Source organism: Eublepharis macularius, chromosome 9 (genome assembly GCF_028583425.1).
Source record: "Eublepharis macularius isolate TG4126 chromosome 9, MPM_Emac_v1.0, whole genome shotgun sequence".
Lineage (NCBI taxonomy): Eukaryota > Metazoa > Chordata > Lepidosauria > Squamata > Eublepharidae > Eublepharis > Eublepharis macularius.
In genome coordinates, this window is record NC_072798.1 from 70819757 (window position 1) to 70963935 (window position 144179).

The 144179-nt window shown below is 41.2% G+C and overlaps 1 protein-coding gene across 1 annotated transcript; it reads left to right on the forward strand.

The window, feature by feature from the left end:
• The first annotated feature begins 451 nt into the window (after positions 1 to 451).
• On the forward strand, positions 452 to 93942 carry ADAMTS20 (ADAM metallopeptidase with thrombospondin type 1 motif 20). The gene is made up of 39 exons (XM_054989207.1): positions 452 to 533; positions 4880 to 5220; positions 15964 to 16129; positions 23982 to 24241; positions 26465 to 26548; positions 27188 to 27312; positions 29007 to 29047; positions 29315 to 29420; positions 30592 to 30738; positions 33383 to 33524; positions 35290 to 35394; positions 40219 to 40364; positions 41307 to 41488; positions 41576 to 41712; positions 42444 to 42561; positions 47774 to 47869; positions 48872 to 49038; positions 49130 to 49259; positions 51349 to 51475; positions 51854 to 52064; positions 52429 to 52593; positions 53615 to 53779; positions 54559 to 54681; positions 54776 to 54883; positions 55561 to 55725; positions 55950 to 56228; positions 56745 to 56906; positions 57315 to 57491; positions 75395 to 75562; positions 78476 to 78649; positions 81732 to 81902; positions 82925 to 83125; positions 83293 to 83422; positions 83525 to 83619; positions 83715 to 83809; positions 85395 to 85528; positions 86957 to 87048; positions 88731 to 88835; positions 90747 to 93942. The coding sequence occupies exons 1-39, from the start codon at positions 452 to 454 to the stop codon at positions 90834 to 90836; spliced, it is 5712 nt and encodes a 1903-aa protein (XP_054845182.1). The 3' UTR covers positions 90837 to 93942.
• Positions 93943 to 144179: the final 50237 nt, after the last annotated feature.

Consider the following 144179-nt stretch of genomic DNA (forward strand, 5'->3'; position numbering starts at 1 on the left):
CTTAGAAGCGGGCGAGGAGCCGCTGACCGGCGCGCGTGCCTCTGCCTGAGTGAGGGAAGGTAGCGCGAGGCTCCTCCAATCACTGGCCAGGTCCCTGCCCCAAGGGGGCGGGCAGAGGCTTTGATGTCGGGGGTCCCGGGGTGGCCGCAGAGTCCGAGGGAGGCTGGCACCCTTCCCTCCGGGTGCGGCGCGCAAGGGAGAGACGGAGCAGCGCTGGAAGGAGCGAATGCTTCTCCGAGGAAAGCCGCACGCATCGAGCTTTCGCCGGCGAGGGAGAGCCACAGCGGGAAGCGAGGGAGGCCGGGCAGCCACGGCAGGGAACATGAACGAGCCGCGCACTCTGCGGTCGGTCCAGCCGGCTGGCTGCTCTGGCCGCTGAGGCAGCGCTGCTGAGGGCGAAGGACGCGGCGGCAAGAGCGCCGGGTTCCCGCAAGGGGAAGGCGAGGGAACCATGCGGAGTCTCGCGCGGCTGCTGTGCCTCCTCGCCATTCTCTTCGCGAGGACGTGGGAAGTCCAGCTGCACCCCAGGCAAGGTAAGGTAAAGGAAGGGGCCGCAGAGCGGGGAGGGGGCGCGTCGCGTCTCCTCGGCGCAGTCCGGGGCTTCCTGGGCGCTGCAAGCCGCCGTCCGCAGATGCCCAGCACGCCTTTCGAGGAACCGTTCAGCTGCGGCATCGGCGTGAGGCGAAGGCGCGTGCGCAACAGGGGAGGGGGAGAATTTTGCACGTGCGAGGAAAAGGCGCAGCGAAAGCGAGGGAGGTGCGAGATTCCTGCTTTGCAGGGCATGTCAGGTACGCTGCAAGTCGGATTGGGTTGCAGTTAGTTACTCAACGGGGATAGAGAACTATTGGTTACACCCTTAGAAAAAAAGGGATTAATAATCCACCTGTTAAAGGACTGGTCAAACGGCAGGAGTCAGCCCGGGAGCCCGGCTTTAGAGCCAGGGAAGTGGTGGATTCCGGCCCGGGCAGTGCTCCGGGTAGGATTGCCCACTCCGGGTAGGGAAATTCCTGGAGATTTGGGGGGGGGGGGGTGGAGCCTGGGGAGGGTGGGGTTTGGGGAGAGGCGGGGCCTCTGCTGGGTCTAATGCTGTAGAGTCCAGACATTTCCTCCCGGGAGAACTGATATCTGTTGCCGAAATAAGTTGTAATTCCAGTTGATCTCCAGCCACCATCTGGAGGTTGGCAAACGTTAAGCAACAGCAGTGGCGGTCCTCCAGAATTCATTTATAATAATTCTGCCTCGTCGTTCTACAAGCAACGGGGCTTTCTTCTTGTTCTGCAAGCACCTGGGAAAAGTCTGGTTGAGTTGCACAGTGCTTTCTTTTCTTCTTCCCACCCACCAGTCAACCCACTCCCCCCACCCCACCCCCGTGCTCCCATCTCCAGCTATATTTATTATTTAGTTCATTTATACCTTACCTTTTCCCAGCCAGATTGCTACACAATGCACTGAGATTAGACTGATTATGTTTCATTTTGTGAGGGGTATATTTTCCTGTTTGTTTTTTTTTTAAAAATGGCACAAAATCTCTAAAGTAGCCAAACACAGACATTGGTATTGTTGGGAATGTCAGATAGGAGTGTGAGCCCAAATGACCTTAAAAGGATCTAACTGTTTTGATGTTTCACCTGTGCATGATGAACATATTAAATGGAATTATTTGTCTGTCAGAATGATAGACTACAGGTTACACCCCTGTCAGACTATTTATTTCAGATTTTTGTAAACTGTTGGACCCTCAAGAACTTGCAGAGAACATCTCATTTTCATTTCCCTCTCCATTTCCACTTTCCTTTCCCTGAAAACACTCACATCCTCTTTCCTACCTTCTTCCCACCCAGCAACCCAGTTGCCTTTGTCTTCCTCTCTCCATCTTTAGTTTTCCCTCCTTCTTGACTCTTGGTAGTGTCTCCCTGGGAAAAGTCTGGTTGAGTTACACAGTGCTTTCTTTTCTCCTTTCCACCCAACAACCTACTTTTTTTCCTGTCATCCCATCTTCAGCTATATTTATTTTTTACTTCATTTATACCCCACCTTTTTCCATAACGAGAACACAAAGCAGCTCGCATCATTTTCTTCTCCTCCGCATTCTCCCTATAACAACCCTGTAAAGTAGATAAGGCTGTGTGTGTGTAACTGACCCAAGGTCACCCAGTGAGCCCCACAGCCGAGTGGGGATTTGAACCTAGGGCTCTCAGATCCTAGTTTGAAACTCTAACCACTCTACCACACTGGCTTTTGTGAGGTGGCTGCTGCTTACATTAACAAGCAGTCAGGCTTGGGTGAGTCATGCAACTTGCCCTACGGTTGCTGCTGGGCCTGCCCCCAATGAATCCTCCCTCAAAGTCCAAAACAACTCTGGAAAGGACCCTGCCACTCCCCCTACCTTTTACTGACAAGTCAAGTCTTACTGTGGTTACCTAGCTAGCAAAGGGCATTTATTCCTTAAAGCTACAGGTGGCACTTCTGTTATATTGAGGGATTTTAAAACCCCCAGTGTACTTTTAAAAAAAGATTTCAGATTTTTATGCAAACCTGAGTTTTTTCTCTGGGTTGTAGATAAATCTGTCTTGTCTGTTCATGGTTCCAGTCTTTGGATTTAAGTATCCATAGATTTGGCCATGTTGAGAATTAAATACACTGGCAAGAGGGAACCCTCAGAGCCTTCCGGTGTGTGTGTGTGTGTGTGTGTGAACATCTAATTTCCTCTCCCCCAGCATATTCTCTTTCCCTTCCCTGCCCACATAGCCTCTCCCCCTTTTTGTGCTTACATCTCCACCTTTATGCCCCCTGTCTTCAACCTACCCCTACCCCCCTCCTGGCAGCCTCTCACATATGGCCCAGTTGCATGGTGGGGAACCTGCAAGGAGTTGCAGTGGGTATTTCACTATTCCCTATATCACCTCCCTAACACTATTTTCTGTTTCCCTCCTCTTGGCAGCCTCCATATGCTCACCTTTCCCTATATCCTTATCTCCTTCAAACCCTCTAGCAGGGCCGGATCGAGGGGTGGGCAGGGGGGTAGCCTTCCCCCGGCGCCGCCAAAGAGGGGGCGCCAGGAGCGGCTGCCAGACCCTGCGAGCGCGCTGTGGCTTCCTGCGTGGGAGGCTGAGCGCAGGGTTGGGAGGCCCTTGCCAGCCCCGCCGATGGGGCACCTGGCTTGCTGTGCGCACAGGACCTCCCAGCCCTGTGCTCAGCCATCCATGTGGGAAGCCAGCTGCCCTATCGGCAGCGCATGCTCTCGCCACCACCAGTTCCGCGGCGCTCCGTGTGCTGGGGCAGCCGGCTTGCCGCGTCGGCAGCACAGGGCAGTGGGGCAGGCCAACCGCGTGGCGGGCCTCCTAGCCCTGCGTTCAGCCGCCCGCGTGGCAAGCTGGCCGCCCCAGTGCACAGAGCGCCGCAGAGCTGGCGGCGGCGGCGGCGAGGGCATGCACTGGGGGAGCGGGCTTGCCGTGCGGGCGGCTGAGCACAGGGCTAGGAGGCCCTCCGCGTGTGGCAAGCCAGCCAGCCGCCCCAACGCACACCCGTGCTGCCGCTGCCAGCTCCGCAGCACACCGGGTGCTGGAGCGGCCAGCTTGCTGCGCGGGCGGCATGCCTCCCGCCCTGCGTGATGACGTCACAAAAGTGACACAGCGCTGGGAGCGCGCGTGCACACACGCACGCGCACAACCCCAGGCAGGGTTGCACCGGGTGCCTGCGCCCGTAGATCCGGCCCTGCCCTCTAAACAACTTACCTGGTATCTGCCCCTCTATCTTCGCCTATATTTCTTAATTTACTTCATTTATATAGTGCCTTTCTCTAGAAAGCAGCATACATAATTCTTCTTGCTTCCATTATCCCCATAATCTGAAAGGTAGATTAGGCTGAGATTGTGTGACTGGATCAAAGTTACTCTCTGCAAAGTTACACTCTGCTTCCACAGCAGAGTGATGACTCGAACCTGGGTCTCCCAGGTCCTACTCTGAAACTCTGTGAGCCAAACTACAAGTGACGAATGGCCCAGGTTGGATACTTGTCAACTTCCCTCAAGTTTTGATGGGAAATGTAGGCAGCTTGGCGGAATGTTGGACAAGTGACAGTTGAAAAGTCCATTAGATGGCAGTTGGAGAGCCAAGCTGCAAGACTAGGATGCCTAAATTTCCCATCAAAAATTGAGGGAAGCTGACAGGTGTCCAACCTGTGTCATTCGTCACTTGTAGCTTGGCCCTAAGTGTGTGCAAGGGGGCAGTGTCTACTCACACTAGTAAACCCATTGTGAAGCAGAGAAGGCTCAGCTAGGCCTCAGAATGGAGAGAAAAGGGGGTTGCAACCACCTTGTTACCTTTCTGCCTCTCCCTGGACAGCTCCTTCCCAGCCTTCTTCATTCCTTCTTGGCTTGCTGGAATATCTCCCTCATATTCCTCTGCACAAGGTCATGCTGTTCCAAATGAGGCTCTGCCTCCTCATGAGGAGGCCCAGCATTACAAGAGGGCAAGGAAGTGTCTGTGGTTCTCACTCAGCCCTGCCCCTTCCCTGCCATGACCAAGCAGGTGATTTTAAAGGGGCCAGCTTCTCATGAGTTGGCCCTGCTAACTGGTTGCCTCACGTGCCTGCCTTGTCTGGTCTGCTTTTGGCTTCAACCAGGGACGCTGCAAGGGAATGGATGGTGTCGAAAGCAAAAGCTTATGCTCTGAACTGGATAGTCTACAGGTTCAGATATGCTGGTGACAACACACAGAGGGTATGTATGGCCCTTATTAAAACAGCAGATTGATTATAGCAGTTGCCCTGGAGATTTGTCAGTTTTGACTCATCTACTTTGATAGACTATAAGCAAATGATCAAGAAACTCTGTGGGCTGTCTCTACTGTTTTGAAAGTCTGTCCTATTTCATTGCAGAGACTTTGGTGAAACATCTCTCATCATATGAAATAGTGACACCGATGCGAGTGAATGAATTTGGAGAGGTTTTCCCTCACACGAATCATTTCAAAAGGAGGAAAAGGAGTACACTAGCGGAGTCCATTCCTTTCAGGACCCACTATCGCTTCAGAGCCTACGGGCAGGTTTTCCAGCTGAATTTGAGTGCTGACACCAGCTTCCTTGGCCCTCATTATACAGAAGTCCACATGGGGGCTGCAGAAAGTCATCTCCCCTCTGATTTGCATCACTGTTTCTACCGCGGACACGTCAATGCAAAGGAAACGCACACAGCGGTCTTCAGTCTCTGTGGTGGCCTGGTAAGCTTTATGTTTGCCGTTTGTTGCTGTGCAGTCCCTTTTGTCTGAAGAATGGATCATAAGAGCTAATGGCTGAGCGGGAACATTTCTGCAGTGCTAACTGCTGTGAGAGACGGTGGCACCTGCCTTTTAGCATTGGTGGTAGGCCAGTTGAAATAGTTTATTTTGGGGGATGTACATGTCGCATTTGTATAACTTCTACCTCTGCCTTAATGGCACACTCCCTGATGTCTTCTGCAAGAGAAGGGTCTCCTTTCACAGCAAAACATGCAATGGAACTGTACTGTGGTTTGGAAATATGAGAAGCCAAAGACTTCAGCAGAATGTACCTTCCTGAAAGGATTTTGGGAAGAGATACTGTTCCTCTGTGATTTTGTAATGTCAGTCACCAACATAAATAGCATAATGTGTATATATAGATATTTTACTTCAGAAAATGCTACACTATCTTCATTCATCTCCAGAATAACCTTCTGATGTAGATAAGTAGTATTCCGGTCATGCAAATGAAGACTAAAGGGCTGTTGCTCATACCTATTCCTCTCTCCTCTTTATTCATTGCCCTTTTCTTTCTTATGTGCTGCTTGTATACCTGTGTGACGGGTCAGCACGAGACGCCATGCTGGAAGGGCAGGGCGGAGCAGTGGGGTGGGAGCTTCAAAAGGAAGACACACAGCCCAGGGAGAGGTGGGGCATTAGAGAGCGGAGTGGTGGAGGTGGAGAATGAGAGAGAGACGAGAAGGAGCAAAGAAGCTGAGGTGCAGAGCTGAAAGAGCTGCAAGCAGCCGGGCTCGGAGACGAGGCAAAAGGTACAGAGGTCCAGTTTCAGAGAGTCAGTAAGAGGGGAGCGGGGCTGCTCCATGCAGAACCCAGTCAGGCTACCCAGGACTCCTCACCCTGAACGACGCTACAGCCTACCTGCTGGATAAGACACCCTGCATTGAGCTCAGGAGGAACACAGGTGACAGGAGCATGGGAGACCTTAGAGGCCAGGAGACCCCAGTCAGGCCAGGAATGAGCTGTAAGGCTGCCACCCGCTGTTAAAGGGGCTGTGCCTCCTCTGGGGCCACTGGGGCAATCATCACAACCCACTCTAGGACATGGGGAGACTTCCTGTCCCCTAGGTGAGCTTGATCACAATGGCCATTTCTCTGTTCCACTATGTGCCTCTCAAGGTTCAAGGCAAGCAGTGTTTATTGTAGTTCTTTCGTATGCCTCTCCTTGCCGAAGGAACCAAGTCTGAGGCCAAAATCTCTATGACTTCCTTTGTTATTGGGAAACAGAACTATGCAAGCAGCATACGTGGGAAGGTATTTTATTTTTGGGTTATTTAATGTACACGTTTATTGGAAATAATGTACTGTGCCCTTTAGTTGATACAAGTTCATGGTACATCTAACAGGAAACTTTAAGCAACAGTGATTAAAACCAACAAAAATACAATAAGGCCGTTTCCACATGGCCAATGCCTCTGGAAGATCACGTGAATCTCACAGAACAAAGCATCTTCCTCGCATGATTTCCCGGCATGATCCCATTTAATGGCGCGATTTCTGACATCATCACGCCATTAAAGGGGATCGTGCTGGGAAATCATGATAGGAAGATGCTTTGTTCTGTGAGTTTCGTGCGATCTTATGGGCGCATGTGAAAACCGCCTAATAAATGAGCCTAAAATTATTTTAAAATGGGCAGCAGGCAATTTAAGAAAAGATTCATATAAGTATGTTAAATAAATCAACTTGCTAATGAAAGCAAGATATACAAAAAACAGAAAGTAAAGGTAACAGCAAGTGCTATTTAATTAAGGTTCCAGATGATGTCCTAAAAAAAGGTGTTTCCCTGATGACAAGGTGGTAAAGAGTCCAGTAGCACCTTTAAGACTAACCAGCTTTGCTGTAGCATAAGCTTTCAAGAACCACAGTTCTCTTCGACAGATGCAGAACTCTCTTCATCGGAAGAGAACTGTGGTTCTCGAAAGCTTATGCTACAGTAAAGTTGGTTAGTCTTAAAGGTGCTACTGGACTCTTTACTACTTTGCTACTACAGACTAACACGGCTAACTCCTCTGGATCCCTGATGACAGTGTCACCAGGAATGAGGCAAAGTTTACTTCCTTGGGGAGGGAGTTACAGACTTGGTACAACTGTTGAAAAGATACTGTCCCATATGGTCACATAATTGTCTTCTGCTGGCACACCAAGAGTGGCCTTGGGTTCTTTAATGTAACCTGAGCTTGCAGGTTAGGAACCATATGAACAAAATGGATTATGTTTTTGCTGCAGGGAATTTTTGGTCATGTGGGAACAGGTCTTTTTACTTTCAGTCTGATTTGAAATTAGTTATTCAACTTTTATTTATGCTCAGTTAATGTTTTGGTAATGTCAGCAGAACCTTATTTTGACTTCTTTAGAAGCAAGTGTTTTTTGAATTTTGTGTTGATTTAAGGAATACAGATGTCTCTAGATCATTGGTTTTTTTGGAAGCTTGTAAAGAATGGGGTATTCAGCTATCTTCTTAATTTATTGTTTTACAATTCTGGTACATGCATTTGTAACCCCAGTAGTCCTTCAAACGGCACTAAAATCAGCACATATATCATAGATCATTGGGCATGAGTCCTATTGATTTAACTTGGATAGAACTGTTTGGATATTGTACTTTCTGCTTGGGTGTTTTCATGTTCATGATAATTACAATTAGCTGTGTTTTGAAAGAGGTGCTTCCACATGGTTTCGTTGCCTCTAATGGAGAGCAGCATGCATCATTTTAAAGGGAGCTTCCATACAACACTGGACTCTTGTGAGTTCAAATTGTGGATCTCTAGGGCCTTTCTTTTTTGAGCCAGATCAAAGAAAAGCTTCCCTTGATCTTGCTCAAAGGAGGAACTGTGGAGTGCCAATCAGGTGGGTGGAGCCAAGCTATGCCTTCAAAACAGTTGAGCTAAACTCTGCATTACCTCTCATTTTTTAGCCCTTTAAATCTGCCCTCCCCCTTTCTTATCTGAGCTGAAATGTACTTTATGATGTGGCTCAGGTAGGAAAGTAGAAAGGAGAGGAAAGCTGATTGCTGGGCTGTGTGGGAGGCAGTACTTCTGCAGTGACACAACAGAGGGAAAGAGGTTGGGAGAGAGGCAGTAGCAACAGTGAGATACTTGGATGGGGCTTGTGGATGCTACTCGCCCCCTTCTCATTTTGGGAACTGCTGCTGTCAAGACAGGGGCACTTGCTCCCGCCATCATGTGGAAGCAAGCAAAGATGGTCCCACTCTTGCCCCCGCTTACCTGGCTGGTGTCTGTTTGTGGGGAACACACCTCCTAGGGCGTGGTCCCGAGCAGTACAGCACAATTTGGCCGGATTTGGGCCACTGTGGAGCACAATGCCATTCCCGTGCACCGCAGTTGCCAGGTTTGGGCCAATTTGGGCTGAATTGGGCTACTGTGGAGTATGGGAGCAACCCTAGCTGGGGGATCTGGCAACCCTAGCTCCAAGTATTTTCTTAAGGACTGGATCTAGCTCATCCATTATATGTTCCATTAGGCAAGCCCGCTTGTCCTATGAGTGCAGTGTTGGGTTTAGAGGAAGTCTGCTGGTGAAAGGTCCCAATCTTAATGTACGCTGATGATGCTGTTCTTTTATCCCAAACAAGGGTTGGTCTTAAGCGAGCTCTAGTAAAATTTAGCGAGCAATGTGACGCCGAACTACTAACTAGGAGTGTGCACTTCGGGTTCCTAGTTCAGAAAAAAAACCCAAACCGGGCCCGATTTGTAAAGATTTGGTATTTCCTAATCGGGCCCAGTGTGATGGCCCCAATTCGGAAATACTGAATCAAAGCTTCCCGAAGCTATCAGGATTGCTTTGGGAAGCTTCGGGGCCTTTTAAAGGGCTCCCTCCCATGAACACCCCACTTACCTGGAACATCCTGGCGGCGGCTGAAGCAGCGGCGTGGGCAGCAGAGGCACCGGCTGCAGCCTTCCTTGCCACTGTGCTGGCTGCCGCCGCGGCCGAAGTAGCGGCACGGGTGGCGGAGGCGCTGGCTGCGGCCTTCCCTGTCACCCTGCTGGCCGCTGCAGCGGAGGAGATGCCTGCTCCGGCCTTCGGGAAAGGTAAGTGGGGTTGGGGTTGGGGGAAAGGGGGCTCAGGGGGAGGTGGGGGTCTCACTTTGGTATAATGATTATGAAGCATACTGGTTACGGGAATATAATATTCTTTCTATGTATTGCATCAGTTCAGTTTTAATGAAATATGTAAAACTTAGGTCTGTAGAGTGCTATACTGAAATAAATATTTGGTATTCTGACTACAGTTTTATTGCCTGTAAAAGGGCTAGTGTTTAATGGCTTACTGCAAACGTAACAAAATTACTGTATGGAAAGTACTTCCATTGAAAACCTTGCACAGATATCGGTTGTTAACCTTCTGATCTCCCAGAGTTCTGGAATTACAGCTGATCTCTAGACTACAGTGATTGGTTCCCCCGTAGGAAATGGCTGCTTTAGTAGGTGGCCTCTATGGTATTGCACCATGCTGAGGTTCCTCCAGGGCCAGATCTACAGGCGTAGGCGCCCATGCAACCCTGCCTGGGTTTGTGCGTGCGCTCCCAGCGCTATGTGATGATGTGACTTTCGTGACGTCATCACGCAGGGCGGGAGGCATGCCGCCCGCGCAGCAAGCTGACCGCTCCAGTGCCCGGTGTGCTGCGGAGCTGGCGGCAGCGGCACGGGTGTGTGCTGGGGCGGCTGGCTGGCTTGCCGCACGCGGAGGGTCTCCTAGCCCTGCGCTTAGCCACCCGTGCAGCAAGCCAGCTGCCCCAGTGCACGCCCTTGCCGTCGCCACCACCACCAGCTCCGTGGCGCTCTATGTGCTGGGGCGGCTGGCTTGCTGCGCAGGCGGCTGAATGCAGGGCTAGGAGGCCCTCCGCGCAGTTCGCCTGCCCAGCTGCCCTGTGCTGCCGACGCGGCAAGCTGGCTGCCCCAGCACACGGAGTGCCGTGGAGCTGGTGGCGGCGGCGGTAACATTTCTTACAGGGAAGAGTTTTTCAATGTGTAAAATTTTGTTATATTTGAAGCAGTTATAAGAGTACAGTTTAAACTCCAGTAAATCAAAAATGTAGTTTTAGTTGAAATGTTGTTTAAACCAGTGATGAAGTCAATATAGTTTTAGGAATATAGATATTAACAGAATGTTAGAAAGGCAACAGGGATCCTAATTTAACAGCACACAAAGTTTTCTACAAATTACCAAAGGACATGGGAATGTATAATGATACCTTGGAATCTAAAGAGAATGTCTGATCATTTTCAGGCAGACATAATGTAGAGATCGTTCTAGTGGTGCAAACTAACAACATTTTCTAAGTTCTATATTTTTCTTTTACTGTCACTTCATTGGTCAGTTTTCGCTCCCTACAAAAATGGGCAACCAGATCTACGAGGATTTCACTGACTCCATGTGGATCAAAATGGCCTCTCAAACATAGACCATACAGAAAAACCAAGAGGTAAAATATTCATCGTTATTTAACTGAGTTGATACACAAGACTGTTAAGAAAAGCAGGATGGAAGATACCATTCTGTACAGTCAGCTGTGATCTCTTTATTTATGGGCTCACAACGTTCATAAAATACAATAAATTAATCATAAAACTATAAAATCATCAACAATCTTAAGACATTAGTTAAAATAGTCTAAGCGTCTTATCCATATCATTCAATTTGAGGTTTAAGGAATGTTTATCACCTTTCATGGATATAGCTAGAAATATAGGGGTTGATGGATTTGACCAAGAAGATCATAGATGTTTTTGCACACCTGCCCCATAGCTAAACATGCCATAAAGGTAGTCTAGAGGCCTAAAATAGAACAACCTTGGAGTGGGCCATGAAACAGAGCAGTAATACAGTTGTATGTAGGTTGGGAGCTCTGGGTTGGAAAATTCTGCATTTTCCCAACTCTCGGGAAATTCCTGGGGATTTTGTGGGTAGAGCCTGGGGAAAGCAGGGTTTGTGGATGGGAGGGAGCTCAGCAGAATATAATGCCATAGAGTTCACCCCCCCCCGCCCCAGATCGCTCCTCAGGGGGTTTATTTCCTCTTCGCCTCCTAGAAGGGGAGGTGAAACTGACAGAGCAGGAAGCAAAGAGGAAATTAGCGAACTCTCTGAGGAGTGATCTTTGCTGGCTTTGTAGAGAGGGGAAATTAACAAAGCCTTCCGATCTCTTTTAAAACTCAGCTTCCCGGCTAACCTTGTGACTCCCTTCACGTGCGAATCCATGTGTAATTCGTCTCTTGTAGTTTAGCTCTGAGAGAGGGAGGTAGCAGTGAATATACTGCATTGTGCAAGAGGTTGGACTACGAGACCCTTCGCGTATCATTCCGCTCTATGTTTCTGTAACATAGCAATCTTAAATTCAGTTTTATTGTATAAATGTTCCTATGGCTTCTTCTAAAGAACATACTGTTTCCTCTGTTGGAAAAAGGTACAATTTTCTAGAATACTGTTCTGTCTCATAAGGCAACTCCTGTGATATTACAAAAGATTTCGTTGCATTCTGTAAGATAAACATTTTATTATATTGTATTCTGTAAGAATGTTATTAACTGTTAGACCTAGTTTTTCTATTGCCCAGATGTTACCTCTGTGATGTAAGTTATGGAACATGACCAAGAGCAAATCTACATGGTGTAGTTTTGCAGTAGTGCAAGCATGAATTGTCCTTTTTGTGCCAATACTTCAGTCAATCATCTGTTTGTTGCCTTTGGTGGTGGTGGTGGTGGTGGGGGGGTTAAGAATAAACATTTTTTTTAATGCTCAGTGCATACCTAGTAAATTTAAACAGAATTTAAGCCACCTTGCTGAAGTGTCGTCAATATTTTTCAGTGTGCTATTTCCCTCTTGCTTTTCTCATAGACTCTTAAAAGATCCTTCCAGCATGTATGCTTCCATTTAGTATACTGTGTACACAAATCAAAGGGCTTTTGTTCTCTTCATGCATGTATAACTCCCACTGAAGTAAATAGGATTTAAACGTGTAGATAAAAAGGCAGAATTTGACCTCATGGCCACGTGGCGGGGGTTAAAACAGTCTTTTTATCACACTGCAATGGTATTTTAATTTTTTAAAAAACTAGAATTTGAAAAAGGCTGTTTCAAACTTACTTGCTGTTTGAAGGCATAGTTTTGTTTTATCATGTATAGTTAGTTGTTTATAGACAGCAAGGGCAGGAAACCCTTGGTCTTAAGCCAAAGGGCCAAACGAGACCTTTGCTCACTCTCCCTACCCCTTTGCAGGGTCACTATAAGCGTTATTAATCTTATACTTATTTTTTAAAAATAAACTCATTCTCATGCTTGCTCCTGTGGGCTGTCTATAAAGACCTCTCAGGGAAGAGAATTTCTAAGAGATGTAGGCAAAGCTTGGTTCTTTGATGTATCTGGAAGAAGGAAATGGTTGTATATAGGAGTGTGCACAGGAAAAAAATGGTTAATTCAGCTTGATAATACTGAACTGGAAAAAAAATGGAATTCGGAGAATACTGAATTCATTCTCCAGTTTGGTTCTGTAATATAGAGCAAATGCCATAAAATTCTGCCATTGTTTCTTATGGGAAACTCAATTTGGAAATTTATGGTGACGCTGTGTGTGTGTCATTTTTTTACCATATTTTACCAAATTTGCAGGAGTAGGTACCCTCTCTGAAGAATTTCTCTCTAAAGACATGCTGCTGAGTAGCTAGGGAGATGTGGGTATTCATGCTACCATTGCCCAATTTCATTGAATTTCAGGTAGTTTGTCTATCCCATTTCATTCTTGTCGTCGCTATGACATAAACTGGAAGCAATCTGTAAAGTATCTGCTAACCTATATTCTCTCCATACAGCATTCAAAGTAGCTAGAAAGAATATGTATGTGTTATGATGTCCCTATGAATGAAGAATATACAGGGAATATATACTCATATATATATCTTGTGTCTTATCTATTTCTGTGTCGGTGAATGAATACCAACTTACTGCAGTCTTTTAGTTATAGTCTAGGACATTTACCTGAACTAGCATTCATGTCTCCATTGTGTTTACTTTTTCATCACTTTATTATATTGTAATTTTTCATGACTTTATAAACACGGGTTGTACAACTTTAGTTATTGAAGTGCTTTGGCCTATACTGACCAGATATCTTTTCAGTGTGTAACAATCATTTATTTCTTTGATATTATTTAAAAATTGTGTCCCACCCTTTCCGTCAAATTAGGGCTCTCAAGGTTGTGGGGAGAGTAGTTAAAAAAGAAATTAAAAATCAACTTTAAAAATAGAACATATATGTAAAACAGCAATTAAACAAACAGGAGAAATTATCAGGAAATGCCAAACAAAAGAAAAAAGTTTTCACCTGCTAGCAGAAGATAATTATAGAATGAACAGAAGGGTGGTAATTCTCCAGTTTTTGTGCTGTGATTGAGAAGGTCTTTTCTTGAGTTATCAACCATATAGCCTCAAATGAGGGGGAGGGGACCAGAAGCAGGGCCAATGAATATTTTTGTAATGGTCCAGTTGGATTATGTGAGAATAGGCAGTCCTTAAGGTATGCTGTTCTCACAGTTTTGAATTATTATCTTTGTATTGATAGCATGTAGATTATTTAAAAAGCTCTGAATATTCCAGTTGTGCTGGAATACAAGAGGAGGACAGAAATAATTGTGCAAACTGTGCTTACACACATTGTGGATAAACCTTTGTTTACCGTGTAATGTTTTGCATGTAATGTATTTTGATTTTATTTCTGCATGTTAATGTGGGTTTTTTCAATATTTGTTAATGCGGCTTTAAATGCAGGCCCCTAAGGAAAGAAGGGGTGGGCTGGATGGGTGAATGGAGACTGCTATTGTCAGATAGTAGCTGTACCCTAGGGGGTGGAGTGAACTGCTGAGAGAACGTATTTATTCTAGCTGAGTTAAGCAAACTGTGTGGACCCTGTGAGAGAGTCTGTATCTGTGTATCTCTGAAAGAAAGTTAACCCACCAGGAGATTCTGGTTTTGTCTGTCTTTGAGTGCCTTAGAGAAAGGATTCTGGCTAAATCAAGCAAATTGTGTGGAAGCCTGAGAGCCTAATTCTGTCTCAGTCAGGCAAACTGTGTGTGCATGTGGGTCAATTTGTGTATATCTGACAAAAAGAATATATAGGTCAGGCAAGCTGTGTGGAAATGCCTGAGTGAATCTGTGTCTGTGTGGATGAGAAGAGAATTTATTCTGTCAGTGAAGACCTGTGTGGAAAATTACTCTGTGTGACTGAGTCTGTGAATATACCTTTAAGAATATATAATTATTTTTGAAACCGTCAAGTTTAAGAACTATTCTGAAACCAATATTAGAAGTCTGCAGCCGTCACACCAATTTTCTTATGTTCTGTTGAATCACCATTTATAACAAGCCTTCCTCTGACCATTTAAACTGAGGAGGTCTAAGGCAAAAAAGCCTTTGGTGGCAGTGAAAACCTTTGGGGGAGTCAGGGAGGCAGCAACATAAAAGTCACGCAAACACAAAAGGGAAGGTGTTCTCGAAGTGGAAGCTTGGGTAAAGTAGAGAATAGAGATGGGCACGAGCCAGAATACGAACCAAACCAACCCACGAACCGGCCCGGTTCGTGGTTCGTGAACCAGCAGTTCATGGAAGCTTGTTTCCATGAATTTCCACGAACTGGTCTGCTGGTTCGTTTGGTTTGTTTTAACACCAATGCCCGTTTCCGTGCCACTGCAAAATGGCAAGGAAAGGGGCATTTAAACCTGTGGATCAGCTGCTTTTCAGGGAGATCCCTGACAAGCAGCTGATCATTTAAACAGTGGGGCTTGGCTGGCTGGCCAGGAGTTCTCGGCCGGCTACCCAAGCCCCGCTGTTTAAATGGCCATTTCCCTGCCACTTGGAGCTCTGTGTGAGTGGAAATAAAAAGTGTTGAGTGTGACCAGAATCCTCCTGAGGTATAACTCTAAGAGAAAATAAGGAGGAGCTGAATTAAAGGTCCAAAAGGCAAAGGTTTAAAAAGATTTAAAACAAATAAGCAAATTATTACATAGGGCAATTGCTGAGATTCAGTTCAGCTGAGCAGGAAACTAAGCTTGTCCTGGAGTTTGGCAAGTATATGCTATTACACTGTGAAGGAGTATGACTTAGCAATTAACTTATACCGCTCTTGTGAGTCCTTATGGTTTCCCAACTTATTTTTCAAATCCAATTCCTGACATGTTGTACATATGAAGGTACTTTTAATTGGGACTGTTAGATTCATTTGTTTTTTTAGAATGTTCTTCCTAATTAACATTTTATGCCAGGCATTACAGATACTTGCTTTACCTGTTAGCGAGTAATGTTACTGTTACATTAGTGGAAGTACAGAAAACAATCATACACTTGATAATTGCTAATTTGTTAATTGATAGGTTCCACTGTAATACATGCAGCTTCTTTTTTTTGACAGCTTTATATACCTTTGTTAGAGCTGTGAAGTCTAGACTTAGAAGCACTATTGCCTTTGCTTCTAGAAACCAATTATATTCCTATAAATATATCACCATCAATAAGCTTGAAATTACTTTTCTTCTATAAGAGATGAGACATAATATAACTAAAATTGGCTCCTTTTCAAGGTGTTCAAAGTGCTTCCAGCTTCCTGTTTCTTAATGCTTTAGACTCTTGCTCTGAGGCTTCTCCTAAGGATTGTTCCATTGACTCCTTCTCTTTTTTCTTTCAGATGGGCACATTTAGATCCCATGATAGTAAATACTTTCTAGAACCCTTGATGACAACAGATGCAGATGAACATGAAGATGAACATAACAAACCCCATCTTATATACAGATATGAAGAATGTAAAAAAGATTCAAGTCAGAATTCTTATAAACCTTGTGAAATTTCAGGTAATAATAATAATAATAACTGCACTTATATACTGCTCTTCTAGACAGATTAGTGCTTCACCCAGAGCGGTGAACAAGTTAGTGTTATTATTACCCCCACAATACAGCTGGAGATCTGGGGCTGAGAGGATTGCCTTACCCAAGGCCAGCTACTGAGCTCATGGCAGTAGTGGGATTCGAACCAGTAGAGTGCTGATTTGCAGCCGAACCACTTAACCACTGTGCTACAGCAGCTCTTTTTCAGGAACAGCTAAGCTTAAAACAGTGATGCAAATTTATCTCAGTTTCAGGTCCGGTGGATTCCTAAAGATCAGCAGTTTATTGAACGTATTCTTTAAAAATGTTAATGAATGCATAAAGACTTGTGTTCTTACATATAAAATCTGCCTGCTATTTATGTTGCATACAAGATTACTTCGGAAAAGTGGGATAAGTGATAGCTGTGGCTGCATCTACATGGTGAGGATTCTTCATTTCATACTGGCAGCAGAGTGCCCATTTATTTATTTATTTGCTTTCGATTTCTGTTCCGCCTTCCCCGACTAGCAGGCTCAGGGCGGATTACACTCTGCAAAACAACACACTAAGAACTTATATTTTACAATTTTAAAATAACCATATAAAACAGTGCAATATAAATATTTTAAAAGGTACAAAAAAGCAGCGAAGGAGTAGTCAGTTGATCAATCAGTCTGCCACCTAATCCACCATATTAAAATTACCTGCGCGGTAGGTTAAAACAGTGATGGCGGATGCCTCTAGTAGGGAGGGCGTTCAACTCTGTTTGGCCGGTACGGGCCCAGCTCAGTCTCAACCGTACGCCTGGTGGAACAGCTCTGTCTTGCAGGCTGTTCCCGGCGGAAGGATAACAAATCCTGCCGTGTCTTGGTCTCGTTGGCCACAGCGTTCCACCAGGTTGGAGCCAGGACTGAAAACGCCCTGGTTCTGGTCGAGGCTAAGTGGAAATTTCTCCTGACATAGCTTTGTTAGCAGCCATTTTATTGACATTTCCCTCCACCATGCCAGTAGAAGGCTTTTTTGAGGCTCATAAAAATTGGTAATTGCTATTGTACTATCATGCAATAATGTATATTACCAGGACCTGCCTACCTTTCATTTTTTAAAAAGTAAGTCTTTAGCCCTTGCACAAAGTGATAAATATTTGCTTTTTTCCCAAAGGAAAGTGGGAATTCAGAGGATCTGAATTCAGAGCTCTTGGCTCTGAATTATGAGATAGCACAATAGCAGTGACTATTATTATTAACAAAGTCCTCTGGTGGTGATGGGGGGAGGTGGCAGTTGCATGGGCTGAGGCAAGGAAAATGGCACCAGTGTAGGTGGGACCTTCTAAAAGGTGCACCTTCTCACCCAGATGGCTTGCTAACATGCATGGAGTGTGTTATTTCTGAAAAGATTGTACCAAGCCAGAAAGAGACTGTACCGAGAACATGGAATGCCTTGGAAGTCAAAGAGCAGAGAACAATGTGTGGATGCTAAAGAAAAAAAGCCTCCGTTTGGAACCAAAGTAGAGAAAAGTTTCTGTTTGGATGCTGTTGAAGTATCTGTCCTGATACAACCTGCTGGTGCTGTTCTCTATAAAACAACCATTAATAGATTCATACAACACAGCTGCTTTGGCTAATCTTGAATACCCAGTCTGGCAAACACTTTACCCAGGCTGAAAGTAGTGATGGCGCTTGCTTGTTGGATCCACTGTAGGATTTTGGATTAGGATTCTAGAACAGACAAATGGTGCATGTCTGCCTGTTGACAGTGGTAAAAAGAAAATAAAGATTACCGTATTGGTTTGCTGCATTTTGCTTTGTATTTATTACTTAGTTCCACTACAGAATGCAGCTAGCATAGATAATAGGAAGTGGAAATACTTCCTTGGGTTATATAAAAGTTATGTCTGGGTTTGTAAATTAATTGAAAAATGTGAACAGGTAGTATATTCTTCCTTTGAGACTCATGGTTTGTGCCCACTTTTTATGAAGAGCTTTTGCAATCTGGAGGTGTGTGCTGAATCTTGGCTGATTAATTCAAATTACTTTTTCCTGTGTTTGGTTGGCTTGAGGCCAGTTGCAGTTCTCTTTCGTTGCCTTGGACTAGCAATTTGGCACAGTATTGCCTATGTTGTAACACTTAGTGAGATTTAAAATTAAAGAACGCCAGACTTGTTCTGAACCCATGTGTGGCCGTAAGAAGAATCTTCCAGGGTAGCCTGGACCTGGGCCAGTGTATGGAGTGCGAGAACTAGAGCACAACATTTGGGGCCTTGCAAACTGATTAATCCAGCAAGATTCCCCTCACAGCCTAAGGCTTAAAAAGTCTGAGAGGGAAGCAGTCCCACCTCCTCTGGAAGCAGCACTGAGACTCATCTTGTCAAGGCTTAACTAGGGCCAGATTCCTGTCTGGTCCACTGGAACCATGGTCTGACCCAAGAGGAGCAGCACAGGCTGCCAGCCTGGCACCGCCTCTCGGCTGGGCTGCTTTTCTGTGGACCTGCTATCTCTGTGACTGCTGCTGGGTGGTGGAGCCTGGAGAGTTGGTGGTCCTTGTTTTGGCCCGACAATAGGATAGCTGTCACTGCTGCTGGAACAACTTTTGTTGGCACAGTCTCAACTTGGGCCATGGCCTCAGGAGCTGGGGCCCCCAGGGCTTCCAATGGCAAAGTGTTGACTGAAGGCTCTTGGGGTACAGCCTTGGGAGCCACAGGATCTGAATCTGAGGGAAACCCTGTGATGTTGGGGATCTCTGGGATCTCATGATCTGCTTCAGACTGGAACCCTGTCTCTTCTGGTGAGTCTGAGCCCAGCTAAGAAGGGGTCAGGAGGACAAGGCTAGACTTAAAATGGGTGATTTATTTGCACCAAAAGCTTTTTGACAGCTGTATGTCCTGGCAGAAGCTCCAACATAACTGGTGACTAATGGGTTTGTGTGTGTGTGTGTGTGTGTGTGTGTGTGAACTTATGTTCTCTGGGCAGCATTTCTAGATGGAATTCTAGGAGGAGCATCAGTGCCAGTTAGGCTTGGTGAGGTATACAAACATATTTAGAATTAATTGTCATATTAAGAATATTCAGACAGCTATAAATGATCCAGAATGCTTTTAAAAAAACAACAAACCCCTGTATTTTGTGTGTGGACTGGTGGAGAAATGGGTGAAGCATATAATTTGAGTTTCCTTCTGTCTTTTGCTTCCAATTTTATAATGATATAAAGCAAGACTGGTAATCTGCACTGGTAATTTAACACTGAAAGCCAGTGTGGTATAGTGGTTAGTGTTGAACTAGGATCTGGGAGGCCCAGGTTCGAATTCCCGCTCTGCCATGGAAGCTCACTGGGTGACCCGGGGCCAGTCAGATTCTTTCAGCCTAACCTACCCCACAGGGTTGTGAGGTTAAAATGAAGGAGAGGAGAATGATGTAAGCCACTTTGCTCCCCCACCCCCCACCCCGGGGAGAAAGGCTGGGTATAAATGAAGTAAGTAGTAAATAAATAAGACTGGTATTGTGAACAGAATATTATATAAGGAATTGCACAGTTTGGTCTTTTAAAAGCAAGTTTCTAGTCCGTGTATCCTTTAGAGTTGGATTGAGGAGCACTGTTTGAAAATGGTTGCACTGTCTAGCGAACAGAGCTTTCATGAACTGTGAACTACTCTGAAGTTGTATTTTCTAGAAGATAGATTCATTTTCGAACAGTTTCTCCCTTATGCCCACCAGTCACCAGTCTCTGTCAATATTCTGTTGCTCATAAATTGTTAATTCTACCACCTCGCTTCTTGAAAATGGGGGGGGGAAATCAAATTACATTAAAATGGTGATCTCAAAGAACATTTATATAGAATAAGGTTATTTCCATGCACTCTATTTATTTGCATAAGAAATGTTCTAATTCTGAATGTGTGCTTCCTTGGGGCATAGATTTTAATGCTTCAGTGGAAAACTTGAAAAAAATCCCCATAATCAGGGAAAATGGTATATATAATTTCCCTGTGCTTTCTTTGCATGCGTTGTCTTGAGTCGAAATACTACTGACCATGATTTTCATATGTGTTTGGTTTATAAATGCCTACACGAACTAAGAACTAACTAGAAAAGTTTCTTAACCCGCTATACTTGTGACTGCACACTTGGCTTTAGCCCTTAAGAGGTAATATGTCTAATCCAGTATATTCCATGGCCATATTTGGAAATGAATTAATCTCTGTGCGGTTCCATCCTGGATTACATGAAAGTTACTCCCTGGCAAATCTCAATATTGTTAAGGCTCTTTACTCGTTTGCCCTGAGGTACCACTCTATCTGCCTCAGAGCAAAATTTCGTTTGAATCCTTGACGCTCTGGTGCCCCCTGCTGTCTGCTCCTTGGTGTAACTGCTAGAACATTATTTTGGGTGGGTAGCCGTGTTGGTCTGCAGTAGAACAGCAGGATGTTGGTCCAGGGACACCTTAGAAGGGAGCTCTGACCATCGAAAGCTTACACCCTGAAAATCTTGTTGGTCTCTAAGGTGCCACTGGAATCAAATCCTGTTGCTAGAACATTATGTATAACGGTATCTAAATGGTTACAGTCTCTAGTGTTTTTTGGAACAAATGTGTTCATTTTTGATCATATTAAAAACACCAAATGTAAATTCCAGTTCAGGAAAGCTTGTTTATGGAACAAAAATGTATAGGTATCAGTTTCATGCAAAACTTTCTGCTCTTTTCAATTTAAGCACTAAGTAAAATGTATGTTCTTGCTCATTGGATCTTTTAGGTTAGTACAGGTAGATGTGAGCAGGAACATTTTCACCTTCGATTCCCAAGACAGAGCCCAGCATTTGCTGCCCAGGTTTCCAGTTGCAGTAAGGCATCAAAGGAAAGCTGGCTCTCAGTCAGTCATTTCCTGTAGATGAAGGCCTACCATTGACTGGAAGGATACTGCTGTTTGTTTGGTGGGTTGGCCCTCTGGATCCTAAGTGCTTTGGCTTGAGCTGGTCTCTTGCTGGTGCTGCTGGTGCTCATGTGGAATCTGCGGATGTAAGAAGTCTGGTGGCTTCTCTCCCTTGCCAGACTCTGTCCTTTCTTCTCCAGATGTGGACATGTCTTTTATCTCCTAAGTCAGAAGCAGGGCCAATATTCAGTGATTCCCAGCTTGTCAGAGTGTTGGAGTGGCATGCTGGATGATGGTGCCATTCAGCAACCTGCATTTTGATTGCTGAAGTAACTGCCAAAGCTCTGGTTGGAGGCCTCTATGGCCTTGATGTTCCCCTAACAAACTCTGGGTAGTGTTAACCATGCTGATTACCCTGGCATTCCACAGCTTACCGGATAAAATGTTAGATAGCAACATGCACAAGGCCGTCTGTGTAAATGTATGGCAATGAAATGTTGGGTGTGATAATTCAGAAAAAAGGGTAACAAGACTATGATAAACCAAAATAGATGTATTCCGAAACAGTACATTATACTGACTTTATTTAGGGAGAATTGGTAACAGCAAGAAGGAATAATCTGTGAAAGAAAGATGATCACACACACACACACACACACACACACACACAAAGAGGTACACTTTTATTAGATAATTGCCAGAAGAGGCCTGGGAAGGGGCTGCTGTCTCCAATCACAGGTGTTGCCATATGGTGTCTGGCTTTCTGTAATACAAGTAGGAGATTACTAAATGATGGGCACAAGATAACACTCTCATTCTTATTGCATGTGTTATGCAGCTCGTGCCAGATTTCATAGTTGCTTTATTCCAGAACAGCAGGAAACAAAAAAGAAAGAAAAATCAGACAGAGTAGTAAGATTAGGGCATCCTTTCTTGCTGGTATTCAGCATTCTCATCTTTCTATAGGATGGGATGAGAAACATCAGCAAGGATTGATTCTTATTACAAAAAGAGATTCTTCCTCTCTTTTTTTCAAAACAAGGTTTTATTAGCCATGATCTGATGGTTTGTGAGATGCTGTGGACATTATGTTGCTCAAATATTCCAAGCAGAAGTTTGAATTGTGAATTTGCTGGCATAGAATATCCATGGTCTTCTGTACTGATTTAACACTGCTGGTTGTCATACTTAAGCATATACAACAAAGTAAAACATTAGGACGCTGATCTCTCTGTTATGGTTAATCCGCTTCTCTTGAGTAGCTTCTGGGGATATGGAGTTGATTTTTTTTAAGAACACTCACCGCCTCTAATTTATTAATCCTGCATGCAGATGCATGGGTCATAAATACTGGAAGGTACAGGACTAGAAGGGGTTTCTGTGTATTACCACTAGAGCCACCTACATTCCTAGGCCCTGTGCAGTCAGAGATAGAGGCAGACTCCATCTTGGATGAAATCAGAGAATCATGATATAAATTAAGTGCAATAACATCCTAACTAAGGACGTTACTGAATCTTTTGGTGAGAAATTGAAATATATGCAGTATTTATTCTCTTGTTGGATTAAAACTTCCTTTACTATGCTAAGAGCATAACATGCAATGCAATTTAGTATAGTTGCAAAATTTAGGAGTTTTAAACAAACAAGAATTACAAATATTCTCTGTATTCAAGCTAAAGCAACAACCTTGTTTTACAAGGTACTGGTTGTGACAGTTGAAAAACATAGGAGAGAAATAGAACCCATCATTGTAGTAAGGAAAGGAAATGTAGAGCAGACTTAGAAGAAATAATACATGCACCTACATTTGCCAAAGCGGTGGTGGAGTTAGTCCATATACACAAGTGCTTCTGGCTCTCTGAAAAATAAAATAAAACTAGTTTCTGCCTTGAATCCAGGGCTTTTTTTCAGCTGGAATACAGTGGAACAGCATTCTGGCACCTCTAGAAAATGGTCACGTAGCTGGTGACCATTAAACTTTAAACTTTAAAATCCCCCCCTTGCTCCAGCTGACTGGAGCAGTCCTGGTACCCAGTGAGTTCCACCACCTCTTTTCCCAGAAAAAGCCCTGCTTGAGTCTATCAGATCACAGTATTAAGGATTATCCGTAATTTTGTATATGGAATTGAAATTAATCCATTGAATAAAGTATCAGTCGGCCACATGAACCACATTTACATGGAGATTCTAAGAATGCCTTCCTGGAGTAAGCCTTGTTTACTGGAGTCAGATTCTTGAGTAGACTCTTAAACAATATATTCTTCAAAGCTCACAGTTTATTTATTACAAGTTTGCTGCTTCTTTCAGAATTAATGTTTGAAATACCAAAAGCTTGTTTGATTCTCATTAAGTTTGGCACTGGAAGGAGGAAACAAGCGTGTCTCTGTGGCCTGCATGGCAGTGTAGCTTTCAGTCACAATGATTCAAATGGGACTGTGATTGAATGGGTAACAAATTTCAATTTGTGAATCGTGCTTTATTTATTGATCTGTCATTTCAGTTGATTAAAGAATGTAGTCCTAATGAAAACAAACTTCACAGTGAAATTCATTATTTGCAGATCTCTTTGTTTCCATGTTTTCAGCTGGAACTTTGTCAGAAATTGCACAGAAATCTCTTCTGCTTTTTTTTGTTGCAATTTTATGCTGTGTTGTCGGTGCTTAATGTAAATGATATATATCCTATTAGTTTATTGTGCGTTTCTAAAATTGTATCTAAGATAAATATAATTAAACAGCTATGTAAAAAAATTCCTTTGCTATACGTTTCCTATCTACCGTGTAAGTTAGGAATCCACAACCCAGACTAGTACACGTTTATGTAAGAAATGAGCCCAATTTATTTAAATGGCCCTTTTTTTCAAACAAGTATCCTCAAAATTGCAATCTAATGGGGCCAAAACATGATCAGGATTGGACCTCAGTCTTGTAAATTGTATCTGCAATAACAATTTTTTTTATTTTGCAGAAGAAACAAAGATGAGCTCCTTACTATTTCCAAATAGAAGCAGCTTAATTGAAGATGTAAATACCATGCAAGAAAACACACTTTTCAAGAATGCTTCTAAAATCCTACCTTTAGAGAATGAGCAAAACAATCCACATTCCCGGAAAAAACGTTTCCTTTCCTATCCAAGATACGTAGAGGTGATGGTTACAGCAGATGCTAGAATGGTTCGGCACCATGGCCAGAACTTACAGCATTATGTATTAACGCTTATGTCAATAGTAAGTAGCACTTTATTACGGTATGTGTATTGCAATATACTTAAGTTTCACAGCAATACATTTAGGATCACTGTCGGTGTAGACTTGGCAAAAGAGATGTGCACTGAAAAGAAATTCCATTTCAGTTTTGGATCCGGAGGTTCCGAACCAACTATGAATTGTTACTGTTTTTACTCAGCTGGGGCTTACCCAACTCAGATCTAATCTGTTTGGTTATTTTTTGTTCTCAAGAGTTTCAGTCCCATTCTTTGCAAAGTGAGTTTCCAGTTTCTTTGGGGCAGCTGATTTTGCACAAAATGGCACCAAAACTGCACAGAATGTAGTCCTCCCTCTAACCCAGTGACTCACCAGGTTTTCCGTCAGTTACACATGCACACCCACCCATGCACGTGCACATGCACACACAGCAGCGCAGACCCTGGCTGGCTAAGGGAAAACAGGGATGAGGGCTGCAGAGGTGGTAACATTACAATCCTTTCTGTTCACTTTTTTCCTTCTATACTGCCAGTAGATTACATTTGGTGCCGTGTTTCATTGTGTTTACTCCCTGGGAAGTGTCTTTAGAATTGCAGCATATGACTGAAGTCTTCCAGGGCTTTTATCAAGTTTGATTTGATTCAACACACTCCCCCCTACTTTTCCTCACAGCAGTCCCAAGTGCCCTGATTGAGAGGGGGAGAGACAGACCAGTGCCTGGACAGTCATCCCAGCAGGTCTACCCAAATTCAAGTCCCATGTTAGTTAACGGTGCTTACTCCCAGGGAAGTGCCATTTGAATTGCAGCCTAAGATTGAAGTCTTACAGGGCTTTGCTCAAGGCTGGTTGATTCAACAGACCCACATGTGTGGCACTTTCCCTTACTGTAGCGCTTGTCCAGTGCCCTGATGGGGAGCAGGGGAGACAGACCCCCTACTCAGATGTAAGTCCCATGTTACTTAACAATGCTTACTCCCAGGGAAGATTCTTTGGAATTGGAGCCTATGACTGAAGTTTTCCAGGGCTATTATTAAGTTTGATTGATTCAACAGACCAGTTCTTCCCCCTACCCACAGCACTTTTCTTCACAGTGATCATCCAGTGCCCTGATGGAGAGGGCGGGGGAGACTGACCAGTGCCTGTGTAATGCTGCGAAACAAACCAAGATGCAACCCAGTAGGTCTACTCAGATATAAGTTCCATGTTAGTCAGTAGTGCTTACTCCCAGGGAATTGCCTTTTGAATTGCATCCTATGATTGAAGGGGTCTCCTTTGTGAGAACCTGATTGACAGGGAAAACAAGATGCTGCCGTGTAAGGGGGGCTGAATGCCTACCATTGCAAGTTACGAACCAAAACAGAACACAATTTTGGGTGGGAGGGACTAATTTCAATTTAGTTTCCCTGTTTTGGTTCAGCGTTCTAGAAGCTGTTTTAATGAGCCGAACCATTGAGTTCTGTGTGTGTAATTTTGGCTTGTTCTTTTCATTATGCACACCCCTACTTGGCAATATGTATCCCATAGAACTATTATTCATATCATTGCCGAAACAATGTTTGTACTGTGATTTACAGAATTATGGCACGGGAACCATATAACCAGATCTTGGAGCCCACTTTTTCAGCCATTCATGCCATACAGGAAATTTCTTTAGAAACAGGCTGTCTATGTTCAAAAACACAACACTTGCGGCATTTTAGTTTTTACCTGTTCAAAGATAAACTGTAGATTAAAGAAATTATAACATGATAAATGACTCCCAGGGAAGATTCTTTGGAATTGGAGCCTATGACTGAAGTTTCCCAGGGCTATTAAGTTTGATTGATTCAACAGACCAGTTCTTCCCCCTACCCTACATATCAATCATCTTTCTCCTAACTGAGTTGTAGCACAAACTGCTATGTCAAACATTTGTACTGGAATACATTTACATTTGAAGACATTTATTAGAATATATAATTGACAAAAATTTTATTTTCAGTTACCAAGGAGCCATCAGAGCATTATATGCCTATCTTATAGTCATCATAAAAGTATTCATAGTATGGTTGAACTATAAATGAATCTAAACTATAAATAACTCTAAACTGATTATCTTTCCCTAACTGATCATCTTTCCCTTTCCATATAACGCTTTAATAATTAACCGTATCATCTAAGTATTTTTATTTCCATAAGAAATAAGGACATTGTATAATAACTATACTAGATAATAGCATGCTAACAATTCAACCTCTGTTTGTTTAGGTTGCAACAATCTACAAAGACTCAAGTATAGGAAATCAAATAAATATAATGATTGTAAAATTAATTGTAGTTCACAATGAACAGGTAAGAAAATGCTTTTGTTATTTGGAATAATTTGAAATTTTATGTTATTGTATGCAGGAATGGAAACTTTTTCATTTAAGTTCTTAATGCTCATATGCTTCACTTCCATATACATGAGATTCTGGAAAGCTGCCTTCATTCATGAAACTGTTCACGTGAGACATCACAGTATGTCTTTGCGTGATGGGAATGAACCTGAGTCTGCATTATTTCCTTCCTGTTCCATGCAGACTGTTGAATTGAATCCTGCCAGTCCATTCTGCATGTACTAGCATGCTCATGTGATAGAAGAACCTCTGGACCCAAAGAATGTAGAATGAACTGGTAGGATCCAACCCAGAACTTGTTCTTATAGCGGAACCTGCAGTCTATGGTTTATGTTTCTCTTCAAATCAACCACTTTGGATATTTAAAATTGTTCTTGGAATAGCATTGATTAAAAGGCTGCTTTGCCATTTTATGATATAAACATTATTTTAAGATTGAGTTCGAACTTTGTAAATTGGTTTCTACGGGCAACTACTTTTCATGAAATCTTGGATGTGCTGGGATCTTTTCAGAATATACCTGATACTACAGAGTAGTTGCAAAGAAATCAGTATTGACTGTGGTTGTTTTGTCCTGTCAAATCATGTACAGGAAGGACCAGCCATCAGTTTTAATGCAGCTACCACTCTACGCAATTTCTGTTTATGGCAACAGGCACAAAACGTTCTGGATGATGCTCATCCTTCTCATCATGATACTGCAGTTCTTATCACTAGGTATTGTATCTGAGAGAACTCTACATTATTCTCTTTACTTATCCATATCCATTTTTTAAATTAGTTTTCTCATATAAGGATAGGGGAAATGTTGGGGGGTGGGTAGGAAGTAAGGTATAGGGTAAACATCATAAAGTCTGCTTGGGTTAGAATTCTACTTATCTACGCATTTTCATCTTACCATTTCACCAATCATTTAACTGATTATTAGTAACACATAACAATAATGTCTTCATATCTACTTATCCATATCCATTTTAAAGACTATTATGTTCACTGGACAGCCTGATGAACCAGGGTAAAGAAGGGTGGAGGAATTGATGAATGAGAAAAGAGGAATTGCTGCGGGGTGGGGCGGGCAGGGGGGCACAGAATATTTTGATGGTCTGTTTCTGATTTCTTCTTATTTGTCAGAGTGAAACACATAACACAAATATTATTGAATCTTCGTAGAATACTAGGAATTATGTGCCATTGATTTTAATGAAAATCTATTACGAGTTAGGAGTGTGCACACGCACAAAAAATCTGGGTGATCTGGATTTCAGGAATACCTGAAAAAATTCAGGTATCCCTTAAATCTGTTCAGATTCTCTAATCTGGTTATAGAATCCTGAATTTATCCAGCCGTTATTCTCTATGGGGAAAACTATTTGGAAGGCTGTGGGTGTGTGTGTAATTTTTTGAACAAACGCCATCAAATTTTCAGGAAACTTATTCTTTCCTGTCCATTAAAGACTCTCAAGTTTCAGGAAGTTTGGACCATGGGTTCAAGTCTATGGGCCCCTGAAGAAGCTGCCCCCAGCCACTCTCCATTGTTTCCTATGGGAGAAACATTTCCAAGGCTTTTCAGGCAAAGGAAACCTTAAGCAGAGGTAACCTCTGGCCCAAAGACCGTACCAAATGCAAGTCGTACTCCCATGCAAACTAAACCAACGAAGCCCAACTGAACCAAAGCAAAGGAGGGGAGCCGATGTCCAACCAGATAATCCCTGTGTCTGATCGCAGAACCCCAGTGTAAGAGAATCCTGAATTGAGCTGAAGTAATGGGGTGGTGAGGCTTGCTAAAGCCGGAGTGTTTAAAAGGCAGCCAAGGGCTCTTTGGGAGCTCATGTGGTGGTGGTGGGGGATCTTCTCTATCTGCTGCCTCTTCCCTTGCCCCAGAAGCATCACCCCACTCTCCTGCCATGGCGCAGAGCTTTGCTTCATTCATGCCACTGCCCTTTCACTCGTGTTACTGCCTCTCACTTGCTGCTGTTCCACCTCTACTACGGCTACCTACAATTGAATAACCTGTCCTCATAGAGTTCAGTTCCCCAGATCTAATCTGGGATTCAATTATGTGATCTGACATAGCTGGATTATACTGGATTGGCGTAAATCCAGCTATAAAACTGGATCTCAAATCCCGGATTACACATCCTCTATTACAAGTACGTACATTAAGGCCTGTGGTTACTCAGTCTGTTCCAAAAGGGATATTACAGGGAGGACATTGTATGCTAGACAAATGGAGTAGGGTCATGCAAAACCCTGAAACTTTGACAGATCAATATAAGTGAATTAAACTGATGTAATTATTAAAAATATTTAAAAATAATAAATATGTATCTTAAAGTAGATGCCTTGTCTTTCTTTTTATCTGTTTATCGTTTTAATGTAACATTTTCATTCAAGATCTTTGTTTTTTCAAGGGAAGATATATGCAGAGCGCGAGAAAAATGTGATACCTTGGGTAAGTTAAAGTTACAAGATAACTATGCAATGTAAGCTTAATAAGAATAAAAATTAAGTAGTAATTATACAGTGGCAGTCTTAGCATGAGTAATTACTATGAGTCTTTTACTTTGTAAACATTTTAGTTCTGAGTTTCTAAACAAAAGCATACGGTTACATTATTATAAATATATGGAACACAGCTGTAGGTCTGTATTCCTTTGTGAACCCAACATTGCTGATATATAACATCATTAAGATTTATGTAACAAATTCAATTTTCTAGGTTTAGCTGAACTGGGTACAATGTGTGACCCACTGCGCAGCTGTTCTATCAGTGAGGAAAATGGATTAAGTGCTGCATTTACAATAGCACATGAACTTGGACATGTGTAAGTTTGTCTTTTCTTCCAAGTAAATCTTTCACTCGCCTTACATAAAATGCAAGATGCATCCTGATAATTGGAGCCAGGGGTATGATTGACTGGATGTTCTGAAGACAAATAGGGTGTCAGAAGTGTAAAGGGTGATAGAAAGCATAAGCTTGAAAGTAAGTACTGTCTTAAATGAATAGTGTGCAGAGTGTTACAAGAATTATGCACAGTAGATTGGCATGAGTATACCCATATTACAGATGAGGTGCTGATATGAGAGATAGTTCCTGACCTAATGAGGTCAGGGAAGAAGAGAGATTGAGACTTGGGGATTCTTCATTTGTAGTTCTATCTGTTACAGTGTAGCCCTAAGGAGTTCTACTCAGGTTTGTTAAATGGGCCTTACTTCCAGGAAAGTGTTCTTAGGATTGTACCGCAAGTCTATATGCTACACCAGGTTAGCATGATTCAGTCGGCATTTGGCATATTTTAAAATGTTTTTGAGAGTGAAACATCCCAGGGTTGCAAACAACATCTTTTTATTGTTTTTCACAAATTGTCTTGTAGAGAAAGACTGTTACTCTAATTCTTGGGGTTTTTTTTGCATTTCTGATTCAAAACACATTGTTCAGAAGCAAATTCTATTGGTTCCACTGGATCTTTCTTATGTTTAATGTGATTCAGATGAGATGTCAAAAAGACAAAGGGAGCAGTCCTAAGAAAGTTTATTCATAAGGTTTATTCAGAGATGCTTACTTCCTAGAAAGGGTACTGAGGATGGCACACAACCTCAAAATAATATTGTATGATTACATTAAGTTTACACAAAGTAATAAGGTACCTTTAATAAGGTACCTTATTAAACCTTATTAAACCTGAAGGTACCTTATTAAACCTGAAGTTTAATAAGATACCTTATTCCCTTATTAAACCTGAAGTTGCCCTGATCTGGATATCCCAGGCAAGCTTGATCTTGTCTGTTTTTGGAAGCTAAGCAGGGTCAGCCTTGGTTAGTAATTGGATGGGAGATCTTTAACAAAGACAAGGGTTGCAGAGGTAAGCAATGGCTAACCATCTCTGTCCATCTCTTGCAATGAAAACCCTACCAGAGGTCACCATAAATCAGCTATGACTTGATGGCACTATCCAAACTACCATAGTGAAGTTATTTTAAATGTTTTTGTTTTAGTTTTAATGTACCTCATGATGACAGTTTTAAATGTAAAGAAGTTGGAATTAAACATCAATACCATGTGATGGCTCCAACTTTAAACTACCATTCAAGCCCATGGACTTGGTCAAAATGCAGTCAGAAGTATATTACAGAATTTCTTGAGTAAGTATGATTCTAGTTAAGCTAGTATTTGCATACATTCATATGACTATTGTTTATGTTGCAGCGTTTTAATCTTTCAGTTCATAAAAAAGAAAAGTTAATTAGGTGGGGGAAATAAAGTTAGCTTATAAAGTTTTAGGGTTGATTTATGTATGGTAAAAACAACTAAGTATATTTTAGAACAAAACTGTATCTCATTTGAGTATGTCTATACTTTAACATTAACTAATAATCTTACTTTTTATTCACATACTCTCCTCTGCTTGAAGCCAGCTGGGTGGCCTTGGGTCAGTCACAGCTCAAGCTCTCTCAGCCCCACCCATCTCACAGGGTGATTGTTGTAAGGTTAATAATAACACCCTTTGTAAACCACTCTTAGTGGGCATTAAGTTATCCTGAAGGGTAGTATATAAATCAAATGTTTTTAACTGTATCTTTCTATGCAACTTCTCACATGTCTTTCTGAGGGGAGAATGTCTTTTCACAGTGTAAAAAGATCACCAGATAAATTTAATGCACATCCAAACATATATTTGAGTGTAGAATGCATGCTCAGATTTTCATTGAAATGTGCATTATTATCCACATGAGGTTGCATATTTAGGGTTATATGACAATATATTTTTTCATTTATTTTATTTTCTGTTCATGTCCAGGAAAACCATTTTCATCCCACATACTTCTTTTGGCAAATTTCTCAGTTTTGTTTGTTTTCTTTATGCCTTGTATACATTTCTTGCCATTTATGTACAGTTGGTGCAAGGGAACATCAATTTAAATGGCAGTAACAGCCCCATTCTAACTCTTGCTGCAGTGCAAGCATAGTATTATAGGTGCAGTGCCAGCATCTTATCTCTTGTTCTGCAGCAGAAGAACCCAACCCTCTTTGAGGCTCTTGCAAAGCATTAGCTATCATGTGTGTTTGGGTCAGAGCAACACATATTGAAGTGGGATGGCTGTCAGGCAACCACTTGTCTATCCCTTGTGGCATCATGCTGGCAGTAGTGCACCCTCCCCTTCAGTAACATTCATGCACTGTTGGTAACTGTTGTGGGATCCTGGGTTGTTGAGACTTTGCACAGAATACAAACATGATGAGAATGCCTCCTCTAAGCACTAAGTACCTTTCAGGTGTTTTTCTAATTCACTATTGTGTGAGGCTCTAAATGTTCACAGTGTGAGTGGGAGACGTAGCCCCGTGCTGTGTGCATCCTGGCATATGAGCTCCTTGTGTCCTGGCTGTGATTTATATGGTGCAGAGAGAGCTGTGATTGGGTGCCAGTTTTGATGTGTCTGTTTGCTGGAGAGGGCTGTAACTGACTGCCTGTTTAGTCGGCATTCTGAGAGCCAAACTATATGCTGAGTTTTTTGGCAAGTTGGGTTTAGGTTCCTCGAAACACAGCAGCTTCAGGGAATATCGTTTTAAATATAAGGGGCACCCCTTTAGGTCTGGAACTATGACATGAAGGGAGGAGGGGCTCCTCTCCCCACCGTTTTCAGAAGCTGAAACATTCCAGGAGTTACTTACATAACTTTTAAGTGGCATATGCTTGAAACACTGCATGTGCTGCTACAGTGAGGGTGGGAAGGTAGGACCCCTTCCTGCTTCCATGCCACAGAAAAGGGCTCTCTCTGATCTTTAAAACAATAGTCCCAGTGTCTGCTGTGTAGCTGCAGGCAAAGGGAGCTGGGTTTGGGGAACAGAATATTAATATGTAGCTTGTCACTAAGCTACATCAGCTGTGGGAAGGGAGTTTTGTTTCCTCCTTCCATGTGCCATGCCAGGGTTTTTGATGGCGTAACATTCCACCAGTGTCTGGGGAATATCTGTCAATGTCGGTAGTGGTTAGGGAGCTGATAAAGACTCGCCTCACCCATGACACCCCACAGCTCTGCCTGTATCTAAACTTGCATAGTAGCTATGTGGGTGTATCTCCAGTGCCATGCCAGTATGGCTTGTCAGAAAACATCTCCAGATGTGCCAACCTGTCTTTAGGATATGCTGGTGTAATAGGCTTCATTGTCATGCTAAGGAGTTTTTGGCACAAAATTTAGGATTGTCCTGTAAGTCTGTTGAATTTCATTAACGTGGCCTTAAGTGCAAGTAGCTTGATGGGAAGTAAGTAGAATCCACTCCCACCCCCATTCCCATTTGATCACTTGGGCATGCTTCATATGTAATTGACCTCATTTGTTATTTCAGGAATGAACTCGAGATCTCTTGGCTCACATTTCCTAGCACATAGCTAGAAAGCTAAATACTGCTGCAGCAAAACCATAAGTTTGTAATTTAGTTCAAATAAATTATAGTTTGTTCACTGCCCGCGAACTAGGATTCCAGACCATTATTTAATCTTGATTTGGAGGTTAGAGAATATTCATATGACATAAATATAGAAGTGTTTACTTCTCTTACTGTGCAATAATGGATAGGAGGGAGAAACCCCAGGGTTATTCCTATAATAACAAACCATAAAGCTCATTTGTGCCTGATTCATTCATAAGGACATAAAGTGAATCTTTCTGAAGTGAGTTTTATTCAAATGAACTTCATAAGAACTGTGTATTTATGCCAATGAAGGTTGCTGTGTCTGTGTGATATAAAAAAAAGAACTGTGTAAAAATAGTTGTTTAACTTTTACAGTACTGGTTATGGGGAATGCCTTCTAGATAAACCAGCAGGAAGAATCTATGACCTTCAGTCACAGTTGCCTGGTTCTATCTATGATGTGAACAAGCAGTGTGAACTTATGTTTGGCCCTGGGTCACAAGTATGCCCTTACATGGTAAGCTGCTTAATATACAGTCTTTAATATTTGTGATACAATTGTATAAAGTTTGAATTCCAAACTGTGCTGAAATTATTAAGAAATCTTCAGAATTTTTTTAAACATCTGTTTTCTCAAATCAATTAAAATTTGCTTGTGTTCCCCGTTTTTAACTTCTTTTTACATACTTTTCCTTTTGACATTTTTATCCTTGATAAAGTAACACCTGTTCTCATGTGCCATGCAACATGGGTGCTCTTCTCTTGTGCTTAGATTCTGTAAGTTGTGAACCAGAGCTTGAAATATGATTTAACAAAATTTTACTGAGAAAATGGGATTCACCAATTCTATTTATAAAGAAATTAGGTTTCAACAAGGAAAGATAAAAGAAACAAAAATCTGAAGCAACTGTAAGACAATCTTATTGAGCTAAAGAAGCCCATACCTCTGCAAAGGAAAGAATTTTAATACAGTGTACTATAAATATTCCTAATCAAGTGGATGAGTGGATATTTTTCAGAATCATATTTCATAAGTTACTTTGTGAACAAATACTAAAGTGCAGAATGCATGTAGATGCTGTCAGGAATGATGGTGCACATGTACTTCAGACATTTTTTATATTCATTGGGAAGGCAGAGACTTTGAAGCACATTGTACTCATCACTTTTGATGGAGTTCGTCTGACCCCTGCAGACTCAGTTAAGAACCTAGGGGTTATTCATGATCTAGTGCTACTGCTAGAAATCTATAATCTCAGTCTAGCCTTGAAGATGCCCCCCTACTTCGACATGGCTGATTGGGCCACCTGAATCCATGCCATGGTAACATTGAGAGACTAGTCTACTGTAATGCATTGTACATAGGTCTCTGTTCTAAGATAACTCAGAGACTCCAGTCGATGCAGGGCACTGCAGCTCAGTTATTTTCAGGAGCTAGGAGAAGAATGAATATTACTCCCATTCTGCAATTACTCCACTGGCTACCTATCAGTTACTGAGTTCAATTCAAGATATTGGTTATCATCACACAAAACTCTTCATGGATTTTGTCTGGGATATGTGCAGGACTGCCTCTCTCCTTTCATTCCACTTCTGTCATCTGAACAGGACCTTCTGCAGGTGCCGCCTTACACAGGGGCAAAATCAGAAGCTGCCCATACAGGTGCATTCTTTGTGGTGGCCCCCACCTTATGGAATAACCTACCTGAAGAGGTCAGGAAAGCTCTCATTTGCCTGGCTTTCCACAAACAATGCAAAAGTAAATTATTCAAGAGGGCTTTTTTACTCAGATAAGAGGGCTATCAGTCTTAGAATTGCTTATGCTCTGTTTCAGCTTTTCTTCAATTTTGTATTCGATTTCTGCTAGTTTTATAGATCCTATTACATTGTTTACTGGAATGTCCTTGAAATTAACTGTACCAGCTCACACTGTGTAATTCGCCTTGAGTCTCAGTGAGAAAGGTGGACTGTAAATAAATAAATAAACAAACAACTAGGAGCTCAGTCTTTTTCTGATCGCTGTTTGTGGGTATTTTACTCGCAAAAATGACTGTTTAAATATGCATTCATCCAACATACTTGTCAATATACTGGTTGGTATAGTAATATGCTTTCTGAACCTATTTTTAAACTATCTTTTAAAAGACTTAATGCTTAATTTGTATCTATTCTCAGTTGAACTTACATATTTCGTAGTATGCTTTAGTGCAGCAAATCACATGTGTATATTGGTGATAAATCAAATTTAGATACATAGCAAAGAAATCCTGTTTGTTTTGTAGAAACAGTGCAAACGTTTGTGGTGCACAAGTCCAGAAGGAATTCACAAGGGCTGCCGTACACAGCATATGCCACTGGCTGATGGAACAGAATGTGGTCACAGAATGGTAAGGTTTCAGTTTCATGTCTACCATGTTTTGCTATTATTAAGAACTGTGAAGAAGTAGCATATATCCTCTAGCATGAGACTGCCTTGTTCACAAGATTTATTATTAAAAAGTATTTATTAATTGTGACAATACCATATGCATTGCACCTGTGGTGAATTCTAATGTTTATGCTTTCTTATTGTGTTATCAATATAGTACAGTCAATAGATGATCAACTGCACTTGCAACAAAAGGCTTCCAAGTATAGCTGTAATTTTCCACGAGACTCCATAACTTATCTTGAGACCCACAAGCGCGTGCACACAAATTTCCTCAGACAAGCATTCTGTTCAGTGGAAGGAGTTTATCTGTGCATTCATAGAAGTCTGTGCTTGCACCAGCTCTTTCCATTTAAAATGAGTGAAGCCATACTAGGGCAGGGGGCTGTGTGTGTGCACCTGAGAAAGGGATCATGGCTCAGTGGTAGATAATCATTTTGCTTCAGGAGGTTCAGAAGGTGGCAGCTGCCATAAGCCAAAAGGTAAGGTATAAATATGGAAATAAATAAATTAAGTTGCCTCCAGCTTCAGTTGGATATGGGAGTAGATGATGTGTAATAAAGTCTCCTTAAGACCCTGGAGAGCAGGTGCCAGTTGGAGTAGACAGTACTGTCCTTAATGAACCAATGGTTTAACTCAGTATAAAGGAGTTTCGTGTACTTCTAGTGAGTACTTTTATCAAAACAGATCTCTGGGTTGTGGCAAAATTTTTCTTACAATACATTTTGTACTAAAAAAATTAGCTTCTTTTTGACAGTTATATTAAGGAATATGAATATGATATAAACCAATAATCTCTGGGTGTGACCTGACAGAGGAGGTTTCTAATCTGGTATTAAGATACCCCAGGCTTATTGTTTTGGTAGACTAGGCTTACATGTTGAACTCCTTAGTATCTTAAGGTCTGTCCCTTAATACATTTTTTTTAGATCTAACCTAATAATACAAGCTCTGGCTTGCTGGACATGATGGAAGTGACTTGTGGGTAAGAAGCAATAGTGTGGTCCTATATATTTGGCAAGTCTTGTACAGAACAGATACAGTTAGAGTGATATGTGGATGGGGGCACCTTGTTAACTTATTCGTCATGCATTGCTTGTTACCCAGTTAGAGCTGGAGTAATATCAGTAGGGCAGACATTGCTTCCTGCTATTGCAGTTGAATGTAAGGTTCTCTACCAAGAATTCAGCTTTGCGTGTGGTGGTACTGATATTTTGAACTGCCTCTCAAGGGAAATCCATCAAACTCTTATAGCATTTTCAGGTGGTTGATGAAACCTTACCTTTTCTTTCAAGATTTTTTAAATGATTCTGGAACTTGCTGCAATCAACTGATAACTTTGATATATTATTTTAAAAACTTTTCTGTTCCCCTCTATCCTGTACAAGATATCCAGAAAATTACAAAAAACTATAATAATGTAAACAGTAGTCATGCTTCAGAAAATCAGTAACCAAGACAAAAAAACATTCCCTGCTATACACAACAAATCATCACAATAAATTATGACAGAACCGTAGACACAGCCCTAGACACCTTTATTGCATGAGTTTATCCCACTTGATGTATTGTCGAAGACTTTCACGGCCGGAGAACGATGGTTGTTGTGGGTTTTCCGGGCTGTATTGCCGTGGTCTTGGCATTGTAGTTCCTGACGTTTCGCCAGCAGCTGTGGCTGGCATCTTCAGAGGTGTAGCACCAAAAGACAGAGATCTCTCAGTGTCACAGTGTGGAAAAGATGTTGGCAGGTCATTTATATCTACTCAGGAGGGGTGGGGTTGAGCTGAGTCATCCTGTAAGAGTTTCCCAGGGTGTGGAATGCTAATGGCGGGAGGCTTCACTGTATCCTGAGGAGGTTCTTTTGCATATGGATTTTAGCCCATCCTACCCGCAAGCAGGCTCAGGGCAGGTCACAATATCAAATTCACAATACAATAAAAGGTAAAAGCATACAATAAATGTAAGTAAAATATAATCAAATATAGTACAAAATGTTTGAGGCTAGAGATGGGCACGATCCGGGGGGAAAATGAACCTTGTGGTTCGGGGTTTGTTGCGTTTCACGAACCACAAACCATGAACTTTTATGAACTTGCCCTGGTTCATGACCTGGTTTGTTTGGGTTGTGAAAACGTCACTGTCTGGGCAGCAGAAGGTCATTTCTGTGGCTGCAGAAATCCCATCCCCCTCATTGCCTAGGAAACTGATTGATTGGTGTCAGGCTGTCTGCAGTGACAAACTAAAAAATGAACCAAACAAACTGGCCTAAAAGTTTGTGGTGGTTCGTCAGAAACAACTCTGATGAACTTCCAGTTTGTGAACCACGAACTGGCCCAGTTCGTGACAAATTTTGGTTCGTATTTTGGTTCATGCTCACCTCTAGTTGAGACCAAATCATTCCAAGATGTGATGTTTGTTATTTCTCAGTCAATACGCCCTAGCACTGTGGGGCGCTATACGGTAGGTCACCAAGATTGACCCAGCAAAGCAGGGCGGCCTGAAGGCCACAGCAGGAAAGCTGGCTGGAGAGTGTGCCTTTGTGGAGGATTGACCGTTGCACTGTCCTTGTCTTGCTCTGTTTTTTTTTTAAAAGTACCTGCTCACCAACGACATCACATCACCTTGGCAGCAAGAAAAGCAGCCATGGTGGCTGCTGTGGATTTAACAAGCAGAAGGGTCAGATCTACTTTTTAATCCACTGCTGCTTTTTCTTTCTTTGTATCTGATTCTAGCAGTGGAGCAAATGGATCATATCCATGGTTCCTATTTTATCCTGGTGACTTATTGCAGCTGAACAAGTGATAGCTGATGTGCACATGAAATTTACTGTAGGGAATGCCTTTGTGTAGTAGTTAACAACACTTCATAAAGCATTTTACAGGGAAATACGTGTATATAAACCTTATAAATAATAAATCTCATAGCAAATATCAATACTAAGATTCTCTTAGTTAACAGTGAGAATAGCTGCCAGACAATATATTCTTTTTTCGTCCTTTGTGTTCATGCTTCCTGGAGGTTACCAATATTGCATAGGTTTTTTGTTGCACAAGTAATAAAATAAAATATGTATATGAAACCTAGTGGGTGAGCAAAATATACAAGAACATCTGGGATAACTCTGGGGCATCATTTTTCCACTGTGACTTCATCTTGTTTCTTCTATAGGAATGCAGCACAACAATAAAAGCTGATACATCTTTACTGAATAAGATATTAAATCCCAGATGTGAATATGGGTTTATTCTAGTTTATAGACATTACTGTTATATAGATGCAGTACTTCTGTGTATACCTTCAAACACTGCACAATATTCCTTTCAAGAAAATTTAATACCCCTCTCCCCTCATTATTTTACTGGATACACAGTATATTATCAAATATTGCATTGTGTCCTAAAAACTCAATATCAATATTGCTACCTTTTTAACAAAGAAAAAGTATAAAATGTTAATTTTCATTTATTATACTAAATTCTGGACATAAATACTTTAACTTCGCATCAAACAATTTGTTGAAAAGAACAAGTGTGCCATTATCTATGATTGCTTACATAGTGGAGGGTGTGCCGTTGCTGGAAATTGATAGATTGAGCTGCAATGGTAAACTGGGAACAAATGATTGCAGAATATTAGGGATGGACATTATGGTAGATCATGGATCGTGCCATTTTCCTGGGAGCTGCTGTAGAACAGCGGTTAAGTGGTTGGGTTGCAAATCAGCACTCTGCTAGTTTGACTGCCGTTACTGCTGTGAGCTTTGCAAGCGGCCTTGGTTAAGCCCTCCTTTCATCCCTGGCTCCCCAGTAGTATTGTGTGGATAATAATAACACTGATTTTGCTCACCACTCTGAGTGGTCATAATCTGGCCAGAAGGGTGGTGGTATATAAGCATACTGTTATTATTTTACTGACTTTATTCACTACACAATACATCCAGCAATACTTTCAGCTTCTTGATTGGCATGTCACACATTAGGAAATAGAGGTTCCTTCTCAGGCAGTGATTTCCTGTCCACTTAAGTTCCTAGTTCCTTTGCTAGGTTGGTTCCCAGTTTTTTAGACCAAAGAAGCGTGGATTATGTTGTTACTTACCATACTGGCCATTAATTGAATGTCGCTTATATCGTATGTAAGCATGTGATACATTGAAACTACTTGAGCAGAAGATATAGAAGTTACCATGAGATGAACAAAAGCAATCGGGATGTTCTGACAACGATGTCACTGTAGGTAGTGCATAAACGGAGTCTCTAATTGGGCTTGTTACCTTCCCATAGAAGAATGTTGCATATGAACAAGTCCGTCTTTGTTCTTTAGACTATCGGAAACTCTTTCAAAATTCTTGTCATGAGGTGTTTGTTTTGGGTTTGCTTTTTTATCATACAAAGAATACTCGATATCTTTCATGAGATATATAATTTGGGGTTGCTGCCTATTTCGGTATAAACCTTACATGTTAAGATATTTCTGCTAGACTTTTAGATGTTTTGGAGAAAGTGGCTATTAACCTGTGGCTATTAACCTGTGCCATTTTGAGGCATCAGTGAGAGCATTTGCCCTCTTAAATCAGCCTGGGCCTAGTATACGTTAACGTTTCCCAGCCTCTTGAATTACTATTTTTTAATATAAAATTGAATTAAATACTGTTTGCAATGCCACAATAATCTTGCAACGTGATTATAATTTTTTTCATGCCCCATTCCCTCTTTTGGTTGTCATGGTTTGTGCTCCTGGAATAGCTTTTTAATTTTCGTTTTTGTTATGTTTATCACTCGCACAGCATTGCCGACATGGGATTTGTGTAAGCAAGGAAATGGAAAGGGCCCCTGTAGATGGAGAATGGGGATCTTGGGGACCTTACAGTTCATGTACCAGAACCTGTGGAGGTGGCATCAAAAGTACAACCAGATTGTGTAATCGGCCTGAGTATGTGTGTGTTTTTTCATTTGAAATATTTGTGCAATGAAAAAAAATATTTACTGTGTTTGGGAAAGCACAATAAATAGTGATTTTCACAGCAGCAAAGCAGATCACTTCAGACTCCTTACCATTCCTTCCACATACATTAATGAATTGCTGCCCAGTTACTTGCCTGTAAAGGACTGCTTTTTGCCCCTGGTGAATGGCAAACTTCCCGACTTTATTTCATTCTCTTTTTCAAGCTGGAAGCAGCTCTGCAGTCCCTCATGGTTCGAATGACTGTTTTACACGTCTGCTTATGCTGATCTGTACAAGCATGGATGTTTGTTTCTGAACTTTTAAAAGCTGATGGCTATATTTTGGATGCTAATCTGTCAAGTAAAACATAGATTCTGCTTTGAACCCTCAGACATATGACCATACTTAAAGAGTTGCTTGAATTTTAAAGTGGCTTAAGGACCAATAAAACATATGCTGTCTGCATTGTGTGTATTATAAATTACATTTTTCTGTACTACCTAGATTTTCTGGAAAGGGTTATTGCTTAGAGTCAGAAATTCAATGCAGGTCATGGAAGTGTTTGGGTCATGATGGAATATTATGCTTACTTTCCATTCACTCTGTAGAGTTTGAAGAACTGTGCAATACAATGTATTCTCTGACTACTTCGGTGGAATTTATTTTCAACAAGACAGTTAGATCCTAAGGTTCCATCAATTCCTTAAATATAAAGAATCTTCTGATAACTCTCAAGGTGCCTTCTACCAAAGGAACGTAGATCTTCCATGAGAAGGTTTCTTGGGTCAATGTAAAATGCTTTGCATTGGAGAAAGATTTCATCATCAGTAGAACTGAACCCTGGGATTAAAACATAATATATGTAAACTTGGAAAGTTTTGCTTTTAATAGAAATACCTAAGTAACTGTTATTAACAAAATTTTAATTAGGCCAAAACATGGAGGAAAATACTGCATTGGTCGCAGGATGAAATTTCGGTCATGTAATACTGATTCATGTCCCAAAGGGAAGCAAGATTTTCGAGAACAGCAGTGCTCTGAATTTGATGGTAAACATTTCAACATCAATGGACTTACGTCTGCTGTTCGCTGGCTTCCAAAATACAGTGGCAGTAAGTAGTTAGAAATTTACTTTCTTAATTAAATGCTGACTTGCATAAAGCTCCAAATGATAAACACTTTCTTTGACTCCCCAACAGTTTCTATGAAAGATCGCTGTAAGCTTTTCTGCCGTGTTTCTGGCACAACATCCTACTATCAACTGAAAGACAGAGTTATTGATGGTACTCCCTGTGGGACAGATACTTATGATATATGTGTTCAAGGTTTATGCAGGGTAAGTTTATTATGGTGAGTTTACGTAAAACGACACAAAGTTTGAAAACCTGTTGTCTGAACAATCTGTTAAAAAGTAAAATAATTAAGTTCAACTTGGAATATATTCTGATAACTGTGTTGTTCATATGATGGCTGCAATTATCTCATGATAGCCAAGTCTTCAGAAGCATTCATCAGATGACACAGGAGAGAATAAAGACAGCAGCTATAGGGAGAAAGATCCCATAACACTTCCTACGCACCAAACAATTGGATGATTGGTCATGCTTTAGAATTTCTCTTCTTCTTGATCTTTCCTGCATTCTCCTTCCTTTTTAGTTTTGATTACAGCTATTGTTATTACTACTTCTAGACAATGTTTCTGTTGATCAAAGTTAGTACTATAGTTAGAAACTATGGTCAGAAGTGGAGCTACATATTGTTTTAGATAAGCCTGGTTACAGAAACATCATTGCAGATAGTTACTTGAACCATAAAAATTAGCTTTAAAGATGCAACTGGATTTTCTTAATATTATTTTTTGTAAAGAGTAATACAGCTGTACTAACCACAGTTATCTCCAAATTATGAAGAGAAGAAGGAATACTTGCCTGAGTTGCAGGATGAGAAATATGTGAGCATTTTAAAAGGATGAAATATATTTACGGTTTGAGAAAAAGGGGAGCCAAAGAGAGGGTAGTAGAAAGTGTGCATGGATATACATACATTAATATTAACTTTTTCTTTTAGCAAGCTGGCTGTGATCATGTTTTAAACTCCAAGATGAGAAGAGATAAGTGTGGTATCTGTGGTGGTGATAATTCATCATGTAGGACTTTTTCAGGTACTTTCAACAGTGCTCATTATGGTATGTGCCTTTATATTTATGTTTTACAGTTTGCTTCACAGTAATCTGAATTGGATTAATCCAGAGAGGGGCATGTAAGAAGAAAACGTACTGATTGTGTTGTTTGAGCAGAATATGCATGGCCTAAAATAGGATATATGCATAATTAGATGTGTGCAATAAGCTTTCAGATTCTGAATTTCATCTGATTTTTCTTTGTGAAGCCAACATTTTTCAGAAGTAAATTGAACAATTCCAAAATGAGTATTAAATATTTATTTGAAATAATCTCTGTACTTTGTTTATAATTTTAGAAGTCTTTTGCTGGAACCTGTCACCCAAAGCACTACCATACAACACTTGGTCAGCCCCTATATCTTCAATTTATGGATTCCTAAGATCAGCAGTATCTTAAATTTGAGATTTAGGAATTTTTAACACACTTGTGTGTTAAAAATAATCAATGTAGTGTCACACATTTTATAGGTCTTAACATTTCTCACTTGTGTGTGGGAGTCTGATCTGGAGACTTACCTTGCATGCGCACAGCTCCAGAGCACTGTGAATGACATCATTGTGTTGTGAATGACATCATTCCCAGCACGATGCGGAAGCAATGGGTCGTGTTTGGGACCTGTGTGCAACCTGGTGCAACACCGAAGTGCTCTGGAGCACACGAGAGCGTGCTGTGGGATTCCCTAGGCCTGTTTCCATGTCTTTTCCTCCTGCTGGCCAGTGGAGAGGTAGCTGGGGGGAGAGGCTAGGAGTGGGGGATCTCCCACCCTTACTGGTGGAATAGGAACTCTACTTGAAAGTGATAGCACTGGCTTAAATACATGCTATGGGAACATATTTGTGAGGTAGTTATAAAAAACTGCCAGAAGTGCAAGAATTGTTCCTTGAAAAGGCTGGTTAATTTCTGCTTAGTGTAGGTGGTTAGAAGATAGTCACTGGAAAATTTTCATGTGCCCAGGAGAAGAAGGTGCATAAATACTTTCCATTCTTGTGAATTCTGCAACCAATTTGCAGATTTGTTTCAGATGTTACTCAAAGCCATAGTTTGATGATACATGATTGAGCCTTTAAGGAGTTTGGATTTGCTTGTGTGATTTCTTCTGCTTGTGCACACTCAGCTAATTAGTCATTTGGGGTGTCATATCCTCCTCAATAAACTGTGGCTTGTGCCTGACCTGCAAAGCAGGATTTCAATTTTGGGTTTATTTCTAATTGGAAATTCTGGTTTTCAGAGTAAATGCAAACTTCAGTTTTCCAAGTCAGATGTAATGTGAAAGCATAGTTTAACACTTAGAAATTACTAATTGGCTTCTTGGGAATGAATGGGGAATTGGCAGGCAAGTGCCAGGATTTTTAAAAGTTCTCCTCCCTGTCTTCAGGACAAAAAACTCCTCAAGCATTTATTGAAAACTTTTCTGTACAAAATAATAAATATCCAGTATCCAATGCCTCCACTTTCTCCTCAGTGGGTTGTAGGAGTGAAAATTTTGTTCCAAAGCAAAGCTATTGGCAGAGCCTAGATAGTTAATGACTGTTCAGACAACCATCTTGGCTGCTCCCCCAGTTGTTGTGAGAAAAATGAATGCCAGATCTTGGCTTGGGACTGCATAATTAATCCATTGCAGGATTACAGATGAAAATTACCACTATAATAAACAAACACCTCCCTTGCTGTTCAGCTATAAGAGAGGCCATTTTCTTTTTGAGGGTCTTAGCTAATCAAAACTACATTTTACTTGCTTAGGCAGGTGCCTTAAGCACCAAGAATTTTGTATTCAGATGGCGGTCAAGTATCTCTGCCTCTGGGCATGATACTCAGGAAGTTAGTTGGTGCTGACTTTTTGGAGAAACATTTGCTGCGTACAGCTTCCCATGTTCAGATTGGTCAAAGGCAACCCCTTTACTTCCTATTGAATGCCTAAAATAAGACTAGCCTTTATCCTAACTTTGAATGTATTTCCTTCCTCCATGGGAAATGTGGAGGACTGGAAAACCTTGTAAGTTTGGAATTAACTATATAAACTGTACTTTTATGTATTTTTATCTGAGTTTTCTTTCCTGCATTGCCCTCCTTTCTCTCTGTGACAGACTTCTTTTGCTAAAATTTTGCTAAGGTTGATTGATCTCAGCCTATGATATTTAACACACAGGAAAGGTCAAGATGTTGAAGACAAGGTGTTATGAGTGATATCATGCTAGCCTTTAATTCACATTCTGATTGAAACGAGAAAGCTGATCTCAGGAAAGAAAGTGTTATAAAACCAGCAAACACCTACCCATTTGCTGTTACATTTTACTCTGTTTATCTAACCTTTGATAGCCTAATAACCACCCCCAACCCTCATAGTACCATGGTGAGCCCAAAAAGAAGGTTTTCTAACTCTGGATTGGTGGTGGGGAATCTCATCTACTCAGGAGAAGGGTTTAAAAGATCTGTAACCCTTTGTGGGTTTTTTGTGTGTTCATTGGGCTAAGAGTAAGGGAGATAGGAGGGTAGTTTACCTCTATTTCCCAAGGTTCTTCAGACGTTTACCTGTCCCAGACCCATCTGAGACATGAGGTAATCTCTGTAACTCTCAAGATTATTTAGTTAGAATGTTCCTTTTCTTTTTTTCTGTTTAGCTGTTTTTCCTGTTTGCCATGATATTTTCTTCCTTGCATATTCTGTGTTTTGCTGAGAGATACTCTAGTTTTAGTACAATAAAGATCTTGTTTGATTAAGACACAGATGTGTCACTGTTTTCTCCCCGCATGCCTAGTTGCTTGTTCATTGCTCTCCAGTTTCCAAATTGCTGGTGAATGGCAAGTTTGGTGAATAAGTTTAGTGGTGGCAACCAAAGAAAATACAGCCAAGGGGAAGGAAGTGTGGATTTGCTCACCTAGATGCACAAACACCCCCACAGTCTACCTCTGGCCACAAGACAAGGAACTCCAGCACCCCTTCACAAGTGTTTAGCATTTATCTAATACTGTATTGTCACTTGATACATGCTGTTGAGTTCAACTTGATTGTATGATATAGAATTGTTCAGGAGAACATTTTATTTATTTATTTATATCATTTATATTCCTCCTTTCTTACTGAGACCCAAGGCGGATTGCATAGTGGCAGGGACAAGGGCGGGCATTTCCATAAAGTGTCAAGAACATTTCCATAAACAATATCATAGGGTAAATGAATACAGTGTCAAGAACATTTCCATAAATAATGTCATAGGGTAAATGAATACAGGTTTATGAAGACATAGTATTAGCAAGGATCCAAAATGGGGTTGAAGAATTGCTGAAACAGAACATAATCAATTCTAGAACTTATATTAAATAACATAAAGCACAGGTAGTATATAGGAGTATATATTTAAAGCAACAGATAATATGTAAGGCAACATAATGGTGAAATCTATGGTTCCTAACTCATTAGGGAAACATCTGGGACCCCTTTCCTACAATACCGCCCTCTTAGCTGAGAAAAAGGCCTTTTTGAATAATTCAGTTTTGCATTGTTTGCGGAAAGCCAGGAGTGTGGGGGCTCTCCTGACCTCCTCAGGCAGGCCGTTCCATAAGGTAGGGGCCACCACAGAGAAAGCCCGTGTATGGGCTGCTGCTGATTTCACCCATGTATAGGCTGGCACCTGCAAGAGACCCTGTTCAGATGAGCAAAGCTGCTGTGGAGGGACATAGGGAGGGAGGCGGTCCCATAGGTATGATGGACCAAGGCTGTGAAGAGCTTTGTATGTAATAACCAATACTTTGAACTGAGCCTGGTAACTGATGGGTAGCCAATGGAGTGACTGTAGGATGGGAGTGATGTTCAAGCTCCTGCTCACTCCTGATAATAGTCGAGCCACACATTTTGCACCAATTGGAGCCTCCTGTTTAACTTAGATGGGAGACCAACATATAATGCATTGCAATAGTCAAGTTTTGATGTTACCATAGCATGGCTCCAGGTGGCTAGGTCGGCTGTGTCGAGATAAGCCATTTTCTGGGCTAGAGTGAGATTGTAGTATAAAGGAACTTGGGTTATAGTTTTAACTGTGTGTGAAGTATTTCAGTAGTTTTTTTCATTCTTCCCCTCACAGTGCATTATTTATTATATATTGTGTTATACTAGTCTTTATTGTATTGCTTTATAATTCTGTAATTCTACTTGATTGCCAACAAGAAAAATAGATGATCAATGAAGTTTTATTTATTTATTTTATTTATTATTTCGATTTATAAACCACCCATCCTCAGGGGCTCTGGGCGGTGAACAACAGTTAAAATCAATAAAAACAAGAAAACAATAATTCTAAAATCAACATACAATAAACAATAATACATTAAATTAACCAAATACATTAAGGTGCAATGGTGGGGAGAACGCCCCACCCCAAAGGTGGGAGGCTGACATGGCACCGCCCCCTTCAACCACCAAACGCCTGGCGGAACAGCTCCGTCTTACATGCCCGGCAGAACAATAATATGTCCCGCTAGGCCCAAGTCTCCATTGACAGAGCTTTCCACCAGGCTGGGGCCAAGACTGAAAAGGCCCTGGCCTTGGTTGAAGTGAGGCAGGCTTCCTTAGGGCTGGGGACCACCAGTAAACATTTATCCGCTGATCGAAGCGGTCTCCGGGGAACATACAGGGAGAGGTGGTCCCGAAGATATGCTGGTCCCAACCCACTCAGGGCTTTAAAAGTAAGAACCAACACCTTGAACCTGATTTGGAATTCAACTGGAAGCCATTGCAGCTGGCACAGAACAGGTGTGATATGTTACTGGTAGGATATACCAGTCAGGACCCGCGCCGCCGCATTCTGGACCAGTTGTAGTTTCTGGATCAGGCCCGGGGGGGAGCCCAGCGTAGAGTGAGTTACAGTAATCTAGCCTGGAGGTGACTGTTGCATGGGTCACTGTAGCCAGGTCCTGGGGCGTCAGGTAGGGGGCAAGTTGCCTGATCTGATGGAGATGGAAAAATGCAGACTTAATAAATACATTTTGGTATACAATTAATACAATAAAATATTGGCCAGTTTCTTCTTAGAATTAAAATAAAGATATTATATATAATAAATAAATGGTTTTTCATTGTCTAATGAAGCTATGTAGCAGTAGCCCTTTAATTACTGTGAAGGACAGGAACAGAAACAGCAGAATTAATTCCTGAGGTTTGGAAAATGTGTGCATATTTGTGGACTATAATAGAATTGATTTAGATGTAATTTTATTCCAGGCTATAACATTGTAGTAAAAATCCCTATAGGAGCCACAAACCTTGACATACATCAGCACAGCTATTCAGGGAACGCAGAAGATGACAACTATCTTGGTAAGCATTTCACATAATCTGCTGATGACTGTATTTTTCCTCTATAAATATTTTAAATCCAGCATCTCTGAAGCTTCTATTGATGCATGTGAAGTTTCTCAATATCATTATTTGAAATTCCTGGTTCCATCCCAGATTTTTACATCTGCATAACAATCGGACTAAATTTTCAAATAAAATGGCTTGGATCCAGCAGAAATTTCTGCTGGCAGAAAGAGGGAGCAATTTCCCCCTCCTCTGGCACATCTACGGTTCCCCCGTGGCAGCAGGGGTGGGGGGGTATCCAGTCCAGGAGCAACATTTTGGGAGGCATTTTAGGCTACAGCAGAAGAGGGGAGGTAGAGAAGTCTTGCTTTGCTGATGGAAATCACTCTCGTCATTGGAGATTTTTGTACGGGGACTGACACAACAACTCTTTTTAAGTGCAACATAGATGCCGTCTGTAATGATAAATTTTTCCCTTGTGAGGGTGGCTTTCCTGCTGGACCTCCTATTGTAAGGATTTGTGTCAGTGTTGGAACAGATCCATGTGATGACTGAACTTCATAGTCCTTTCCCATTCATTGCAAGACAGAGCATTAAGGCTGATTCTTGCCACTCTGCACTGACATTTTTCCAACTGGCTCTGTGGCTGCTAACCGTTTCAGGGGAGGCTCCACATTTCTAGGTACAATGATATTGATTTAATTGCCTGTAGTACTCAAAGGGCCCTGCAAACATAGGTACCATCTTTGGTGCTATCATTGCCATCTCATGTGCATCTCTGCCCTCTCCTCAGCAAGTAATATTTTTATATGCTGCTATTTTTACTGTGGATCAGCACTTAGAAATTTCAGAATGTGCACAAATATAATGAAGAATACATGCAACATAATGATGGAAGCCTTAATTGTTTTATTTTAAAGAACTCTGTATGAAAACTTCTAATTATCCATGATGAAGAGTTTGTGCTGAAATACAAAAAAAGATGCACTAATGTTGTCTCTATTAACATTATTATAGCATTATCCAATACTCAAGGGAATTTTTTCCTGAATGGAAATTTTGTGGTAAGCCTATCTAAAAAGGAAATCAGTATGTATGGAGTTAATTTTGAGTACAGTGGTTCAAACAACACCATAGAGCGAATAAACAGCACTGGACGACTCGAAGAGGATATTCTTTTGCAGGTGAATGTTTAATGTTTTAATGGATGGTAAGCTTCTGAATTTATTAATATATCAAAGGTAAAAGAAAGCAAATAAGTTTTATCTTTTTTAGGTCTTGTGTGTAGGGAATTTGTACAACCCTGATGTGCACTATTCATTCAATATTCCTGTAGAAGAGGGGAGTGATCTGTTTACATGGAATCCGTATGGGCAGTGGCAAGAATGCAGCAAAATGTGTCAAGGTATTGTGAATTTCTTGTTAAAGTGATAGTTAAGATGTAGTCACAATTTGTCACAGTATTACTCTGATTTTTGTGGTTTGAATATGGCAGTAGTCACACGCATGAAACTTAGAGCCAGACTATAAGTGACAGAGGCCACAGGTCCACACTATGACTGCTGATGCCATTTTAGGAGCATTTGTAGTTCTTTTGTACTGCTGTGAGGCCCTGATGTGAAACGTGTGTGATGGTCCCTCCTTGTACAAGTTGAAGACTTTATTTACTTCATTTATTCTCTCTGTCTCTGTGTTAAAGGCTCATTGAGATTTCCCATGTTCCTGCAGCTCTTTCCAACCCCAGAATGTGACTTACCCTGCGGCTGCTTGCAGCTCAAGCAGGGAGTCACCCTTTGCAGCCCTGCCGGAGGAAAGGAGGCAGGTTCCCTTCCCTCCCGGGCATCCGGAGCTGTGGCCGGGGGGCGGAGCCAGGAGCCGTTTTCTGGCGGCTCCGCTTTCTCCCAGCCGTAGTTGGAGACACTTTCGGCCCACCCACCTCTCCTTGTTTTTAGTGCAGGACTAGCTGGCTGCTGTTCCAGAGCCGGGTAGGAATTTTTTGCCCCTTTCCCCCCTGATTGGCTTTGAGAAAGGGTTTTTTTTGCCTACCTTGCACTAATGGCAGTGTTGAGGAGTTTGTGAGGAGGTGCTGTGGTTGGTCACCGGCAGGAGATTTTGGGAATAGGGTGCGGGATGGTGAGCACCCAGTGGTGTTTCCCCAAGGGTGGGGAACAGGGTCTGCCATTTAGTGCGGTATGCTTGTTGACGGCTACCGTAGCACTGGCAGAAGCCTGCGGGGATCCCCAAACACAAGGCCTCCCCTCATGCTGTACGGTTGCGGTGTTAGGTGCTTGATGGGGGGATCCATTGCCTGGCTGGCTGGGTTGTAGCCATTCATGGGATGGCCTACACTCGGGGCTTTGGGGCTCGCCCAGGCAGGTCAAGGCGGAGGTCCGGAGTTGACCCCAGGGCTTGACCTGTACCACTTAGTTTGCCCTTGCCTTGTTAAGTTATGGTCATTTTAATAAATGGCCCTTTAATCCAAGCCTGTGTCTGCCTCTTCATTCCGGTTGGGGTTGCAAAGATAATTTCTAGAGTTGCAGGATCTGTGTAGAGGAATAGCTGTAAGAGGAGTGTAAGAGCAATGAGGAGGGTCAAGTGGATGGAATTGCTTCCCTTCATGGGGCTATGCATGCCAAAGTGAAAAAGAGCATTTTCATCTCTTTATTGTTCCTCTCTCCAGCTGCCGTCAACCCATTTAGGCTGTTCTTCTGCATTGCTGTCATTACTATAGGACTGATCTTTTTAGGGGTCAGAAAAATCTGCAGCAATGTAGAACAAGGCATGAAAACTACTTCTGTAAATAGTGTGATAGAATATGGTCCAATGAAAACATAAATTCTGTTTCTAGACCAGTCTACTGTGAATTGTAGGGGGAACTCTCTTTTCAAGAAATTATTTCTGTAAGAAAAAAGTACATTATGCATCATACTTCGTAACTTTATTATAACAAACATACATTAGGAGTGGAGCAAATGATACAAAATTTCAAAATGCTACCAAATATTTATTTACGGGAAATGTACTGAAATCTTTGTCTCAAATGGGCAGTTCCACCATATTTTTATAGTCAAAGTTCAATTTGTCACATGGATGGGAGAGTCAGATTGCTGCATTAATGGCTCCTTGGGATGGCCTGACAAATGCTTCAAGTTTGGCCTATGAACAGCAACATGACAGACTTTCCTCCTCTTACTTTGACAATGTCAGCCTAGGATCCTCTTGAAAAAATAGTTTTTAATTGGTTTTTAAACAAAAGTCTAATAACATCTCAGTAGGTGGCCTTGGGTAAGCCACTTTTCTCAGCCCCAGCTCCCCCGCTGTATTGTGGGAATAATAATAACACTAACTTGTTCGCTGCATGAATCTGTCTCGAAGAGCTGTATATAAGTGCTGCTGTTGTTGTTGATAATGTTGTCGTTATTATCTCGTGGTTTCCTAAACTATCCTATTTTTCCAAATGTCTTGTTAAACCTTTTCTAATTATTTTGCTGAAGGTCTTTGGAGAAGAAAGATTATATGCATACGGAAGACTGATCATTTGGAAGTGCCAAGTCACAGATGTGAACATATAACGCGGCCTACACCAGTATCAGAACAGTGTAATACAGACTGCGAATTAAGGTAAAGCAAACCGCAGTATTTATAAAATGAGACTGATTTTAAACACTGCTATTGGTTTGATGTATGTATAACATTGAATGCACAAATTAGAACTTCTGTTATTCAAAATGCTATATATTCTGTATTTTATAATTTTGGAAGTAATTTATTATCTACAAACGGGGTTAATTAATTAAATTCACACTTACCACCTTTTTATTTTATTGAATTAAGTGAGACTAAGTTGCTTCTTGAACTGCACCACTGGAAAGCAACAAATAATGCATTTTTCTTTTTCTTTCTCTGATTCCCATGCTATTTGAATACCTTCATAATGAACTGAGATTACCTCTATACGCTAAAACATATTTAGTTTTATATAATAGTTTATGATTATAGGTGGCATAACATTGGCAAAAGTGAGTGCTCAGCTCGGTGTGGCCCAGGGTTTCGGTCTTTAGACATCCACTGTATGAAGTACTCTGTTTCAAAGGGACTGAGTGTTCCAGTGGACGATAAATACTGTGCTGATCAGGAGAAACCACCAGTTCGAGAACCCTGCCATGGAGACTGTCTTCTAACAAGCTGGCATTACTCGGAATGGTCAGAGGTACAAATTTAGAATCTTGTACTTCTATGGTTAGGTTTTGCATTAATCTATATAGTGGGCTCTTTGTTTATTTGCTGATAATGCAATGGAAGGCTTTGTTTGTACATAACATATTGCAAACTTTAAAGGACAAGAAGTGTTAAAAGTGTTCAGATCAACACTTTATGAATTTTCTCATGTAACTAGAGAACAAGATGCTAAATTTATCTCAATCAGTAGTATCTGTAGATATACTGAAAATGAAATTGATTTAATCTGTGATTTTACTCCTTAGTATGAATATTAGATGCATTTTTAATTTATTTTTATAAGGGTACCTTTTTGTTTTTTCAATGCCCCATCCCCACCCACCCAAAACCCACAGTGTTCTAGGAGTTGTGGGCAAGGTACAAGAACCAGAGAAGCTTTTTGTATGAACAACTTTGGTCGTCAGCTTGCAGATAGAGAGTGCAGTGAATTTCCAAAGATGGTCACTCAGAACTGCAATGAGTTTTTGTGTCCCAGCTGGACTACTAGCAATTGGAGTGAGGTAATACACACCAATTTGTTGCTCTTCTTTCACTTTAGATCCTGCCCGACATACTGTGGGACATACTGTGCAGCTTCTGGGGGGAATGTGGCAATGCAAGGTTGTTAGTGGACAAGCGTGGAGTTGAAAGTTCTTTTATACTTCTTGGATATTGGATAAGGGGTGGGTTATTTGGTCTAGACTGTCATTGGCCTTGTTGTTTAGGAAATGAGTGGGCCGTTTATACAGTTAGATCTTCTCGACAGTTGTATAACTGTTTACAAAATGATCCATTTGAGTCCAGACCTTCAGTCCGGTGGTTGTTGTGTTTGGAAGATAATCAGTTTTTTGGGGTGGAGGGAGGGGAATTTATCTCCCTATTGAAGGCTTTTTTAAAAAATAATTTTTTATTCTCAGCAATCTAATAAACGTATGTACAAAACAAAGCATAATTTAACAATGCATGTGATTAACATTATTATACCAGAACAGCATAAATATTACATCATTGTGACATTTTTCGTTCCTTAAGTATACCTGTTTCTTTATCGTGATACTAGAGTATTCAAAGCTTAAAAAGTGATGTAAATCCATACAATATAGTTCTATTGCATCAAAGTTCTAATTTCAAATTGAAAGCTTATTGAATGTAAAAAATTGCTATCACTTAGTGTTACATTCTGTTAGAGCTCAGTTATATTATTTTATTGTGATATTATAAGATGCCTTGAGCTATTTGCTGCAGGTGCACAGGAATTACAGGATTATGGGGAAATTTCAAAATTACAGGGATATTAAAGAGTATTAAGGAGTCATAGAACCTTAACATCAGCCAGTCTTGCCATTTAATAATCTGAAACTTGGAAAGACATCTACTGTAAATTAGGTAAAGGTCATGTAAGAAACGTGTACTTGCTTTGGAGTAAGCATACACTGGGCAAGTTAGCATCGGTGCAATATAAGATTGGCTGATTTCCAGATTTAATGAAAGATAGCAAAATGACTGGTGTTAATTTTTTTTGATACTTACATAACCTTGCAGTGTCTTGTGACATGTGGGAAAGGTACAAGACATCGGCAGGTATGGTGTCAATTAAATGATGATCAACTGGAGGATGTTTTCTGTGATCAGAACTCTGTACCAGAATCAGTGAGATCATGTGAACTTAGTGATTGTGCAGCTTGGCAAGTGGGACCATGGGGAGAAGTAAGTACACACATATTCTTACTCGTATATTCTTTTTCAGCTTTTGAGGTCATCACTATTTATTTTCCCATAAATTCAAGTTGAATTTCCTCCAACACACCTTGCTTTTCTCTTAGCCATGTGGGGAACATATTTCCTTTTCCCTCACTAACACAGTCCCAGTCCAAATGTGCTTCAGAAAGTAAATTCCCCACAACTGCCATCTGGCTGCAGGGAAAGCAAGTTTGAGGAGACCTAACCTGACTTGTGACCAAACATATCATATAGCTGGCTTTTAAACAGCACAAATTCCTGATAAAATTGAGAGGCAGGTAAGATAAGATTGAAAGTATACAGAAAAAAAGCTTTATTAAAGAAATTAGTCTTGAGGAAAAACTTGGAGGAACAGAAGGAAGCTTGATGTAGGGAGGCTGTTTGAAGAGACAGACATCTGCCTGTTATGTGGGAAGGAACACCAAAAGTTGCTGCGGGGGTATGAAATTGAACTGAGTGAAAGGAGGAAGACATGACTAAGAGAAAAGATGCATATTCATGGGCCAGAGATGGAAAGGCTTTATAAAAGCTAGAACCTTCAAATTTACACAAAATTAACTAGAAGTCAGCGTAGAATCTTAAGGTGAATGGAGGGGGTGTTATTGTAACAGCAGAGAGAGATAAATTTCCCATTCATGTAAATTCTTACAATGTATATTTTCAGGTATTCTGTGATACGTTCATTGTGTTAAGAATAAAAGCTGAGTCTGAGGTTGTTCTTTTCTTATGAAATGGTTCATATCTAGTGCTCAGTGACGTGTGGGCATGGATACCAAATGCGTGCTGTCAAATGTATTTCTGGTATTTATGGAACTATTTTGGATGATGAGAGAGAATGCAGTGCTGCTACCCGTCCAAGAGACAGCCAAGTAAGCAAAACACACTGCTTTGTTTTAAATATTTAAAGTAAAATTAAAATCCCACCGCCATCTAACTTTATAAAATGCATTTTTCTGCCAACAGGAATGCAAAATGTCTTCTTGCACAGAAATAATCAAACTATGGCCTACATCATTTCCTGTCATCCAGACTGACAAAGTGACTCAGTGGAGATTTGGATCATGGACTCCAGTGAGTAATACTGCAAGCATGTTTTATAGATGGGGATATAAGAAAAAAATACTTTGCCATTTTACATCCTTTTTGCTGAACTCTTAGTCTTTTAATAAATGTTTTCCCTACAAAGATTATTTTTTTGGAAAGAATTACCTGCTTTTGGTAAGGAAGAGGTAGAAAATAACTCCTCCCTTGTTTTTAAAAAAGGTTGCTTAGTCTTTCATTCTTGAAAATTTAATTGCTGACATTACCTGTGTCTCCTGTCCTTAGATTTCTTCCCAGTCATTCCAGTCCCAAGCACCCTGGATTTTGAATATGCATGTCGACCTCTGCATAGTACTTCATGAGCATCCTCTTTTTCATATACAGGGGTACCCTAGCTACACATGATATCCTAGTAAAAGGGATCCATTCCCATTTAGCTTCTGTTACAGGGCATGTGTGCTTGGTTAAAGTAGGAGGGGCTTGGGTCCACTAATAGGAAATGTTCATGATAGAATAAGGATTGATGCTCTGCTGCAGACCTCTAACTCCCCCTCCCCATGCTGTTTCTGGCATTTTATGGCTGCAGAGGAGGGGGGAAGCAAGGAAGGTCTGCTCCACTGATAAAAATCCCTTCTGTCAGTGGAAATTTTCTGCAGGTTCCAGCCGGTATGATTTTGGCTTCTATTCTATTCTTCTTTTTTTTCCAGTGTTCTGCATCTTGTGGAAGAGGAAATCGTGCTCGTTACGTAAGCTGTCGGGACAGTCATGGCAAAATAGCAAAAGAATCATTTTGTGCACATTTACCCAGACCAGAAGAACTTGCAATCTGCTTTAGTCCATGTGGAATTTGGCAAGCTGGAAGTTGGTCACCTGTAAATATTGTTTTTTATTATTATTTTTATTTGACTTTATTAAAGCCTGAATATATACATAGGTTGAAATCTTACTGTGCCTAACTTATGAAAAGGTATGCATGGAGATATTGTCCTTTCCCAAATATGGATAATCATTAATTTCAATTATAAATAGTTGTCATTGGTTATTAGTTTTTGATGTTATGTTGTGTCACATAAATGTTGGGTTAATTTTTGGTCAGTGCACAGTTACATGTGGTAATGGAATAGTAACAAGACAAGTTGTCTGTGTCAACCACCATCAACAAATTGATGAGAATTACTGTGATCCCGAAGGCCGTCCAGCAAAAGAACAAGAATGTAACATGCCATCCTGCCAGCCAGTTTATGGCCCTGAATATCCAAGCCATTCGGTAGATCAGGATTACCCTTCAGTACACAAAGTCCAGCATTCTCAAGATAGTGCAAGAAACCATCTTTCTGCTGGAGGAAATCAGTGGAGAACAGGACCCTGGGGAGCAGTAAGCAAGCTATTGTTTATTTCATACAGTGTTTGAAGTTTATAAGGTAGTTAATTAGCCAAGAATGAGAGCCCTATCAAGGGGGACAATTGGTTGTTGTTGAAGCTGATTATGAAAACCTGTAAATATAGGAATTCTGAATTGATTATGAGCTTCTTCTCGAATGATACTTCATGCATTGTGATTTTGCTTATTTGGGAGCAAGACATTTACTGGACTCAGGAAACTTTTCTTATTTTATAACCATGTATGTAGAATTAATTGTTAATATAGTCAGTGCACATATTCCTTTCTGAACTTACTCTTTTTCAGAGGAATGCAAGCATATGGAGTTGTTACTCTGGAGGGCACCTTATTTTGCAAAATAGTGATAGGAGGATAATGAAAAATTGCTTTGGTTATTTTATATTTCAGTGCAAACTTCTAATTATCTAGGCTGTCTTCTTAAGCAACAGTTTATATTCTTCAGATTCAGCACAACTAATGCATTTTCTCTCTCTTTCATTGTTTTACTAGTGCTCAAGCACTTGTGCTCGTGGATTTCACCGTCGGGTTGTGGTGTGCCAGGATGGGGATGGAAGAAGTGCCAGCTACTGTGATGAGACAATGAAACCACCAGACTCAAAGAATTGTGATTTGGGCCCCTGTCCAAGATGGAACTATGGGAACTGGGGAGAGGTAAGATGGAAACATAGATAAAAGGTTGGATCCTATGAACAGTGATTATAAGGCATTGCAGAAGCAGATCTTCCCCCATATTCCCCTTTGCCCAGAAGCCCCTTTGAATCCTGATTAGGCGGTCAGGAATCGGGAAATCCTTCTAGACATAAAAACCATGAAGTGTGGGAGGCTGCAAACTTAAAAGGCATGTTAATTTCATTTGTTCAATTTAAATAACTGCAGAAAAGATATGCATACATCCTCTTCTATACAATTTTATCCAGTTACATATTTTGTGCATGGAAAGGCACTCTGAGCTCCCTTAAAAAAGGGCAAGATATAGTTGAGATTGTTACCTTGGTAAACGATCAACTAGATGCTTACTTAATGTAGAAGCATTAATGAAGGTTTCTGCTTTTCTTATAGTGTGCTCAAACATGTGGAGATGGGATAAAAACAAGATTAGTGATCTGCCAGCTTCCAAATGGCCAAGTGTCGAGTGATCAAAACTGTGAAATACTTGAAAAACCACCTGACACAGCACAGTGTAACATACATGCATGTCCTGATGAAGTTTCATGGCATCGTGGACCATGGAAACTGGTATGATAGTATTCACTGTCATATTTTTTTGCCTTCTGCCATTTCCCTGTGTACTTTTCTGTTACAGATTTTACATAAAGTTTTGTTGGGGTACTGTGTACATTTTTTGTACATTTTGTAGTATACATATTTCAGTACTTTCTTTTGCCCCAGGACTGAGACTGCTACACTTCTTCAAGCCCTGGAAGTGGCAATTTAAGCGCAGCTTTTCCTTTGAATCTAGTAGTAGCAGAATTAAGCTTTATAAAGCTTTTATAACAAATATTTTATTGGTCTACTTGGTTTATTACTGACTCTGTTACTAAAAAGGTTTGAAGAATAATTATTTATTTTGGATTTGTTTTTTTTAAAAGTAAGCCTGTTATTTTTTATAATTCTATCTACATATTTATTTTTGTATATAAAAGAATTACCAAAAATTTCATTGTATATATCTTGTTTGCTTTGTGTTCAACAATGAATGCCATGACATCCATATAGTATGTGAAACATGTTGGATACAAAAAGTTAACCGTAAATGTTGTTTTTGTGTGTGTGAATGTATATGTATATGTTATGACAGGATTCTTGTTTGTTATTGTCTGTTAATACCAGGACCAATGTAGTTTTTGCCATTAACATTTTGACAGTTGTCATTAAAAACAACAACAAACCAGCCACAAAACAGGAATCATCCAGACACAGTTAAGCAGTTTAACATTTCAGTAAGATCAATAGGAAATTGAAACTAATAGAAGTGGTTATCTGATGATTATGTCCAGAAAGAGCTTCTAAAATAGTCCTTAGGAAGAATAATTACATAATTCCCATTGTCTGGAGAGTAAATAGCATTCAATAAAGTAATGGTTTGGTTAAACACAACCTTCTAGAAAAACACTACCTTCTAGAAAACTTCCACTGGAAGTTTTTAAAGAATTATTTTTATAAGCAATTTTTTAGCCTTTATATATGGAGTGTTCTTCTAAGAAGTGTAATACCCACTTGCAGTGTTTTCTTTTTAAAATTTATTTTGTAACCTATGCCTTATTTGCATATTTTAATATTTCATACAACTCTTCCACTGACCTAGCAAAATATTCAGTCTAGAGTGTATTGCACGATAAGAAGTCAGTGTATTTCTGCTTTAGTTGCAATATTTTCCCATGTGGCCTTTCAAAACTACAGTATCTATCAAATTATATTTTGAATGGACATATAGGACCATCAGTATTCAAATTATAAACCCATGGTTGCTTCAAGTAGGCAAATGAATGAATGAGGAAAGAAAGAGCCCTGAGTTTGGCTGCAAGGTAACACATTGTTTTCTTCCTGGCTCCCCTGTCCCTATGCAAGTAACCAGTGAGCATCTGAGATGCATGTGGCAAAAACATCTCCCAGTTTAGGCAGTTAGCTGTTACGCAGTTTATTCACCTGCAGGAAGAGGAAATGGCAACAAAAGAAATCCACCATTAGCATCAGCTCACTGGTAAATAAACAGATGTACATTAAAATCAGTGCTCATAATGTGTTCATTAGGACTGGAGCCTCTTTTTAACATAGAAAACAGTCCAGTAGCACCTTTAAGACTAACCAACTTTACTGTAGCATAAGCTTTTGAGAATCACATTTCTCTTTGTCAGATGCATGAAAGAGAACTATGATTCTCGAAAGCTTATGCTACAGTAAAGTTGGTTAGTCTTAAAGGTGCTACTGGACTCTTTTCTATTTTGCTACTACAGACTAACATGTCTAACTCCTCTGGATCTTTTTAACATGTGTCTCTGACAAGTCACAATGTAGTCAAATTAAGCATATGCTTAACTCATACAATTGAAATCAGTGACGCTTAATCTATTTTTCTTAATAAATGTCAGGTCTTGTTCATCTGTTATTTTCTCATAGATCAATAATAAACATTCAGTTAATTGGGAAGGAACATAACTGAACTAGATCAAGCACTGCTATGGCCAAAACAGATTGAAGGCTATGATGACCCATTGCACTCTTTACTGAATGGCCCCATTGAATTTCTGTGGGTCTTGCTTCTAAAGTAAGCATGCATAAGATTGGACTAAGGGTGAAAGATAACTGAGTACTGTCCAAAAATTTATCTTGGCCCTGGTCAATATCTGCACATTTAAAATTACTTTTTTCTTAAATTCTGGTTCCATCAGCCATTTGTCTGGACTGGTCTAAACCACTGTTTTGTGAAGGTGCAAAGTTTTGTGTTTCCTTGCTTTTTAACTTTGTTCCTACTTATGTGATCATTACTTTGATTCCCAGCACAGTGATTTGGATCCAAGGACTCCTTTCTGCCAAGTTAGATTGAATGACTTCCTTTTGCTAAGGAAGGCTTAGCAGAAAAAAAGTGGTTAAATAGAACTTGGCTGAAGGGAGGCATGAGATCTCTCACCTGATTGAGGAGCAGACTGGATCAGCACGTTGTTGGAGATTGTGTTATTGTACTATAAGAATAATTCACAATTGTATGTTTCTGTGTGGACAAGCCAGTCCAGTTGCAAATGATGGCTATAGTGAAATATCTAGTGATGAATGGATGCAGCCATTGTTTGTTTCAGTTACATTCAGATAACTGTGGGTAACATACATTGTTGAGCAGCTTTCTATCTGCTTTTGTTCTTTCATTGAGAAACAGTAGAAAGCACGTTTGTATATAGATTTCCATTTTTTTGCCATGGTTATTGATGGTTTCAATAGAACCATGAGTCAGATTTGATTGTATATAAGAAAAAATATTTATTTGATCCTTGTTAATGTAAATATTGAATTATGTATCCTGAATTTTATAGCATCCAGAAAGTATTTATATTTTAATAGTCTTTTATATTAAAAGGGAAGGAGCGATCAGATATCTTGGTTTTCAAAACCAACTGCAGCCAGACCTCTTTCTGATCTACTGCATTTTATCAAACATCTGGATACCTCGTTATTTATATTTGTTCAAAGGGATTTTTTTTAAACTAAATGTTCTTGCTACCTAGTGGTGGTTTTTAAAGATCTTTCAGTGAATGACTTACAATTTACACAGTGAAACCAAGTCTGGAGCAGTATAGTTCATCTGTGTATAAAAAGATATTTTGAAATAAACTTAATGTATTGATTGTATTGTATTGAAAATGAAAAGGTCTATGTTGATGCTATATTATCTTGTCACTAACAGAATAAACAATAATTTATATCTGATTAATTACTTAATTTTATGTATGTCATTTGCCTTGTGTGTGAAATAAGAAATTTTTGTTTTCTTTAATGCATGTTTTTGTGGCTATGTTTATAATTAAATGTGCTTTTATTAATGCATCCTGTTATTTTGTATCCCTGTTCAGAATTAATTGGTGTTATTAACCTTGGAATGAAGCTTTTTATAGCAATAAATGTTCTACTCTGTTTTAGTGCCATTTTTGTCCAAGGGGATAATTCTGAAAACATTTTAAAAACTGAAATAGTGCGGTACATATATGTGCAGATTTAATAGTTAATATCCAAAAAGTAGACTGAACTAAGAACAGTACAGTGCTCAGAAAGGGACTATGTACATTCCCAACCATGTTGTATAGAAAAAAATATTTCTGGTGTGAAATTTGAGTCTGCTGTTTGGTGGAGAAAAGCATTATAAAGATTTTGTAATAAAGAAATAATGCCTTAACTTTCTTAAGATTTATGGCAATTTCAGTTATTTAACTAATGCTTACTAGACAATTGCAACTATATGTCTATGGCAAATTACATCTCTGTGACAGCAGAATGAAATATTTCTGCTAATTGTGAACATTTAGACTACTCGGGATTTTAATATTAAGCATATTTGGGGCTGCAGTACTCTCCTTTTATTCCTTTAGAAGCTCATTGATTAACAAATCCTGAGCAGCAGAAAGTTATTGTTCATTGTTTTTTGAACTCAAGGGATAGAAGGACTGAAACAAATTTTGCTACTGCCAAAGTAATCTTAGGATTATTATCTCTAAACAGATGAAACAGTGTTTCTGAGTTGTTGGGGGGAATGTTTGATCAGTAATAAGTGGTTTAATAAAATAGTATCTGATATTCTCATACAAACAGCATTCAAGTAGGACATGTAAAGATTTACCAATCTTATTAAGACCGCAAGGGCAGATTTTACTGGAATATAGCCTATTTAAAAATCTTCCCTTTAAAACTATAGGTCTAATATTCAATCTCACAAATAAAAAAGCTCTACAATAGCATAGAATAGTCAAATAATACATATAGAGATGTAAAGATTTTGGAGGAGTAACGCCAAAGGACATGAGGGAACAGGCACAATGAGTTCTATATGTCAAACTTTGTAGAATGTGCTTTTTAATCACAGAGAGTTTTAGATTTACCCATCTCAGAGATAAGATTAGTTGTCATACCAACTAGTGACAGTTTCTCATTCAAAGTTTTCATCCAAACTTATTCAAAAGTATCTCGTTTCAAGGCAGCAAAAAACAATTTTATTCTTGGAGAGCTCTTGCTTCCAAAGATGTTTGACTACACTCCGCCCACAGTGCAACATTTAAGACACAACAGGGTTTGTGGCTAGTAAGAGTGAAGCAAGAAAGCCACACTCTGTGAGTGGCAATCACCAACCCAACCCATACTGTGTTACTAACTGTAAACAGTATATGCATTTTATAATTCTATACTTTATAATTCCATACTTAATGTTCACATACATATTTAATATTCATTTTGATTAGCTTCTTAGTCTTAAATGATGAAATTTAGCTAAAATGCATGAAATATGTTATCTGCTTGCACTGTATAATGGGATTCAGACACAAAGGCAAAACCATGATTTGCTGATTGCTGCCATGTAAACAAACCCAGGACATCTTTGGGATTAACCTACTAATTGGACTCTGGTTTACAGAGACAGTGACAGCCATAGTTTCATGAGTATAAGCAGCAAACTAGGTTTTGCACCAACATTGGATATAAATGTCTCCAGGTTTGTTCACTCAGCAGTGAATTGTATCATGCTCTTATATCTGAACTTGGATATTGTTTCATTGCTTGTAGTAAGAGATGTATGAAGGTTTTTTTGTTTTATTGTTTATATTACTGCAGCAATGCATGACCATTCTCACTAAGTATGAAGGTTGTTTTAACCAAATTTTTAAATTTTAATATGAGTTAATATTTCACACCAGGTTGGAAAAACTATGAAAAGGCAAGGTTTGAGTTATAGCTCATTCTTTTTGCAGCATTTAAAATAATAGCATCCTAAATTTAGCCTGTTAGAGGAAGATGAAGAAATAACGTAGAAGAGGTATGTATAAAACTGAATGAGATGAGATATTTTTCACTTGGCTGATATATAATAGGTTAATAAGGAAGTTATTAATGCAACAGATTGTATTTTATTTGTGTTGTCATTCAGTGACCCAAATCTTCTGGTCAAATACAGTCAGGTACTGCATTCCATGCTTTTAAGCTCTTTAATAATTAATTGTACACATGCTTCTATTAACGCCCAGTTAGAAATGGTCACACCGTTATATCTCTTGAAGTAGACATTTTTTCAGAAGCTGAAAACTGCATGCATGCCGCAGTATGAAAAATCTTAAATCTTGCTGGGCTTAATAGGACTTTCTAAAATGAAAATAGATGTTCTTTTGTTATGGAAGTAATGACACATATTCCTGTACTAATTGTTTTCTGTCCACTAATTGTTTTCTGCCCAGCTTCAGAAGCTGGGAGGGGGAGTATAAATAATAATAATTAATCCTCTTATGTTAAAACTTCTCATGTCCTCCACAGTTAATTTTTAATATGAAAAAAAAACACTCAATGTATTTTTGAAAAGGAACCTTCTTTGAAAACATGTTGAACGGTGCATCCAATGCTCTGGTATACTGTACTGTTGGGAAAGGGAGTGTATTCCTCCCTTTGTAATACTGATTTAAATATTAAATGAACACTTTTCAGTATTTTTATTGTCACGTTTGCTAATTCAATTTAAGCCTAGGAAAAAAATGTAAAGTCTGGATATATGGACCTGTATCAGGGCTTATTTAAATATAAGGCATGGGAGCTTTCTGTCATTTTACCTGGACCCCACCACACTCGCATAACAATTATTGACCTGTCTGCAGAACCCGGATGCTGATGTCCTTACGAGGAGAGGGTGACTTACCAAAGCTGCTCTATGTTGTGGGCAGATAATTTTTTGGAAAGTAAAATTTATAGATGGTAGCATCTGTTAGGTAGGAAATCTGGCACCAAAGGAGTGCCATCCTTTGAATCCTGGGTCTGTATCATAATTTAGAGCTGCCATAACTGTGCTTATAAGATGGATGGATGCATATCTTTTAGGTGAAAGAAGATACTCCAAGCACTTAAACCCAGAGGTTTGGCAGAAAGTGGGAGAGAAAATGGCTTATTCAAAGTCATACAGTCTTGCCAACATTATGATGTTGACATGTACCTTCAGATGATGGATATAGGGAGGAAAAAATGCTTTGGCCTGGTCTGGAATGGAGATACTTTGTAAGCAGACTGGGACTTTCTGTATATGTAGCTTTATTCCTAAGGAAGATACACAACCTGCTGTGAAGAGGAACAGCAGCTTAAATGTCTGTCCTGAAAGATGAGAATGATAAGAAAGGCAATGAAATGGTTAGGAAATAAGTTAAAACTGAACCTGGTGAGAATTGAGGGGAAGAGAAAGGAAGGGATGAATAAAGAGGTAGGTATGGATAGTGCAGTAAGTAGATGGGCAGATGAAATGACAGCAATGTTGAAAGGAAGATGAGCAAAGAAGGTTAAACTGATCTTGTGAGAAGCAGGATTGTACAGTTTGAAAAACTAGAGCTGTGCATAGGCAATAGCTCTGCAATATTGTCTTCACTTCTAAGAAGCTATCATTTTCTTTTGTGTACCTTTTTTTTGCTGGTCAACCTGATTTGAAAGTGTTACCACTTCAAGCAATAACATATCTAGGCTTTCATGCTTATTTCTGTGAAGGATGGTTCATAAGGGTGGATAAGCTGGTTTCACTGAAATTAATCGGGAAAGGGTTAACTCAGAACATGTCACAGTATATCTTTTGTAAGCAATTGCTCTATCGGGACTTAAGCCTATTATTCAGAACAACAGACATGCAGCCTGTTTGAATTACTCAATCAAAAACTACTGATTCTTCTTTGATCCATTCATATCACTCTTCTCATTGATCCATTGAGTGTAAGTAGAGATGGGCATGAACCGAAATATGAACCAAAGTTCATCATGAACCAAGCCGCTTCATGGTTCCCGAACCGGTGGTTCATCAGAGCCCATTTCTGATGAACTGAGATGAACTTTAAGTCAGTTCATTTGGTTCATATTTTGGTTTGTCACTAGAGGTGTGCACCCGCTCAGATTTCCTGCTTTGAGTTTATCAGAGTTCAAAAGCAGCACTTTTCTTGCCATTTGCAAACGACAAGAAAAGTGTTGCTTTCAAATGATGGCTGCTTTTCAGCTGACAGAAGGAGGATCCCCTTTCCGTCAGCAGAAAAAAGCTGCCTTTTGAAAGCAACTTTTTTCAGCTATTGGGAGAGTAATCCCCCTCCTGTCATCTGAAAAAAGCTGCCAGCATTTGAAAGCAGCAACACTTTCCTTGTGTGGCAAGAAAAGTGTTGCTGCTTTCAAATGCCAGCCGCTTTTTTCAGCTGAAGGGAGGGAGAGGGGTCCCTCTTCCACCTCCCCTCAGCTGAAAAAAAGCTGCTGGCACTTGAAAGCAGCTTTTTTCAGCTGATGGGGATCCCTCTCCCCTCAGCTGATAAGCAGCTGGCATTTTAAAAGCAGCAAGAAAAGTCTTGCTTTCAAATGCCCTGCATTTTTCACTAAATGGGAGGGGGAGGGCGGATCTCTCCTCCCCCTCCCATTGGATGCAAAAAGCAGTGGGGCGGGAAGTTTGAAGCTCATCTTGCTGGTTGCAAATGCAAACATCTAGAAAAGTGCTGCAGCTGCCCCAAAGTGACAAACCATGAACTGAACAAACCAGTTCATGAACTGGGCAAATTCATGGTGGTTCATGGTTTGTCACATTTCACAAACCACAAACCACCATTTTTCCGGTTCGTGCCCATCTCTAATTTAAGTTTAGGAGTAAATACAGACAACCAGTTTGGCAAGGTAAGTGACAAAACCAATAGGGAGAAATGTTTTAGACAGTTGACTGTTGCTTTAGGTAACCTCAAATATACATGGTGATATCGGGCATTCCACAGCAAAATATATGGGGTAAAATGGGAATTGTCTCTATCATTCATGCTCAGTACTGTCCAGGATTAAGAGGTATTCCTAAGGAGGCACAAGTATGCATGAACTCTAGTGCAATCTTCTCATTGATCCTATTTCCATATGTCTAGATTGTGAGAATTCCAAACCAGTTCAATATGGGCTATGTATATAGGTGTCTATCATTCTATTAATTGTGTCGATCAATCATGTAAAGAACAATGAGGCAGCTTGTATATATTTTTTAAAGTTCATAACAGTTACAGAGTCTCAATACCATTCATTGAGTTCTGGATTCTCACCAGAACAATATATGTGACATATTCAAATCTCTAAACACTAGGGGTGTTCACCTTAAATTAATACCAGAACAGCCAAATATGGGCCTTCTCTAAAAATGATTCTGAGCTGTAAATAGTAATCAATCAGCAAATATTCAGCATCAGTCTCAATTGACTAAGTCACTGGGAGGGTCTTTCTTCTCCACCATTCTCCTTACTCTTTGGCTAACAAATCTTCCAACACCAGGTGTACCTGCATAGAAGGGCCTGTTAAGTCCCTCTATAGAATTTCTAAGAAACCAATTACTCTTTTGTTTCTAGATAAGTAACTACATTACGAGCTAGGAACAAACCTTCTCATTCCTTTTGGAACGTATCTCCTTTCAGCGATTTTGTGAACCCCTTTTCAAAAAAGCATAAAAATATTCACAAAAGATTTGCTTTGAAATCCATATTCCATTCCACACTTGATTGTGCAACTGACTAAACATTTTAAGATATTTAAAATACTTTAGGTCAGATCTCCACCCAACTTAAGAGTACCCAAAGCAGCGAACAATAAAAACTTCAAAACATGATTTGAAACACACACATATAAAAGCAATTAAAAACAAATCAGAACACACAAACAAATATGAGAAAGGGTCATTGAGAATCAGGGAGGGAACATCAGACAAAACAAGTTTTTTACCTCTTGGCAGAAAACAATCGAGTGGGACACAGCAATTTCGCTGGGGGGAGGGAATTACATAATTTCTATACATTCTTGTGCCACATAAGTAGCTACAAGCACTGCGCTGCATCAGAGTGAAAGTGGTTCTGTGCAGTGCTGTTGGACAACACAAGGAGCTTTAATATGATTGCCTTGGTAACCGGTGTGCAGACAGAGTGAAGAAAATGTGAAAAGGTTTCATTCGTCTTTAGTAATGTCATAACGTTTCCAGATCTGATTGGCCACATGGTACCACATGATGCACTGATAATATGAAGAAGCCCAAAAAAGACAATCCAACATGTTAGGACTGTAAATAGATACCAAAAATTTAAGAATATAAGAAAAACCCCACTGCATCAGAGCTCTGGTCTACTTAATCTGGCATTGGGTTTCACAAAATCATCAACCAGTTACCCTGGAAGGGCAATAAACAGCATAGAGGTCAATGTTTTCCCCTGATGTTGCACCCTAGTATTAGTGAACTGAGTTATGCTGCTTCTGAACATGGAGGTTCCCTTTAGTCACCTTGGCTAGTAGACACTGGTGTACCTGTCACCTGTGAACCTGTCATCCCATTTTAAAGCCATCTAGAACACAGTGAATTCCCCGTTTTTACCCCTACCCCTCAAAAGCCTAATTTTTGCATCAAAATGTGGTGCTGCACTAATTAGAGCTGCCTGGCATTAGTTTAAGCATTCTTCAAGCCGAGAGACCGAGCAAAGAGGAGGAGGATGGCATAAAGGGAGGAAGAGAGAGCTACTGATACATTTCTCCATACATGAAGTTTCACAGGCCTAATGTGTAAACATCCCACAACCCTCCTAAACCTGTTGACTTCAATGGACTTAGTTGCACTTAGGACTGCTCATCAGTCTTTGCCAGTAGCACCTGTTTATTGCAGAAAGCTGCAGGTGCTTAAGATTCTGCAATCCAGTATGTTTTGAACCCAAATATGAATATTCTACCTATAGCTTATGAGTTCAGTTTCGTATAATGGTGCATCAACTACTGCAGTTGAGTAACACCCTTGCATTTTATTATTGAAAGAGGAGGAGGATTTGGCAGACAGATGCAGGTTACCAGAGAAGCAGTCCGTTAGCAATAGTAATCAATTCCAGCTTTTGCCCTTTGATGTGTTAATGTTTTAAAAAGAATCCTCCATACCAGAAATGTTATTTTAGTCCGGTTGGCATAAGTAATAGAAATCTACTATAAATATTTGCAAGTGACTGTTGATCAACATTTTTGTTAAGTTTTCTGAGCTTTAAAATTTCTGTGAATATTTCCCATTTACTATTTATAATGCAAATGTTTTGTCTGCTGTGACAAAAACTGACTTGCGAGCCCTTCCCTGTTACTTCTGATTGGACCCCCAAGAGGTCAAAAGGACCCTCCAAGTCTCTGCCTGGTGATACAGCCCTTCCCCTTGCTTCCCAGTGGTGCCAGTTACAAACTGGATAACCACTGATTGCCAGTAATGAGTCTTAAGAGCATCTCCTGTCAGATGGAGTCGTACATCTGAACTCAGTATGTGCATTGCCAGTTAATGGTCCCATCTAGTAGCTGTGCCTTCCACTATGGTTGTACAAGCAAGCGTGGCAGTGGTATGTCACACAACTTTGCACTTTAGAGTTATCCTTCTCCAAGGACAGTGACCTTCTCTGCTGCCACTCTGTTACCACACTTCAGGTAGCAAGGCAGCATAGGGAAAATTATAAATAATTGAGACAGTTGAATCTACTAATCTATTCAACAGAATGCCTTCAGCTATTTCTCATATTCCCTTATGAACACACTGTAACTATTTTAACAGATTAGTGAGTTAATCATTGGTTAAAGCAAACCTGTTTTAGTCAACCACTAACTCTGTAATAATATATGTTCACTGGTTTTAGAGATTTTTTTGTTCTTTTGTTTAAATGGTTTTTGCTTCCCAGAGATTGGTGTTCAAACACGTTGGCAATTAAAAAATACCTTCTTGTCTACACAGCTGGTTTCCATAGTGGTTTCTTTCTTATATTCTTCACAACTATTGAGCCACTTTTGTTGTCCTCCCTTTTTCAAGTACTATTTACTTCCCTGAAATCAAACAAGTTTTTCTTTTGTTCTTCTTGAATTCTTTTATCATCATGTTTTCTTCTTCACGTTATCTAATATTTTCTATTGTTGTATATCCTTTATCATTATACATCAGTTAACCCTTTGTACTAGAATACCTTTACAAAAGCAAACTCCATCCCATATCAATATATCTAATTCTCAACATGGGTCTATCTGCAGATACTTAAATCTTCAGATTTGCACCACAGAGACAGAAGAGAGATTTTCTTGCAAACCTGGGAGATCTCCCTAGGTTTGCCGAAAAATATGAAAACATAAAAAATGGAGGGGGGGGTTAAGCCCCTCTCCCAAGGGAGGCCAGTTTGTGCACACAAAGCACTTCCGTTTACCTGGGTTCATCTATGCCAGTCTAGTGGCTGGAGGGGGATAGGGAAAGGAGGCTCAGCAACCACCACTGCTGCAGGAGCCTCAGACGTAGAAATCTCAACCTGGCCAAATCTGAGGATACTTAAATCTGGAGAATGGATCTGTGAATGTACAAGAAAAGACATATCTTTCTACAGAACTGAAAAGTGCCCCAGGTTTGCAGAAAAGCCAGAAATCTAAGCAAAGGAACACTGTAGGTGGGTTTAAAAAAAATGAAAGAAGCACCTCTAGCTTTAATAAACAGATGTTCTCAGTGACTCCTACTAGGCAACCACAACAATTTTGCTAGTGCTCCAAGCTTGGTTTCTGTCACTAAAAGGCAGGGAGGGGGCAGGGCTCTTTTGGCCTTCGAGGTCAAACGCTTTGGGGGCCAGGCTCAGCTGCAACCACTGGTCAACTTGTTACCTCTCCCATTTGCCTGACTCACCCAGGCCTAGCTGCTTGCTACCGTTCAACAGCAGCCACCCTCCATAAGTTGTTGTGATTTGTCGAATCCCCATTCAGCCATGGAAATGGACTGGGTGACCTTGGGGCAGTTAAACATTCTCAGCTTAATTTACCTCACAGATCATTTATTTATTTACATTTATGATCTGCCTTTCACACGGGGACTCAAGGTGGATTACACAGTGAAATTCAGTACAGTCAAGCCATTCAACAAACATAAGGCATAGATAGAATTTTGAAAACAAGCAGAAATCTGATACAGAGCTGAAAGTGTTGAAACAAAACATGCAATTGACATGACATCATAAACAACAATAATGGATGGTGCACCAAAGTATAGTCTACAATTCCTGCCCCTTTATTGATGCATCTCTTTGAACCATTTCCTTACAGCACAGCCCTGTTTCCTGTGTAAGAAAGCCAGGAGAGTGGCAGGCCATTCCATAACATGAGAAAGTACGTGTATAAGATGCCGCTGATTTTACCTGACTGTAGGGTGGCACCTGCAGAATGCCTTGTTAAGATGATTGAAACTGCCATGGTGTAGCATACGGAGAGAAGCATTCTTGTAGATATGAGGAGCCAAGGCCATGAAGGACTTTGTATGTGATGCCTTCCAGTGGGCCAGTGGTCTCCCCCTGCCCCAATCTGAGATGAGCCAGCATTGACAGGTTAAGCTGGGCCTGCCAGAGCCCCATGCAAAGTGTGTGCATGAGGGAGTTGTGCCTGGTTCGCCTCAGCACTGTGCAAGGCAGCTTGGCCCGCACAAGGCAAAACATTGCCTGGCTTAGCCTGCCTGAGCCCTGCATGAAGTGAGGGAGCTGGATCCTGACCCACTTGTACCCCTCATGAAATCAGGGAAGCGGTGCCCAAAGTGTGTGAAGTGGCACTCAGTCCACTTACACTCCATGCAAGGCAAAAAAGAAGCCCTTCGCCAGTTGGTGAAGTAGGTTGCCTCTTCCTTTCTCTCCCCTTCGGAAGAGTGAGGCAGGGTCAGGCAGACTGCTTCTTCCTCCCTGGGGGTTGTTCTGAGGATAAAATGGAGGAGAGAAAGATGTAAAGAGCTTTGAGTTCCCATTATCGGGTATAAATGAGTAAATGCATAATAAATATAGCTGAAGATAGGGAGCAGATAAAAGTTAGGTTGGTTTGTGTTTGGTAAGAAGAGAGGAAGCAGAGAAGAGGGAGAAAATTGTAGTTGCTAGGAGGAGGGAAAGAGGAATTGTGTGGAGCAGGTGATACAGGGGAAATGAAGTGCCCGTTGCAAGTCCTTGCAGGTTCTCTACTGTGAAACTGGGCTTGGCCTGGCAAATGGCACCATGCAACTGGGCCCTAGTTTTCCTTGGTAGAGGTTGCCAGAGATAGGGAAGAAGGGAAAACTGAAGGTGGGGGCAGATAAAGGTCTGGTGGGTGGTGGGTGGGAAGGAGAAGCCAGGAAAAGGGGAGAGGCTATGGGGGCTTTCAAGGAAGGGAAAGTGGTAATAGTGGGGGAGGGGAAAATTAGTTTTCCTTACAAGTCCTTAGGGGTTCCTCCATGTGGTATATATACTCCATTCTGTGTATCTTAAATTTTTAAGAACACAATATAATAATACTCACTTTGCAAATAGTAAAGTCACTGGGTCCAGTTTTAACAAAAATGGCTTTATCTTCTTTAAAAGAATTTAAAGTATTAGCATGTTTGTATTAATTATATATTTGTACAATTTGGCATATAATACTTTAAAAGTTTATAGATCATTGATTTAAAAGCAGCTTGAAGCTCATAGAACTGTCAATTTTACCAATGTTTAATGAATAGCTAGCAGTTCTTTATATTACAATAATATGGACATTATCCTGCTAATGCTAAGGAAATTTGGTAGCATTCCTAAAGAGTTCTACTAAGAAATAAGTCCCATGTTGTTCAATCAGCCTTACTCACAGGAACATCATTTTAAGATTGCTCCCTTTAAGTCCTGTAGATTTCAAATGGATACTCATGCATAGTTCTCCAATTAAAATAACAAGACGTGCTTTCTGTTGGCTTATCTATTATGTTTCTAATTACACTAAATATCATTGAGGAGACCCAGCATGTCTTGAAATGAAACTGCAATGGAAGCAAAATCATAGCAGTATTTCCTTACCTTAACGTCATCATCTTCAGCAGAAGAGTTTTGACACAGGAGACACTACCAACAGATGTAAAAGAACTATGTCTAGTACAGACTAGCGAATGGTAGAACTGAGTAAGGAGGAGCATCCCATGACACAGAATGTATTTTATCTTAATATGTCTGACAGGGAAAAGAAATTATTTGGTGTTCCTTACAGTTTTTCTGCTAAAGAAAGAGGGGAGGAATGCACCTGCTGATTATAGAGAATATATGTTAGGGCTTTCTTGCAAACACCTGCCTAGCCTTTTATTTGTGCCACCATTTATCAAGTTCTGTTTACAGTTTAAAGACTTTAATGTAGAGCTTATCAGTGGGATGCTTTGATACTTAATCCTTCTAAAGCTGCTCTTTGAAATGCCTATAATGATAAGGTTTGCAAAAGTTACAGGTTCTCTAGCTCATCTTATTGAAGGGCTTACATAAAAGAGAAGGCTCACTTACAAGGAATATTTTATGTCTTTCACATGGATGCTTCTCTCACCCCTCAGCCTAAGTGTAGTGCAAGACAGCTTTTAGTGTTTGAAAACATTAGCATAAGAAAACAATTACATCGCTAGTTCTAGCCGTAAAAGATGTAAATCCCCTGACGTTCAATAGATGTTAGGGCTAAATATGGACTTTACATTAGCAGCCTTATAAATATTTCCATTTGCTAAAAATTAAACCTATTTTACTTCTGGCAAAATCAGCTTTCTCGGCTAAGGTGGCATTACAGTTTTTACTGTGCAGTGCCTAGGTTCTGTCAGCTTGACTGACTCTGACTGTCACATGTCTGGTGGGAGAAAATTTGTTTCCCAAGAGTGTATAATCCTGATTCAGATTGAAACAATGGCACAAGGGGGGAAAAGGGCTTCATCCTTCCCCCTGCACCATTTTCCAAAGCCCAAACAGCCCTGGGAGTGCGGTTTTGCCATTGGGTATCTAAACATGTAGCCTATCAGTGCATCTGATTGGGAGAACCAGGACACCACACTAGTGACACTTCGTGATTGTGCTGAAGCGGACAGTGTCCCCACTTGATCAAGCAAACTGATTTTGCACAAAGTAAAATACCCAGACAGTACTCATTAAACATCATAATTTGGCCCAAATGAGCGTTAACTCTTTCTGTATCACAGCAGTAAGATTATTATCAGAATGCTACTGGTAACAATAAGAATCATTGTACATATAGCCAACTGCATGTCTTGGCCACCAAGACTGTTGTTTATCTGAAGCTTTCTTTTGCAGATATGAGATCCCGACCATTACAGTATATGCATGGCAGTCCTCTGTTTCATTGCCTCACCTCCCTGCTCCTTTTGCTTTGAAGAATCACGTCTGTTGTCCTTTCTCTTTTACACTTCCATCTCTGTGACATCTTGCATGCTGCTGATTGCACATAAAACAGCTACTTCTCCAAGTTTCTTCTCAAGAGCCGCTTCTTTAATAAAGTCTGTGTCAAACCATTGTAGACTTCTCACTTAGGCCTCAACAGTGCCATGCAGCTTTCCCTCTTTGTTCAACCATAGTGCTATTCTTCAAAGCAGTGGAATGAATAAAGCTCAACTAGATCTACACGGGGCATGAGTCATGTTGGGGGTTCCCCAACCCAACTCATGTCACATAGAGCATTGGGAAGTTAATGCTCCCAAGCACTGCAGGGCTGGATTTGGCTTGTGAGCATGGCGCAGGGAAAGGTCAAACTTCAGCCTTCCCCCTTGTGCCATTATCCTGAGCTGGGGTCTGTATATGTGGAGTTGCACCTTGGAAGAAATGGCTCCCTGCAGCCATTTCAGCTTGGGAAAGCAGCACAGGAAGGAAGGCTGGAGCTCCCCCAGCTGCCGTACTGTGCCTGTGAGCTTAATCTGTCCCAGCAATGCTTAGGAATATTAGTTTCCCAGTGTTGTGCTGACAAATTGGTTTGGGGGACTGGTGTCGCAGGTATTGTCTAGTTGAGCCCTAAAGAGAGCAAATGGTAATCATGAGAAACCTGATGAGGATTCTCTCTGTTGCATCTGAGGGAGTGGGCTCTAGTTCTATGCTGGAATGAAATTTTGATGCTTTAAAACCTTAAAAACTGTCACTAGTCTCCAACCTAAGAAAGAGCAAGAGTGATGAGCACAGAGCTAAGTGTAACTAAGTAAAGGAACTTCAGCAGATTTAGAGCAAGGGTTGCCAAACTTTTCTTTAATGAGTACTATTTCTGAGTAATGTAAAATATCCCAAGTTACTCTCTGCTCAGTATATTACTATGTTTTGTTCTATCGACTCCAGCACCAGAAATGAAACGATCAGCTAAGCAGCACAGAGAAGTTTCCTATGAAATAAAAGCCATATTTTTTTTCTTAAGCCGAGACTAAATCTTTTCCTGGGTCTTCTAGGTGATACATAAGCCAACCTGCAGCAGCCTGTCAGGTACTAGTAGCCAGGGCTTTGTTTCTGGGAAAAGAGGTGGTGGAACTCAGTGGGTTGCCCTTGGAGAAAATGGTCACATGGCTGGTGGCCCCGCCCCCTGATCTCCAGACAGAGGGGAGTTGAAATTGCCTTCCGCACTGCTCAGTGGCACAGAAGGCAACCTAAACTCCCCTCTGTCTGGAGATCAGGGGGCGGAGCCACCAGCCATGTGATCAGTTTCAAGAGGTTCCAGAACTCCGTTCCACTGCATTCCTGCTGAAAAAAAGCCCTGCTAGTAGCTCATGAGGTACCTATTGGACACCCCTCATTTAGAGAGTAGCCCTGTTTGTCTGCTGCAGCAAAAACAGCAAAGAATCTTGCAGCTCCTTAAAGACTAATGCATTTATAGTGGCATAAGCTTTTTTTAGAGTAGAGCCATCATCACCAAATGCCTGAATGTAAGCAGTCCGCTCTGACATTTCTATGGGAAACTCAAATGTATACAAGATAAAATGATCATTCACAATAACATAAATCGGTTAACACACAACTGTCCTAGCTCTGCGAAACTAATTTAACACCTAAAGTCGGTTCAGCGGTGCTATCTTGAAAATTTAAATATCCTGGTTACCTCCATGATGGAACTCTAGTAGAGAATGAATTCTGAAAACAGGAGAGAATGGGAGAACAGATTTTGATATTGTATGATCCTCTTCTATTGAAATTCTCTCTGATTGATTGGGCTGAATACAGAACAGAACACCATTTTCCATGTAATAAAGAGAATGCCACTGCCCTTCTGCCTCCACACATTTCTGATCAGTTTGCCCTCCACTTTGGCAGGACAATGAACTGGCTTATCAAGTGGTTACCTACAGGCCATGTTAAGTTACAATTCATCCAAGAGCGATCTATATCCTGTCTTTATATGTCTTTAGAAAGGATTAGAAAAGGCCATGGATGGTACAGCTACTAGTTATGTTAGGAAAATGGAATGTCTGGCTGCCATATTCTTGGAACAAACAAGTGGTGGTGTGTGTGGCCATCATACCTTGCTTCTGAGTTTTGGGCCTCTGTTGAAACAGTACTAGCCTAATAGCAGTAATCATTTGCCATACATCTATATCCTACCAAATAATGCTTCTGTTACTGGTTTTAAATGATGTTAAAGTCAAAGCATTAAAAGATATTTACTTCTATTTTTTTCAGTGTTCTGTGTCCTGTGGGAAGGGTTTAAAGTATCGTGATGTGTTTTGTGTTAATAACTTCCAAACTCAACTAGGGGACAATGCATGCAAACGTTTAAAGAAGCCTCGAACCCACAAAGTTTGCAGAACTACCAGATGTCCTGCATGGAAAGCCAGCAAGTGGAAGGAGGTATTTCAAGCTTGTTTTTGTGTTATACTCTTTCCAAAATATTGTGGATTAACATCATATGTATTAAAATATACAATCTAACTTTTAAAAATGTGGTACACATCACTACAAGTCTGAATATGAGCCCCTCTACAGCCTTAGCAGATAAAATGTATACATAAGGAACATTTAATAATACACTCACCTGTATTTACCTGAGAGAATGATGACCCTGAATGGTAGACAACCCTGCTAAAATGTTATATGTATTTTTAAATTCTACATACACAAAAATGTATGAAGATCACCTCTTTTTCTTGATGGTCCACCTGGGAAAAACATTCTTCCTTTTGGGTAAATATGGTATTTCTTCTGTGTTATCTTCTCCCAGTAGATAGTGCTTGCTCAAAATGATGATTTTTACTCACAGGCATACAGGCACCAACCAGTAAACATATTTAAGATCCATTGATTTAAATGGGAAAGTTAAGTAGGCAATCAACTATTTTTTGTAAGAGGTTTTTTGTGAGATATAAGAGGTTGGCTTTGGCTAGATTGCATCCACTTTTACGTGTGAGGCAATATTCAGGCAATACTGGAACATAATGTGAAACTGGGAGCCAAATACCTTGACTTGAAACACAATGTAATTTTACTATAACCTCGTGAGCTTTACATTTCAGCCTTAAATGGTTTGGAGCTGAGCTACAATCTTTGCCAGTATGAGCCTATCTTGATGTTGAGATCAGCTCATAAGGTCCTCCTTTGTATGCCACCTTTCGTAAGGGTTTGTTTGGTGGGAGCATCCAGACTGGAGAGCCCCAACCAGGGAATTTAATTTAGCAGCATCCTTGGCTTTTTATTAGAGAATTTGCTTTTTATTTGTGGGAATTGTTAGACTTATACATTAGAAAGGACAGTATTTGTTGTTGCTTCTTGAATTCTTCTTTTCTAATTCTTTTCGGGGCAATCTTATTTTATTACTATTATATGGAGCTGTGATGGGCTCAGCTTCAGATGCTGAGATTGCCAGACAGTAAGAGTGTGATTGGCATGCCTCCCCCACCCCCAATGTGGCTAGCCTCAAATGGCAGTTGGGGATGGAACATTGAGGGGGCTGACAGTTGGAGAGTAAACTGCAGAGTGGAAGAGAGTTGGGGTCTGGCTTTTGACTGGAGAGGGTCAACCAGAGAATCCTCTGTGTGAGGAAGTAATGTTTGTGAAGCACTTTTAGTCCTTCGACTAAAGTTGGAGAAACCAGCACTAACTCCTGCTTAGACTTGAGAGATCTGGGAATTATAGAGGGCCAAGGAAGTGGGTAGAAAGTAGTCTCCCTTTCAGTGCTAGGAACAGGGTTATCACTCATAACTATAACACCTGCCCAGTATCTAGTAAGGGTTTGACTCAGTGGAGCACCCTAAGGTCTGGAGAGGAGAGAAACTCATGCTGTGTCTGTTCTTTAAAAGTAGAACATTTGTAAAGCAGTATCAACCTCTGAAAGAAGCCAGCAACCTAGTGTTATACCAAGTGTTTTGTGCCTCACACCAGTGAAATTTCTGTATCAAAACCTTTCTGTTACATCAGTTCAAACATTTGCCTACCTGCCTTCTGACTTTACCTACTGTAAATTAACCTTCTGTTACATTTTGAAACTCCCCAAACCTTGTGTGCCAGTTTCTGCTAAAGCGAAGCGCAAACCCCTGATCTGTCCCCTACTAAGACTTGGCTGGGAAAACCATAATACTTTTATGTTACTGAAGGGTGGGTCAAGAAAGAAAGTTGAAGCTTAACATCAACCACGCTACCAGAGGCTTCCCCGCCCAGTATACAGCTTCATAGTCTTAGAGAGGAGAAGTTTTATCTCAAGGTAGGGGAAGATCAGCTCAAGCGTGAGTTGGACATGAGTTTGTGACAGGAGCATCTCTGGAAATGCATTGTTTCAGAATGTGGGAAATATAAATGTTGCAAAATAAATAAAATAGGAGAGTGCATTCAATTTATGCCTCACCAACGTTAACATACTGAATCAGCCATGTATGGTACATCTCTCTCCAGAGACTCAATTAACATCTGATTCTTCTGCCTGCCTCAGATTGCCTGGAAGGGGAAAGTATTTTGAGGATCTGATGTAGTTGGCTTGTAAATCACACAAGCTGTGTTCAACAGCCATTTGCCCCTGTTAATCTGTTTTACCACATAATTAAAATGGCATCTTCATGAGTGGTATAATACAGCAAAAGGGGTGACTTGACTCTGAATATAGAATCATTTTTCTTTGCATCATGTTGCCTTTATTAATATATTTGTGTAATTAATTAACCCTGTGTGCAGGGATGCATCTTTTGTCAACATGCAAATGATGGAGATGACTACAAAGCTACAAGCCATGTATAAAAGACCTGCTCTCCTTTCTCACTTAAGTACAGTTCACTATAAAATTAATAGCCATGATACAAATGAGTCTGGAGAATAGAAGCTTCAGCTTTGCATCTGTGATTTTCAAATAAAATTAATAGAAACAAGTTGTGGTATGTGCTTTTCACTCAGGCTGTAGAAGGTCATATGTTTTCCCTTTTTGAAAGGTACGCATTTTAGGAAATGTGCCAGGGAGAATATATATAAAGCAGAGGAGGATCTGCCTTTAAAAAGGAACACTGAAGGGAGGTGGGGGAAGTAATGGTTAAATATGATGTAGTGGTTTTTGAAGTCTGGAGAACATTGACAATGATCAGATGAAACTTCGAGAAAGCATCTGTTCTGATTTGTGTGTGTATGAGAAAAGAGAGAGCATGAACAAGTGCCATTGTATGTGAACAACAATACCCATTTTCCCAATTATCACAAAAATGGGATATAAACAGAAGAAAATAAACAGTAAACTTGTGAAACTGATTTTTAACTCTGCGTATGTCTGCCTCTGTGTATTTATTTCAGTGTTCTGTGACTTGTGGGGTAGGTGTTCAGCAACGGGATGTTTACTGCAGGCTGAAAGGTAGTGGTCCAGTTAATGAAATGATGTGTAATCGTCTTACCCAGCCTGCTAGTAAAAGGCCCTGTTCACTGCCTGCCTGTGCACGGTACCAGTGGTTGACTGAACAATGGCAAAATGTAAGTATAGTCAAGGAGAACTTCTGAGCCAGGCTTCTTTAACCAGTTAACTATCTGATGCTGATTCAGTTACGAATACAAATAGTATGCATCTAAGTAAAAAAACAATCCATAGGGAAAACACCATAGTTAAAATGACAGATAGTGCTATCTAGAGTTTTTTGCTTCATGTATAAATTCTTTACATCTCCTTCTATGTGTCTCTGTGTGTTTTTTAGTTTGTCTATAGCCAGGGCTTTTTTTGAGCAGGAATGCCCTGGAACAGCGTTCTGGCACCTCTTTAAAATACCCATGTGATTGGTGTCACGCAAGTATTTTTTAAATTGTCTGTTTTGGCCATGTTGGGCCCATTTGGGCCCAGATCAGGCCCAAAATGACCCAGATTGGGCCGCTGCCAGGTGGAGGAGGGTCCCCCGCCCGGCAGCTGCCCATTCCAAGCTGACTTGGGCTCGATCCAGGCCATTTTGTGCCTTTGGGGCAACTTTGGGCCCATTTAGGGCCTGAAACAGCCTGGATCTGGGCTGAAATGGCCAGGATCGGGCTGCTGCTGGGTGGTGGAGGGTTTCCCCACCCAGCAGCGGCCTGTTCCAGGCTGACTTAGGCCCAATCTGGGCCATTTTGGGCCCATGGCACAGTGTCCCATCCCGTGCCGATTCAGCCTCAATCTGGTCCAAATTTAGCCTTATACAGGCCAAATTGGGACCCCCATTGAGCACGGTAGTGCTCCTGGGGCGGCCACAGCCTGCTTGTTGATGTCACTTCCCGGAAGTGATGTCATCACACACCTTTAGGAGCGCGCATGCGTGCTCTTGTGTGCACACACATGTAATGAGAGTCATGCCACCTCCTCCTGGGAGTTGCTCTGGATGAGAGTTTCTCCATCTCTTTCCCCAGAAAAAAAGCCCTGCCTATAGCATTGAGAATGCCAATGGAGTAAGTGATACAGCTATAATAATGTTATTATTATCCCCACAACAAAACACCCTGGAAGGTGGGTGGGGCTGAGAGAGCTCCAGAGAACTGTGACTAGCCCAAGGTCACCCAGCTGGCTTCAAGTGGAGGAGTGGGGAATCAAACCTGGCTCTCCAGATTAGAGTCCCACGCTCTTAACCACTACACCAAACTGGCTCCCTATGTGTATACGTATTTTGACAATTAAGGCCTTGCTATTGAAATCTAGTTTTACAGTTCTATCTAAGCGTGCTGCTGTATTCAGGAGGTGTGTTTATGTATTTTATTTACAAAATTTATAGCCTGCCTTTCTGCCCTCATCAGGGCCACCAACGTGGCTAACAGATTAAAAATGTACATAATAAAAGCACATCTTCAAAACTATTAAGCAAATCCAAACAAAAACATTATTAAAACAATTTAAACCAAGCTAAAATGCACAAACCAAGCTAAATTACATGTGGGAAAATACAAGAATAGCAATTAAAATATAGGGCAGGAAGGAGAGATCACTGAGGGAATACCATACCCCAAAATAAAAGTTTTTACCTGCTGGCGGAAAATGGCAACTGAAGGGAACAGGTGACTCTCTGAGGAGAGAGTTCCAAATTTTTGGTGCCATAGCTGAGAAGGCTGTCTCCCAGATTTTCATCTGCCTAATCTCAGAAGGCATAGGCACCTGAAGCAAGGTCTTGGAAGATGATCATAGTGGTTGGGTAGGTTCATAAGGGAGTAGGCAATCCTTCAGGTGTGGGGCTTTCTGTAAGGCTTCAATTGTGCCCAGAAACAAAATGAGAGCAAGTGTAGATAGCTCATGACTGGAGTGATATGGTCCCTATGACATCCTGGCTGCAGCAAAACTCAGAACAATTCAATTTATTTTGCTGGATTTTGGTTCCTAATTCAGAGGGGCTTCAGGAAGAGCCAGTATCTCATGCTTTCTCTTCCTCAGCCAGGGCCGGCACATCCAGGGAGGCAGTGCCGGCAGCCATCTCGAGCGCTGACCAGGGGCGGGGCCCGCCCCGTGGGGCTGGCGGCAGCAGTGCTGGTGGCTGAGCGGAAGGCCTGGGAAGCCACCCACATGCTGCCCCAGCCGCCTGCTGTACCTGGCCCGCAGCTGCTGTGCCCGGTCAGGAGTGCATGCTGGCAGTGGCAGCACAGGACAACTGAGCAGGCAGGCTCCCAGCCCTCCCGCTCAGTTGCCCCTCAGCTGTGGGCCAGCCAGGCGTGGCAGGCAGTGGGGGTGGTGCGGGGCAACTGAGCAGGAGGACTGGGAGGCCACCCCTGCACTGTCCCAGCTGCCTGCCATGCCAATGGGGTGGCTGGCTTGCAGCAGCATGCCCTGTGTGATGATGTCATGCACAGTGCGCGTGGGGACAGGTATCTGGCCTCAGGTGCCAGAAACCCTGGCACCGGCCCTGTCCTCGGCATGTTACATTGAGGATCTTCCTGCACATATTTGCAGGGTGTGTGTGTGTGTGGGGGGGGGGACTTGAATCAGGCCATCATACTGAAGCAGTGGCAGCTAACGCTTATCCTTGCCAACTCCTATCCCTACAGGGGGAAAAATATACTTGTATCATTCCTGTCTTTTCTTCTACTAATAAGGTCTTTCCTGAAAATGGTGCAGTATGAAGCATTTATCTCTCCTACTTCAGAGCCATGGCTCAATCCAAATATGGATCCTCTGCAACAAATATTAAAAATTAAAGTATATATTAGAATCCCCATTGTCCCCTAGTGCATTTCCCCTGGAGAAGAGAGGCTGAAGCTCCTGATACAAGCATGAATTGTATGTTTCTCCAGCAGAAATTTGAAACCTGTATTTTGTCTGCAAAAGAATGAGGCATTTTTGATCCTTTAACATTGTAGTTCTGTGCAATGCTCTATGCTCTATGTATTTGCTTTTCTTTTTATGAAAATCCTTGTTTTGTACTTTTGTATTAGGTACTGCTTATCCTGTATAATACTGTATATATATTTTTTCAAAATGTCTTTATTGCCTAAAGTTCTTTCTAAGAAGTCATGTAGCGCTTAGCAGGCTTTCTCTGGAAGAAAGCCAGCTTGAGAAATGTAGCCCTTTTTTTCTATGGGAAAGTAGCGGACTAAATTTTGTTCTTATTGCCTTCAGTGCTCCTTGTCATGTAAAAAAAGGGAAATTTACCGGTCAGTAAAGTGTGTGAATCAAAATGGAATCCAAGTGAGTGAAAGTTTCTGTGATACAGTCATGAAACCATCAACTACCAAGAACTGCAAAAGGATTCCTTGTAAATACATTGTGATTACAATAGACACATCACAGGTACATTTATCCATTTATTTTGATACTATTTATGTTCATGCTTGTAATCTAGTGATCTCCAGGGTAGTACCTTGGGTTGCCATGGTGACTGATGTGTTTCCTGATATCCACTTCCTTCTGGAAGCTTGGGGATAACATTCAAAGGATCTTGAATGAAAAAGAAAGAAGTGGGAACTTTCAGTCCCTATCATATTGTGTTTGGCCCTACCTCATGCCAGCTGTTCTGTGATTGTCACCATTATGTGGTGGCATGCATTAACCTTTCTTAAAAGTTTGCACAGGCATTAGGACTCTTGTAAAAGTTAGAATCATAACATTCTAAAGCACAAACAGCCTCCACCCATGCTCCCTTCCAACAACTGAACAATTTTTCCTGATTTAACCCATATTCCAGCTATTCAACCTTGTTTTAGCATGAGACAAAATATTTTTGGCGGGGGTGGGGGGGTGGGTTATCACTTTTTTTAAAACCATGGAAATGAATATACTTTTTTGTGCTGCAAAAGATGTATATTTTACAATGTGTGCTCTGCTCATAAGGGGATGCTAGTCTTTGTTTCTTATATGTAAATAAGAGTCAACCGTGATCATGCTATTTGGCAAAATTAATGGGCAGAACATTTCTCAGTAAGGTTTGCAGCCTGATATCTTAATTAACTGGACCAGAGACCATTTGACACACATTCCCTGCACCCCACCCTCTTAGCCACTGCTGATTCTTATAGCATAGTTTACTACTCAGTTAAATAGATGTCTTTGAATATGAGCACTGAGAGTGGATTCCAAGGCTATCCCATGTATGGGACTCAGAAGTCCCATTGACCATAATGGCATAATTTTCAGAATATTTTCTTCAAGGATGCACCATTTATTTACTGCTCCCTTCAGACCCCTGACAGTATTTCCAAATTACACAGAATTTTGACTACAAGCCTAGGCTGACTTCCTAGGGAGCAAGTCTCATTGATATGAGTGGGAATTAGTGATTATGTGCCTCTTATGACAGCAGTTTATTATTTTAGTGTCCAGCTAGATGTTCTCTAGACCATGCACAAAAGATGACATTCTGTGTTGAAGCCAATGATGCCCGAAATAATCGTGGCTACGACCTGCGGTCTGCAGTTTACCGAGACTGCCCACTCTTGCCATCCCCGTTATTGAAAGAATGCAACATTAGGGCTTGTCCATATGCCTCAACATGGAAAGTTGGGAAATGGAGCAAGGTGAGTTTTCTGCAAAATAAAGAATTTACAGCACAATACTTAATGCCTTCTAAGTCCATTGAAGTCAATGGGCTTAAAAGGGTGTAACTCTCCAAAGCATCTCTGCTCAGAGTGGACTACTGGCATACCACTGAGACCTTGTGGTCTTCTTTGTGGTCTTTGTTCAGTGCTCGGTGCCTTGTGGAGTGGGGACGCAAGAAAGAAGAGTAGAATGCATGACAGCAAATGGTTCACCCAGTGGCTTATGCGTATCACGTTTAAAGCCAGAAGCCAGAAGGGTTTGTCGTGCAACAGACTGTAAGTAATTGGTCACTGCTATTCTGTGCTGTCTTGGAATCCAGTGCAGTCCAATGGAATGTTTCATTCATAAAAAGAACATCACCCAATTATTTTATTTAGGTGAACCATTAACCAGCTGCAAAGAAATCCAGATGACTAAAAAGATTAGAAAAGATGGTGAATACCTGATTAACATTAAAGGAAAAATGATAAAGGTATTTTAATGCATTTGTCTGAAGAATTGCTATAGAATTAAACCATGTTTGCCTAAAAGTAATTCAGAGCTTCTGCTGTTGAATTTATTTTGTAGATTTATTGTTCAGATATGCAGCTTCAGGATCCCAAAGAATATTTAACATTGGTGAAAGGGCAAGAGGACAACTTTTCAGAAGTATATGGATACCGGTAGTCTTACTTGTTTTTAAAAATAAATGAATGAATTTGTTTATGCTGTTAACAAAATTATATGTGCCATGACAAAATGCATATGTATAGTTCTGAACTCCCAACCTTAGTTTCACAAGCTGACTTTGGGCAAGTATATAAGATCTATAGTATAGAGGAATCATCTCCATGGTAATCTGTCATAGCAAAATTGAACAGGAGCTTTACAGAACTATCTTTTAGCATTTCTATGAGAGCGAGCTTTTAGAAGTTCAAGTTCTAAGTAACTGAGATTGATATAGTAATTTATGCAGTTGTGGGAAGCCAGTGCTTGCTGCTTACTGACTTCTATAGCTTTTAACGGAAGTGTCATTGATGTGCATAAGAGCCTGATGTTAGCTCTCTGGAGTCACTTGAGCAATAAAACCAATGTTTTAGTCAGAGTTAAGTGTTAGTTAACTAGTTATGGGATAGCATTTTCCAACATGTTGGTTACATCAGATACCACTGGGGCATGCAGGCGGCCACCATAAGTGGTTGCATGCTTTTAAACAAGCATATTCTAAATTTACCAGGAAAAAAATTGTGGAACCCCTTCTGATTTCTGTGGTGCTTCTCTAGAACTCTGTGGTGTTGAACACTATTGCCAAATTATTTCAAAATTCCATTTATTTTTAGGGAGAGCATTAAGAACTTGCTTACCTCCAGGGCTTTTTTTCAGCAGGAACGTGGTGGAATGGAGTTCCGGCACCTCTTGAAAATGGTCACATGGCTGGTGGCCCCGCCCCCTGCTCTCCAGACAGAGGGGAGTTTAGATTGTCCTCCGCGCTGCTGGAGCAGCGTGAAGGGCAATCTAAACTCCCCTCTGTCTGGAGAGCAGGGTGGGGGGCACCAGCTATGTGACCATTTTTGCCGAGGGCAATTTAAACTTTTAAAAACTTCCCCCTTGTTCCAGCTGACCCAAAGTGATGTCATTGTGCGGTCCTGGGAAAAGAGGTGGTGGAACTCAGTGGGTTGCCAGCACAGGGGGTACTACCTCCTGCCAAGGGTTGCCAGCACAGCGGGTTGCCAGCACAGGGGTACTACCCCCCCCGCCACGAGTTGCCCCCTGTGCTGGCAACCCACTGAGTTCCACCACCTCTTTTCCCAGGAAAAAAGCCCTGCTCTTTATTGAAATTGATAATAATAACTGATAGTAATAATAACAGTGTGCTTATATACCATTCTTCTAGACAGATTAGTGTTCCACTTACAGTGCTGAACAGAGTCAGTGTTACTATTTGCACCATACAGCTGGGGAGCTGAGGCTGAGAAGGGTGGCTTACTCAAGGCCTGAGCTCATGGCAGTAATGGGACTCAAACCAGCAGAACACTGGTTCATAACCCGAACAATAAACCACTATGTTACAGCAGCTCATTTACTTAGAAGTGTTTAACTTGGCTGGATTTTGCCTTTCATTTTAGCTTAGTTGTAAAATACTTTCTGCAGCACAGAATGATCTCATTACCCCTAATGTTTATAGCTTTTGATACGGCACAGCATTGTGATACAATATGCTACCAAATATACTAAAAGAAAAAAAAACTAATGCATGTTTGCTTGCAGACTTCAAAATCCATATGAGTGTCCTTTTAATGGAAGTAGGAGGCAAGACTGCATGTGCAGAAATGATTATCCTGCAGCTGGCTACACTATTTTTAGAAAAATAAGACTTGATCTCACTTCTTTGGAAATTAAAAGTGAGTCCTTAACATAGTAGTTTGAGTTTCATGAAAAAAACACGGTTTTTGCCATAATTTGTTTCCTTTTACTAGGTAAAGGTAAAGTTAGTCCCCTGTACAAGCACCAAATCATTACTGACCCATGGGGGACGTCGCATCACGACGTTTTCTTGGCAGACTTTTTGCGAGGTGGTTTGCCATTGCCTTCCCCAGTCATCTACACTTGCCTTTTTAATCTCCAGTAGTGCCAATTAAAAATATTTTTATGTCCAATTTTCCACTGAAAAAGGGAGTTGGATCCAAAAAAATGCTCTACTGTCAACAGAGCAGAACAGCACTTCTGTTGATGTGTGAGGGTAATTTTTGCCAATTTCCTCTTCTCACTTGTCCCAGATATAGAACCGTTCTGTTTTACCAGATCTGTGATGCGTGTTGCTGTTTTCAAGGATCATGTATGTGTGAACCCATCATAAGACTACTGATGATACCATGCTTTCCATATGTCTAGGAAAATAAATGTTGTTCACATGCATCCAGCACAAGAGACATGATCAACATTCATCAGGAGAGGAGGAGACTGCCATAATGCTGTACTTTATGTGTAGGATACAGTCTAATGAGTATTAAATATGATCTCTATAAATATATTCTCTACAGTCTCTGGACTCTGCCTATAACAGAAGAGGTGTTTTGTTTCTACCTCATAACATAACTCCAGTGTGTATATAACATAACCATTGTGCTGCCTGCAAGTTAAGTGAAATGGGCTAATGCACATCACATATTGTGTCAGCACAGACATTGGGAGGGACATAGAAATATAGAGGCTGCAGGTCCATGTGAGAGCCTATGCCCTCATCCAATACAGAACTGTGTGGGTGCAAGGGATTCCCTATGTTTTTGTTGGAAGAAAGGACTGGCCCACATGCAGAAATGGAAATAGGTATGTCTTTATGATATGTTTCCCTTTGGGGAACAGGATGGCTGTATGCATATAGACCTCTGGATCAATACCATAGTGTTCATGTTTCAGGCCCTATTATATTTTAGGAGAGCCAGTTGCTGTTTTCATACTGCTTACCAGCCACAGAACGTCACACCAAGCTCCCGGAACGACAGTATCTTCCTGGAGCCAGGAAGACGTTGTCGTTCTGGGAGCTTGGCGCGATGTTCCGTGGCTGGTAAGCAATGTGAAAATGGCAAGTGTTCAAATCCACCCTCTGCTGTGGACACTCACTGGGTAAAATTGGGCCAGTCACACAAGTTTATCCTAACCTACCTCATAGGATTGGGGTGAGGAGAAAGTGGAGGATAGGAGAATGATGTAAACTGCTTTGGGTCCCCTTTGGTGACAAAGGTGGGATATCAATTAAGTAATTAAATACATGTATTGAGATTTATTTAGCTTTTTTCTGGTAATAACAAAATTTTGCTTTCATTTTCTAGCTACTGATTTCCGCTTTGCTCACACAATACTTGGGAAACCTGTTCCATTTGCCACAGCTGGAGATTGCTATAGTGCTGCAAAATGCCCACAGGTAAATGAGTGGGGTTGTTGTAGAACTTAGAGCATTGGAATTTTAAAAAATCTAAAATATTTAAATCTTAAAAAATCTCAGAATTTTATATCTAAAAAAATCTAAAATCTAAATAATCTTTTAAAAATCATTGAGGATTAACACTCCCCCCAATGATGCAAGCAGTACTGTACCTATAAGAAACAAATGCCCACTGCAGTGGCTATTGTGGGAGTTGCTAGGCAGCCACAAAATATTGCCAGTCTTCAAGCCTTGGTTTCTGTCAGTAAAAGGAAGGAAGAGGGTTCAGGGCCTTTTCCAGGCCTGTTTTTCCTTTGAGGGAGGACTCATTGAGGCTAGGCCCAGCAGTGACCACTGGCATGCCTGGCTGCTTGCTACTATACAATAGCAGGCATTCAATGAAAGCCAGTGGGTTGTAGTGGTCAGAATTTCAGACTAGGATCTGGAAGACCTAAATTCGAACCCCCTTGGAACTTGCTGGGTGACCTTGGGCCAGTCATTCTCTCTCAACCTAATCTATCTCAAAGGGCTGTTGTGAGCAGGGTTTTTTTTCTGGGAAAAGAGGTGGCGGAACTCTCAAGAGGGAAAAGAGGAAGAAACACATGGGATTCTTTGAAATCATATTATTTTCAAGCACTATTGCTGAATATTTTCAAGAGGTGCCGGAACTCCGTTCCAGATCTAGAGGAATCTACCTCTTCATGTTCCAGGGTTGCTGCAAGGCTCTGGGGCCAAGCTATTATTTATTATTGGTACATTTCCTGCTGCCTGCTCAGGTGGGGTTTCTGGGAGTGGTATGGTAGGGATCTTGATGGCTGGAGGAGAGCCTGCTGGCCCCAACGAACATGTTTGTGAACAGGTCATGTTCATCAATGTTCGTTGTTCGTGGATGGCAATGAACAAGGAACACCATGTTCGGGCTTTTTTCTTTTCGTGTCCATGTCTACCCAGAAGTCTGTGTGCATCCCCCACTTGTTTTGTATATACTTTTCTCAATCCCTATTAGTTTTATTTCTGCTTCTTTTACAATGGATTTTTACATTTCCCCCCAAACATAAAGACATGTCAAAGTATCCACAACTTGCAGAATTCATGAATTTTCTTCCTCATTTACAAGTCTATCAGGGAGCTAGTGATTTGCTGTAGTCATTCACAGTCAGTTTATTTGCCTTATAGAAGGCACTGGGAGAATTGTGGGAGTGATCCTAGTGTCCGACAAAGATCAAAACTCAAATTCCTTGAGAATATGTTCCTATACATTCTTGAAATTCCTACTTTCATCTTCTCTTGTCTTGGATCTTCTTGCCATGTTACCTGTCCAGATTCACAATGCAATACTGCCCTCTTGTGATCCTGCAACTTCCCTTCACTGATTATATTTTAGGCTGGAGACAAGAGAATAGGTCCCCCCCACCCCGAGCCTTAAGGGTGGTATGACAGGTTAATCCCAGTAATATCCTCAACTCATGACTGCCTCTGGAAAACAGGGTTTGCAAAGTTTTGTAGTATTTTATAAATACACACTCTCAAGTACTTGAGCTCTTATCTGACACTACCTTTTTATGTTATAAAATATGTTTAACTTACATTTCTCCAAGAGTTCAAAGAAATAACATTATATAGGCCTGTTAGAAATGTTCTCAAGTTGATATATGTCTTTTTGTTTCCTTCCACTTTAAAAGGGTCAGTTTGGCATTAATTTGGCAAGCACTGGACTGAGGCTATCTACTACTGCAAAATGGATTGCTCAGGGAAATTATGCTACAGTTCAGATACATAAATCTCAAGTAAGTAATTTCTTTTATCAATGACTTGGGCTCAGCTTGAGTAGTAACCTTCACTGAGACAAAAAAGCATCCGGTGCAAAATGCAGGAAGCTGTGCCATCAAGGAAACAATCTTTTTAAAAGGATTGGAAAATAGCATATGTGGGAAGTCTAAAGGAAATGGACTTTACAAAAACAATTTGGAGCTGTATTGCACCTAATGGAAAAGACATGGCCTAGATTTGTTTGTCTTTCCCCCCATATTTTCAGGTTCTCAGGCATTTCATGCACTGCCAATGAATTTTTAATTGCACATTTTCTCTTCAAAATTCTGTGTTACGTACGATGTCTTTCCCCTAAAGGAAGGTTGCTTCTGTGTTTAGGTATCACTCAGTTCATAATGAAGCAGGTCAGATTAGGGATGTGCACATGAAAAAAATGGTAAATTCAGTTTGCTCATACTGAACTGGAGAAAAAATTCTGTATTCTCAGAATACCAAATTGATTGTCTAGTTTGGTTTGGTATTACAGAGCAACTTTGGTAAAATTTGGCCATAGTTTCCTATGGGAAACTCAATTTGGGTTTTTCTGGTGGCCCAGGGAGGTCATTTTTGACTGAATTTCACCAGATTTGCAAGGTACCTGCTCCTGATTGTCCTCTAAAGACTTTCCAAGTTTCATAAGGATTAGACCCCAAGAGGCCATTTTACACCCCCTCCCAAAGGAGCTGTCCCCAGCCACCTCCAGTCTCCATTATTCTTTATAGGGAAACTATGGGGACTATCCAGGGGGCTGAGGATGGCATTTTGCAAGCAAAATACACCAAATGTTCAGGGGACTTACTCCTGACTGTTCTTTAAAGACTGTCCCCCCCCCCCAAGTTTCAGGGAGGTTGAACGCGGGGGTCCAATTCTGTGGACCCCTGAAAAAGGTGCCCCCAGCCACTCCATTTATTTATTCCCAGTTCTTGATGGGGGAGCAGGATGCTCTCCAGTGAGGGGACATACTGGGCATGGTTGATCCCCCCCAGTCAGTGTCCCAGGGGAGGGTTAGTAGGCTGGCCAGGCTCAGGTGCATCAATGATGCAGTCCTGCAGGGCAGCAATCCCACCCCACTGAGCCCAGCAGTGAAAGAAAGTCCACAGGGTGGATGAATCCAAGGTAAACATGTCCTGTGGTGGAACAGCCATCTGGAGGTTTGGGGGGTTGGGTCCAGTCGTGGGCTGCAGATAATGTCCCCGGCACCATTTTGTGTCAGGAGCTCCTCCTTTCCCATGCCAAGACAGTCCCAACAGTAGCAGGCCCCCATGGGCACATTTAAGAGTTCCCTAATGGGAACCTTTTCACCACTTTTGTTAGAAGTTTGAGGGTGCCAGTCCAGTTAACTTCTACTGTGAAACCAGACTTGCACCATCTGAGGATCTCTTCACCAACAGGTCTGGCATGCTGCCCACTTTCCCCTCCCCTGTATCAACAAAAAGCAAATGGTGCCAGTTTCCAAAGATCTATTTTAGCCCCACCCAAGGGATTTGGCATGCCCAAGGAGAGTTTAAACTTTTTCTTTTAAAAAGTTCAAGTTAAATAGCCAACTTCTGCAGTATATTTTGATAAATGCAACGCCTTGGACATGCAGAACTAATTAAGGATATTTTAATCATAGTGTTGTGAGGATGAAATGGAGAAGGGAGAATGTTGTAAGCCAGCTTGGGTCCCCACTGGAGAGAAAGGTGGGCTACAAATGAAGTAAATATATAGATAAATAATCCTAACCTTCATTGTTGTTGTTAACAATTGCATTTGAGTTCCTCTTTCTTTCCAAAGAGTTCCAGGCAGTGTATGTGGGCTAATTCCATTTGGACTATTTTGCATAACTTTCAATAGCCATGGTTTCTCACTAAATGAATACCCATTATTTTGTCTTCCCAAATTATTAGGATGATACTAAAATATATGGAAGATGTGGAGGTTTCTGTGGAAAGTGTATTCCTAATACAGGCACTGGTCTCCCTCTTCAAATACAGTAAGAACAAAGAAATCAACAAAGAAAAATCCTTAAGGATCATATTGTATGTGCTGTGATTTTCTCAGTCATGTTTGTTTATTCAGATTTCCTCACCATGTAGTGGAGTAATTCAAAGGATTAAAACCAGTTTGTCCACACTTACATGTGCATAAACCACTAGACTAAACCATCAGGCTTCTGTAGAGATATTAACTCGATGTCCTGCCTCTGGCCAGTTCCACCATACAGGCAGACCAAATAGCCGCTCAGTGTGGCACAAATCAAGAGCTGCTAGCTATGCTGGAAGCAGTATATAAGTCTGGGTTTTTGTGCTGCTTTTAGTGCTGTGAGGTTGTAGGGATCCATACTCTTGAGGTTTCTTCACGATGTTACGTGCACACCTAGATGTTTTATGTGTTGGTCTGCAACTGGAAAATGTGACAACAAATAGACGTCTCCAAACACCTATAGTGCATAGGAACACTGTTCAGGGAGCCAGAACTGGTTGAAGCCTCCTGTCAAGCCCTATCATTCGCTAGGCGACTTTGGTTGCTGCTGCACAAAATGATAAGACTTCATTTTTACAAGAATAGCCATATGGTTACATTTTTGGTGCTGTTACTTCATGTACTGGAAGAGTGAGCTGTGAATGATCCTCCTGTTACCTGTGGCCACCATTTTGTGTGAATAGGAAGGACAACACATAATATTTTCCAATTTTGATAAGCACTACCAGAAACCCATATTTGTTACTGGTGTTTGCACGTAGTGAAGCTTGAAAATACCTATGTTGCCTTATTCACACAAAATAGTGATTGTGAACATGAGAGGATTGTATGTAGTCTGCTCTTGTGGTATATGAAGTATGTTAGTGCCAAAGAACGTAACACTTGAACCGCAGGGCTATGGCCTAGGATGGCCAATGATCTTGTATTGCTCTTTGTAGAACAGTTTGTGAAACTTGTGAGTGAAATGGGGTTTACACTCACCTGTTACGAATAATTTTTGGTCCTCAGAGCTACTTTTTGCTGATACAGTTCATGTAGCAGTTTTAAAAAACAACAACTATGGTCGTATGGTGATTTTAATCCTAATGGTGCTCAAATGGAAGCAGCTGACTTCAGCTTCAGTAACGTCCTTGGTACATGCTTAATATCAGTGCTGGCTTTTGTTGCGTGTACTATACGATGATGTCAGGAAAGCATCCTTGTTTTGGCATCTAATGTTAGGAAATCCTACCTCTTACCCAAATGTATACTATAAAAACATTGAATTGTGTATGTTATATTTTTTTTACTGCAGTGCACATCTGTTAGATGTTTAGAAACGTTGCCCAAATACTCGAAACACAGATATTGCTAGCTGAATGTTAATTGAAACATGGCTTGGCTCTGATGCATTTATGAAGTCCCAGCAAATAGCTCTGTAAGAAATGGAAACCAAACCCTGGCTTCAATGAGATCTAGTTTGATTCTCTAGTATTCCAAAGAAATGAGTAGAAGTATGCAGACATATAAAGTATGCAGAAGCTTCTTCTCCACTTTAGACTCTACAGAATTCTGGATGAGAGTTGACAACCATATTTCATTTTTTTTCTGAGGGTCCGTTGAAACATGCACTGAAATATTCAATATTGCTATTGTAGATAAGAAGACTTTGTCTTTCTCAGGAGTGTCTAGGTGTTGAATTTGTGATTTAAGTTACCCAAATCCCAAAAAGAGTAGAGATCTCATTCAATTAAACAAAAACGTATTTCAGAATAAATTCTCAGGTATTCAGAATATATAACACATTATGTAGTAGACACATGTACTTTTCTTTGTGATACCTCCTGTTCAAGCCAATACCAGCTATGAGTGCAATTCTCATTCCATTCAAGCCAATGGCAAAACTTCCATTCATATTTATGGTTCTGTATTGTAACTTAAATGATTAAACCAAATATAAGTTAACTGCCAGCAAAGTATTGGTAGATGAGATGGCAGCTATATTATGTTACCAGAAAAAATATTTGGATTAAAGATTAGTTGAGCAAATGCCTTTTAGCTAACACTGATAGATAAAAATTTTGTGACCTCTGTATCAGAAAAAGTATTTTTGCACTATGTGCCTTATACTAGTTTAAACATGAGAACTGTAACATCCTTTTCCTAGAAATGTTTATATTTACTATACAAATGTTATAAGTTATAAAATCTTTATGTAATAATAAATATGCTATGTGATTATTTCCTGAATACCCCACTGTGCTCATTTCACCATTAAAATGCTCTTAGGAAAGAGTGTCTAACAGCACATTTTGAACGTATAAGTTGTGTTAGCAGCCAGACTTGCCCTCATGATATTAAGAAGTCTTATGAATATGGTTATATCATAATCCCCTCTCTGTATGTGTTTTAAACACAAAACGCTGTTCAAACCAGGCAGAAAAATGGAAGCCAGATCCTGGCTGGGGGATGGAAAATTACTAGAATGTGAAGTGTCAGGCAAGACCAGCTTTCAGCCTCCGCGCCCCAGAGATGTGCAAGATGTTAAGACAATAGGGTCTTCCCTGAGTTCTTGAATTAATCACCTTAACACACTCTACCAATTTTATTTTATCCACTTGCCCAATTTCAGGCAATTCAGGGCTCTGATAGCCTTACCCACCTATCCATCACAGGGCATCAATCATCACTGATAACTTTAGTTTCACCCAGGAAGGTTTTATCAAACCTTCCCAGTTTATTGTCTCACCCTGGAGGCAGCTCACCAGTCCATTGTCTCACCTTGGAGACAACGTTCCAGTTCTTTGTCTCACCCTGGAAACAACCATTAAGTTATTGTTTTTGGAAATGAAGATGTAATTTTGCCCCAGGGTATGTTCCACAGTATAATTGGACTACCCCTCCACCATAGGTGTGGACATGCTCTCAGATCCAGCATCCACCCTTGGACTTCTGCCTCAGCTGTTCTGCATTGGTTGCTCAACACTCTCTCTTCTGGACACCCTCTTCTGGATGGTATCTATCACCCAGTCCCTCAAACTGTATCCACCACTGCTTTCAAGTTAGCTCTGAGTGTGCATTGTGTGTGTTTTTGCGTGCTATGGATCCTTATTATTTTCAATAAAAAACCCTTTTGATTGAGTATCTGCCTCATTATTGAAAGAGCCTCTAGCAGGGACAATCCTCATATACATAGGTGGAGATCTTGCTAAGTTACCCACCTCTCGCTGCCTCTCCTTGCTCCTCATTGGGTAATAGCTGTAAATACTGTTCTGTAAATAATGGGTTACTTTGCATAAATCTTTCAGGTTTACTTCACATATGATATTTTCCACTACAGATAATCACTGTAAAACAAAACAAAAGCATCTGTAATATCGATGTTTCAAATAGAGATGGGCACGTACAGCAATACGAACAAAAAAAAGTCATGAACAGCCCAATCTGTTGTTTGCGAACAAGCTGTTTGTGAGGCCCCATTTTAAATGAACAGGTGGTCATTGCAAGCCTCGTTCATTGCTGTTCGTCTTGCTGTTCGTCAAGCCAGACAGTCTGGCACCTGCAATCAATTCCCTTGGCAATTTAGGCAAGGATTGTCTGAACTCTTGTCTGAACTCCTGCTGTTGCCCGGGAAACCCCAATCTAAGCCCCATTTAGCTTGATAGGCAGGTCTTCCTTTCAAGTGTGGAGCTCCAAATTTGTTACAACAAGGGAGCAAAGAGCATGGGAGGGGGCCCCCCAGCTCTGACTTTGCGGACAGTGGAGAGGGAGAGACAGTTGCTGTTGACATTTTGATAGAGTGCAGTGGAGCTTGAATTTTCTTTGTGTGTGGTGGGATAGGGATCTACCCCATTAAGTTCCAGGGCTGCTGCCAGGCTCTGGGCCAAGCTATTATTTATTATTGGTACCTTTCCTGCTGCCTACTCAGGTAAGGTTTCTGGGAGTGGTGCAGTAGGGATCTACCCCTTCAAATTCCAGGGCTGCTGCCAGGCTCTGGGGCCACACTATTATTTATTATTGGTACCTTTCCTGGTGCCTGCTCAGGTCAGGTTTCTGGGAGTGGTGCAGTAGGGATCTTGACTTGGATGACAGCTGGAAGAGAGCCTGCTGGCCCCCATGAACAGCCAACCATGAACATGTTCGTGAACAGGGCCATGTTTGTGGTTGTTTCTGAGTCCCTGTTTGTGGATGGCAATGAACAACGAACATCATGTTCTGGTTTTTTTCTGTTCATGCCCATCTCTAGTCTCAAAGTGAGGCACAAGGGCTTTTTTCACGGAGCACCTGGGTCAAGAAGTTCCTGCAGTTTCCCAACCAGTTGTTTTTTCTTTATTTTTGTTTCCAAAATTTTGACTTCATTTGTTATTGCATTAATTCCTTTTCATTTACATACAGATTCAGTGGGAAACACATACACTTATACAGTAATGCCTTTGTTTTTCTAATCCTTTCAGTGACAGAGAGGTTCTGGGATTGTGACCATCCAAGGGATCATTTTGACAAAAATAAGAGAGTTGGGAGGGATTCTAGTTTTATAGGCAAGTTTCTTTGCAGAGTAGACAGAGGCAGAGACTTATCAGTCCCAGGCAGCTGGAGGGAGGGAGGCATTGGTCAGGAAGAGCCATGAAGCAAGCAGGAAGGCATTTGGCAGCAGAAGAAGCCATGCAGTGACTTTCATCGGGCACCCCAAGGAAGACAAGGTAAACAGCGGTACAACAGAAAGGACGGGCAGAGGCCGGCATTTCAGACCTCCAGGAAGTCAAGGCGGAGTTGCAGAGTGGGCCCAGAAGCTGTTTTTGACTGCTTTAATTAGAATAGTTCAAAAAATGGTTCCCAGTCATTTTCGAACCATCTGATTTCTTCATTCCCTCTCTGTATCTGAACGTCTTATAAGTGATGGGAAAGAATTAAAAACAAAACAAAAATCCAGACTCAGTAAAAAGATGGTGAACATTTTTTAAAAAGTTGCACCTGTTGTTTGAAAGCCAGCAGAGACGGTGTTGGACAAGGAGTTCCAAGAACAGGAGCACCACCACTTTGCTCACCTTGTCAAACTCCTAACCACCTCTCAGTGTACTTTAGACCCCAATATAAGCAGGTAGCAAGAATGGCCACTTACGTAGTGATGGAATACCGTGCAGGAGATCTGAAGAAGTGAAAAGTCTAGTCATTGCATTTACGCCTTTCCAAGTGAGAACTCATTGCAGGAGTCTAAAGGACTAATAAGGGATGCAATATAAAGGCCATTGGTGGAGTAAAAAAGGCACATGCAGAGGTGCTGTGTTTCGACCAAGCTATGATAAATATTTTGTAATGCAGAAAGATTGTCTGCCTTCTGCTTTAGACCCCAAAGACTTGTTAGCTGTGCATCTGTGAGGAGAGTATTTTTGCTGGCAAACAACAATCCGACGCAGTATGCTAGATAGCTGCAATATATTCCAAGAGAGCACATTCATTTTTTAAATTCAATTTCAAGGCATCCACTATTCAGCCCTTATTTTACATTTTATGAGACTTATGGGAGCAATAGGAGTTAGCCGTGGTACAGACAATTTAAGGCCCTTGGGTGAAAGGCATGATGGGATTGCACAATACGTTTGTATCCCTTAAAGTAACTATATGCTAGGTTGTGAAATATATCCATGAAATCTTTTTGTAAATATTTGATTGCTACAAGCTGCATCCTGATTACTAGCTTTGCTCTTCTTGTTGGTACATTGCTAGGTTTAAAAAGTCAGTGATGGATTCCTGTAAAACTGCATACTGTGAAGAACAGTTGATAGTGGGGTAAATTCTGTTTACTTGGAATTTCACCCTAATTGTGTCATTCATAGCAGCAAAGATATGAAGTGTTGACCAATGGGAGCTTTGTACTGGCATTTGTAGGAAAGATTAGTTTTGAAAGAAAGAAGGCAGCCAGCCTCTCTTTCAATGTAGATCAGTGCACCGTAATTAAAACAAATGGAAATATGCTGATCCAACTTTTGTGGAAATTCTAACTCAAGAGATTCGTATTTTTGTGCACATGCGCGCGCGCACACACACACACACACACACTTTTTCCTTCCAACAAAGATGATAGGACAATCAGGAAGGCCTTTGTAGGAAGGCCTACAAAGGAAGGCTTTGTTGAGATTTCAGGCTATTTATTGGAATTCAGAAGAGCAGGATATATTCGGATTACATTCAGAGACTACTACAGCAGGAGTATATGTTTACATATACATATGTACACAAAGTGGTCTTGGATTGGTAAAGAAACAAAGATATGTAAAGAAACAAAGATGCTTTAGGCTGATCCTGCACTGGGCAGGGGGTTGGACTAGATGGTCTGTATGGCCCCTTCCAACTCTATGATTCTATGTATTTTGTCCGGATTGTATCTTTCACTGCTGGCACCAGTATATTTTATTGTTTTGACATCTTTAGGATTTGGTAAATGGAATGAGAAATTAATCACCCAAACTTCTAAAAATTATAGCAAATGTAGCCTCTGAAGCTGGAGTATGCCTGTAAACTAATGGTAGTATTTTTTAAGATGCTATTATTGCTGAAAATGTAGAATATTTAATAGAAATCCTGGCAGTTTCGTATTTATGTTGTGTTTCCAATCCATTTTCTTAATTGAAATGACAGAAATGTTTTATCACACTTGACCTTTTGTGCCCTTTGGAAAGGACCTGGTTGTTTTTGGATTTATGTGTACAGCACCACCTTGTAGTTATAATTTATATTTTTAGAAATTACACTGCATAATCTCAAATAACAATTTAATCTCAAATAACAAATAACAATACAATTTAATATATGAATATAAGACCAATGTACATTACACAGATATAAAATCGAAACGCTGGGAAACTTAATGTATTTTAGATATTGCTTTTCCAATAAAATGTAGCTAAGGATAGGGGAAGGTCTTGCTATCAGCTCATCCCAAAGCCTATGGTTTATTTATCATTGGTCAGTGCTAGCGAAATGCATCCACTGTTCCCAAGCACAGTTCTAGTGGTGACCTGTGTTGGGAAAAAAATGTCTTGCTTGAAACTTTCATGGCTCTTCACAGCCTCGTGGGGAAGGGCAGAGAAGGTATGTACATGCTCCCAATTCAAGACATCCTTTTTTGACCTGCATATTTTCCTGACATTTGGCTTGGGCTCACTGGATTTGAATCCAAACTTCTGTAAGTTGAGCAGAGATGAAAGGTAATCATTCTTGGCAGAAATCAGTATTTCACGGCTTACTCAATGAGCACTTTCCCCAGATCACTCTCAGACTCGCTTCCTGTTCTGCATAATGAACCACTCCGTCCTTCTGTTGTCCATTGGTAGGATTTCCACATTGCACACTCTGCAAGAGCGAGGGCACTCTACAACAACTGTAAACAATAACCTTTCCCGACATTTACTCTTAGTGCATGAACCATATGTAATGGGAGCATGAACTACCCATAATCCTCCAAATGTGAGGTCACTATTATGTGTGAATAGGACAATGCACGTAGTTTCCCGTGTGTGCACCGCTTCAGTACATGCAAAAGTGTGCCCTCAAGAATCTCTTCATGTGTACAGAAGTGGCAAAATATGTGCACAGCCCAATTCATATAAACTGGAGATGTGAAAGAGACTGTCACTGGAGCTGGGGTGGCCTGGGCGGCTGGATGTAGCAAACTGGGTAGAAGTTGCCATTCCATGACCCTCTTTCCTCCTGGGAACACAGCAGAAAACATCCAGGCAAAGATGTTCATGCAATAAAATGGCTGTCTTTATTTCCCGCACCATTAGAGAGAGACAGCCCTCCAAACCTTGGAACAGGGGAAGGCACCTCCCTCCTTCCTGTCAACTTCCCTCTCCAGCTCCTGGAGAGATGCCCTGCAAACCAGGTTTCTAAATTTTCGTTCTCCCAGTTAGAAACCCTGGATTGGAGGTATAATGAAAATGAATTGCCACAAAAGTGGAACACTTTCATTAGCTGGCTGTATGCAAGGAGAGGAGGGAGAAGCAGGAGAGAAGCCCAGAGATCCCCTGGGAAGGATCATTCGTAGTCAGAGATCTTCAAAACACTAACAAGCGACTCAAAAAAGGATGCCTGTGCTTGCCTGACTGAAAAGCATACAGTGGTTCTGGTATATTTTCAATTACTTATTTAAACCATTTCTATCTTCTCCAGAATCTGCATCAGGCAGCTTTACAAAATATAAGATGATCACATGAATGGTACTCATTTGTAGGTATTCAAAATGTTGTAAGCATTAAAATTTTATCTACTTACTTTTATTTATAACCACTTTTCACACTGAGACTCAAGGTGGGTTACACAGGAGTTTGAAGACAAGCATAAATCCTATACAGCAATGACACATAGCAGAGATAGACCATAATTAAATTGACATGACTCTCAGGGCCAAGCTACAAGTGACAAATGACACTTGAACAGCAAGTGGATTGAGTGGATGGCAAGTGAACAGGGAGAAATACACTTGCTGTTCAAGTGTCATTCGTCACTTGTAGCTTTGGCCCTCAGATAGACCATAATTACATGACTCTCAGATAGACCATAATTAAATTAAATTGATATGACTCTGAGGGCCAAGCTACACATGACGAATGACACTTGAACAGCAAGTGTATTTCTCCCTGTTCACTTGCCCTCCACTCAATCCACTTGCCGTTCAAGTGTCATTTGTCATGTGTAGCTTGGCCCTCAGTCAGAGCTTACATGCACCAACAGTACATAGCAATATATTCTACAGTCCCCATCTTTCTACAAAAACTTTCTCTGGGCCATTTCTTACAATACAGTTCTATTACCTGAATAAAAAAGCCCTCTTCAATAATTCAGTTTTGCATAGTTTCAGGAAAACCAATAGACAGGGAGACTCCCTAACCTTCTGTCAGGCAGGACATTCCACAAAGTGGGGGCCACCACAGCGAATGAGTGTGAACAGGCAGGTGTTGATTTACCCATTTGCAAGGTGGTCTCTTCAGAAGGTTCTGCTCAGGTGAGCAAAGCTGCTGCAGTAGAGTGTAGGGACAGAGAGACCCCTCTGCTGATATGATAGGCCAAGGCCATGTAGAGAAGTCTCTCTTCACTCACCAGAACAGACCCAAAACCTTGAATTGGGCAGCCAATGGAGTGACTTTAGGTTGGGAGTAATGTGGATGCTTGGTCTAGTTCTTTTTTTTTAATTTTTATTGGTGAGTACATAGTTATTACATACATTCCCCATCATACCTAATTTATTTCAACCCCCACCCTTTCCCTCCCCCCTCCTTATAGACTTCCAACAGCTTTCCAACCCTTAACCTATCTTATTACTTAACTTATTTTCCATTAAATTCTTCTAAATCATATATGTATTATATCTCTTACTCTAAGCATATTCAAATTCTCTTATATATACTCTATCAAATCCACTAATATATCCATTCTCTACATCACTATTTAAACTGTATATTTTTGATAAAGTCTCTTAATAGTAATACTAGCTTAGGTTAATTAATAGCTAAATTTTCCCATTAGCGGTAAAGTTACTTCTCTCTTCTATTTAAGAAATCACAAATTAATAGTTCTCAAACTGCCACAGTCCTCCTTTCACATCCCATTTTTTTCCTAGATATTGTTTCAATTTCCCCCAGTCTGCAATATATTCTCCTGGATCAAGGTCTTTGAGTTTTCTTGTCATTTTATCCATCTCAGCCATGTACAGCAATTTGTAAATCCAATCTTCTATAGTTGGTATTTCTTGTACTTTCCATTTCTGCGCATATAAAAGTCTTGCTGCTGTAGTCATGTAAAATAACAATGTTCTGTACTGCATTGGAACATCTTCCATTCCCAAGTTCAGTAGCAGCAATTCTGGGTTCTTATTTATTTGGGTTTGCAAAACCTCATTAATTACTTTAATTATATCTCCCCAGTATTGCTTAGCTACCTCACAAGTCCACCACATGTGGTATAATGACCCTTCATGCTTTTTACATTTCCAGCATCTGTCTGACATATTAGTATTTCCTTGCGCAATTTTCTTTGGTGTTAGATACCACCTGTACATCATTTTATATACATTCTCTTTAATATTTGTTCAAGTTGAAATCTTCAGTGTATTTTCCCACAAATGCTCCCAAGCTTCCATTGTTATTTCTTTATGAAAATTTATTGCCCATTTCACCATCTGGACTTTAACTATTTCATCTTCCGTGTGCCATTTTAGAAGTATTTTATAAATTTTCGAGATTTCTTTTTTACCTTCTTGTAAAATCACTTCTTCTAATTCCGACTTTTTCAATCTTATTCCTCCTTTTGAACAGTCCAAGTTGTAAAGATCTCTGATTTGCCTATATTGAAACCATCCATAATGAGGAGATAACTCTTCTTGCGTTTTTATTTTTAACCTTTTATGTTCCATTATTGTTATCTCTTTATAGGTTAAACATTGTTGTTCATTATAAACAGCTCTCGGATCTATTACTTCATATGGTACCACCCATGAGGGGTGTATCGTCCTCTCGTATTTAAATCAACAATATTTCCAAAATCAGAATAAACAACAATGAAGACAAAGGGCAGCCCTGTCTTGTACCTTTGCTTATTTTCAGTTTTTTGGTCAAATCATCATTCACTACAATCGCTGCACGCTGGTCTTTATAAATTTCTTTCACTGCTTGTATGAACTTTTCTCCCATTTGCAGCTTTTCCATAGTGGCAAACATAAAGTCCCAATTCAGATTGTCAAATGCTTTTTCCGCGTCCACAAAGAAGAAACCAACTTCCCCATCACAATGCTTGTCATAGTATTCAGTAGCGTTTATTACTGTCCTTAGATTATCCTTAATTTGTCTATTAGGTAAAAATCCAGCCTGTTCTTCTGCAATGAATTCCAACAACCATCCCTTTAACCTCTCCGCCAAAATTTTTGCAAATATCTTGTAATCATTATTCAGCAACGAAATTGGCCGATAATTTTTAACATTAGTCAGATCTTGTCCGTCTTTCGGAATCAACGATATGTTGGCTTCGTTCCATGAGTCAGGAATCCTTTGGCCTTGCAAGATTTCATTCATTACCTCTCTTAAAAAAGGTGCCAATTCATTAGCCATCATTTTATAGAACTTTGCCGTTATTCCATCCGGACCTGGTGCTTTCCCTAATTTAGTTGATTGTATAGCTTCTTTTATTTCTTCCTCTGTCACTTCTCTGTTTAACTTTTCTTTCCATTCCTCTGACATCATTGGAAGCTTCGTTTTCTCCAAATATTCCGCTATTGAATCTCTGTTCACCTCCTTTTTTTGATACAATTTTGCATAGAATTTAAAAAAAGCTTTACTAATAGCTGGTCGATCCAACAGTATTTTATCCTCTTCTCGGATTTTAATTATAGTTTTCTTCTCTTTTTTCTTTTTTAATTGCCAAGCTAGATATTTCCCAGGTTTGTTTGCACCCTCAAATAGTTTTTGATTCAATTTTTTCAAATTCCACTCCAATTCTTTATTATTCATTGCCGTCAGTTGTTCTTGCAGAATTTTTATGTCCTGGTATATTTTCTTCTTCCCTGGTCTTTTCTTAAGTTGCATCTCTTTGGCTTTAATTTTTTCCATAATTTCATGTCTCTTTTCTTCCTTTCTCCTTCTGTCTCTTGCATTTAAATCCATTAATATTCCTCTTGTCACAGCTTTGTATGTGTCCCATACCTTATGAGTTGGCACGACCTTATTCATGTTATATTGTATAAAGAACTTGGTCTCTCTTTGTAGCAACGCCATATTATCTTCTATCTGCAGCAAATCCTCATTTATCCTCCATCCTCTTCTTTTAGTATTTTTCCCAAATTTCCACATAACTGGATTGTGATCTGAGCCTACCTTGGGCATTATCTCCACATCCTTAGTCCATAACGCCAGTTCCTTGGAGGCCCAGATCATGTCAATTCTTGATAATGTAAAGTGTCTTACTGAGTAAAATGTATATTGTCTATTTTTGGGGTTTTGTCTCCTCCATACATCCTCCAGACTTTCTTGTTCTTTAATCGCAAAAAAAGATTTTGGCAAAAGTCCTCTTTTTCTTATGTGCACTTTTAGATTTCGTGTTTTCTTCCAAGTTTGTAACTCCATTGAAGTCACCTGCCAGAATTATTTGATCATAGGTCAGTTCGTCTAACTGTTTCTGTAAATCCTTGAAAAAATTTTCTTTTGCACTGTTAGGTGCATAAATTCCAATCACCAAGGTCTTCTTTAAATTCCAAATTATTTCCACTGCTATATACCTGGCTTCTGTATCACATAAAACTAATTTAGGCTGCAGCTCTTCCTTTATATACAATACAACACCCCTCTTCTTCTTTATGGAAGCCGCTGCAAATTCATTTCCAAGTTTTGCAAGTTTTAAATATTTTACATCCTGCTTTTTAATATGTGTCTCTTGCAAACACACTATATTACATTTTTGTTTTAAAAGCCAGTGGAATATAATCTTGCGTTTAGAAGGTGAATTTAGTCCATTTACATTCCAAGATATAATTTTACACTCCATGATCAAATTTTAGCACTCTTTGGTAAGTCTTTTTCATTGTCTTTAATAAACATTTCCATCTCCTGACCAGATCTGATATTTCTCCTAGTTCCACCAAATTTGAAAGCCAGCCCTTCAGGTATTTCCCATCTATATCTAATTTTCAAGTCTTTTAACATCTGGACCAGCTTTCTGTACTTTTTCCTCTCCAGCAACACCGATCTGGGCAGCTCTTTCATGATTCTCACCGCTTTCCTGTCGACTTCTAATGGATCTTGAAATTGCATACTCACAATTGACTCTCTGATGCTTCTAGTTGTAAATTGCACTATCATATCTCTTGGTAGGTTCTTTTGAGCCGCAAATTTTGAATTAATCCTGTATGCCACATCCAGAAGAGCTGCTATTTCCACTTCCTCTTTGTCCAGGTAACCTGCCCAAATTTCTGTAATATGCTCTTGGGTTGATTTTTCCAAAACTTCTGGGATTCTGCGAACTCTGAGTTGTTTTTCCATTTGTTTACATTCAGCTACGGCCATTCTTCCCTTCACTCCTCTCATCTCCGTTCTGTGCACATCCGCCAAAGTGTCAGCCGCGTTTTCTACTGCATTAACTCTCTGCTGTGTGACTTGTAGGTCTTTTTGGACTTGGTCCATATTTTTAGATAGCTCTGCCATCTCCAATTTAAATGCCTCTTTAAAGTCCTTCAATTTTTTTGCCATCTCTTGCATCATATCTTTAAGCTCTTTATTTCCTTCCATGACATTTTTCTCCATCTCTTTATTTCCTTCTGTGACTTTTCTATCTAAATTTTCCAGTGCCGTCTGCCAGTCCTTTTTCGACATCGTGGGGCTAGCTTTACTTTGCTCCCACGAGTCCGCTCTTTTCCTTAACTCCGTGGCGCAAATTCGTTCTTTTATTTTATTTTTAAAAGTCCGAATTTAAATTGTTTTTCCAAAAGTTAGTGTTTACTAAATCCAAAATGCCGGGTGTCTTTTCTCTATGATCTTATATGAGGCAGCCGCCCTTACCCTTGTCCAAGATGTCCTACTTCCTTTTTCCTTGAAGTCAAAACTCTGCCCTTCTTCAAAATGGCGATATTCCATTTCCGTTGGTTACAAGCCGCTTCTCGCCCGTCTCTTTATGGTTGTGACGCATTTCCTGTTCCTTTCCGTTGCACAGCAGCTCTTGTGATACTGAAATTTTCTCACAGTCCACTATCTCCTCCAAGCCGCAGGTATGTAAACAATATTCGTTTTTCCACTCTAACTTCTCTTTAAAAAGTCACTTCTTAGCAATTTATTTGCCAGAACTTTCTCAATTATTTATTAAGTCTCTCGCAGCTTTCTAATTCTCTTTATCACTTTATTTCTTATTGTAATCTGTCCCGTACTGAGAGATAGCAATCTTTACCTTCTTAGACGTTTCTCTTGGGTTGTAACCACTGCTTCAATTATCCAGTCAATTCAAAGTACTTCTTTGTGTCGCTGAAGCTTGGGCATGAGGGTCTTATGTCAGAAAATGATTCCAGAGCCGCTGCAGAGATCTTGGCTGCCTGTCTTCGAGTGGGACCTCAAGGGTGGGGGGGTCATTGCGTAGACCCCCCCCCTCACACCTGAGATCAATGCACTCTTGAGGTTTTGAGTGTACTTGCTTGTTCTCCGCCTGAGAACAGGGGGCTATGGGCAATTTGAGCCCCTCCAGACCCTACAAACAGTGGCACAGAAAGCTCAGCTCCCCGAACTGCGTTAGACCTTCATGGATCCCAAGCCGGAAGTTGATGCTTGGTCTAGTTCTTGATGATAATTGAGCCAGCAGTGTTCCACACTACCTGGAGTCTCCAAGTTGACTTTGAGGGGAGACCTTTGTAGAGTACATTACAGCAGTCTAGTTTCGATGTTACCATGGCGTGAATCCAGGTAGCCAAATCGGCCACGGCAAGGTAAGAGGTCATCTTCCAAGATGTTTGACTGCTTAGTAAAACTGCTTAGTAAAACTGCTTAGTAAAACGTCTCTTATTCTTGTACTGGATGATGAATACAGTTTATCTGTACAGTATCTTGTACTGTTGATAAATGTTAGGATATTTTTCCAAAAGGAAAAAAAGAATGAATCCCTGTGAAGAAGGACTTCTTAAATGTATAAACCCATAGAAGAATGGATTGTTTGTCAAGATTTCTTTTAAAAGAAAACAGAATAATTTCTTCAAAGATAATGGGTTGGATCCAGGTTAACTGGCAATTTCTGCAAAGTCTTCTTTCCTACCACAGGCTTCCCTCATTATGTCATTCGGCAGGGTCTCCTGTCCCCCCAGAAATAACTTTTGAGTAGATCAGTGGACTGCAGCAAGTGGAGGCAGACAGGAAAGTTCCATTCAGCCACTGGAAAATTTAGTCTGGATCCAACCCACTGGTTTTCATTTATGGTTTATCGCAGTTTGTTTTACAAGGCCTTGGTTTTCTAGGTGGTTGCTTGTTTTGTATAGGCTGGCTGTTGAAAAAGATTTTGTGCTCTGTTTTCTGATAAATTTCTTCTCTGTGTTTGGTTATGGCAGTTGTTCCTTGAATATGATTTGCTTTAAAAAATGAAGCGCTTGGCTGGAAATTTTCTGGCTATATTTATGTCTGCAGTGTGTTCTTAAACTTCAGCAGCTGTGCACGCATTTATCTGGCTTGTGGCCATATCCCCACTATAGTCAAGAAGCCTTTAAAAAAGATTTTTCTTGTGGATTGTCTCTGTTATGACTTTTCTTAGCCTAGAGATATTTTTCAAATGTTATCAATAATCATTTAAAAGATGTTTTTATATATATTCCATGGAATTTACCTTTCACTTTATTTTGGCAGCAGGTTATTAAAACCAAGAGGCAATGATAGTGGCCCAATCCCTGCCTCTTGGTCTTAATAATATGGTGCCAAAATAAAGTGAAGGGTAAATTCCATGGAGTTCCAGCATGGAAGTAGACTCAGGCAGGGCTAGAGAACAACAAGTCCAGCAGCAGTGGACAGACAAGTGGCAACTTCGCTGGGAAGAAACTCCCAGGCAGCAGTACTCTTTGTGCTTTATTTATCATATATGTTACAATGGAACAGTCTGCTTCTCCCCTCTGATATTTGTGTGGGCTGCCTGAGAGCCTTGCTACAAGTGACATTTTACACATGAAGGACACTTGATCATTTTCTCAAGTCTTTCTGGGAACTGAAGTCCTTCTCCCGCATCCCTTTTCCTTCTGTTCCTTCCCCTCTCTTTTAGAATCACTGCCTGAAGAGACAGAGAAAGCCTACAGCAACAGCAGTGTTTGCAAATCGTCTTGCTTCGGGGTGGAGTGGGGGAATGCTCTGAAGAAAGCTGACATGTCAGTGAAGCTGAGCAGGACACCCAGGGAAGGGAGAAAGTTGCAGCTGCTTGCCCCCAAAGATCGTTGAGAGCAGGCTTGTGACTGGAGGAACGATTTGCAAAAGCTGCTGTTGCCTCAGGCTTTCTCTGACTTTTCAGGCAGCAATTCTAACAGAGAGGGGAAGGACACTAGGACTTCACCGACATGTCAGCTTTCTCCAGAGCACCCCCCCCCCCAGCAAGACGATTTGCAAAAGCTGCTGTTGCCGCTAGCTTTCTCTGTCTCTTCAGGCAGCGATTCTAACAGAGCGGGGAAGGAACAGAAGGAAAAGGGGTGGGGGAGAGGGACTTCAGTTCCCAGAAAGACTTGCAAAAATGATCAAGTGTCCTTCACGTGTAAAATGTCACTTGTAGCGAGGCTCTTAGTCTCATGGAGTGAAGTCCTTGCTGGGTTCTGTTTGTTAGTTGGGCGTGTAGTCTGCATGAGCTCTCTTATCCTGAAACCAATTGCTCCCATCCCTGTATCTTGCTAATAAATAGATGTTGTTTTGAACACAACCATCTCTGCTGTGTGAACCTAAGAGCAAGAACCTAAGTGAGTACCCTATTCCTGATTTGCAAGCAAAAGGAAACATCACACTCTTAATGATGCTTCTGCAGACCCGGGTCACAGAGCAACAGATGGTCGAAAATGAGGTAAGAAAACGACCGTCTGGGGATACCCCACACAGAGGTCTTTTCTGCATGGGGCTTTCCCACTAGTTCTGGTTTCATACAGCTTTGAGGTATCCTCTGAGTGCTGCACACATGGTCACTCAAAATACCCTGATTCAGGCTCCAAACTGCTTCCTAGACTTTTTTGGTGCTCTGCATGGAGGAAGGCTGGGTCTACCACAGAATCTATCTTGTCTCAGCTTTTCTGCAGCTTTTTTCCTTGCACACATACCCCCCCCCTTTTTAAAAAAAAAAACCGAAGTAAAGATGGCTTTTTTGAAGTGCAGAATGTTTTCTTTGGGGTAAGCCCTGACCCTGCCTTTTGTCCTCCCCTTATCCCCCTGTATCCTGATTGGTTGAACAGCAATGAGTAACTACGCTCTTTCCTCCTTTTTCTTCCCCCACCACTCTCAGCTATCATCCATTTAAAAATTTTTTTGTTGATGTGCATGCTAACATCAACATTAACCTTGGAAGTAAATTGTCCTCTCACAACACACAAAGCTATTAGGGTGAAAAAGCCCCATATGAAAAAGACCTTTGTGTTTCCTGTTCTTCTTTTTATTATTTTTTAGTAAAACAACAGTGTTCAGAGTTGTTGTTTTAACAAAAAAGTGTGTGTGTGTGTGTGTGACGTTAGGTGGAGGGGGAGGCTGCAATGGCTAACATAAAAAAATCTACAGAGCCTTGAAATCCATTCGAAACCAGTCACCCCTTTGGTTTGATTTTCTCAAGTGCAGAACTGAAAAATCAAAGCTTTATGAGTCCCAGAACCAATGAATGAGTAGATCCAATCCTCGTACATGAAATACCCTGAAAACCCACTGTTAAGTTGAGCATGCAGAAGAGGCCAGAGATGAAGGCCCTGATGATACTATATAAATAATTTGATGTGCGTAGGCTGTGTGCACAACAGCTTGCCAAGGCAGGAGGCCAAAGATAGGGCCAATGGTTCCATGCCCTTTCTGGTTCCACATGGGTCTCCTTGGATTTTAGTTCTTCGTACAGGGCTATGTTTGCTTTCAAATAATGATCTTAGAATAAGGAAGGCATACTGTTCCAGTTGTTTGAGAGGACATATATTTTATACGAAAAGCAACTATGAGGAAGAGTTGGATTAAAGCAACCCTCTCCAACTGGTGAAGTATGGGTGGGGAGGTCAATAAGAGGATCACGTGGAATACAGGCAATGGAAACAAACCCTTCCTGATTGAAGAAAGACTACAATAATGTAATATACTGGAGATGAGAGTGGCTTCTAGGGTAACCAGGCTGAGCCTGGCAACCAGCGGGAGGGTTGGGGGATGGAACATGATGGGGGGGGGTGAATGAAATATACTCTGCTGAAAGGAATGTGACATACATGTGCTCTGTCTGTATGCACTTCTACACCAGGTATGCATGTAATTCTCCTAGAGGGTCAAAATTTGACCCTCCTCACATGTTGACTTTTATGGTTACCCCAGGAAAAAACCCTAATGGAATGAAGTTACCTAAAATTGTCTATCTCAGGAAGGTCATCAGAAAACTAGATTTTTGTTAACCAGTTGCCCAAATTATTGTTCTCCATTTATCTGATTATATAGTCTTGCCCTACTTCCTACTTTCCCTTGTTTAGTCCCAAGGAGCTGGAATAGAAAAAATGGGCACTGGAATCTATCTCAACTTGTAAAGGGCTGCAGTTTTGACATAGGACCAAAGCAAAACAAGAATTCTCAGTCTAATTCTACGGGGTGCGTGTTTACTAACTAGGTTGTAATTCCATACATCAACACGGATCAAACTTACTCTCTTGGATTTCAAGACTGAGAATGATCTGTGAGAAACTTAAATACATAAACCATAATACGACAATAGGAAGAATATTCTAATAAACTCAATAGAAGCAACTTCTGAATATGCTTAGGATTCTAGTGCATAAAGAAGTTTAAAGGAATCAAATGGGGCGAAAGCCTATTGTATGCAATACGTAAGTCTGGCCACTTAGTGACAGTATTTCTACATGTGAAATTCCACTACTAAACTATTGCCACAGGACACAAGAGCTCTTTTAAACTCCAGAGCAGTTGCAAATTACACTAATGCCTTCACCTTTCCAGCAAAGGCATAAAATTGATTTTTGTTTGCTTTATTTCCCCCCCCCACACACACACAGTGTTAGTCTATTTCACTTTGATATGAGTGCCTGAACACATGCAAAAATGAAAAGAGAATGTTTGGATGCCAATGGAGCAAGAGGCAATAGAAATGGTGTCTTGATAATATCTTCAGTTGAACGTAACTAGCTTTTTTGAACATAACTAATTTTTTAAAAAGATCTTTGGACTGAGATTTTTTTTGCTGTTTCTTCTTTTGTGAAACTCCTACTATACTATGTGGAAGCCCTTGAGAGTAAATCAATAAAATGGTAGCCAGCAGGTTATAGTGGTCAGATTGTTGTGCTATGGTTCAAATTTATACTCTTCTATAGAAATCCGTGGAACGACCTTCAATCTGGTACTCTCTTTCAGCCTAACCTATCTTGAAGGGTTGTTCTTGTGAAGATAAAATGAAGAATGATTGTGTAAGCGGTTTTGGGATTCCATTGCCAAGGAAGAGGGGCTTAGATATCTAAATAAATACAATAAACACACACTCTGGATGGGAAATATTGAACTTATAAATGTTGACTATGAATGTTGACTATGAAACTGGCCATCTTAGAAGCTGAAAGCAATGCCATTTCCAGACTGACAAGCCATCTAGCTTTCTTTGAGGAAAGACAGATTTTAATTTTGACTTTAATGTAGTAAGTCTATCTTATGCTGCTTTCATATTTGTAGTTTTGCTATGCCAATTGTTCTTCTCTATTTTGAAAAATAGGTATGAGAAGGCACTAGAAATGTAAGAATGATGAGGCCTTCCTTAAGGGGACAATAGAGCCTCCAACCATTAAACACAACTCCCAATATGGCTTCCATTGGTTCCTAGTTTGTCCTCAACACTTAATCTCCAATTTTACTAGTATAAGTACTCACATTTCTTTTTTAATTTTCTTCTCCATCTTACAAGATAATAATAACAACAACAACATTTGATTTATATACCGCCCTTCAGGACAACTTAACGCCCACTCAGAGCAGATTACAAAGTATGCTATTATTATCCCCACAACAAAACATCCTGTGAGTTGGGTGAGGCTGAGAGAGCTCCTAGAAGCTGGCTTCTAGGCGGAGGTCACCCAGCTGACTTCAAGAAGAGGAGTGGGGAATCAAACTAGAGATGGGCACAAACAGGAAAAAAACCCGAACATGATGTTCATTGCCATCCATGAACAGGGACTCACGAACAACCACGAACATGACCCTGTTCACAAACATGTTCATGGTTGGCTGTTCATGGAGGCCAGCAGGCTCTCCTCCAGCCAGCATCCAAGTTTGCTCAAATATCCTACTGCACCACTCCCAGAAACCTGACCTGAGCAGGCACCAGGAAAGGTACCAATAATAAATAATAGCTTGGCCCAGAGCCTGGCAGCAGCCCTGGAACTTGAAGAGGTAGATCCCTATCCCACCACACACAAAGAAAATTCAAGCTCCAATACACTCTCCCTTTCTCTTTCTCAAAATGCCAACAGCAACTCTCTCTCCCTCACTGTCTGCAAAACCAGAGCTGGGAGCCCCCCTCCCCCCTGCTCTTTGCTTCTTTGTAACAAATTTGGAGCTCCATGCTTGAAAGGAAGACCTGCCTATCAAGCTAAATTGGGCTTAGATTGGGGTTTCCAGGGCAACAGCAGGAGTCCAGACAGAGTTCAGGCAGCCCCTGCCTCCGGTTGCCAAGGGAATTGACTGCAGGTGCCAGATTGTCTGGCTTAACGAACAGCTGCAAACGAGGCTTGCAACGACCACCTGTTCATTTAGAATGGGGCCTCACAAACAGCTTGTTTGCGAACAGCAGATTGGGCTGTTCATGACTTTTTTTGGTTCGTATTGCTGTTAATGCCCATCTCTAAATCAAAACCGGTTCTCCAGATTACAGTCCCACACTCATAACCACTACACCAAACTGGCTCTTTATAAGTGCTAGAGTCAGATTAGTAGAACAACTATTTCCTCCCCTAAACTGGAGTAGCCATTCTGTCTTTGTCCTACTTATGTTTTGGTACATCTTGAGTCATTTTGCACAGGGCCCAAACTAACCAAATTCATCTACAAAGGGAGAGGGGCTGTAGCTTAGTGGTAGAACATCTGCTTGGCACCACAGAACGTCCTAGATTTTGGTTGATGATTGAGTCAAGGAACATAATATCTTTCATAATTTCAGTTTCAATATTGTCACCTTTAAAATTGTGTAATTTTTCCAGTAGTCATTATTTTTGTCTTCTTGGTGTTCTGCTGTTATCCTACTTTGCCACTTCCTCCTTTAACCTTTGACAGTAGCTGTTTTGAGTCTTCTCTGTTTTCCGCCAGTAATGGTAGTTCCAGGATATTTTCTTTTAAATAGGTGGTATGTGAAACCCTGGTTCAAATCCTGACCTCCAATGCCTGGGAAGTTCTAAGTTCTGCTCCTATACTATTTGCCTGGCCCTAAATGATCCCAAAGGACTACAGTTTGACCAACTGGGATAAGACACTCGGAACTTAAAAAAAAAAGTTGTTCCACAAACCTTACTTTTGCAATGTTAGAGATCCCTTGTCTGAAGAAAAGTTTGGAAGACAGGAAAAATAGATTACCATACAGCATGCAAGAATTCTACAGTGCTTTCAATTAGACATGGGCATGAACCACATTATGAACCAAAAAAACCCACGAACCGCCTGATTGTCTGATGGTTGTTGTGGGTTTTCCGGGCTGTATTGCCGTGGTCTTGGCATTGTAGTTCCTGATTGTCTGTTCGTGAACCAGCGGTTCATGAGGGTCCATGGCCAATGAACCAGCATTTGTTGGAAGCCCGGTTCATTGTGTTCGCCCGCGGTTCGTGAAGCCAGACAGTCAGGCACCATCAATCAATTCCCTTGGAAATGGAGCTGGGGGAATGCCTGAATTCTGTCTGCACTCCTCCTGTCACCCTGGAAACCTGGATCGAAGCCCAGCTTACCTTGATCGGCAGGTCTTCCTTCCAACCATGGAGCTGCAAATTGGTTACAATTGGTTACATGGGAGAAGACATCCAGAGGGAGGGAGGGGGAAGGGGGATGTTCTGTAGCCATGGGCACTCCAATCTCATCCCTGCAAACCCTGATAGGCAGTTCTGACGGTCAGCCCCTTGTACACTGGGCCATCATCAACTGGTGGCTCTAATTGTATTGAATGGGAGTTTCCTGGGGGCCTCAGATTGGAGAGGGTATAACTCCAAGATCCCTATTGCAATCTTGACCAAACTTGGTTGCTGGCTGGCGGAGAGCCTGCTAAACACTCTCTGTGAATATGGTCTCTCATTCCAACGGGGGCCGTTCTGACACCCATGAACCACGAACCCGTTCATCAGCAGGAAATGTTCTCTGTGGTTCGCTGGTTCGGGTTTGTTGTTGGCACTGAACCACAAACTGCTGGTTTATTAAATTTTTTTGGTTCTTGCCCATGTCTACTTTCAATCATCATCTTCCCCAGTTTAACATTTGGTGAGAAATAAGTCTGTGAAACTCTAAAACCAGTTTATTGTTTTTGAATGTTTGGTTCTAATAATGATGGTATGATACTCCTCCCATACTATGTAAATGTTATTAACTGGGTCTCTCTACTATCCACTTGAGAGTTGGCCTAGGCAAGCCTCCATCTTACATCGTCGGCAGTCCCTCTACAATACAGAGAACCTCAAGGAGACAGATTTGGAGAAGTTCCTTTACCAAATTCCTCTGCCAAACAAACACGTAATATGTAGTAAGGCGCTATGTCTAAATTTTAGTATTTATTTCTGGTTATTTCAGGAACGTTAGACGATAATCTACTTCACATTTTGAAGATGTCATATTCCTGGCAAATATTGTGTTCCAGTTCACAGTATTCTTCAAAGTAGAGTATTCCTGGCAGAATTTGAAAGTGGAGGATATGTGTGGCTCTCCATTATTTAAAGTGGCACTCACTCTTTTCTGTATTAATTCCAAGGGAAGTTTTATTAACAGAGAAAGCAATGCCAAATTTCTAGACCATACATCTTCCATGTCTCTTAACCCTATAGATAAGAATGCAACACAAGGCATTTCTGCCAATCATTCATTAGCAGAATTGACAAATAAGATCCTAGTGTGGCCTCCTAAGGATGTAGAGAGAGTAATGGTCCTAAGGTTACACCCTTCTAACTCCACTGAAGTAAATGGGCCTAGAAGTATACAGTTCTGCTTAGTGTTTAGTACTGCACTGTTAGCCTGGAAGAAACCATACAAACTAAATCAGATTGATTATAGAGAGAATAATACATACTTCTTAATCTCTTAGATTCATCATGACCCATTCTACATGTTGCTTTGGTTGGCCCCTTGACTGATCAAAGAGATTTGCTGAGCAATTCTAAGCAGATTCATACCCTTTGAAGTCCACCAAAGTCAATGGGCTTAGCAGGGTGTAATTCTGCTTAGAACTGCAGTGTACGTCAGTTTACTGGCCAACTATTGTTAATTATTGGTCAGGTACTTTTTAAGTATTATTATTGTATTGTATAGTATTACACAGTAACAGTGAGGTCCAGCTTTGCCCTAAGCAAACAGAGCCCATATTTCCCTCACTGGCTCCATTGAACCTAGGTAAACAAGGAGGAGCACAGGCACAGATGTGCCCAGTTTTGCTCTGCGGGCAAGGTAACTCCTTGTCACTGACTCCACCATTCCCAGGATGCAAGGAGAAACACAGGGCCTAACTTTTCCCGGTGCCTGCTGATGTGTGGTATGTCTGGAGGAGAGAAGCATGGCAGTGCTTGCTCACATTTGTCCTGCTAACTGGGGGTGGGGGGTGGACTGGCAAGAAAGAGTACAATGGCCCCTTCTTTCTCTCCATTTGGCTCTTTTTTCCTCCACAAGGTGAGGGCTGTGTGGTGACTGGAGGGTGTGGCCCTTTCCAATTCCTGGTCTGTTTAGGCCTCCTAGGTCCTTAACAATTAACACTAATTTCAAAAACAAGTTAGTAATTGCAAAAATAAGCTGTATTACTGGAAGATCTCAGGTGCTCATAGAACCTTAAACATACCCTCTTAAACATACCAGACAACTAGAATATTTGCAATTCATGCATGTGATGGTGATGGTGACTATCTAACAGGTATCTTCAATTTTAGAATATGTCCAGTTCCTAGATACACAAACTTATTACCAATGTTGCTCAAACATGCTACATGCTAGTGAGTGGCCTTCTCATAATTCTGAAGATTGGATAGTAGGCAAGAATTTCTTGGCCCTTAAACAACATAAGGTGTTTCCCAAGGCTGTATAGGTAATTTTGAGTGCCTGTTTTAACCTAGAGCTGTCTCTGGCTTAGGCATGCTGATGATTTCAGAGACTGATCTTTATGGGAATGGGGAAAGGTATTCTTGCCTTGTGGCATTGGATTAGATGACCTTTCTCACATTCCCACTGCATTGGTGATTCTTTTGCTCATGCTCGTGGAGGTTCTAAGGATCACAATCATTTGTTCCTGTGTGATGGCAGAATCAGGTACGTATTTGAAGTCACCAGGCTGTTTGGAGCAATGTGAAGGTCATTTCCAAAAGCTGACATCTCTTTATCCCATGATGAAATCTCAGAGTACTCTGAGCAAACAAAGAAAAATGAACAGCGTCTGACTTAACAAGGACAAGAGTTTAGCAGAAAGCTGTGTTTACATAAACAGGAGGACACACATAAGTAACTTTAGAATTGCACATTCAATATAAATCAACACTTCTAAGGTCATCAATCAGTTGTACAAATGCTTTAGGCTCCACTCCATCCCCCTATCACCATTTCTTCCTTGCTTGATGCCAAATAGCACAGAAAGCAATACAGAATGATTGTAGAGAGGATGCTAAACTGGTATTCATTCATTCATTCATTCATTCATTTCTCACTGAGACTAGCTGCTTTAGGACCCATGCAGATGGTGGCAGCGCATGCAAAAAGTGGTCCAACATTTTGAAGCAGGGTGGCAGGAGATGCAGAAAGGAGGCTGGAGATGCCATTTGGGGCTTTGTTGTTCAGTTTGCAAAATGTTGAGCCAGCTCAGCTTCCTAAATGTCCAAATGTTCAAGTGGTCCACTGCCTCTGTACAAACTATTTTTGTTACCTAATGGTTAGAGTCCTTTTTCATTTCCATCAAATTGCATTTCTGCCCACTGTCATTAGGGGAAAGGTGAAATACTAAGGCGAGTAGAAATATTTTATCATATCATGAATAAATCAGTAGGAATTAGTACTCTGGTTTTGTCTTTTAACACCAACCTGGGAAAATGTTTGGGAGGTGAACATGCTTAACAGGAAATATGGATTTGCTGATACTCATTTTTAGACATGTTCTCATCAGTCTGCTTCAGACTTCTGATGCAACCTGTTTTATTGCTCCAGTGTCAGCAAAGTGATTAGCAGCCCTCCATTAAAACTATAAAACTGTACTTTCAATTGGAATTTATTAGACAATGATCTCTGAATCACTAATGTAACCACTTGGATGGGCTTCAATGCTCTTATGTGGAGTGACAATGTTCTTCAGGAATCCATTGCATATACCACAGACTGTGGATTTCCGAACCCAGTCATTTATACAGTTCAAATTGTGATACATTGAATCCATCTGTGGCAGTGTGTGTGAATGCGATCATAATACAAAAGGCTGGATCATAGTAAAAGGTTCAAGGCCCTCCCTAGTAGACATGGGCACGAACTGCATTATGAACGCAAAAAACTCACGAACTGCCCGATTGTCCGTTCGCAATCCGGCAGTTCGTGAGCGTCCAAGTCCAACGAACCAGTGTGTGTAAGAAGCCCGGTTCATTGAGCATGTCCGCGGTTCATGAAGCCAGACAGTCAGGCACCATCAATCAATTCTCTTGGAAACGGAGCCGGGGGGATGCCTGAACTCTGTCTGCACTCCTTCTGTCGCCCTGGAAACCCAAATTGAAGCCCAGCTTACCTTGATCGGCAGGTCTTCCTTCCAACCATGGAGCTGCAAAGTGGTTACAACTTGGAAGAAGACACCTGAGGGAGGGAGGGGGAGGGGGGTGTTCTGTAGCCATGGGCACTCCAATCTCATCCCTGCAAACCCTGATAGGCAGCTCTTACGGCCAACCACAGACCTCCTGTGTTGCTCTAATTGTATTGAGTGGGAGTTTCTTGGGGGCCTCAGATTGGAGAGGGTATAACTCCAAGATCCCTATTGCAATCTTGACCAAACTTGGGTGCTGGCTGGAGGAGAGCCTGTTAAACACTCCCCGTGAATATGGGCTCTCTAATTCCAACGGGGGCCATTCTGACACCCACGAACCCCGAACAGGTTTGGCAATGGGAAATGTTTGTCGTGGCTCGTGAGTTCGAGTTCATTGGTGGCACCGAACCACAAAACGCGGGTTCGTTATTATTTTTTGGTTCGTGCCCATCTCTACTCCCTAGCCTTCCTAATGTAGAGGGTTTGGAGGGCATTTCTAGGCTTTCCATTAGAAGTAGAGCTTTGTGGGTATGTACCTAAATATAGCTCAAAACTAGTATGTAGAAGGATACATGTAGATTCCAAAACCCTGCCTTGAAATTAGCTTTCTTGTACTGTATTTGTACACAAATATATTTGTGGATGTATTTATGCTGAAAATCTCTGATGGACTTTTTCACATGTGACTGGAATTTATTATTTGGTCCTGTAAATCAAAGTTGGCAAATCTCATTACGAGGACAGTATGTAGGAGAACTAAGTACATTGATGTGCCACTATTGAGATGTTAGTGGGATGGGGCTGACAAGGTAATAGGACACAACCATGGCAATATGACTCTAGATACGATTCTGTTTCCTCATTTGGGCAGGTGCAGTTTGATGTTGGGCCCTTCCTTTGCCTGATACTTATACGTGCCAGGTCAATGTTGTGTAACAGCTGCCAACTGAGATGCCATCCTTGCTGTGTGTGGAGATGTGGTTTTTGCTATGAAGACTGAGTTGAATAAACAACCCTCGGCCCATTTTCAATCTCATGTTATCTGAGCAAGATGATCAAGCCACAAGTATAATGTCAATACACAGAAACTGAATCTAAGGTGTTGATCCTTTGCTTGTTTTGACATATTACCTGTCATGGATGGGCTTCCATTCTCCTAAAAAATCAGACATGCCATCTTGGGGTCTTCCTGGACAGCACATTGCTGCAAGATTCACAGGCAATGAACACAAGCATGAACACCTTTTACTAGCTTAAACTGGGGAGCTGGCTGTGCCTCACTCTTTTCAGAGTGTGATCATGTGTCTGTTTTACAGCCATTGTAATGCACTTTTCCTAGTGCTGCCCTTGAAAATTTTAAATCTTCAGGTGGTGCAAAATGTATCTGCCCATCTGGAATGTAAATAAAATAAAATTTTAAAAATCCAGTCTTTGTTTGATCCATTGCTTCTGCGTCCAATTGAATGTAGGTATGTGCTGTCAACTTGCAACTGACTTAGGGCAACCTCAGTGAGAGGCTTTCAAGGCAAGTGAGAAGCAGAGGTGGTTTGCCATTGACTTCTTCTGCAAAGTCTTCCTTGGAGGTTTCTCATCCATGTACCTGCTTAGCTTCTGAGATCTGACAAGATTGGGCTACAACATGCCACCTTCCAATTCAAAGCACTGGTTCTTAATTTTACAGCCCTGAATGGCTTTGTTCCTTCCTGCCTTTAGGAATTCATTTTGCCACATGTGCAACTCTTCACTCATCTGCAAAGAAATTGCTTTGGATCCAGTCATTTGTGGTGCTCGATCTCAGAGACTGTGGAACAGGGACAATTCTGCCTTGATACTGACTCTATAGAGGCCCCAGGTATTGGCCTCTCATATAGATTCCACCAGTGCCTGGAGACACTTTGAGCTTTGGGTTTGTTTGTTTTTTGTTGAGTTCCTATCATTTTAGTATTATGTTTTAGCTTTGTCATTACATTATTTATTATACTTTTGCAAAGATTGTATGCACCTGAGAACCATGTGGCTGGACATATTTAAGTCATTTTATATAAATAATAGTATTCAGAGGGAATATATTTTAACAATTATGAATATCATAACTTATTAAATAGATTTTAAGAGTAATATTACATATACTCAAGTAATCAAGAGTAATCAGTATTGCCCCAGGTGGTAACTTAAATCCCTCAAACTTTCTTACAAAATCGCCCGTGTCCAACAGGAAGGTTGGTAAATTTCTCACGAAGCCTTGCAAAAAATGATCCAAATATCTCGATAGGGGTTCCAATACTGAATTACTTCCAGATATTATTGGACGCCCCGGCGGTGGAAATCCTTCCTTGTGGATTTTTGGTAGGATATACAGAACCGGTGTTCTGGGGGAGGGATTAATTAACCCCCTATATTCTGGTTCTGTAATGTATCCTAGGGCCAATGCCTCATCTAATGTTACCTTAGTGACCCTCAGATCGCAGATCACTTTAAGAAAGGATAGTGTACTAATTGGGCGTGGATGGGCTTCTGTAGATAAGATGATTAGGAGGTAATGGATTGCAAATGGTGAAAATTGGAAATTGATGACTAGTATGGAGTGGTAGCTGCATGAATCTTTGAGTGAGTATTTGTAATATTGATTGTATATGTAATATTTATTATTGTATTGTAAATGTAAATTATTGTTAGATGGTGTGTAATATGTATTATTGCATGTTTTTCCAGCAACTGTGTTCTTTGAGAAAGAGTTTGGAAACGGATTCAATGGTGATCTGGACCTTCCGTTAGAATACTGATGTCACAGAATTATCAATGTACACCCAAAGAATACACGCAAGGGTCTACTTGTAATCTGTGAACTACACAGTTTATTGGAACTAAGTCCTGGACTATACCCAATTCCAGTTGGAATACAAGGCGAGCTTGAGCTTGAATGAAAGAATTAGTGTGTACATGGTGCTAGGAAGCATTTGCACTTTAATACCTGTTGCAATATTAATAGAGCACTTGAAGCACTGGACACTTTATGTACTGACTTTGGAGCATATATGACACCTGTAAAATAATTTTTCCAGGACTGGTTACATGTGGTATAGTCTTCTGTTAAATTATGCAACTAATGTAAATAAAATAGGGAGACATTGTTATTGCACGGGAAATTGTGTTTTGTTGCTGCTATACTTACCGTGTTGCTCTATACTTTTGTGTAGACCTCCTACCATGACAGGAGACCTTCTGCCAGCAACCTTTGTTGCCTGCTGCTGCTCTGAAAGGCTGCAAGAGATTTTTTTTTTTAAAAAAAGCCAGGGTTCCATGTGATATGACATCTCTTCTGGGTAGGGTTGCCAACCTCTAGGTGAGGTCTGGAAATCTCCCATATTACAACAGAGACTACAAGGCTCAGTTCCTCTGGAGAAAATGACTGCTTTGAATGGGAGATATATGGCAGTTTACCCCACTGAGGTCCCTCTCCTTCCCAAACTCTCCTCAGGCTACACCCCAAAATCTCCAGGAACATCCCAACTTGGAGGTAGCAACCCTATTTCCAGGCAAAACAGGGAAGAGCACTGTCACGTTGCTCTAGGAATGGTCAGAAAAGCTATGGTTTTACCATAGTTTCTGGCAATTCCTAGAACAAAGTGATGCCCCTTCCATTTCCCCTGAAAGTGACGTTACGTTGTGCATGATGCTGGTATCCCCCATGTCCCCACCAGGCATGACCTAACAGCCCTAGATTTCTTTCTAATTCATGACTAGGACAAAATAACAACTATATAGGGATTAACAAGGCAGCTTAATTGCCATGAATAAACACAATTCAGATTTAGTCTGGAGGAATCAAGCATAGCATAATTATCTGGTTGAAGTCTTTTCTACTTGTTTGACAAAGCCACAAATTCTTCTTCCAAAGTACTATCACCATACACATGGTATTAGGGGAATAATAATTTTTCTTTGAGATACTGTTGGAGAAATGGAACAAAAATTGTATTGACTTGGATCCAGCAGTACTTTCTGCTGATGGAAGAGATTTGCATCAGTAAACCATGGATTTCTCACCTCCCTCTTCCTGCTACAGCCCCCAATCCCCCCAACCAATGCTTCTGGGGAATAGTTATTTGCTAGAACAGCATGAGGGGAGAGTCCAAAGTCTACACAAAAATCATCTTCTTTCAGTTCATGGAAGTCCCTTTTGCCCACTGAGTCCAACCCAATATCTGGGCACTGTAAGCTATGGGTCATTGGACTCAATGTTATGTAGAGTAGAGTAGGAAATATTAGTTTGGATTTTATGATTTCCTTGCATTAAATTAAGAATCTTGCTTCAGTGGAAGCAGTCTTTCTTCAGATCAAGATTCCTAACTTAGCAGAAAGAAGCCATGGAATCCAACCCAATGTCTCTCCAGTTAAAAGTTTAATCACCCTCTGATCAAATGTCTATCTAGTGGTATAGCATTTTCTTTCCAAGGCTGACTGATCAAATACACTAAAGAAACTTATGTTGTCAGTTAGGTAAATTTTGTAAGTAAGGTGCTAAAGTTCTGGTTTGGAAATGTCCCAGTATTGTAAAGAGAGAAAGGATCAACTGCTGCTGAACTTTAGCAAGAGTGCCGAATCTCAAAACGAGGCAAGGTCAGGCAAGTTTCCCCTTACATTCTTGTTAATCTCTCCTTGAATTGCTGAGAGTAGAACCTAAGATCTAAGTTTTGCCATTTCACACCTGTTTGTATTGTTTATTCTCCTGGTTTGTGAGAAAAAATAAAACTCATTTAAGAATAATGCTTACGGTATAACTGCCTAGGTAGAAAATGAAAAGACAGAGCAATTTTTGTGAATTTTGTTGTTGTTTTGTTGTAAATATTATGAACTTGTGGAATTTTTTTAGCCAGCTGTCTAACGGATATTAGAAACATAGTGACTGTGTTAAAAATAAAGTGTTGGACTGTCTTTTGCAGAAAGTTAATAAAAAGAAGGAAGTGAAAAGCTGCTCATTATTTTTAATGACTTTGCTTTCCAGCAGAGTGCCTGTATCTCCCTCCCTTTACGTTCTGCTTTCTTTTAGTTCATTATGGCACATTAAACTGCTCAAGAAAATGATGGCTTTGTTCTAAATCACTGAATTTATCAAGACATCCACCCGACTGGCTGTTAATCAGAGCTTCTGCTCCAAGGTGATGATTCAGTGAAGAACCCAAGATATTGTCCCCCAAGTGGCAGGCTCTCCTAGGAGGTTTTTCTTAACAAAGAGCAGAGCTGTGAACTAATGCTGCCCCATACCATACATTGTAGAACAAGGTGGCTCTAAGAAATCCTTTGGTGCTTCTTTAAGGCAAGTGTCAAAGCTAACAGTCAGCTAATGAAGAGGAACATATCATTTCCTGCCAAGCAATTCCTGTTTTTATGGGCATACAAGTCTGATTAATAGTCCTCTTCAGCTTGAAACTTCAGAACAGGAAGATAAGATAAGATGGTTTTACAAACCAGGGCAAAGGAATGTAGCTAATATTTATAAGCCCACTTTCTCCTGACCAAGTCAGGACCCAAATTATTCGAGCAAGGATCTGTCTTTCCATAAACTATGAAAAAGCGAATTATTCGGGGTGGGCGGGGTATTTGTACACAGATAGGAGAGCTGTACTGTAAGGAAATGGTTCAGAGAGAAGTTTTGGTTAGGGACAGGGGCTGTGGACTATACTACTGCGCACCTACTGAGTAGTTTCTGCATCATTTAATATGCTTTGTCTAATCACTTATGCTTTGTTTCAGCATTGTTCCAGGTTCTGTATCAGATTTCTTTTTGTATTTAAATTTCTGCAATCTATCGTTACTGAATTACTGAGCCATTGATTGTATTGACCCACCCTGTGTAATCTCTCTCAGTGAGAAAGGTGGATAATGTAAATAAATAAAAATGAATATAATACAGAAAACATCATGAATGAATTTACATTGTCGTTAACTTCTGTCTTAATTTTTCAGTTTTGCTTGTCTTAACTGGAAAATGCCTTTAAAAAAATCTGGGCCCCAGCAAAGCATGGGAGTATGCCCATGGCAATGGGGCAAACCCCCAGGAGATTGCCTGCCACCAGCGGGCAACTGGGAAACCCAGTAAAAAGAAATGATGAACTATTTTCAAGAATGCTTTAGAATATTATTTTTCTTTTATACTGTATAATATTCAGAGGTCCATTTCATGTTTTATTATAGCTCCAGGGTACCAGAATCTGGAGGAGTTCTAGGCCAGATGTTATTTATGGCTATGGATGAGCTGGCTAGGCAAGTTGGCAGGCTTTGTTTTCTTTTCTTGGTTTATTCCGAATAAAGTTAAATAAACACAGTATAAGAAGACTCTCAGCATATTCCTGAACAATTGAAACATCTTACATACTGTTCTACCAAAGGTGGTGGTGGTGGTGGGGGAATCAAATCAATATGACATTTCCAGATTTTGAAAATACCAAACATTTGTATAATGCAGCTTGTTGTTTTCATGAGGTCAAATACCTTTTGTACAGCACTTTACATTGAGATTTTTTTCCAAAACAAGAAGAGTGATGTAGGGTGGCAGAAACTGCATATTTATTCCCCTGCACTCTCAGAAAATTTGATTCCTGTACCCTTGCTCCATTACATCTTATTATCTAACAATGGTTCTACATCTGTCAATATACCACGTACTTTTGACAGAAGGTCCTGAACTCCCATGCTGGTGGTGTTTCAAATTAGAATGTTCTAAAAAGGGACAGGGCACTTTCTAGGGCTATGTTGGCCTCCCAGTGTCCCCCCCACATTCCCCTGCCCCTGCTCTGGACTCATTGGAGCATGGCCTGGCAGCAACCATCAAGTGACTCACTATCACACGAGTCACTCGGACAGCAGCCATTGCATGAAAGCCAGTGTGGTGTAGTGGTAAGAATATCAGACCAATATCTGGAAGATCCAAGTTCAAAACCTCACTCTGCCATGAATGCATAACCTTGGGCCCGTCACTTACTTTCAGCATAACCTACCTAATGGGGTTGTGAGAAGAAGAAAACAGAGAAGAGGAAAACTGTAAGATACTTGGGGTCCCCACTGAGAAGACAGGCAAGGGATCAATAAATTAAATAAATAATTTTAAAAGGAAGACTAGAGAAAGAGGGAAGGCTGGTGGGTGGGAAAGAGAGAAGGACCCAGGGGAAGCAGCGAGGATGTGGGGGTTGCCAGGAGGACAAAAAGAGGAAATAGAGTGAAAAGAGGGCTACAGGGGGAAATGAGTTAGTTTCAGGTAGTTAGCCATGTTGGTCTGCAGACAAAGAGCAAGATCTGGGTTCAATAATACCTTAAAGACCAACTAGATTTCCAGTGTATGAGTTTTCAAGAGTCAGAACTCCCTTCATCAGATAATGAGGCATTTCCCGCCCCCCTCCACAAGTGCTTGCAAATTTCCATTGTGTTCAGTAAGGTTTATTCTCTGGTAAGTGTGCATCAGATTGCATCCTAAGAGAGCAAGCCTCAGGTCTACTCAGAATCCTAAGTCTGTTCAGTGAGGTTTACTCCCAGGAAAGTGTTCTAAGGATTGTGCTTGAAACAACATGATTCATAAGCAGTTGCCCATAGTCTTGGCAACATCTAGGTGAAAAGGAAAGGCAGGATTGAGTACAACTTCAATTTTATTGGGAAGCAGACAATTAGCACACTGTATGATCGTCTTCCCTTTGCAAACATTATACTGAAAAGGGAAAAAAAGAGAGCGATTTCAAAGAGGACTCCTCCCCCTTCCCTCTCCCATTTAGCTGCAAAACACGCCTGCCTATTTTGTAAACATCCTGAAGATGACAGCAGAGCCACAGTAATTAAAATGATGGTTTCGCTCGTTTAAAACAAAGCTGCTATTGATTAAGCTGGCTAAATCTTCTGTTACAATAAATCTGTTACAGCGCAATCCTACTGAAGTCCACTCAGTAATCAGTATATTTATTATGGTCAGAGACCAAAAGTAATAACATACAACCTACACTGAAGTCCACTCCATAGGGCTTGCTCCCAGGAAAATGTTTTCAGGATGGCACTGATACAGGATTTCACTGTTAGTCCTTTCAATGCCACAATACTTTTTTTTTTTTTTTTTAAATGCTGTTTATATCTGGCAGCTATTCTCCTAATAGCAGCTGAGACAATCACAATATTCTCTCCCTGCAGTTGTTCCAAAGAGATTGTGATAAAAAGAATGTTAATATTTATGAGCGATTATCTAGAAAATCAGACTTCTTAACAAAACAGACCAATCTGTTTCATAATCCCATTTCAAAGAATCTCATGTTTATCTCAGTGCTGAGGGTTTTATCTCAGTGCTGATCAAAGAAATAAAAAGAATGAGCATTTTTTTTGATTGAGATAATGCAGTGATGAGAAGAGCAATTATAGATGTGAAATACTACTCTCCACATACTATGTACTTCCACATTTTTAGCTTTAACACAGGCTATTTAAATTGAACAGACTTGCTTTATTCCCATCCTGGATGCAATTCTAGATGTGATTTTAAAGCAATTTTATTATCTCATCAAGAAAAAGTTATTATATTCTCTTTGAGAAAACAGTGTAGGTGCTATTCAGTTTTGTTGTATATTGGATTATTGGGGGCACTCATGTATTTCCTTTTGTTAGAAGAGTTCCAGGAACTTCTGAAATACATAAAACTAAGGTATTAATGGAGAGATCTATAGAGCAGGTAGAAGAAGAAAAAAACAAAATACAATCTGTAGGTGCCCAGTCAAACACTATGGGTTGATAAACTGCATGAGTGGAAACAAATGGACACATAGTAAAATAAGATTAACTACTGCAGAGATTTTATCAATGAAGAGATATTTGTTTCATGGTCATGAACTAGCTCTCTTCTGCCTTGTGGTTGTCAGTTATAGAGATGGCCGCTCCTAGATTCTCAGCATATTCGTATTTGATGATGATGGAAAGTGCTGGCAAGTCATAGCTGACTTATGGTGACCCCTGGTGGGGTTTTAATGGCAAGAGACTAACAGAGGTGGTTTGTCATTGCCTGCCTCTGCAAGCCCTGGTCTTTGTTGGCGGTTTTCCATCCAATTACTAACCAAGGCCAACCCTGCTCAGGGCCGGCGCCAGAGGTTTCAGCGCCTGCGGCGGCGGGCGCGCACGCGCCCCACGGGAGGCGTGATGACGTCATCGCAGACGTCATCACGCACCACAGGGGGGCTGGGCTGCGCGCGGACCGCCGAGCGCAGAAGCTGCGGGCTGCTGCTGGAGCAGCGCGTGGAGGCTGATCCGTGCGCTGCCCCAGCAGCAGCTCACAGCTTCTGCGTTCAGCTGGGGCGGAGGAGCGCGCAGCTGAGCTGGCGTGGCTGGCTGCAGCAGTAGCTGTAGCCAGCCAGGCAGCCCCGTGCCGCCGCCGCCACATGCCCCAGCCGAGTGCAGAAGCTGCGGGCTGCTGCTGTAGCGGCGCACGGAGGCTGCTCCGTGCGCCGCCCCAGCAGCAGCTCACGGCTTCTGCGCCCGGCTGGGGCGGAGGAGCGCGCAGCTGAGCTGGCGTGGCTGGCTACAGCTGCTGCTGCAGCCAGCCAGCCAGCTCCGTGCTGCCGCGGCCGCGCGCCCCAGCTGGGCGCAGAAGCCGCGAGCCGCTGCTCGAGCGGCGCACAGAGGCTGCGCCCGGCTGAGGTGTGTGGCGGCGGCGGCGGCGGTGGCAGCAAGGGGCTGGCTGTCTGGCTGGCTGCAGCAGTAGCTACAGGCAGCCCTGTCATGCCAGCTTCGCTGCGCGCGCCTCTGGCCCCAACACCCCCTCCAGCGCCCCTCCAGTGCCCGCGCGCCCGAGGCCACCGCCTACCTGGCCTCCATGGGCGCGCCGGCCCTGACCCTGCTTAGCTTCCGAGATCTGACAAGATTAGGTTTGCCTGGGCTATCTTTACCTCCAGAGTAATATGACTCACATATATTAATTCTGACTGCTATGATTGTTATCAATTGAGCATTTCTATGAATGAAAAGGAGCAATGTGTAAAACACTGAAGGGCTCAGGCCTGCACAACTAGCAGTCCACCAAGTTGAAAATGCCCCTTGCATGGTGGCCAAAAAAAGACTTGAGAAATCTGTCCTTAATGCTTGTCTGGGAATGTCAAACTAACGTCAAGCATCTGGCAGGCAATGCTTAGAGAGCAATCCTAAGCAGATCAATGCAGAATCCTTCAGAGGTCTGTTCAGTAGGACTTAACTCTCAGGAAAATATTCTACAGTTGCAGCATTAGTGGCCATATTCATTGAAGTGGGTTATGATGAGTTCCGAAAGTTCAGTGAAGAAACAAAGGGGAAGAGATGGAGCTGGTGCTATTCCCCGTTCCCAAAATGTTCCCAGGATCCCATTCTCTAAAGAAACAGAATATCTTGAAACATCAGAATAACTTTAAGCAGTTAACATATATCTATATGGCAAATGCAGGCAGGAGTACCATCACTGTCAGCTACAGAAAGGATCAGAGTAAATGACTTTTTTGGTTTCCATTGCTAACTTAATTTTGCATCTGTCTTCAGATTAATCTGTGATTAGAAATCCAGCGGAATGACTGAATTGTGCAGACCAATACTTTTTATGTGTACTCAGTACTTAGCATCAATCAACGAGTCTAATAATGGGTTGAATCCAGACTAAATTTTCCATCAGCTGAATGGAACTTTGCGGCCACTCATCTCTCACTGCATTCCAGAGATCTCCATGCAGTGCTGCTTCTGGGGGACAGGAACTACATGAGGGTGGGGTCTGCAGAAGGAAGAATTGCCAGTTTAGTCTGGATCCAACCCAATGTTTATTCCCAAGCATATGTACATATAGTTGCTGCCCAAGTGGAAAAATTTCCTGAACATTACAAGACTGAAATATTCCCAGGAAGAATTTATGGTCCCCCGCTGTAAAAAAGAGAGGCTGGGGGGGGGGGGGGAGAAGAGAATAACGTATTTTCTTTGTTGGGTTTCTCATCCCACATTGTGGGCTACAGAAGTTTAATTCTAACAGGAAGGATATTAGACAGCATTCTTCAGGAGCAGATAGTTGATAAAGGAATTGAAAAAAGCAAAAGTAAATATAATACTGCAGAGAGATACTACTATATTTATAGCATTCACTTGGGCAACCTTAATTCTGGAGAGCTTTGGCTGGTTCCATTTCCCTCTTGGAAATCTAGCAGGATACACAAACCAAGTGGTAAGTTCAGACATTTGGGAGGTGACAGAGTTGGTGATAGCAATGAAGGGTCTTGGAAAGTATGGAAGGTGCAGGTCTAGGGTGAAGGCTAGTTTGGAATCAGAAAGGGAAAGGGAAACCTAGCCTGGTATGTTAAATTTTTCCTCTTACAGAATAACCCCAATGTTATGCTGCCTTATCTTTTCCCCACAGTTATCCCACAATCAAATCTGGAAATAACTTACAAAATTGCCATTTTTTTTTTCATTTTGAGCATGCTGATGATGAATGTGCTACATCTCCAGGCAAGCCAACAACACTTTGGTGAAAGTGCCCCACAACCAATGCACATTGAATGAATGCAATTCACTTCACACATTTATGAATACACCTAGCTACTTTAAATGTACTTTTACATTTTAATGCATGAATGCATCAACGCACACATATTTGGAAATGTGTATCATATAGAGAGGCTTGAAAAGGTGTTGAAGCTGTATCCAGCTGCTGTTCCTTGTTTATTTATTTAGATATTTACAAGTCACTTTTCTCCTCAGTGGACACACAAAGTGGCTTACAATAACACTCTCATCTCCTGCATTTTCCTCACAACAACCTCCTGTGAAGTATTTTAGGCTGAAAAAAATGACTGGCCCAAGGCCGCCTAGTGAACTTGTATGGCAGAGTGGGACTCAAATTTGTCTCTCTCTGTGTGATGTGTGAAATGGACCACCGTTCTAGCACAGTGGGTAAATGGTTGTGTTGCAAATCAGCACTCTGCTGGTTTGAATCCTGCTACTGCCATGAGCTCAGTAGGTAGCCTTGGCTAAGCTACTTCTCTCAGCCCCAGCTCCCCAGCTGTGTTGTGGGATGATGATAACACTGACTTTGTTCTCCACTCTGAGTGGGGCACTGATCTGTCTAGAAGAGCAGCATATAAGCACAGTTATTATTATCAATGTGACGGGTGTCTCACAGAAAGCGTACTGAAGAGCACTTTTCTGAACAGAATGGCTATTGAGGAAAAGGCCCTCTTCAGAACTCCATGCAGGTAGCAAATCCAAAATATATTAACTAACTGTAGAAGCACCTTTGGACTAAAACGACCAGGTCTACTTTTGTGGCTTGAAAAGAAGGCACAGTTGCACTATAAATATCAGTCAGTGGAAGAAAGCCTGACACACTTTTAAGTAATGTCATGAGTGCAGGTCGGGGGTTTCCTAATCAAGGCAATCAAGTAAATTAGTTTTGCTGGATCAATTAGATTATAGCACATCCATCTTCAAGTGTGTTGCATGTATCATCCATAAATGTGTTACACAAACAAGCTGATAGAGTGGAACTAGATCCAGATCTTGGTTATTAGTTTAGGGCTTGATTCAGCTGTCACTCTCAGACCTTGGTTTTGCCCTTGCTTGTGAGTTCTTCCTTCAGATATGGTGGATTGGTTGAATATGGCTTTGATCTCTTTTATATTTGGAACTGATTAACAGTGCAGTCCTATCTAGAATTAATCCCGTATAAGCCTATTGCGTTCAGTGAGCTTAAACTTGAATAACTCTGCATAGGCTTGCACTGTAAATTCCCCACTCTGATAAGTGTGAAAATTCGAGCCACATACTGTAATTGTATTTCTGTTAATGCACTTCCTCCTAAAATTTCTGGGTAATGTCGAGGTGTTCCTGAATGGTACAATTATCAGTTGTTGTGGCTGATTTATAGAATATCCAGTTCACACATGCAAGAGGGCCACTGTTTTTCTTTATGTAAACCCACCTAGCCAACTGCTGTAAGGGGGCCAGGGGGGTGTTAGTTGATGCTACTCTGCAACCAAGGAAGCTCTTTCCTCAAATCTCTCTGGCTATCACAGCTAATAATATCTAGTCTGGTGGAACTACCATCACCCTTTTAAACAGAACCCCCCAAATTCCTTATCAGCCTGTACAGGACCAGCTAATTCTGTAACGGGCAACTCCAGAGTAGGAAGATGGTAAGATAACAGCTGAAAGACCTTGGTGTAAAAGGTGGAGCAATTATAAATACCTTCCTTGTTAAGCTTCACTCGTTGGCCTCACTTGGTTTGGGAAATTCCTGGAGACTTGGGGGCAGTTCCTGGGGAGGACAATGTTTAGGGAGGGAGCCCACTGGAGATGTGATTCCATAGAGTCTTCCCTCTGAAATTACCATTTCCTTCCTCCTGGGGAGCTGATCTCTGCAATCTGGAGATTAGTAATTCCAGGAAAACTCCAGGCCCCATCTGGAGGTTGGCAACCCTACACTCCATGGAAGTAGGTGAAGGCACATTGCAGGAAGAACAAAAGAGAGAGACCAGTTTGCATGCATGAAACAACTCTTATAAAGGAACTGACAACGGGAAATGTTTGTGAGATAATGATCTCTTCTGCTGAAAATGAGCTTCACAAATGGGCTGCGGTGCGTTGTAACAGCAGGAGACCGTCCTGCAATGATGTTCTTGTTCATTGACATTAGTAGTTAATTTCTTTCTTTTTGAAGGTTTTACGGGGATTCCGTGCAGCTGTGCCTCATCAAGCCTCTTCTTATTAGACATTAGAAGGGACCTGATTAGAGCTGGATTCAGCTGCTGCTCATGGAGACCTTGGCCTGCCCTTCCTAGTGTGCTCCTTCTACAGATTCATAGGCAGAACATTTATATTCTGTGCAGAGTCTCCATCAGCTGACAGAGGTGCACGTGGAGGCATCTTCCCATTCAAGGAGAGAGATGCGTGATTCCTGCATTCCCATACAATGGTCTTTTTAAAAAAGTAATAGAATAGTGCAAACATGTCTGTCAGTATTTTAAATTCTCCAGTAATGCTGTTTCTTTGCCACACCTGAGGCTTGATAACAGCTCCCTCAAAATGGGAAGATCAAGCAATGCTCAAGTCAGGCAGTGATCTGACTTGAAAATTATTTGGACCCCTTGAAAGGGGTATGAAAGTTGTGAAAGAATTCTGGGGCCGAAGGATGCCCATTCCTACTCAAGGAAGCTTTCCTTCTCTGTCAAAGACAGTTTGTAACCTACAGCTCCATTCAGCAAAGGCTGACCCCTGCATCCAGCCCACAGGATTGAATCCCAATGATAATTCCTGCTAGTAGAAGGGGTGATTTTTACCCATTCTTCCTTCAAGCTGCAAGTCTTCAGTTCATCCTTTTATGCAGTTCCCTCTTGCCTATGTGCAGATTTTCAGGGAGCTCAGTGGATTTCTGTTGAAAGGGGATGTGGGGAAGTCCTTTTCTGCTTTCTGATAGTGGAAATTACTGCTGGGACCCAACACCAAAATGTTTCCCCATAAGAGAATGACTCCTTAAACTGAACGAAGGCTTCACACTTTGCTGGCTGGAATGGCAGAATACAAACTATTGTAGTGTTTTTTAAACCACTTAATTGTGAATCCTGGGGGCGCTTCTCTACCTTCCTTGAAAGCATTTCTTATCATAAAGACAGTTCCACAAGGATTCAGAACAAACTAGATGGTGAATGCAGTGATATTGTCTACTCTACAAGAGAGCTGAAAGGGAGAGAAAGGAAAGAAGTCAAGACACAAATGAGTCTTGCCGCATCTTGAAGTTATATGCATCCATCATGCACATCACAATATGTTATGAGTGGAAGATAGGAAGAATGTAGAAGTTATTCTCTTCTTAATTGTGGCATTAGAAACTGTGATTAAGCAGAGATTCGGTTTCGTTTTCTCGGCCATGTCGGACGCTCCTCTCCGCAGGTCCGGGAGGAAGCGCCTGAGCAGCCTGACCGGGCGGCTGATCTGCGAAGATTAGCCCCCAGAACTCCCAGTGAGGGAGGCAGGGTCCAGAATGCGGCGGGAAGAGCCCCCTGAAATCGATGCAGGGGGTAAATTGCCCGTTTGTTCCTATGGAGGCCGGCAGACGTGCGCGGCACCTCGAGTGCTGCCGGGCCATGGAAAACGGCAAAGAGCAGAACTAGGCGGAAGCCTGTAAGTAAGCGAATCCCTTCTGTTATTACAAGCGCACGCGAAGGAGTGGTGGGATCTGAAGCTAAGAAGGCTCGTTCTTCCCCCTCGCTGAGTTTCAGAATTTGGTCGGCAGTCCCCCCCCCTAAAATGGCAGTGAAAAAGCAGAGTCCCGCTTTGGGCAAGTCAATCTCGGCTGCCCTGCAGGGGAAAGGAGAGTCGCTCGAGGACTTGGTGAAGAGGTCGGTTATCGAAGCCATAAAGCCCTTTGTTGACAAGCTGAATGAAACAGATCAAAGGGTGGGTTTAATTGAGAGTGAAGTGAAAACCATTAAGGAAGCAGCGGGGGGGGCAGAGAAGTCTGCTCGGGAAAATGCGTCACTCGTGAGGGCAATGAATAAAGAGTTAAAGCTGGTGGAGAACCAGCTGATCGGGCTACAAGTGGAACGAACACAGACAATTTTGCGCATCCAGAATGTGAAAGAGGAGGAAAATGAGGATTTATGGGATCTGGCCTCGGAACTATTGGCGACACCCGCGAGGGCAACTAAAGAAGAGGTAAAAAGCGCCATTTTGGAAGTCCGTCGGGCTTCTTCAAAAGATGCAACGAAGCGTCAGCTGATCATTATCGATTTTTCATCTAAGAGGATCCGAGACACTATCCTATATAACTCATAAAATGCGGATCTGGACTTTCTGGGTAATAAAGTTAAGATACTGAAGGACGTTCCATTTTTAGTTCGGAGAAGAAGATTTAAGTATAAAAAGTTTGCAGCTCTTCTGAGGGAACATGGAATAAAGTATAAATGGCTATTTCCGGAAGGTATCTGGTTTAGTTACAAAGATCAAGCTTACAAGATAACATCAGAAGATCAACTAAGGGATTTTGAGGACAAAAATCAAGAATTTCAGCAAGACACCAAGCAAGAAGAAAAGGATTTGAAGTCTGAAGGGGGGGGGGAGGGAACGAGCACTGTGGTTGCAGTTGCTCAGAGAGAACTGCGTTCGAGGCCCAGCGGGGGGGGGGGGGGGAGGAAGACTTAATTTGGATTGTAATCTGTATTTTGCAAGGTCAACCACTCCATCAATATCTTACAAAGTTTTAATTTTTTAATAATGGCAGTATGAAGGGAAAGCATTATTTGTAGTGTAGTGTTGTTATATGTTGCTGTTTTTTTTTCTTTCCTTCCCCTGCCCCCCTTCTTTCCCTCTGTATTGTTAGTTAATGTAGGTAATAAAAAAATTAAAAAAATTTTTTTTTTAAAAAAAGAAACTGTGATTAAGCAGTTGAGAACTGAGATAATCTTCCATCCCTGTGATGTCAACTCAAGTCTTGCATTTGCGATTTTTGTATTGAATATATCATATATCTCATTCTGAACTGGGCCATAGAATGTGGATAAAAAAGCACCACACAATGTGGGCAGTTTTGTAGAAACTCTAAAAAAATCCACAAGGGATTGAAACTCCCCCAATAGAAGTGGGCATGGACCGGAAAACGGACCTAAATTTGATACAAACTTGCCCTGTTTGGCATTTGCAAACAGGCAGCCCGTGGGAGGCATGTTTTTCACAGAGCCACGATTTTTGGGTGGGTCAGTTGGTCCATTGCTCCATGAATGCAGACATCCCAGCACCGAACAATCAATTCCCTAGGCAATGTAGGAGTTGACCTTCTGCTGCCTTTGGAACACACCAATCTTAGCCCTGAAAAACCTTGATAGGCAGCTCTGGCTGCCAATCAGAGAGCTCCCATTATTCTCTATGTGAGCGTTTAGGGCAGAGCTGCAGTTTCACCTTCCAGCCCGCAGTTACCGAGCAAGGAACTGCTTGTTGTGGGAGTTTTTTTGCATTGCACATCGTGAGAGGGAGTCTTGGGGCTTGTGCTGCAGCAGTGCTCTCAAAGCAAGCTTATTATAAGTTATTGGGTTTCCTTAGCTGAGGGCTCACTCTTCTGCTTCATTTCCCCCCCCCCCTTTCTATTCTTATTTGCTTGTGGGGTGGTGGGCTAGGGCTCTGAGTTTCTGGAGTTAAATCCCTTGTTGGCTGACTCTATTTTTAATTGATCTGCAGTTTTTTAACACAGAGCTGCAAGGCCCCCTCCAAAACAGATGCACAATGGGGCAGCCCTACTTGAGTGTGCTTGATAACTTGCCAGCTCGCCCAAGGAAGATGCAGGAGGAAGGCAGCAACCTGATCTGCCTCTCTCCATCCCATTTGTTCCTATTGCAAGGAAGAATCTAGCAGGAACTGGATAAACACATAGATCCTGCCTTTCCCAGAGTCAAATCTCCTTGAAACTTGGGGGGTCCTTAGGGGATAGTTAGGAGTAGTGAACTGGGGGAGGTCCATTAAAAGTTCATGGTCCATGGTCCGTGAAACACAATAGACCATGGGCCAATGGTCTGTGGGTTTTTTTCCTGGTCTGTGCCCACCTCTATCCCGAAAGACTTCATGCTGAGATCTGGGTGGCCATTTGGGAGTCAACTCAACCACAACAGTATTGCTAAGCATTGGCTTCGTTTATATAAATCAAAGCAGGGTAGGGGGAGTAAAGCTGAGTGACTCACTAACACACAACTAGCACAGCTTAGCCAGGCCCAGTGGAAGCTAACGAACAACTCACTGACTCACTTGGGCCTGGTGGCAGCCAGCAAATAATTCTTCCAGGGCTGTTTGCTACAGTGCAACTCAGCTGGACATGGTGGTGACCACCAAGATGCTCTCCACCATGGGATGTACCAAGTTCCAGCAGTGATCAGCATGCAACTCGCTAACTGCTGGGTGGGCTGGGAGTGGGGGCAAGGGACCAGCAAGCAACCTTGCTGATGTAGTTACATTAGTAATGTCCAAGGGTCATTTTGTAGAAAAAGAGCTGCAGGAACTCATTAGCACACCTCATTAGCATATGCCATGCCCCTTACCATCACTGGAAGTGTGTCATTGGCATAACTGATTTGCATATGCCACACTCCCTGACCTCACCTATCCTGGCTGTTTTGGCCTGGCCATTCAGGGCCGAAATTGGGCCCAAAATGGCAAAAAGGGGCTGAAAATGCCCCAAAAGTGGCCCCAAATGGTCAGAATTGGGCCGCTGCTGAGCGGGATAGTGGTCCACCACCCGTAAGAGGCCCAATCCTGGCCATTTTGGGCCCAATCCAGGTCAAAACAGGCCCCAAATGGCCAAAAACCAGGTGGGCCATCTGACATGTGACATCTTTGGACAACTACTGGAACTGCGTTCCTGCACGTTACCCCTCAAAATGAGCCCTGGTAATGTCACTGTTTTTTATTTTATTTTTCTCCTGCGTCTGCTCTGAGCGGGTGTGGACAATGGGACTTGCTGGCAGGAGGCCAGTCAAGCCTCCCTGGGTGACTAGCTACTGCATGATTTTTGCAAATTTGCTGGACTTTTTCCAGGGTAAGCCTGCTTGGGGAGGGCTGGGAGAGAAAGCTGAAGATGGGAGGGAGAGAAAGGTAGGTTAGTGGGTGGGTGAGAAAGAGAAAAGGAAGCAGGAAAAGGGGAGGTTACGGGGACTGCTGGGGGGAAGAGCAAACATGTGGGGAGAAGGATACAGGGGAAAATAGATACCTCCTGCATCTCCTTGCAGAATCTCCACTTGTAACCATGTAATTCTGATTCATGTAATTTAAAGCTTTCATTTTCTTATGCACAGTTAGTTCTGATTAAGTACTGGATGCTCAAGGAACTTGTTTTCCCTGTATGAAGACATTCATTTAAAAAGTGTATATGAAGACAATGCAATGCAAATGTTTTTAGGAATTCACATATCAATAATTTTTAATTTGAAAAAAATATTCAAGGTCTTCAGAGAAAGCCATATGTTGTGTTCAACTTGAGTTAGCCAGGCAGACTTGCCGTGATTGAACTTCCTTGCTTACACATGAGACTTAGATCGCCGTGATATTTCCTGTCAGTAATTGACTTGAGTATAGTGCAGTGCTGAGCAGCAGCATGCCTACCTAATAAATCCTCGTGCTACAGGATCTGCTTATGCCTTGGTAGTAAGTAACAAAGCAGATTATGGCTGCGTTGGTGTGCTTGCACAGTCCGTGAACTGAATTTTTTTCAATTTTTGTAGAAGAGGCATGTATCTACTGGTCATAGCTTGGGCAGTAAACTCTCTCATCAAACACAGAATCAACCATACCTTGTCCCCTCTTTGCTCCTGCACATGAATCCTTTAATTTGCCAGTGCTCAATATGCTGCCAGCTTTGGGGGCATAGTCAGTAGCATCTTTTCAAGAAAATATTAGCACAACCAGTTTGCAAGATTAGCTAGGTTCATGGGCAGATAACCAAAGGCACATAGAGATGCCAGAGCAGGACACTGCAACTCAAAAATCTGCAACAGAACTTCTTTTCCTTTTCACAACTGGATGTAGCAACAGCAACGTAGAAAACAACACAATACCAATGGATACATCTATATACAGTCCAACTCATCCTAACAACTTGGTAAATAATTGGCTTCCTGAGCAGGCCAGAAGCTAAACTGACAAGTAATTAAACTTCCATAGCTACAGACTAACACGACTACCTCTCTGGAATTTGAAGCACAGGGATGTGTGACTGCACTTTCTGACATCCCTTCTTGTCACTCTTGCTTCTTCCTTTCCTTTCTTCAATCTCTAGTCTTCCCCAAAGCTAACATCTAGGTTGCAAGCCCCTTTAAGTTTTCTTTTTTGCTTAGTGTATTTATTCAGTACCTTTTTATCCCATCCATACTCCAGAGAGCTCAGGGGAACGTACACCAGGCTCCCCTCTTTCATTTCATCTTCACTACACTGGAGGTGGAGGAGGCTTACAAAGAGAGTGACTGCCTCAAGCCACGGCAGAGTGAATTTAGGTTGTCCTATTCCTATTCCAGCAGTCTACTCACAGCACCTTACCTCTGTAGTGTGAAATGTTTATGGATGGCTCTGTCAGAATAAATTAACAACCATTTGAATGCTATTGCTACTGAACATGGTTCAACAATCAAAAAAGCCATCTGTAGAATAAAAAGGATACAGTAAGAGTTCTTCTCCACACAAATGCACTGAGAAGATTATAAAGGCAGCTAAAGTGCCAAGGTAGTCATCAAGGAAGTATTCACCCACTTAACGATCTATTCTCACCACCTTGACACAAGGTCTTAGCTCCTACATTATCCCATTTTTTGCCCTGTTCTTCCAAAGTCTACCATTCTGCTTTGCTTTGGAACATCAAGATTTACAAAACCACCCCCATGTTTGCTAATGCAAATAGCTTTAGAAAATGATGAGCCATTGTGTCAGATTCTATGGAGTCATAAACATGTTTGCTTTAATCGAAGCATGGCAGGATTTGTAGCATGATCGGAAGATGAAAACAGCCTAGATTAATGACTCCTTTCAGCCTGTGTTCTGACAGCCCCCTTTTCAAAGCACCAATATTACCCACTTAAAAAATGGAGCCCTGCCAACATTTGACATGCTGCTGCTGCTTTCAACATGCCAGATGGTACTAAAAATTCAAAATATTTCCTATAACAGCTGTATCTTTGACAACAAAATTAATACAAGCAGAACTTCCACTGCTGTGTGGAGGCCACACTGGCCGGATTCCTCAGTTTAGCATCTGATGGCACAAGGCACTTTGGAGTTAAAAATTAGATCTGATCAGCTCAGCCCAGAATGTCAATCATGGGTCTGGTTTTCCAAACCAGATGCAAAGGTTGGTGTCTTTACAGCTTTGCAGCTGCTCTGATAAGACTGTAAAATACACCTTCCCCTAGAGTGACAATAAATGTGTTAACACTTTCTTGAAACTAGCCCTTTCCTAAAGCTCATCAGCTTCTTGCCCGGAGCTCTTTCTTTATGCATTTGGTGACATAAATCTTACAAGCATATTTGACCAGAAAGTCTACTTTTCAAAGTCAGAATTGTACAATTTGTTTTTTGAAAATCTCCTTCACTGACACTTCACAGAAGAAAATCTACTGGGAAAAAGAAAACTCTGTTTAAAAATTTCTGCCTTTGCATAAAACAATAGAATTGGAGTGAGAACCTAATAACATTTTCTTTGAAGTAAGCGCCATTAAATAGGCTTCTGAATAAACCTGTTTAGGATTGAACTGATGCTGTTCCTCAGCAAAATCATATAGTCTGGTTAAACCAAAGGACTAGAATTTTAGGCAATGAATAAAAAAAGTTTATGCTTCTGATCATAATAACAACAGTAACCCAGTCCTGATTGAACCAGGTGGTCCTCTGCATAAACGGGAGCTCTAATGCAGCTATAACATGAATTTCCTGTATCAGGAGACAGAAATAGGCTTGCAGCTTGTTTTCTTCAATACTGGAAAATGGTTTGTTCTCGCAACAGAGTTGTTTTCTGCAAAGAATTTCACAATGCCAAAGAGACCAAAGCAGTCCCCATTCATATCGATCATAGGAGGAGAGCCATTGGTTAGTGGTTAAAGCATTGGAAAAGGGATGTTGGGTGTTCATGCAAAAAGTTCCTAGGGGTATTTTTTAATGATAATATTGTGTGGGGAGATCAATACTGATTGAATCTATGGCTCAGGGTATAGGTGCTATGAGTCTTTCCTCCATTGACACTATTTCCCTGAATGGAATTGGCCCTGGGTATGTAAAACTGGGTAAAAATAATGGTACAGGCATCTGCATGCTTGTCCCAATGGAGCAAATTGTGACTCCTCAGTGCTGTTTCTGATCAGCAAAATGGCATGGAAGGGGGGGGGTCAGATTGACCCCTTTCCTGCACTGCAGTCCTGATCAGAATTGGGTTGTTACTTACGAGTTTAAAATGTATGGAGACAAACTTGTGAACTGCCTTGAAGAGCAATTTTTTAAATGCAGTTTTATAACATAGACACTGGGCAGAGCTACTAGTCCCTGTGCTCCTTCTCTTCAGCCCTGGAAGCTTAAAAGGAAGTTGCCTCCTAGAAGGAAGGAAGGAAGGAAGGAAGGAACTGGAGAAAGACTGTTGCCATCAGGGGCAGAATTTTTACCACCTGCTCCGCTCTCCTTGTTTCTGGTTTGGTCTGTTGATGACAGGTAGATTTATTGGCCATTTCCACACATCCTTAAAGGGATGGCTTTTCTCCTTCACTCCACACGTCTCCAATTTCAAAGCAGTAGCAGGCTGTTTGGCTTTCATGTTTTTGATGATGCAGGAAAGTGAGGGAAATTGTGTTCTCATAAAAGGGGCCAAAGGGAGCTTTGACTCTCAAAAGCTCATACCTCAGAAATCTAGTTGGCCTTTAAGGTTCTATTGGACCTGGATCTTGCTCTTCAACTGCAGACCAACACCCATAATTGTTATCTGGAGTAGAAATATACCTCAGTCTTTGCCTTTGGATATTTATTTATGAAGTCTAATCTATTGTCATGAAGCAGAAAGCATAATCAGTACAAAGGCATGCATGTTTAAAATCAGTGTTATTTGGGTGGTTTTTGGATAATATGATTGTTATTAGGTGGTTCAATTATGTTTGGAAAGACCCCTGAACAGCATGTACATAGATCACCGGGCTCTATTCACCTGCAGCAGTACAGCAGGTCTGAAGTTCCGCATGGTCCAATGCAATTCAGGAAAAGACTGCTGTCCTTCTCAAGCATACAGTTTTAACACCTGGACTGAAACCTGACCCCAAACATGTTGTACAGTTTCCAAACTTTCAAAAGGACTAATAAACCTTACCTTCCTTCCAGGGTTTTACCTTACAGTGTGACTACTGAGGAGATGCACAATTTTAAAGTTGACAATGAGGAAACTGAAATTGTCAAAAGATTTTCTATTATTTGGCTCAATCATCAACCAACAGGGAGACTGCAACGAGGAAATCAGAAGGAGATTGAGACTTGGAAGAGCAGCTGTGAGGGAGCTAGATAGGATTCTTAAAGATAAAGATGTCTCTCTGGGAACCAAGATAAAGATAATTCAAACAATGGTATTCCTCATTACGATGTATAGGTGTGAACGTTGGACAGTGAGGAAAGCTGACAGGAAGAAAATTCATTTGAAATGTGGTGCTGGAGGAGAGTTCTGCGGATATCATGGACAGCCAGAAAGGCAAATAAGTGAGTACTAGATCAAATCAAGCCTGAATTCTCCCTAGAAGCTAAAATGACAAAACTGAAGCTATTGTACTTTAGTCACATTATGAGAAGACAAGATTCTCTGATAAAGTCAATAATGCTAGGAAAATTAGAAGGCAATAGGAAAAGAGGAAGACCTAAAACCAGATGGCTTGACTCAATAAAAGAAGCAACGTCCTCCAGTTTGTAAGATCTGAGCCAGTCTGTTAGTGATAGGATGTTTTGGAGGTCTTTTGCTCATAGGGTTGCCATAGGTCGGAGGCGACTTGACAGCACATAACACACACACACATATATGCAAAATTAATTTAAAACTATGCTGCTGTCATTGACCTACCTAGAAAAGTAGGACAGGAAGCTTCATGCACAATCTTGGCACCTGATGCCCAGGCTAGGTTTGCCATCCTGATTGACTTAGTTTATAAATAGCCCATCATTTCCACTGTTTAATCTTACGCTATCTACAATCCATTGAGGCTCCAGATTATGGACTGGGAGTATCCTACTGCGTGAGAACAATACACAGACTAATGCAAAAAAAAAATATTGAACAAGATGTTGTAAGCTACAGAAAAATGAACGGTAATACTTATCAGGCTACAACTTCAAGCTGTGCAGAGATTACAGCCTATTAACAACAAACAGGCCTGGGAAGAATAGAAAGAATTATTGCAATATGGTCAGCAAGATGTATTTTTTTGATTTATGAAATCGCATACTTGTCAGAAATTCACGATGTCATAACTGTTCCCTTACACTATCTTCATTTGCTATCACTAGCCATTCCATCAGTCAACGTTGCATAAGTAGCACACTTATTACAAGCACTGTCACTGTAATAAGGTGGGGGAGACAAGGAGCAAGAAAATCCAAGGGGGATGGGATTCCTTCTCCCTCTGCCATTGCAACACCTTAGAAATGTAACCTGGAATGGTTCCCATCAATTCCCCCTTCCCCCATGATTCTTGTGGGCCCCCCTTGTATTGTTCTATTCAACTGTTTATATGTTATATAAAATGTTTTTTAATGTTTGAAATGTTTTAGTGTTGGAAACAGTAATTTGGGACCCTGAATTGGGTGGAAATTTTTTCAATAAATTTGTGTTATTTGCTGTCAAGTCACAACTCTAAATTAATGCCCTCCGAAACATCCTATCATTCACAGTCTTGCTCTGGTCTTCTAAACTGAAGGCTATAGCTTCCTTTATTGAGGCCATCCATCTCATGCCAGGTCATCCTCTTTCCCTACTGCCTTCAAATTTTTCTAGCATTATTGTCTTTTCCAGAGTCTTGTCTTCTCATAATGTGACCAAAGTACAACAACAACAACAACATTCAATTTATATACCGCCCTTCAGGACAACTTAATGGCCACTCAGAGCGGTTTACAAAGTATGTCATTATTATCCCCACAACAAAACACCCTGTGAGGTGGGTGGGGCTGAGAGAGCTCCAGAGAGCTGTGACTAGCCCAAGGTCACCCAGCTGGCTTCAAGTGGAGGAGTGGGGAATCAAACCCGGCTCTCCAGATTAGAGTCCTGTGCTCTTAACCACTACACCAAACTGGCATAATCTTGATCTGATCTAGAACCCACTTATTCAATAAATAAATAAAATACATTCAGTTCAAAAAAGGGAGGGATTTTAAGGGGGAAAATAGCTCCCAAATCACAAAAGCTTTGATCCAGTTTTGCTGCCTTACTTTAGAATGTATCATGAACTTTCCTTACAAGACAGATTTGGCTTGGATCCTAACAATTTTTGAACTGTAAGTGAAATAGAACACGAATAACAATATAATCTATGAGGCATTTGTACTGGCTGCTTATTCCAGAGGAGCTGCAGTCCAGATTCATGCCCATTAAATGCAATATCATAAAGGATTCATTAGCATCATACCATGAGATTTATACTGGAAGCCAGGAATGGATTCCAAAACTGAAACCGCAATAAAATAGCCACACCATAAAACAGCAGTGAGTGACACATACACCATGTCTGCAGCCTTTTCATATTTCAGATAGGCATGGGGAATAATTACAATTTGACATTGTAGGACCCTTTGTCACAGTGACACGGGACTGTTGCTATTTATTTCTTTTATTAACTACTCAAATAAACAGTCTGATGTAGCTTTGGCATTGCAAGTTTCCTATACTCCAATAATCAAATGCCTGTCTTTAGCAGAGAAGAAAATCCCAGAATCTAATCGAGGATAATGGCACCTATTTGCTTCACTAGCATTTGAAATTCTAACAGAAAAGAAGACAATCTTGTAACTGAAAAGAATACAAATTTAAAATTCCTTTGAAAAGGTGAAAAATAACCTGGAAAACATGCGCAAACTGCTTGTGAATAGCCAAACACTGACCAAAAAAAAAAGGCTCCTTGTTCATGGCTAGTGAATGAGCCAAACCAGCCAGTTTTCAAGCAACCTTAGAAAGTGTGTAATCATTTTGAAGAAGAACTGGATGAATCAGGAGATGGTATTTTGGATCTACACATAGATAAGAAGAACATAAGAAAAGCCTGGCTGGATCAGACCAGTAGTCCATCTAGTCCACCATCCTATTTCAAACAGCAGCTAACTAGCTGCCCTGGAGGGCTGACAAACAGGGCATAGAGGCTATGGCCTTCCCCTGATGCAACTTTCTAGAACTGTTTGTTAGGCCTGTTGCCTGTATATGTCGTGGTTCCTTTTATTCGCCATGGCAAGGTTCAGGTAGGTAGCCATGTTAGTCTACAGCAGTAGAGCAAACTTTGGGTCCAGTGGCACTTATGTTGAAATGAGCTTTGACCCACAAAAGCTTATATCCTGGAAAATTTTGTTGGTATTTGGGATGCTACTGCACTCAACTGTTGTTCGTCATAGCTAGTAACCACTGAAGTACATATCATCTATGAATTTGTCTAACCACCACCACTCCTTTTTTGGAACCGTAAAAGCACACAGCCAATTTGGTGTAGTGGTTAAGAATGGCGGGACTGTAATCTGGAGAACTAGGTTTGTTTCCCTACTCCTCTGCTTGAAGCCAGCTGGGTGACCTTCGGTTAGTCAGAACACTTCCAGAGGTCTCTTAGCCCCACCCACCTCACAGGGTGATGTGGATAATAATAACATACTTTGTAAACTTCTCTGAGTGGGTGTTAAGTTGCCCTGAAGGGCGGTATATAAATCGAACGTGATGATGATGATGATGATGATGATGTTACTAATTACTAATTGAATAACAAAGTATTCCTTTGGTCTGATTTGATCCTTTCGTCTATCAGCATCATCGGCACCCCTGAATTCTAATATTATGTGGGCGGCGGGGGGAGCTTTACTTACCTTCTCTACCTCATGCATATTATCATAAACCTCTACCATGTCCCCCGTTACTTGTCTTTTTTTCTAAATTAAAAACTCCCATGTTCTTCAGCCTTCCCTCATGGAAAATGTGTTCTCACCCTTAATTATCTTGGTTGCCCTTTTCTATACTTTTTTCAGCTTTCCTACCCAAATCCAGCTTGACATTTGTAGAATGCCCTACATATGAAGAACTAGAAAACAAAGCCTGGGGCAAAAGGGGGTCTTTTTAGTTTGCTGTATATACAAGTCCCAGTTGGACAGGAAGGAAAGTCTCTGACCAGGTGGGACTACCTGCTGGCAGTAGGGCAGACTGGTCAAGAACAGGTGATGAAGGAACTAAGGATGAGAAGCTGGTAGAAATGTGAAGGGTTAAATCAGGAAGGAAAGCAATATGGGGGAAAGAAAAGCAGTTTGGTGTAGTGGTTAAGAGCAGCAGGACTCGAATCTGGAAAACCGTGTTTGAAAAGCCGCTCCTCCACTTGAAGCTAACTAGGTGACCTTGGGTCCATCACAAGATTCACAACTCTTCTAGAGCTTTCTCAGCCCCAGCCACCTCACAGGGTGATTGTTGTGAGGATGATAATAATATACTTTTTAAACCACTCTGAGTGGGCATTAAGTTGTCCTGAAGGGCGGTATATAAATCAAATGTTATTATTATTACTCTCTCTTGAAGAGGAAGAATCCAGTGATTTTGTGCTTGTTGTGGTGCTGGAAGAAAGTTCTGGAGAGAAATCCACTGTGAAAATGGAGCGTTTTGGGCTCCTAGTTTTGGGCTTCAAAGGTGGAGCCCTGCTATTGGACAAATTCAGAACAGAATTAGGATCAATGATGGCATTGGACTAAAAGCTGCCTGTTGATGGATTTTTGAAAAGGTACTATGAAGAAAGGCAGAAAATGTCCAAAAATGGTCACGAAGAAGAGGGAGATGTGCATCAGTTGAGGCAACGCAGGATGATTGAATTACCTTGAATAGCTGACCTGATTAATGTATTTTAACAAAGGCAGGGAGATGGCTGGTGTTCTTCGCTTTGGTTGTGATGAGCTTTCCCAAGAAGTCTGCAAATTAAGGCAGATTCCTGGATGGTTCTAGAAGGTTGATTATTGTCCTGCACACATAGGTTGTTGCTTATGGCCAAACTGGTGTGAGCAGT

Bases quoted from the DNA above. Each gene is read 5' to 3' on its own strand.
- ADAMTS20 (XM_054989207.1), top strand. From the start codon at position 452: ATGCGGAGTCTCGCGCGGCTGCTGTGCCTCCTCGCCATTCTCTTCGCG. The intron at 49,260-51,348 runs GTATTGTGAATT...ATTTTGCTGAAG, and splicing joins ATGCAGCAAAATGTGTCAAG to GTCTTTGGAGAAGAAAGATT. The intron at 83,810-85,394 runs GTAGTCTTACTT...GTTTGCTTGCAG, and splicing joins TCAGAAGTATATGGATACCG to ACTTCAAAATCCATATGAGT.